The 111,543-nt window shown below is 37.4% G+C and overlaps 3 protein-coding genes and 1 long non-coding RNA gene across 7 annotated transcripts; 2 read left to right on the plus strand and 2 right to left on the minus strand.

The window, feature by feature from the left end:
- Positions 1-32,299: 32,299 nt before the first annotated feature.
- Positions 32,300-35,227, plus strand: LOC127973158 (uncharacterized). Its single transcript, XR_008157253.1, has 2 exons — positions 32,300-34,573; positions 34,671-35,227. It is a non-coding gene; the product is annotated as an uncharacterized LOC127973158 (long non-coding RNA).
- A 23,070-nt stretch (positions 35,228-58,297) lies between these two features.
- ubash3bb (ubiquitin associated and SH3 domain containing Bb) lies at positions 58,298-76,655 on the minus strand. The gene is made up of 14 exons (XM_052575670.1): positions 76,134-76,655; positions 66,361-66,414; positions 65,980-66,166; positions 65,698-65,896; positions 64,570-64,739; positions 64,257-64,465; positions 63,794-63,938; positions 63,536-63,656; positions 62,505-62,627; positions 62,323-62,415; positions 61,861-62,005; positions 61,669-61,775; positions 61,484-61,593; positions 58,298-61,400 (listed from the first exon to the last, which is right to left on the minus strand). The coding sequence occupies exons 1-14, from the start codon at positions 76,259-76,261 to the stop codon at positions 61,263-61,265; spliced, it is 1,929 nt and encodes a 642-aa protein (XP_052431630.1). The 5' UTR covers positions 76,262-76,655; the 3' UTR covers positions 58,298-61,262.
- Positions 76,656-82,660: 6,005 nt separating this feature from the next.
- Positions 82,661-87,538, minus strand: LOC127972276 (upstream stimulatory factor 1). Of its 4 annotated transcripts, none has more exons than XM_052575679.1 (11): positions 87,394-87,538; positions 86,880-86,946; positions 86,745-86,794; positions 86,489-86,604; positions 86,119-86,232; positions 85,883-86,033; positions 85,692-85,746; positions 83,832-83,890; positions 83,657-83,751; positions 83,451-83,579; positions 82,661-83,223 (listed from the first exon to the last, which is right to left on the minus strand). In XM_052575679.1, exons 1-11 carry the CDS (start codon positions 87,521-87,523, stop codon positions 83,134-83,136), a joined length of 1,056 nt encoding a protein of 351 aa, XP_052431639.1. In that variant the 5' UTR covers positions 87,524-87,538; the 3' UTR covers positions 82,661-83,133. The 4 variants fall into 4 exon arrangements, with proteins under 4 accessions (XP_052431639.1, XP_052431637.1, XP_052431638.1 ...); XM_052575677.1 differs by having other exon boundaries at positions 85,659-85,746; XM_052575678.1 differs by having other exon boundaries at positions 86,459-86,604.
- Positions 87,539-95,190: 7,652 nt separating this feature from the next.
- Positions 95,191-104,738, plus strand: LOC127972270 (alpha-2-macroglobulin). The gene is made up of 34 exons (XM_052575666.1): positions 95,191-95,358; positions 95,633-95,813; positions 95,891-96,047; positions 96,626-96,678; positions 96,831-96,851; positions 97,050-97,215; positions 97,301-97,385; positions 97,480-97,594; positions 97,694-97,814; positions 97,905-98,014; positions 98,099-98,269; positions 98,353-98,586; positions 98,690-98,902; positions 99,019-99,168; positions 99,307-99,432; positions 99,608-99,701; positions 99,991-100,090; positions 100,798-101,023; positions 101,094-101,220; positions 101,299-101,420; positions 101,519-101,570; positions 101,649-101,732; positions 101,819-101,995; positions 102,106-102,181; positions 102,365-102,521; positions 102,621-102,695; positions 102,778-102,940; positions 103,031-103,224; positions 103,306-103,518; positions 103,620-103,741; positions 103,838-103,919; positions 104,067-104,150; positions 104,252-104,357; positions 104,454-104,738. Exons 1-34 carry the CDS (start codon positions 95,273-95,275, stop codon positions 104,492-104,494), a joined length of 4,284 nt encoding a protein of 1,427 aa, XP_052431626.1. The 5' UTR covers positions 95,191-95,272; the 3' UTR covers positions 104,495-104,738.
- Positions 104,739-111,543: the final 6,805 nt, after the last annotated feature.

A 111,543-nucleotide genomic window follows, 5' to 3' on the forward strand; every position in this document is an offset into this window, starting at 1 on the left:
GCAGTTAATCAATATTAAATAATTTATACCTGGAAACTGCAAAGACAGTACAGTATACATTACCATTCAAACGTTTGGTCTTAGAAAGATTTACAGTCAAAACATTAATTTATGAAATATTCAAAATAAAAAATAGCTATTTGAACATTTAACAATTTTATTTAGTCCTATAAATGCAAAGCAGATTTTTTTTTTTTTTTTTGCAAAATAGCTTCAATCATTCAATATGCTGATTTTCTGGCAAAAAATTAAAATAATAAAAAATATTATAATCAATGTTGAAATCATTTGTGCCTAATGTTTCTGTAGAAAATGTGACTTTTTTTTCAAATAGATTAATCGATATTACAAAGGAACCACATAGTTTACAAGTTAAAATCTGTTTTAACATTATAAATGTCTTTACCCTTGCTTTTGATCATGTCCTTACTGAGTACATGCATTATATTTATTATTTAAAAAATGTAACGGTAGTAGGAGTAACGGTAATAACTAGTGTCTCCAATCATTCCAACAAATTGTCTACAGAGTCATTTTAGATTTCATCTATCAATGCTATTAAAGACTTCTTATAGCTTTAAATTAAAGTCTTACAGCTTAACATTGTATAAATAATAATAATTTAATTATATATTAAAGATGGATTTTAAGAATCTGTGATAAGAACAGAAATGAATTTTCCAAACTCTGGGAACTCTGAGAATTCTGCTAAATAGATTCATGCGTTCATGTGCCACTACTGTTACTGGCAACTGAAAGCATAATCAAACAAAGTCATAATATTTAATAACAAAGAACCAAGTGGCGAGGATGTGTAGAACTTTATAAATGATGGACTGGCAGAACACTGAGCTGCTCATCAAGTGTTACATGCCATGAAACAACACTGGGTCTCTAGAGTCATGCCCGGGCTGAGCCAGCCACAGTCTGATACCACATTCCCACGATCTGGCCATTCACGAGGCGACTCTACCATCCCAGAATCTGTCATAAAGTGCAAATTTAATTGGATTCCCCAGAGAATGTATCACCATTATAAATTTCCATGAACTGCAAACACTGTGTGATACGATCAAGTTGTTGTCATGCTGATGACAAAAGAAGGGTTCGAGCGTGCAGTGGCAGGAGGATAGAGTGTCCCATCAAGGCCTCTAATTGTCCCACTAATGTAGGCTTCAACAATATCAGTCAATTGATTCTTTTAACCGATGGCCTCATTGCACATAAAATCAATCTCTGTGATAAATCCTCTCATCGTTGCCCAGTGTGGGCAATTAGGCACAGTTATTTTGGGGTATATGAATGGTATTCGATTGGGTGGGGTGGTTGATACAAACAGTCTAAGTGCGCTGCAGCTGCAAGCAGAGCGCTGGCAGATAGAGTTGAAGTCCCTGCCAGCGTGGAAGGCCCAAGTCTAAACGTACACAGGTTTTCTGAGGACACGCTAATTTATGTTACTCAATCCTGATGCAAGAATGGCTTTAGGATTGATGAGCTTTGGGAGAGGCACGCCAGGAATCTGAGGTGAGGGGGCCAGATGTGAGGGGAGGATGATACCTGCCCAAGGTGTGATGGGGCACGGCTGAGAGCCACGGAGGGCCAGTAACTATGACATACCGTAGCTTCATCCAGTGCTTGAGCTCAAAAACGCTCAAAGACTGAACGACAATGTCTAACTTCCAATGAGCTGCTAAATAACTGTTTTCCCACTTTCCGGCCTGATTTATTACTCATTACAGTGAGTATCTCCAAAACATACCTCATGGGATGTGTATGGAGGGTTTTGTTCTGGAGGTAACGAGCCATTGTGGTTGCAATTGCTGTGAAGTTGCCCAGACTTCCTTCCTCCGCTTTCTAATCAAGAGGGGAGAAGAATTGTAACTCTGTGAATCAACACCACTGACTGAAGACAAAAACTTGCTCTTGTGGGAAATAGAGGGTTTAAGGCAAAGGTATTGAATGCTCTGAATAGAAAATATGACGAAATGCACAATATCAATATATGGAACATGATCATGAGCGTAAAATCCAAACATGTTTACCTTGACAGAAACGTTAAACTATGAGCGAAAAAAATAAAAATAAAAAAATTAAATATTAGCTCATTCTCAATGTAAATTCTCAAGCTAAACAGTGAATCTTTTATCACATTAAAGTCCAAGATTCTATAGAAATTGCATTTTTCATGTTACAGACAATTGCTGTTGCCATGGAGAAGTGAACTGCTACACGGGAGAGGAGATGTTGGCTGTGCTTACATATAAACACATGTTTTCCATTTCTAGTAGATGGGAACATTTCTGAAGAGCTGGAGGGAGTTGTAAAATATTTTAGGATTGAGCTAAAAAGAAGTTTTTTAATGGTGTTTTATCTAGCAACCCATGCCTATATTTGTCTAAAAAAAGAAACAAACGGTTTCAGTAAAATACTGCATATCTACATAGCAGAGTCTAATGTACAAATTCAATTCTGACTGGACAAGAGTCTTTCTATTCATATTTTTACCTGCGCGTTCTAGACGGACTGTCAGTCAGTCTTCAAACCATTCATTCAACTATGCTTTAAAAAAACACTGATTCAATCAAACAGAGATTTCATGAAACATGCTGTTGAAATAATTTGAACTTTGAGTGCCACATTAAAAGGCTCAGCTTACCAGCATAACTCAGGCTTATTTAATATTCAGTACACATTCAAGAAGTGTAAAACGAAAAGGGCATAACACTTTAAAAAGAAAACATGCAAAAATCACGGTTCTTGCATTCCCCTATGATTTACTGATCAATAGCGTTGTATTGCGATATTGCAGATATCGCGACAGCCCTATTCTTCCACCAAAAAATGTAGTTCTTCAGAAACGGTTGTGGTTCTAACAAAGTGGTGGCCGAGCAACACACAAATATAAACGAAAGGTGTATGTTTATAGAGTAATTTACAGCAGCTTTGAACTTGGCTAAACCAACCAGAATCAAGGCCCGAAAATATCTGTTTTATAATGTGGCCTCATTAAAAGACCTTGAAGGGATAGTTTGCCCAATATGGAAAACTCTGTCATCCTTTACTCACTCTTGTGTTATTCCAAACTTGCATGACTTTCTGTGGACTTCAAACAACACTGGACCAGGGTTATTATAGTTGACTGAAACTAAAACCGGGAACTAAAAATGGACGGAGATAAAATAAAATATATATAAAAAATAAAGCGCTTTTATTTCAGCTAGATGCAACGTTTCTCAGTTTCTGTAGTTTAACACGACATACAAAAATAGCTAAAACTATATAAAATAATAAATACAGTACTACAATAAAACAATAAAAACTATACAGACATAACTAATAAAAGTAACTAAATAAGATGACAGTAACACAACAAAAATACAAAACTTTAAACTAAAATTCAAAAAGGAAGAATTCAAAATTGATAATACTTAAATAACATTGCATTGAACCCTATACACAAATTGCATGGGAAAAAGACATTTTTCAAAATATCTTCTATATGCAAGATAATTAATTAAATAATAAATTATCAACAATGATCAATTATGTTTTTAGTATAATATAATATAATATAATATAATATAATATAATATAATATAATATAATATAATATAATATAATATAATATAATATAATATAATATAATATAATATAATATAATATAATAGCCAGTGCCTGATTGTTTTTGGGCTTCTTAAAAATATGAAACAGACGTCACAGTTCAGTTAAGGTCCTGAGATTTGGCTTTTGCGGTGCTATCAGTCACTCAACATTGTCATGATGTAATTTCCTGTTGCTTTCCTTGGTTTGGCAACATTAGCTTAACCAGTGTAACCACTTTTCATTATTTTTACAAATCCATTCGGTGAAATGTAACACACTACGGCTTTAGCAGTTTAATTACTTTTCTTTTCAATTTTGACATATCTTGTGCTGAGCAACACAACCAAATGAGAACGATTGTTCGGTCCAACAATTTATCCACGAGGTTTCAAGGAAACTTGGGATTGTTTAAGGAGGTAGTTCTGAGGGCCTAAACCTTAATGTCCTTCTCCTCTCTGTCTTTCAATACTCTGTCTTTCTCTTTCTCTCTTTATGCAGTGAGTGCCAGGCCCCTGCAGGGCTGGCTTTGTTTTTTAATAGGGGCTAATACTCGACCTTGGTTCCTTCCCGTGGGGACGGGGCCCATGAATACCCCCACTGTGCACCCCCCCCCCCCCATTTCTGTATCCTGCTTATTCGCTCAGGGAATGCCAATGCTCTGAGGTAAGGAGCCTTTGTACCTCTATAACACACACACACACATACAGAGAGGTTCTGGTGGAGCTATTGTGAACCTGTTCCCTCTCACACTCACAAATAGAAAAACATAATAATCGCCTTGGATTGATGAAGTAGAAAGCGGGCCGGCGCTGGGGTGCGGGCTCTGTGAGCCAGGTTTGTGTTACCGCCACAGCGGGAGCATTAGTACACCATCAGAGGAGAGAGGTCTGCTCACTGGCGTAGGTTCAATGTTACTTGACATTATCAGGACAAGTTAATTACAACAAGCTGCAGCAGCCATCTTCCATTATGGTTAATTTTAGGGCATTTAAGAGAGGTTTGCCCAGAAACAGACCCCCAAATAAGGTTGAGCAAGATTCGTGCATTGACTACTAGACTCATTTATGCATCGACAACAACAGCGACAAAAATGTTTTGTTATTTAAGTGAATAATTAATTAATTCTTATAAATTAGGTTAATTTATAAGAATAAGTTAATTATTTATTAGGTCCGGAGCATTTTTCAGGACCTAAGAACACATACCACACCACAAACGTTTCACACAAACCAAAAGTGGCTCAAATTTCTATCTGATAGGAGTGTTAGACGTGAGTGATGCAAAATGGCTCAAAAGTGCCACCAGTGCACCTCGAGCTACATTTTACTTACACATACGAAATTCGTTAGACACATTTAACGTACCAAATACCTACAAAAACTCTGCTTTAAAGTTGTTGTAACCCAGCCATACAATGCCTGATCTGCCCCAAACTTCACACATTTGATAAGGGTCCTGGCCTCAAACACATCTAAAGGTCAATATTCAAGTATAATCATAGCGTCACCTGCTGGCAACTGGAAATTACTTGTTTTACACTAACTTAAACATGGAATGTCTGATCTGAAACATTGCATGTTTGGTAAAAGTCCTGGCCTGAAGACATCTACATGCCAATATTCAGTTGTAATGTGTAGCGCCACCTGCTGGTAGGAGGAAATATACATTTTACTATGCAATACCTAGAGATTTAATCAGATCAACACCAAATTTGGACCAAGTCTAATCTAAAGGCCTTTACGATGTTAAATTGTGAAAATCTTGAGTTTTTGTTAAAGGCCATGTCATAGCTGTCTAAGCTTAGTGTTTTGCCATAGAAAAAGGACGTTATTGTATCTTAGCTTTTCCACCACAAGAGTAAATTAGATTTTAAAATGTATTAAAATATTAAACCGTTATCTAAACTGTAATAATATTTCACTATATTGTTGTTTTTACAGTATGTTTCATCAAATAAATGCAACCTTGGTGAGTCTAGCAGGCTGTTAAAACCATAACAAATTCAACCAACCTCAAACTTTGAATGTTATAGTATCACCTAACAGTAACATGAAAAGTTTTTAAAACTGGATGCCATCTGCTCCTGTAAACCTGCAGTAGTGGATGTAGGGCAATACTGCAAGCACATTTTGGGGGCATCACTGCCGGCACTCCTGATACAGAGAGGCAGAAAAGGTCTTAACTTAAGCCTCAAATAGTCATATTCATGTTGAAGCCTGTACTGCTGCTTCAACCTCAAACCTAATATAACAGCAAATCCTCACACGAATGACTGTAAAAGTCAAGCAGCTGAATTATTCAGCTATGAACTGTTCGTCCTTCTCTAAAGATGTAACCGAACGCTGAAGAGAACTTGCAGAGGCGCATAATAAGTGAGCATCAATTATCTACAGTTCTCAACAGAATCTCGTTCTCTTTCTTTATATGTTAGTACTCATGTATACAATATTGACAGCATGAGTGGTTGCATGTCGCAAGGTCATTAACTTTCTGTAGCTTATCATTGTAAACCTGGAATGTATGGGATGAAAAGGGATGAACTACAGGCAATGTTTAGTAATTGCTTAAATTCAGGTAAACTGCTCATATAACTCAGCTTGCTTTCATATGTTTGTGTATTCACAAACATCAACTTGTTCTGTTTACACAGTATTTGCCACTAATATGTTTTAAGTAATACTTAACATTCAGCAACACGTGCGAACTGATAAACCTGAGCAAAAAAGGGCAAAACAAAAAAACGCTTTGGCACAAATCCCTCATATGCATTTAAATAATGTGTCAGGGGTTTACTAACTCCTGCTTAAGCCTTGAATTAAATCCGTACAGCTGTGTGACAAAGATGCAGAGCTGCTTCAAACTGCGATAGCCTTGAACTCAATCTTCTGACTGACCTTCAGGCAAAACAACCATGATCACTATTTACTGAAGATATTGAAGCCTTTTACAAAAAGCATCTATACAACGCCTCTCAGCCCAGATACTTTGATGATGGTTCTGAACTAGGCAAAATGTATCCTCTGATTTTAGGCCAAGAAGTAGTGAGCCAATCAGATCGGACTTAATAATTATTTTAAACAGGCTAATGGGACCTTTCAAGCAAGTCAAGAAAATTATTGTAATGGGATGAGTTAATATAAATGCAATCTAAGGCATTAGTTTAATGACTGAGTAAGATAATATGTGGTATCCATAAACATAAACCTGACCGCAAAAAGGAAGTGGCTTAAGATGCCAATTCTGACAACTCAACAGCTAGCATTTACAGATGTTTAGATATGCAGAGGCTGTTCCACATGCCTCAGGCTAGACATTTTAAAAATAACATTTAATAGAGGGCAAAAATAGTTGTACTTGGTGGTCTTGACTGAATACTAAAATATAAGAAAAAGGTAAAGGAAATGTATGCAACACACACAAGTCATTGAGAAAAATTCCCTTAAAAATGTGACCTACTAGAAGAAGTCATCAAAATCAATTATATTGCTTTTGCTAAGGAAGCATCAGCTAATGACTTAAAAGTAAATGTAAAGTACAGTGCATCTCATTTATGCCTAGAGTAATGCATTTAGTGACCTAATGCAATCTTGTAATGTTCCCACTATAACCTCATCAAAAGCAAGCCAAGAGAAGGAGCATACTGTATAGAGATGGCTTTCAAAAGGCAATTAGCATATATGCCACCTACGAGAAGAAATATTCTTACACTATCTAATAATAAAGAGCTTTAATGGGTGCTTTGATATGAGAAAAGTAGTAGTCCAGTTTACAACAAACTCATGAACTTTGACTCATCATTTAGACTAATATAAATCTCAAGAGACACTGTAAAATCCTTATTTTTGATTTGTGCCAAGTTTAAGGTTTGTTTACTACTTACTACTGCTATTTATCCTTGGAGGCCTTTTACAATTTTGTAGTAGCACTCGTGCTGATAGATGCAGTTAGCTTTACAATAAACTGCTTCCTCTTATTGCTAAGCATTCACTTTTTGAACGTTGAAAGAGTTTTTTTTGCATAAATTCAAAAATGTCCCAGATGCTAATTATCAACTGTTAATGCACTCTGCCAAAATGTTCTTGAGTGCCGGCCTTGTGTCTTTATCTTAATACAGCAAAACCTCATATTTTATACCGTAAAAAGCCCAAATAACAGGGAAAGAATGATGTTGGGGTTCCACTTTGCATGCATTTGTGTTTTTGAGTGATTATTTATGTGCCACACTCTGTAATCAGTCTAGTACTTAAAAAAGCTTTAATTGCACAAAATATCACTTCATTTCATCATTCAGATGTGCTTTATTAAATATATTTTCAAAAGTCCGAAAGCTTCATGCAAAACTGTGCTGACCGTTTTGTAGTATCTTAGCAACAGCACGAGCATCTAATATTTTCCAATGAAAAGCTCTCAGCACCAGGTCAAAGGGTTTTTCCAACAGTAAATAACACTTAGTCCCTGGCCTGGCAGCAGAAAATATTTTGGCGAGATTAATGTTTGTAAGATTTCACGTCTTATCAGCGAGCCGATTGGATGGGAGTCTTGAGACAGTGCGATTTCACAGCGGCTGACACTGACATAAGTGTTGAAAATCAGCAGCGGTCTTTCTCTGCTCTTTTGCCGTTGACAGCGCATCGCCCAGACCAGTTTGATTCGGTTTGGAGAGAGAGTAAAAGTCGAAGCATTCTCACAGGACGAAAGGAGTGGTCTCGGGCCAGATGGCTGCCCTACAGCTCTGGACTCAATACCTAGCCCTTGATAGAGCAGACAGGCCGGTACACTCTACAAAAAGGCCTGAAAGAAAATACAGGCAGAAAAGACTTGCCTTTCCAAAACTTTAATTACCCAACTGTCTGCTGTTGCCTTTCAGTAGTGATGTCTGGACTGCCCACCACTCCTAAAAGCACATTGAACCCCAAGAGGATCCAAAACACAAGACACAATGCGAGGGGGAAAAACAGGCGATGCAACAGACAGAAAAGAAAAAAGAAAAAACACATGCACACACAAACACTAATACACACACATAAAAGAAATGCAAATGCATGTGTCTGGGGTGACAGGCGTTAACTAGCATTGGTGCCATCTATTTTTATCTGTTGTCTCTTTGCAGTGGGAGGAAGGTGTGTGATAACTTCCTTAAGCCCGGCTTAAAAGAGCGACGCAGTCAGGATGAGCGCTTCTTCCAGAAATATGCCACTTACCAGAGGCACAAAGGAGACGGAGCCGTCTAAAAACGTGCTAAGAGACAGCTGTTGTAAAAATAAGCTTCTATGAAATCCTCACAGCATGATGTCTTAATAAAGAGCAGAGAAGAACTCTGCGGTTAGAGAAAAAGCTGATTAAAGCAGGAGCTGACCAAGCTAAAATTAGGGATGCGCAGATCTACGTATTTTCACAATCTACTAGTCAGTGGGTTGCCTGAATGACTAGTCGACCTTTCGATCTTGATCAGATGTGTTGCTTATAGGGGGCATTTACATAAGATGTGTTCTTGTGTTGATATACTGGGGGAAATGGAACAGAACGCAGGGGTTGTGAGACATGCTGTTCAAATTTGGACTATTTCTGACTGTACGCACGTCTTAAAATATGACACTCACTGTGGGATGTTCAACAACTAAGCGAAGATGTGATCCAACAGCCAAAGACCTCCATCTGAATGAGTGCGGCTGTAGCACCAGGATGCATATCAAAACCCAATTTTTCATAGAGGGTTTTATTGTGCAAACCTAACAAGATGCTATAAGCACTGTCCTGCCACTAAATATATATATATATATATATATGCAAATTCAAGTTCAACTAGTTGACCTCATTAGTCCAAATATATATATATACACAATATGTACATGTATATATTTAAGAAAAATACATTTTTTATATGATACATTTATTCATATATAATATTTATTATAATATATACATATGTAATTATTATATATAAGAAATTATATGAATGTAAATATAAACATGTAAATATATTAAAAATATATAATGTATGTGCGCGTTTTCACATCCACATAATAAATACACACACACACTATATATATATATATATATATATATATATATATATATATATATATATATATATATATATATATATATATATATATATATATAAATCACAATTATTCCCATGAAAAGTACAGTATTACTGAATTTGATAACTGTGAATGTATAAAATAATGATAAAGAAAAAAATAAATAAAAAAATCACATGAAAAGTAAACATTAACTTCAAAAATAAATCACAATTAATATAATGATTTCTGACCAGTTTTCGGATTCAGAATGAAATTAAATTTGGCGGTATAAAAAAAACGAAATTTTTAAATGAGGATTTATAATCATCATTTCCAATTTTAACTATGACAGTCCTAAAAATACTTTTTTTCACATTAATTTTTTTCCTCGTAGACCCCCTAGCACCGCCTTCTGGTACTGTGGAATTACCCGGACCTGTGGATGAAGCGAACACTGTGACCCAACAGTCTGAACCAGCCGGCCGCTTGTGCTTCAGATTCCCAGATTAAGCAACACTGTAAGTAATATTCCGCCATATGGATAAGTATTATCTGTTCAGCGCTCAGATCAGGGAGGAGTAAGGTAATAGGCACAAGGGGGCATATGGCCAGGTTTAGAATGCAGGCTGAAACTGAACCGTACGCTTTTCTGTCTCACGCCCAATGACTTCCATGAAACAGATACAACGACGGTCCAAAAAACGCTGCATACCTGATGATGCATGTCAAGAGGAATCCGAGACCCAATACTGCACCACCCTGCGAATGACCTCGCATTCATTGTCTGTCAGGTGTTAAAAGACGCTTTGCAGGAACACGGTGCCAAACTCTCCCCATCGATAAACATAAGGATGAGACAAGCGCATAAGTTGTGTTTGTTGTTGTTTGTTCTAAACACGTCAAGGCTAGGGAACAGCAGGCAAAGTGTGTCCCTTCTTCTCACGGTTGAACATATGGCAGTCAAAACGAACAAACAAACAAACATAGCGAGCAACACACAAGTGCGGTCGCAGGATGGAAGTGTTAGTGACTTCTCTTTATATTTGGGTTGAATTGTTGTTGGGGCGCCTAGGGAGAGAGACATGTCAGGCTGACAGCGAGCAGGACAAGCAGTGAAAGGAAGAAAAAGGAAAGCAGGAGAGGGAACAAAGATCAGCTTCATATGGGGAAGACATCTTGTAGCCAGGCCAACTTACAAAGAGAGCCATTGTTTCTGCACAGCCACCTCTTTGCGTCTCTGCTCCGAAACGGAGCTGAACGGGGCCTGCCTGGGGCCGCTTCAACCTGCCCTGGACCCCACACGCCTCCGCCACTCCCGCCGCTCCTATTCTAAAGTTTCATGTCGTTTGAGCTTATCAATTTTGGTGTTTTTACCTCCGTGCATGTTCTGACACTGAATTATGTTTCACACAGACTCCGACTCATGTTTCAGCCACAGAACGCTGACCGATGAGTACGTTTAAGACAAACACACACATTGAAATCCTTGCACAGGTCACATCCTGCGAGGGTCTAGCAGATATATGGCTTATGTTGCTTTGGCGAGCTCAGGATAAGGAGCAGAACGGAGGCCAAGGACTAATTGAATAGATAGGATCAAAAGCTGGATGACAGAATTCTTCCGAGCTAAAAGGCTTAGAGGAAACCGACAGTAATGGAAAAGGGGGATATATTCCACACTTTCTGAATGACAAGAGTATGAAATGAACAGACACCTGAGAGGGAATGACGTCCATTGCTTTCTCGTGAACGTAGATGGCTTTACTTAACGAGAAAGCATGATTACAAGCTCTGGCGCTAAAGCAGATCCAAGTGAATGGAAATGGAACCAGGCCACATTCCATTAGCATTCATGGGACTGTTTTGCCTCCCAAACCGTAGGCATACAAAATAGTTTCCCAATCCCAGAATGCTCTTGTTGAACATGTATACCACACGTCTCAACAAACACAGCAGAAGACAGACTGACTTCTGTTTAAGGAGGGAACAGATATTCCTATTTTTACATGAGCTGCCCCTTGCAGTGCATCTTTCCAAATGCTATATACTGTACCTTTCTACACTTAAACACACACAAAGAGAAACAAATATACACTGCAGATAGTTCAGGATGGCTGGCTAGACATCCAACAAAACCATTTTAGTTTGAACCTAGGTGCTTTAAAGAGGATCAATTTAGAGAAGCTACTTCTTGGAGAAGCTTGTGGACTTCTGTCAATAAAAAATATAATAAACTAGACCCTATCCAGCTGATCTTACTAAAAGATTGTCTGTCAGGACATCATTTTCCTAGAAGCCGTGTCTCTAAATTTCTCCTCTTTATAGCCATCAAAGCACTTTTGGTGATATTCACCATCTGCAAGAAAATATTTTTGACTACACATTATTAGACTGTTAATGTTTACCCCCCAGGGCTATGAGATTAAAAGAAAATCTACTTAATTATTTATGTTATAGTGCAACTTGACTATAACTATAATATTGACTATAATATACCCCAGCAACTTAAGAGTAGTTCTGTGGTCCAGGGTCACATATTAGTTTCTTTTATGTATTTTCTATGTGTTGTTTTGACTATCGACTTAATGTTATTATGAGAAAAGTGTTCTAATAGAGATTTTTTTTTATAGCATATGAAAGGAAAATATCCACTTTTTTTGTGTTACATTATAAATGTTGTAAAAATCTAAATACACTTATAGCATTTAAAACGACTAAAGAGTTTTTAATATTTTAATGTTATTTTAATTAAGATTTACCATGTCCATTTATCTGCCATCAGTCACTCCATGAAAACAACTTTCGACCAGAATATCAGTGCATTCCTACTGCCATTGGGACAAGACCATGGAACCAGATGAGTCCTCTGCACAATGTGACTTTGCTGCAGCATGGATCAACCTGCTGGTTCATCTGGCCAGAGGAGAACTGACCAGGCCCCTCGACTGAGCCTGGTTTCTCCCAAGGTTTTTTACTCCATTCTGTCACTGAAGGAGTTTTGGTTCCTTGCCGCTTTCACCTCTGGCTTGCTTTGTTGGGGACACTTAATATCCAGCGATATCATCAACTTAATTGCTGTCACGCTTCTCTTGAGCAGGGAACGTTGAGACAAGGAATTCTTCAAACAACAAAGACTTTATTGCTCCAAACACATAGGGAACGCTGAGAACACAGAATGACATTCAGGACCGGACACCAAAGACAGGGAAACTCAGGGGTTAAGTAATAAACTATATAATTAAAGTCACATGGCTGGGGACTAATAACCTTATGATTAGGACAGGAACAGGAAACCCAAATATGGTCACAAGAGGGAGGGAAACACAAGACAATTCTGACAATTGCACAGATACTATTTAAACTGAACTGAGCTGGATGATGACCTCACTGAATTCAATAATGAATTGCCTTTAACTGAAAATTGTATGTTTTCTATTGTCCTTTTGCACTGACACTATTTTCTTATTTGATACTGTAAAGTTGCTTTGACAAATCTGTATTTTTAAAAGCGCTATATAAATAAAGGTGACTTGACTTGACTCATCAATTACTTAAAAATATATCCTCAGAATATAATTAAAACAGTAACTGGACAGTCTAATATTTTTGGACGCTCTAAATTCCTCCAATGCACCTCACAGGAGACTTCGTTTTGTTCTTTTTTAGGGGTAAAAAATAGTTGGAAATATATCTGCAGCGGTCTACTTTTAGCGAACATCACATCGCGGCCAACGCTGCTGGGAGCTGCATTTAGATGGAGTGTAAATATGTGCCACGTGCAAAATAAACACAAGATAGATTTCTCTGAAGCAAGCAGCTTTACAGTATTAAACACTTACCTAATACCTAATACTTCATCGCCACTGACCAATTGTGATCCAAAGGTGTTTACCAGCGGGAGTGGACATTTCTGGAAAGTTTGCTGTTTGGAAATCAAAATGGCTTCACACCAGTGTGTAATCCGATTAAATCTGAATTGTATCAAGGCCTTAAAATACACAACAAACCAACCCAAACAATCAGACATAGGCCAGATGCACAGCAAAAGCACACATCCAGACTATAACACTCAAACACACTAATGTGGGTAAGGTCACTCCATTTCACTATTTGTGTAGCATGGACTCGCTGCCCCTGAGACTATAATAATCAGGTTTATTAACAGACGAAATGAGGAATGGTCTGACAAGCCTAGAACCCGTCTGTCGGGTCAACAGGGGTGTTAACTCCTGTCTGTTCCTTTTTTTATTTCCAACTCTTTCTGCTGTCCCATCTTTATTACCTCTCTTTCTTTACCATCATCACCCTCTTCCCTCGCTGCTTTATTCAACTTCCTCTTGTCTTTTCAGCCTGCCTGCTCTCTTTCCCGCTCTCCCTCATTCGCCGTCTGAATGCCAAGGACAGCGAAGGTCAGGATGCTTGGGATGGAGAGCCGGTGGCTTCTCAGCAGCAGTCATTAATGTAGAGATACTGCAGAGCTTCACACCCAGAGAAGCTCGCTCGGCGTACTAATGCACCTCACCACAGCACCTCTTCTGCTCTCATCAGGGTCCCTTTGCAGGGAGCGGGAGTCTATCAGAGCAGATCATTCATTTAGGTGAGCGGGCGAATAGTTGATCTGGGGTTATTTGTGCAGTCTAAAGGCTCGGCTGTGAAATTCATCACCGACTCTGTAGCATGTTTGAGCGGCTCTCCTAATTAGCTTTCAGACACTGTTAAGGAGCTCGTTTTGGCGTATCACTTTATCAGCCCCGGCTTGAGGGATTCATTAAAGCCATTAAAGTGTTTCTGAAATCATCTCGTCCAACTCCGAGCCGCATTACAATCTGAATGCAGATGAGGCCACGCTGACAAAAAGCATTTAACTTAACTTGGTGTAGCGTTCTGTCTCTTTTTCTCTTTCCCTCCCTCTGCTCATCCATAGTGCAGGACTTTCTTACCATCTGTATCTCATGATACTTTAGCACGCTCTGTCCTCTGCAGAGACATTGGCTGATTTGCCTTGACTAATAGCGATGCGATTTAATCAATCTTCGGTTAGAGGTGAAACATTCAGACACCTGAGGTGGATGAGGCTCCATAGTATGTGCTTCTCTGTAAAACTCTGCAAAAGTTGTAAAAAAAAAAAGTGTTTTCTACAACTTTTGGCGCAGCCTTGAGTCTGTTTAATGTCAAATTTTAGCTTGTTGGGTTCATTATGTTTACTGAACTTGTGTTCAGTTCCTTGATTCTGAAAATGGAACTGACAAAAAGCAACAAATATATTGGCAAATTTTCAGTTTTTTTTGGAATATTCAGAAATTAAGTTAAAAAACAGAGCCTCAGTTTTATCTTGTGGTCATGTTAAAATTTTGTCAGAGCAACAGTAGATAATAATAATAAATAATAATATTTTATGAACTTATTAGAAATGCTGCTAGTCCAGAAAAACCAAATATAACTACTATTTATAAAATTTGTAATAACTATAATTTGTTATATTAGAAATGTTGCTGATCTGCAACCCCCCCCCCCAAAAAAAATAAAAAAATAAAAAATAAAAATACAATTATAATTTGATCATAGATGAACAGCTTTTGATAGTCCTGACTCTAACTATTAACTTGCTCTTAAACCAGTCCTAAGCTTAACCTAAAAGGAATGCAGTTCCAAAACCATCAGCTGCTGCTAGTACTTAAAGTGTTATTCACATAGATGAAGCAAATATACAGCGGTTCAGAGGCGAATAATACAAAGTAAAAAGAGACCTGCGGGGGCCGGGGGGAGGGAGGTGGAAGCGATCAAACCAAGTGTGAAAACAGCACAATTGACATCAAACAGCTTCAGGATTCAGCAAGTTCAAAAATGCTGCGGTCTGACCGTAGAGCTTGAAGATGATTTCACAGCAAATCCATTGTTTTTTATTTATTTTAAGATTCCACTGTTCATAGATGAAAGCAGACAACCTCTTATGACGATCCACTGGTATATTTGTAACCGTGCTTAAATTGGCGAGACCTTCATGATTTGCAGATGGAAGCGCTTAGTGCAAATGTCTGCCTGTCATTAACACAAATTGTCTGTAATATTTGTAGAAGCAGTTTTTGTAGCTCTCTGTCTCTCATCACACATTCTGCACACCTTGGCGGCCTCCAGCCTGAGAGGAGACCCTGTCTGTGTAAGCGAGTGACGGCTCTGCTTTCTGTTCTGACCCCGTGACCCTGCTGCAATTAAAATAAGGCTCTCTCTTTGTTCATCAACAGAAGCTCCTGACTTAAGGTCAGCCCAAAAGCTGCGGTTTTCTGAATGAGTGCACTGGGTTTGTAGCACTGACGAGAGTAGCCATGTGAAGTAACGTTTGGGTTTTATTCTCTTTGAGGAATTAAACAGCGTCTAGGACAAGTGTTGGAAAGTGACTATATGATGCTATTAACTTAACTACACTTTTTTAGCAGAACGACAGTAGCTCAGATGTTTTGAAGCTTTTCCATTAACAATTTATGTATTTTTTATAACAAGGATCAGTGCAGCCACGGCTTAAAAAGCTGAGCAAGACCTAATTATCAGAATAATCAAACACGCAGTCAGTTTAAATTTACTGAGATGGCATGTTCAGAGGGATAACATAAATAAACTAGAAACAGTTCGCCAGAAAAAATAAATATTCACTGATTCACACTGAATTGAATACTGAACTCCAGTTTTCAGAGTCACAAGATCATTCAGAAATAATTCTAATGTGCTGATTTGTTGCCCAAGAAAATCTTAATATTATCAGTGTTGACAGTTACAACATAGTTTGTGGAGACAGTTATACAGGTGATTGTAAGATCTCATATTGTGAAATAAGTCTCAGAGTGAAATACAATGTCACAATTCTGAAATTTAAAGTGACTAAGGTTTTTTGTTACCTGTACCTCAGCACTTCTGGTGGCGGACTGCTATTTTTCACATCAATAGAACTCAGAATGATTTCTTTAGAGACTTAAATTTGGTTAGACAGTCTCATTAATAGTCTTAAAGTTTATATGTCAGCATACGTGAGTGTGTGTGTGTGTGTGTGTGTGTGTTGAGCAGCTGGTGGTGGGTCAGCTGCTGTGTTTCAAGGCTGATGAGTAGAGAATAAAAACAGCTGCAGGCAAACGCAAGTTTTGTGTTCTCTCCATGTGCCAAATATTTGTTTACACAAGCAGCTATTAAAGGCATCCAATTGATGCCTGAAAATATCAGTAATGGAGGTGCACAGAAAAAAAACCCCACATACTTACATTTGAATGATGACTTTGTACTTCATGCCACAAATCTTGTGGGTGCATGTTTCAATTAACCCCTGAAAACAAAACAAAAAGAAATTTCTTCAAAATGAGACAAATACAGTCATCCATTCACACTGTAGATTCCAGTGAGCTGTTGAGATTTGCAGTGAACACTCCTCTCATCCACACTTATCTCCACTTAACACACGTTTACTTTCCTTTATGCATATGTGATTGCATGGAAATGAAATACCCCTGCTGCAAACACCCTAAAAATGAACTGTGGTGCATGCTCTTTAGTTTACTAACTTCCCCTAAGCAGGCCTACAGCATACAGTAGTGCCAACTAGAAACACACACGCTGTTATTGTTACCATTATTTTTACTGTTATTCCCCTTTTCCAGTACAAACACATTCCACCCATTCCTGGCCTGCAAACTGGTTGAAAGCTGGACTCCTTCAAAGACAGATTTCTCGTTTACGATCAACTTTTTCCCTTGCATTTTTCAGACAGGCAGCCAATTCCGGGCATGCAGTCAAACTATGGGAGATTAATTTTTTTTATATTTTTTTTCCTCTGACACACACGCTCTTGCTGCATAAGCTCACCGTTTTCTTTTATTGCACTATTTTTTTAAATTCTGTTAATAGTGGCTTTTATGGTAAATGGCCTTAATTATGACCCTGCGTTCGTAGCGATGGCAAAGTAAGCAGAGAGCTATTAGCGTATGGCTCTTGTATGCCCATTAAACAACATGCATCCAGGCAGGCTACTGTCTCTCCATGCCTACCTGTGCACAGCAGGTTTGAAAGCAGCCTTTTAGGCAGTCTATTTGTCCTCCTCTGTGTTAAGGGCTTTCATTTTTTTAGTTTGGCATATCATGGTGAGCTGCTCTTGGTTCAACCCCATATGACTGCGAAATAAGGAACAAGCAATGCAAAAATGGACTGTCATGAGCTTATAAATGGGCGGCGTATATTTTAATGTGCATAAAAAAGCAATTAATGACTGCAGCGAGAGGGAATTATCGTATAAATGGAATATGACACACTGGTAATTAAAGAAGTTTTCCTTAAATGACTATTTAATTCAAAATATTGAACTATGCGCGTGCCAAATGCAAATACGACGTTTCAACAATCTGAACGACATGCATACACAATATACTTTTTAATCAAAGACATATGTTGTCGACTTTTAATAACACCGGATGTCACAGTTCAGTGGGTGCATATGTGATCGTCATGCACGCTGTGAAAATATAAACCACAGTCCACTGACTCTTACTGAAAGAACAATGCAAAACACGTCGTCTGTTGCTTTAAAAATGTTCTTTGCTCGTGCAGTTGTAATTTGATCTTGCTCTCATCACTCAAATATTTCCTCTGGGACGCTCATATCACAACAAAAGCCTCGCTGATTATGATGGATGCGAAAAGTGGACACGATCCAGGTTTCAATTATCTACGAAATATACCTTGAAAATGGCCAAAAGCTCTCAAGGTTAAATTGTTTGCGGCATGAATGGGGGGATTTCCCAAAACCGTCCAAAAAGCAGAGGCCAGCCCTGTGTGACTTACTTTCTTTTGTGAAACATAAAAGAAGATATTTTAAGAAATCTCTGTGTTTTTGTCCATACGGTTCCTAAAAAGGATTGGTCAACCAGATTCTTTAAAATAACTTCTTTTTTGTTCCACAGAAGGGTGATATTTTGTCTGATTCCTGTGATTTACATTGGGATTTGAGTAGATTTTTAGACGGGAGTGTTTGCTGTCTGGATGTGGGTCTTAAGGATGATTATGTGCTCTGGATCCCATCACAAAACCCGCTGAAATAAACCAGACTTGATTTGTGATTAATTATATGACATTATGTTACATAATTAAGGGAAGGAATTAATTATGGTGAGGACTATACTACGGTAGCCACTCTGAGCAATTTCCGGGTTTGGACTTTGCTTATTGATTTAATTTTCTTGTTATGTCAGATTAGATGAAAGCAGAACCTCCAACTGTTATTTTACCTAGAAAGTTGGCATACGGTCCAAATCCATAATTAAGGTGCACCAGGCAGCTCACTTATACACATTCAGTTATAGTTGCAGTATTCGCCGAAGGTCAGAATACATGAGGGGGGAAATAATATACCACAATCATGCACATTTTGGATGGGACGAGGATCTGAAAAACGGTAGGTAATTTGCTACATAATTTTCATCCAAGGTTGAGTGAGAAAAACACAGATGTGTTCAATTCAGATGGGATTAAAATTAAAGTACAACTATGAAACTATAAACTGTGAAAACTATTCCGATCTGAATAGGGCTTTACAGAGGTCTATAAAAGTCTTCAGTTGCCCACAGGTGGGTCACAAAGGCTAATGCAATGAAAAAAAAAATGCAGCTGTGGATATTTAGGATAGAAATGAATATAACAAAATATGAAACTGAAGATCAGCTTTTAAAACTTAGCAGATCTTGGTAATGATGTTATTGGTAACGCTGAAGGTACGTTTAAATTAAACATACAGAGCACATTAATTTTTTACGATGCTAGCCAAATTATGCCCTCACACATGAACATTGAAAAATAGATATATTGAAAATGGGTTTACTTGGATCTTTGTTACGTATTGAGAATGAAACATATGCATAAACCGCACTGCTTGATTTCAAAAGAAATGTGCATGACTGTCTGAATGTTTGTGGTGCTGATGGAGCTGTGCTGTATTGTGTGGTGGTTTATGGCAGTAACTGGGCGTCATCTACTGCTGCAGTCCTTGCTCTCGCCCTCTGTCTCACTCTGCAGTCATCAGCGGCCCATAAGAGATGGCAATTTTTTGTGAGTGTCCTTAAATGACCCGCCGTCCCATTTGCCTCCCTCCCTTTTTCTCTCTAGGCTGTTTCCTTTTCTCTCTCAAATCATCCTCCACACTCCCTTGCTTTCTGAATCTTTGGCCTGTGCTCTGTCCCTGTCACTCTCTCTCACTCTTTCTGTCTCCCTCAATCCACCTTTGCTCTCCAAAAATAATTCATGGTTCCTCTCGAAGGCTCTGACCTCCAACAGTTTTAAATGCTTATTTATTTCTTCTAAACCGACCACCCAGCGTTGTTGCATAGGTTTCCATTTTTTATTTCGTTTTTATTTTAATAATGTCTTCTCATTTTAGTTTAACTTTCATTTTCACTCTGCTGAGTTCAGTTTAGTTTTCTAATTTCTGTTTTAATTTATTTTTGTATAGTACCTAATGATGAAGGCACACACACACACACACACACACACACATATATAAATGCTTTTTTTTTTGGTTTGATTTATTTTTCAAGCTCTTCTAATTGTTTTCTATATTTGTCTAAATTTTTTAATGCTTTTGAAACTTTTATATTTACATATTTCATATTATGCATTTTAGAAATAAATTTTTACTTGTTTATATCTCTCTATATTACTATATATTATGTATACATACATTTTAATTTATTCTTTTATTTAATTTATTTGTTGGAATTTATTTTATATATTAAACTTGTATGTGTATATGTAATATTATATAATTTATTGTATTAGTATTACTCTACTATATATAATTTAAATATATACATGAATACATTGTAATTTTTGTGCTCTTTATCATTTTATATTTATATATTTTACATATATATATATATATATATATATATATATATATATATATATATATATATATATATATATATATAGCTCTCTCTGTATATTTAAAGTTGATTTATAGTAATTTAATTAATATTTGAATTTATTTTTTGTACATATTCTTACTAATGTTTTATATTTACATAATTAATATATTAAACATTTTGTATTAATTACATTTTATTTCTGTTTATTTTATTTTCAGTAAAGCGAACAGCACTGCGACCACCTAGTATCATTCTGTCCTCACCCCTCCCTGACTCTCTCTCTCTCTCTCTCTCTCTCTCTCTCTCTCCATCCTTTTCTCCTCCTCCCTCTCGAGGCTGATGGAAGAGGGTGGGGTAAATCTGCACTGGTTGCTATGACACCAGACAGACCTTGCTCGGTGAAGGCACGTAGTTTCTTCTCTGCTCTATTTCCCCGGAGTCTTAAACGCAGGAGAGAGTGAAGCATATATGTGTGTGTGAAAAGGAGTGCGAGACAGTGCGCATCAGAGATTTGTCTATGTAAATTTGTACGTGAGATGCCAATGATGTTCGCTAGCGAATACATCATGTGTCAAAGTGCTGTTAAATCAGCAGCCGTGTAAACGCTCGCATGTAATGAGCATGTAGACATAAGCAGCGCTAATGCATGCAACCGTTCTCTTCCACTCGACAGGCCTTTATTCAACACCGCTGCAAATCACAATCAGAGAGCGAGGTTTGACAGCACCTAAGACCAACACAGCACACACGGACATCTGGGAAACATCTTAGGATAATATTTCAACAACAACATCAACATTCAGGACAGACTTGAATAATGGCCATGTTTCAATGAGGTGGTGGCACTTCGGTAAATTCGACGCAAGGCTATTATATTCCTGCCTCTTTATTTTTCTTTCTTCCTCTCTCTCTCACACTCCATCTCTTTCATCATCCTAGTAAACTCTATCACTCTGTCGCTACCCAAAAGCTGGAGCCCTTATGAATAATTTAGCAGTCGATATTTGCAGCCATCTGTTTATCTTTGCCACACCATCAGTCTTCCTCACAAAGTTCGCATTCACTGCACTTTGCCATCAAACAGTGACTTCAACAGTTCAAGTACCGCATTAGAAGAAGGGCAGAGGAGTTACACTAATGAATGTGCTTTAAAGTCAGAGCACTCCCAAAAGTGACAGTTCTGTCTTCATTTACTAGTGTTTTTCTAAACCTGTATGACTTTCTTTCTTCTGTTGGATATAAGAGAAGATATTTTGAAGGACAGTACTGTTCACTCTTTTCCAGAGTTACAATGAATGAGGACAAGCTTTAAATACTGCAGGACCTAAAAGCACAACAACTACATAATAGACCACATGAGTTGCGAGCTTTTTAAGTCATACACACTAGTTGGTTTATTTGAGTTAATGAGAAATGCAGCAATATCTGATTATTATGAATAATTATTTTGAGTCATCCTTCTAATGAACTGGTTAATCCAGTTCACAAAACTGGTTTGAAAGATTCATTCAGGATTTGAACTGATCCAGTAATGATTGATTCAGTGATCCAACTGCAGTTGTTCACAGCTCAATGGAGGGGAAGATTTAACAACATCATTTAAAAGTTTGAGTAAGTTGATTATTTTTTAAAGAAATAAATACTTTTACTCAGAATAGATTCATTAAATTGATCAAAAGTTAATCAAAAATAATCTATTTTACATAAAAATGCTTTTATGTTTCCTGAGCATCAAATCAGTATGATTTCTGAAGGATCGTGTGATACTGAAGACTGGAGTAATGCTGCTGAAAACTTAGCTTTACAATCACAGAAATAAATAACATTTTTAAAATACTTTAAAATAGAAAACTTATTTTCATTTGTAAAACTATTTCACAATATTACTGTATTTCTAATCTAAATAAAGCGGGCTGCGAGAGCATATAACACATTAAAAAGAGACATTAAGAGACATTTAAAAAAGAAAAATCTTACTGAACTCAAACTTCAGAACAGTAGAGTAAATTTCCACACAATTTTGCACACAAAGCTATCATTCATAATGATTTTATAAGCACTTTTCAAAACACAAGCCTCAAAAAAAGACAGAGGATGAGTAAATGAATCTATAATATAATTTCTTTAGGTGAACTATGTTTAATAAACATCATGCAATCTGAAATCGTTTAATTAATAATGACCAAACGATATAAAAACATGCCGTTATTTCATATTTACCCTTCTATATTGAACTACTTTTAATGTTGCTAGAGGTCATGAGAGGTGAAGAGGTATACTGAGTGACCGCTGTATCAAGTTTGCATTATGCTTCAAATACCAACAGAGGGCAGAGTACAGTTTCACTGCATACCCACCTTCTGGTGTGTCTCGTGGCTTTATTTAACAATGTTTAATCAAACTACATCAGGACAGGCTGCTTTTGATTATAGTGGATGCTTGATGAAAATAATATGCCATTTCAAAGTCCAGGTACTGTAATTATACCTATTTCAATAACATGCCATCAGGACGGTATAGATAAATAAATGCACTCCACATTTAATATCCTTTGCCGACGTTTACATAAAAGGTGGAAGCGGGCCGTAGTGTAGGTCATTACAAGGAATGATGTGCTGACCAAATCGAACACGCAGAATCCGAACAGGGTTTCTTTTTTGTGAAAATTACAGCTTGTGTAGATCAAGCCCCTGGTGGGGAGCCAACACAACCAGAGTCTTTGTTCAGGTGAAATTCCTTGCTGTTATCTCAGCCCCCTGCCAACCACCCACTCCCCGCCCCGCTCGCTAACTGCAAGTGCTTTAATTAGGGGGCCTGGAAACCCACCCCGGGCCGCCGACATGACTACTTACATGCAGAGGGCAATACAGCACAACAGTTGGGCTCCGGAAGTAAAAAAAAAAAAAAAAAAAAATCCATTCATTTTTGCCATAGGGATATAGATTTTTAACAATAACTCATAAACTTTTACAGAGATGCCTGTTGTGAGTCCTGAGGTTGTTAATCAATGGCATTTTTCTTTTATTTTCTTTTTTACGAGTAGCCGTGGGCATTTTAAACTTTAATGTATGAGGTTTCTGGTGTCATCCACCAGTAAGTTTAGCTGATTTCCTCATTGCAAAATAAGGGGGACATGCTTTTGTTGTAGTCATCTGTTTATTTTTTAGAAAATAATAGTTTGACAACAGAATTTGTGGTTGAAGGGTTCATTCACCCAAATCGCAGACTCCTATGTCAGCAGCATCACATGAATACATTGTGGTACTCTTGTGAATGTGCACTGGATACTGACACGGAAGAGAAGAAATTATTATATAAAGTCATTGCATGGAGAATACCATGCAAACAAAAAGTATTCTCATAGCTTGATCAAATTAAGGTCGAACGACTTATCTAACGTGGACTATTTTAATAATGTCCTCACTACCTTTCTGGGCCTTGAACATGGTAGTTACATTGCTGTCCAAACAGGTTCATTTCATTAAAAATATCTTCATTTTTCAATTCCTAAGATGAATGAAGAAGTTTGGAACCACATCAGGTTGAATAATTGATGATAGACTTTTCGCTTTTTCATAATTTCACAGAAAGTCTTGCACTTTTAATGCAATTTTCATTTACATTTAGTGTTAAATAAAGTTTTTACCTCGTAGCTTGTTCTCAGATCAAGGCCTATAGCATTTCAATGAAAACTTTAAAAACCCCTGTGAGAAAATGAATGGAAAAAATACTTCAGGGACTAAATCTGCTAAAAAAGTGGGTGGGCACTAATGCAATCTATACCACAGCTAATCACTTAGAGCCGGACTGCCATGGTCTCATATCTTGGTCATAACTGCACGTCTGGGTGGTTGTGACCGAAGCCTGACACATCTCATCAGAGCTCAGACACACTAGATGCTGCTCTAAAAGCGTCCGGAGCAAGAGAGAGGAGGTCAAACATTCATTGTACACTGCCTTTACACACACTGACAGATGCTGTCTGCTTTGATCTATCTTTAGCCAATCCGCTCCTATCTGCGGGCCTCTGTCCGGAAAGCCTCTTAGAACTTGCTGTCTGTCCTATGCCCAATGGCACCGCATGGTCGAGCCGTGCATGCGGCATCCATCCGACGGTGAGGGGGGAAGGGCGATTGGAATTCATTCAAACCAACAGGGCCAGTAGGCGAAATCGCCAGACTTGAAAACATACGCGGTGGGCATAAATGGCTGAATGTGCACGGCTGCATGCAGAGAGACAGTTCTGCAGCTCGTGTGCACAATGGCAGCCGCAGCAAGCAAGGAGAACAGGAGGAAATCTGGCATCCCGTGTGAGTGTACGTGTGTGCGCTCTCTCGGAGCACAGCGCGGCCAGGCTGAACCGAATGAACTGCAGAAGAGCGTTTGCTGTGAGGTCAGAGAGTCCAACATTCCTCTGGATTGGTGTGTTTATACTGCTCCGAGAGAAGGGGGATGACAAGGGGGGAGCATGAGGGGCTTACAGGAAAGGAAACAAATCAAGTCCCAACTGCACTGTATGCGCTTCTACCTGCCGTCTGCCCCGTTACGGCCGCTCTGGACCCCATGGCTTATTAAATCACTATAGGCGCTCATCTGCTAGGCCAGCTGGGACGGCACGTACCGTATATCACAACCTAGTTTTCCGTAATCTTATCCTGCACTTTAAACATCGGAGTCGAGGGCAAAACACAGTAGCTCGATAAATTTGCTGGCAGCTACGGAGTGGTGTGTACAACACAGAAATCTTGTAGATGGACATTTCCTTCATTTTTTCCCCTTGTTATTATTGGATGAGAAAATATTTTTTTGACTTCTTATAAAAAAAATATCTTTATTTAAAATTAAAATGGAATCATTTCTGTTTATTATGTCACTACTTTTTAAGAAAGTCTATATTGCACTTACTAAATAATTTGGAATACAATTGAAATAAAATGACTGAAAACCAACAAATTAAGGGAAAGGCTTCGATACGCTTCAGAATATTTCCAGGCTCAAAGGCTTTTTATTGGGAATGGATTAGATTTTTATCTTTATTACATTAGCTTTATTCTGCCAGGTTGCTGAGATAAAAGAAAATGTTCTGTCTTTTGTGTTGGTTAAAAGGCAGGCAGCCAGCTTACAAAACTGATTCCTGCCCAAAGCTGTACGGCTTTTTAACAAGATATCCGTTATGAGATACGATTAAGACTTTAGATCACATCTGCTAAATTTTGGATCCAAAAAAAGATACTCCACAGATACTGGGTGAATTATCATAATGATTGTATTCATTTTAATATACAAACTTAATGTAAAAAATAAATAAGTACAATATTTGTTTGTATATTTTTCTATGAATTGAACTAAATAGAAAAATAACATATTTATTAATATAGAATAAAGAAAGAAATTGTTGCAATAAAACATTTTATCTTCTTAGTCTGTAATTCAAATAATATAATGAAAAAACAAGAAAACCAAAGGTCATTAATGAAGGGATGAGTTGAGACTGCAGAGAAAACTAAGCAACCTTCTTCAGAACATTTGAACCCTGTATCTCCTAATCTTTTTAGATTATCATTATATCACAACAAAGGGAGTCAATTTGGATCGGAACCACTGATTTCCCTAGTATGCCTCAGAGCCAGAGAAAAGGGTCGATTTTCATGATTTGCTCAAACACGTTCAGTTTCCACCCTCTCCTGGACAAAGATGAAAACTGCACGGTGACTGCATGATAACTGGACATGCTATATTACAGCGAATAACATATATATATACAGTACATCACGATTTAACCTGTCAATCAGTGTGTAAGGCATGGGATAGTTTACTTTAAAAACAAAATGTAAAAGTTTGAAATATTTTAACACCTACAGCAACACACGTAAAACACTATTGATCACTCATGCTTTTTTGCCTTAGCTGAATGCAGCTAGAGAAGTTTGCAAATGGACAGCACCAAAGAGAAACATCTATACGAAGAATAGCTCTGCAGAATTCAAAAATACAATATACTGAGTTCTCTAAGCTTAAGCTGACATAATTTAATATTTCCAGTTAACTTAACCTAATAACAAGAAAAATTCACAGTGAGGCAAAAACATCTCTTTATCCACTATTTTATGAGATATAAAGAGCTAGATTATAAATGCTATAATTTTATACCCAAATTTCATCCAGGTTCAGAATACAGGCTAAAATCAACATAAAACAACATCCAAAGTCCATTTTATTTATGTAAAGTGACATTGTGAGGTTAAAATGACTAAATTGGATTTTATCCAGTGGGAATTTATAAGATTTTGGTGGTCTCGATATGACAGGTGGCTGGAGGGAACAGGGTGAGAGGGCTTAGTGATGTCAGCCGAAACGGAATTGATTTCATGTTGATTTTAAAGGAACAGTTCAGCCAGAAATGAAAGCTGTATCAACATTTACTCATCCTCATGTTGCTCTGAACCTGTATGACTTTATTTTGTGGAACACAAAAAAGATATTTAAGAAAAAAATGTCTGCAGTGTTGTTTCACTGTATCGACAAAATGATTTTTCAAAATATATTATTTTGTGTTTTGAAGGAAAAAAGTACATTATACAGGTTTTGAATGGCATGAAGGGCAACAAGGAAGTCTTTTTTTCCAGAAAGGGGTCAGGAGGTTTTTAAAACTTTAAAACTTTTACATATATGCTCTAAGTATACACATTTAGGTCACATTTAGGCTCACTAATGTTTTGCAAAAGAAAAAAAAAATTCTCTGTGGGAATGTTTGTAATCCACATGCAGAGAGAGAGAGAGAAAAAAATCCTTAAATATCCTAAACCTCTCGCTACCCTTAGATTCATAAGCATTCAGTATAACAGCTTATAGCTTGGCACAGGTGCATAAACGGAGGCAACAGCCAAGACACAACCGTAAACCCCCCGAAGATATCCACAGAGTGGATGGAGACGTATGGGATGAGCAAGCATAAGAACTGAGCGTAAGAATCAGCAATGGGCTTTGCTTTGTGACGCAGCTCCTTTAGCTGTGCTCGGCGCTGGACAGCACCCCAGCTCACAGGACGGGGCGCAGCGAAGCAGGAAACAGCTGCCATACCTCTGTGCCGCAGCCGCTCAACCCCTTTCCATCTGCAGCATTGGGGCTCAGAGCAGGAGAGGCCCAGTTTTGGGGGACAGTGGGCTGGACATGAACACAATGTCTAGCCGTGGCTTTGACAATGGCTTCATCGCGCTCCCGCCCCCTCGGTGCAGAGAACTTTGCTCTCTCTCCATGACAGCCGCATTCAGCCGGCCAGACAGACAGACAGTGAGGACAAGGACAAAGGCAAGTGCAAAAAAGGAGGGGTGGGGGGTGCGAAAGCATGAACTAGCAAGGGATGATGAAGAAAAAGAGGATGAATGGAATGGGTTAGATCGACGGACTGTGCTCACCTTTTGTCCCGTCTCTCACTCTCCTTTTATAAGCGCTTCATTCATCCTCAAGATTATCTTTCTCACCCTTTTTAAAAGTAATCCATCAGGAAGTCTGAAGGACAGCACAGGCACAGAGAACACTTTTATCTGCCTGCCTCACACTCGCCTCTCAGTTTCGGACAGCGTGCGTCTCTCCTGGAGCGCTCGGTCCGGTCCAGCCTCGCATTGCCATTAGAGATGAGAGCGGCGTGGAAAGGAAGCTGTGAGTGTTTTGGTGTCGTATCTGCACTCCTTTAGATATACCTCCACAGTCGTAGCACAGGTTTATACACCCCCCCACCCACCTCCCATAATACCATCGGCAAGAGAAAGAGTCGAAAAAAGTATAAAGATGTGTGTGCGTCCATGTGCGTGCATTGTCCTGTGTAAATTCACTATTCAGGTATGTTCGTCTGCCTCTGTTTGCGTGAACCTGAGTTTCACAATGTCTCGTTAGCAGAGCCATTTTTAGAAGCTCATTAACAGTTCTCACACTAATCTATCTGAGCTGTTCAGAAGACTAAAAGGTGGAACAAAAGTGTGACGGAAGAGACGCACTTGTCTTAGAGCAGTCCCACAGGTCATTATTATTCTGTCTGTGCCAGTGACTCACCCGTTCGGTCTGCGAGCCGGTCGTGTGCCCCTTGATGCTGACGGGTTGAGGGAGGAAGGAAGAAATGTGCCGCACAAAAATGGCCAGGGGTAAACTTAAATAAACGAACCTAATGACAACAAGGGTGCAGAATGCTTTATCAGGTTGAGAGGTAAGAAATGAGTTTCACTAGGAAGGAAAATGTCAAGTAAAGAATGATGATGTGCAGAGAGAATAAGTGCATTTACGTGCAGAGTTATAATTGAGCTATAGAGGGTTTTGGCATAATCAAGGTCTAGTTTTTAATCTGTCTTTCCAAGTATACGTGACAAAGCATAATTTGATATTTGAAGGATTATATTCATGCTGAGGATCACCTTTGTCTTTTGGAATAAGTAAGTAAGGTAACTTTATTTGAAGGTGTCCTTGTTACGCATGTTACATGTACTTACTATTATAATAACAATAAATTATGCATAACTACATGCAAGTAACCCTAAACCAAACCTTAATCCTAGCCCAAACCATAAAGTACATGCAATTAATTAATATTACTCAATACTGTACCAATGACACTTTAAATTACAATGTAACCGAACATAACACCGAGGCCAATTAAACTTAAATTAACATGTATAGATGCTGAACGAAGTCTAAGTCTGTAAATCTGACATTGCAATTTCAGTTAAACACTTAAAATGACAAAGTATTGCTTACTAAATTACTGCTTACAGTCATATAAAATGCATACGCTTGTACACTGAAGCTAAGCAAGGTTTGGCTTGAGTAGTACTTGGGTGAATTACATTTTAATTACATAGTAATTGCACTTAATTTTTTTGCAAGCCTCAATAAATAAATACACAAATGAATAATAAAAATAAACAAATTAACCCCCAACATCATTTATCAAAACTTTATTAATACATCATTATGGCGTTTAATCAAATATGGCCTTTATTTGAATAATTCTACTGTGCAATTTTTTTTTTGAAGTCTAGAATTGAATTCTTGGGCATTTAAACAAACCCATAACCCCAGAAATAATTCACGTTTAGCACATACCCAATCCCATATTGTCGTGTTACAGAACCAAATGTTTCCTCAAATCATGTGGCTTGTTCAAGAGAGGTAGTACTTTTCTAACATAAAACAAACGTTTAGACTTATATTGAAGTAAACCCGCCATGTCTAGAGATAAAAATGTAATAAAGAATGGCTGTGTTGACTTGAGCCTGTCAAGAACCACCCAGAAATCACAGTGAATACCCTTCAGAACGCCTAACCACACAGTAACATCCTGGCAACCATTCACAACATTGTAGCATCATTGTGAGCAAGCACAGAGAAAAAGTATAAATCATTTTTAAATAATCATTCTGTTCTAAAATGCTGTGGTAATAACTTTTTAGTGTTATGTTGACAAAATGCTAAATGTGAAGGGAAAGAAACCGGGAAGTAGTGGGAGAAGGAGTACATTAAAAGAAGAAGGAAGGGGAAGGAGAAACAGCAAGAGATGAGGTGTCTGGAACACACACCCACAGGAATGTTGCTACTCGATACTTCTAAGACTTTCAGTTGTACTAAATGCATTATTCATCAGGCTCTGCAGTTGTGTCACCAGCAGATTGAGACGTACCCCTTTTTAACTGCAGATACAGACACAAGCATTATGCTGAAGAGCCATTCGGCAAACCCTGAACTAAGACAGATGCCTTGATCTTGCACAACAGATCATTTATTCAAAGTCATTTAAATTACCACTCATCCACATCCAACATTCTCCACCAATTTCTTATCAAACCGACAAAGTCATCTTATCACATCCATGCAAACCTGGATGTAAAACAATCAACCTCTGCAGCAAAGACGCATTGAGCTGTTATCAGATAGATACACTAGATCCCAAAACATGCAAAATATGTTTATTTTTATTTTTATAACATTATCAATCACTCAAGAAAAATAATATTTTCTTTTTTCATTACAATAATTTATTAAAAAGCTTCCAGGCTAATTGTAAAAATTGAATACTAATGTCTACTAAACTGTAAATGAATATTAAATTAATATACTTCTCTTAGCACTGCTGAATCACATAACCTGTCCAGGAAAGATGTTATCTGTGCATTTTTTTTAACAGACAGAGATATCTGCAATATGTTAGTTAAAATAAAATAAAATAAAATGGCACATCTGTCCTAAATAAATCTGACTTTTTCAGGACTTTTGTCTTTGGACTCCAGTATCAGAAGAGCTGCGGTGATTACCGTGGCTTTAGCTTTGGCTTGCCAGGTTGGATTGTAACCAGCAGTATCCAGCTGTGGAAATTATTGAAAACTCTACAACTGGAATGGCGTCATTGGGCAGTGTGTTAAATGTAGATCTCAGCAAGGCTGATGTGGGCAGCACAGTGTTAAGTGTCAGCAGCGGGTGAATGAGTGATATTTGTGCCTGAGCCGTAGAAGAACGTCAGGCATATCACAGCCCCGTGCCTTCACTCCATGCCTCCATCAGTCAAACGCCGGCGACTCGGCTGAACATAAACGAGAAAACTCAGACACACACAGTTACACACGTCACTGCAGTGAGATCGATTGAAGTGAAAGAGCAGACTGGCCTTTTCTGAACATTTTCTGCACTTGTCCCTAGAGGTTTCTTTCTTTTTTTTTTTACTGCTTGGAGGTTGTTCTTTTATGTTCTCAGTCATGTTTTACTGAGGTATCAAATTTGCCTAAAATTCTTTAAGAAATTAAATTAGACATACAGTTGCAGGTAATTTAATGAGATCTTTTGAGTTCATCTTGAGACCTCTGATATTGGACTGCAATTTTGGCATCCTGGCAAATCTGAAGAGAGATTGTTACTAGGGTTTTTCCATCGTGAGAAAAATGTATTTCACAGAACCACAGCATTTACAATTATATTGATATCTGACTTGTCAGAGCATGGACATAACGTGCAAAATGCTGGGAGAAATGAAGAAAGCTTGTGAGCAGCTGTGTCTGTTCCCAATTTGTTGCATGTGTAAAAGATTCACCAATGACAAATGTTTCCTTCCTAATTGCTCTGGTCAAATAACAGCTAGTAGGAGCAGGCCAAACGTCTCTGAAAGGTGAATAACTTTACGCCCTGATCAACACTGCATATTTTTGTTTCTGATTAACCTATAATATAACACACTGCAAATTTCCCCCTAAAAGAAATTGATGTACTCGAGAGAGCTCATTTTAAATATCATTTTTCTTCAACTCTAAACTCAACATCTAGGCAGTGTATTTCTCAGGAATGGAAACACGACTCAAGTGGGTGATTTATGCTGTAGGGTAAATGAGTGCAGAACCTGGGAGGCTTGAATACTTACATTACAGCACCGAGGAGAGCACGCTACATGTTTCAGAACAAAACATCTATTCAGTCCTGTTCCTGTGAAAGTCAATGTGGCAGGAGATGAGATGTGCTTAGTGAAAAGTCTGGACTTATTACTTCGTCAAACCCCTGAAATAGACACCACATCAAACCGGGGGCCTTGTTCAAAACCACTCAGTGTGTTGTGAAATATTAAGTGTCAGGCAATGTTAACATTAGAGCACATAGTATCGTGTTTTTACTGAACACGCCATTATAGAATATCTGTTCATTTTATTGTAATGACAGTTGGCTTTTATGGAGTCTTGAAAAATCTGTAAGTACTGCATTTTCAACTCAATTCAACTTTCACACTGAAATCAAGAAGAACCAAGACAAAGCGGTCTTTCTTCAGTGCAAGGTGCCCATGATCCTTTGCAGTGTGGTCTATATTGGGTTAAATCTGAGCCTACTGTGTAGTATCTCAGCACCAGTCAGGACTCATCCCACACCTGGCTTCCTGCACTAATCTCTGTGTGACAGAGCTGCCCCACATAAACTGCCTCCTCTGCTTACACAGCTCTTTGCTAAAGTTCAAGAGAACAAGAAAGAAATATGAAAGGGGAAAAAAAAGGGATAAAAGAAAAAAAGGCTCGAAAAAGGAATGGACGGAAGAAGAGATAGGGTGGAAGGTAGAGGTGTGCGCTATGTATTGTCTATGATAATATAGTAATTGTTATTTTAACAAAGTGTTTTTAACTCACTTTGCAAAAACACTGAACTGAACGGAAAACAGCTGGGGAAACAGTTACAGTGCCACCAAAATTCAAAAGGGCAAAAATGTCCCTGAATGAGTTTTGTCTTACATTTATATAATGATATAGTTAAGCAATAACACAACAACAGTTAATATACAAAATGACATTTTAGACCCAATAATCAATTTTTACTAACCGAAAAAAGCTCCCAACAATGCAAGAGTGGATGGTAAAGACACTTTAGAATTTCTCCACAATTAATCAGTCATCTGAGTACTTTTCATGTGCTGTTTTATGAATGCACATATTGTGTGTTGCCCACTATCTTGCAAAGTGTGCATATTTCAGGCAGAGAGTCACTTGCTTCGCTCCTGAATAAAGTCCATTTCAAAATGAGATGTTTTATGTAACAGAAACCACTTTTCAAAAACTAAAGCGAACGACTTGTTTGGACTGCAACGCATATTTTCTGGGATTTGTGATATCACAAATATCGGCGAATGGGACGAGACCTGGTTGAGCTGCACTAGAGGAGGCAACGAGTGTTATCACTAAGTTGGAGACACTCTAGCTTTCCCAAGGCAAACCAACTTAGAGTTCTTACAATCATCTGGGTTTAAATCGTGGTCAACTTGATGTGATTTTGACGCAATATTTACACTGAAACTCGCCGCAGGCGGCTATGATACGGGGCGTGACATTTCCTGACCAGGCACCGAGCGGAGCCAATCACAACACATACTGGCCCAGTTAACCAATCACAGCACATTTTGTTTTTCAGAATGTGGGCCTTCATTTGTTATAGGAACTATTTGAGCTGTTCATTCCAGACTGGGGAGAGAAGTAATGTTATAACGTAAAATATGTGAAAAATAATGTTTTTAGCAAAAAAAAAAAAAAAAAAAAACTAGTATAAGAGCCTGTTCTAGTAAACCCCCCAAAACAAAATCAAGACTTTGTAACCAAGCATAATAGGACCCCTTTAAATTATGCAGCTATTAAATTCATCCATTCGCTAAATGGAATGCCTTAGGCAAAAAAGATGATGTACACATCAAATAAGGTTAGAAAATAGTCCCATTATAAAGATACAAATACAGCTGGAAATCAATTTAAAATGGCAAAATATCACCTCTTAATATAAAAGTTTATTTCAGCCACTGCTCTACCCACAAAACACACACAAATCCCAGAATAAATCGCACACCCCTAAAAAAAAAGGTCCAAAAAAGACAGAATTTGATGGATTGGCCATCTCTCCAGGTTGTTTCCCTGCCTTAGCCTGAGATGCTGGGACAGGCTCCAACAACCCTGCAACCATACATGGGACAAACGGTATAAATTTAAGGACGAATGTATGTATGGATGGAAAAGAATGGTTGAAAGGATACAAGGAGAAAGAGAGGAAGAAAGAAATGTAAAAGGACAAAAGAATGAGGAGGGAAACTCAAAAGAAAATACTAAAGAAAGGTTGAAAGAGAAATATAGGAGGAAAGAAGGCATTATCAAAAGAAAGAAAGTAGGCAGGAAATAAATATCTATATGTAGTCATATGGAGCTGATCTGAGCAGCCATCAAAGCCACTGGTGAAGCACTAAGGTTAAGACAACCGTCTTTTAAAGCTCGGCCTGTGTCCTTGGTGGTCAGAGCACATCTGCAGTGTGCACCTGTCCCCAATTAAGTACCGGGAGCTTGGCTTTATGGTGTGCAAGGAAATCTGATCTGGAAAACAAGGTGAGGCTGTCAGATATGAAGGGTGCAGCCTGTCCTCAGTAAATACAGTACTATTGATTCAGCTTTCACAACTCATCTCACAGCAGCGGGGAACCACTCACACAAAGCCTGGCCTGAACCGAGACTTTCAACATATCATTCCAGTTTTACGTCGAAAAAAAAAAAAAAAAACTACAAGGATCCGGTAAATCAGGATCTGATTTAAATCATGTTTGTATTTCATTTTCGTAGCCATATAAATTCAAAGCAGACTGATTTACAGACCTGTCTGTCCCTTCCAGACGTCCTGCTAATGCCATAAAACACCAGGTAAAGATGCTCACTGTCCTGACAGCGGACATATCCGACAGAGGGAAGAGGAGGAGAAGGAAAGAGATGCTGAAGGCCCCACAGCTAAAAGCACTGGCCCACATTCCTCTCACAAATCTGGGGCGGCTGAACAGAAAGTCATTTGGCAGAAAGGCCCAGAGTGAGAGAGAAAGACAGAGCACTGGGTGCCAGCACTAACACTAAAATAATTACCTGTCATACTGGCAACTGTGTGAGCGGCAGACACGTTTTGCCCTGTGAAATAATATGGAAAGATTAATAGTTCCCTCAGTATCCGACTTTATCCCGCTCTCTCTCTCTCACTCACTCTACTTAACATTGTCCACACACAGGGAATACTGAGCATATGCTGATTAGCAGTTGGAGAAAAGGCACAGCAAGACCAAAAATACTGTGGACCTTGTCTAGAGAGAATGTAGAGTCAGGGAACACAGATTGTTTTTACCCCAGAGGTATCCAGGATTTAAAGAGCTTCCCTTATTAAACCTTAAAAAAAAAAAAAAAGAAAGATAAGAAAAAATAATACATTAAAAATATAATATAAAGTATAAATATTTATATAAGTATAAATAACATGACATTTTAAAAAAAAACAATGATTAATATAATAATATAAATTATTAATTAATTCATTATTAATATATTCATATAAATAAACAAAATAAAAAGAAAAGTAATGGTACTTATCCATAAAAAAAAAAAAAAAAAAAAAAACGAACCTAGGTTTGAAATCTAGGGAATGCATAAACTGATTAAATGCATATTTTTAATTCAATGTAAGTCACTTTTAATAAGTGTTTTCCAAATGCGCATATGTACATTAAAAAAGAAACACCATACTGACATGCCTTAATTGATTAATTGATTATAATTTGTTACTGTAAACACTGTATATAAAAAGTATATCCCACAGATCCCTGTCAGTAGCTATTAATGTAAGAGTATGATACACTTATACTTTCAAATGACTGTGAGTTGTTGCTTATGTATATTTCAGGCAAAAAAAAAAAAAAAAAGAAAAAAAAAAGTAAAAAGCAGTGGGTGTTGCTGCAGGCGTGTTGAGCCGAGTTTGGCCAGGCTGCGTTGAGGTGTGGTGTTCAGAGGAGCAGTGGGGGCCCGACCGCAGGGAGAGCTGCAGTCATTCTTCAACTCCCTCTGAGACACATTCAGCCATCACACCCCATGCCAAAACAAACAAGATCTGTGATGATTGGAGCACGGCCAGCTTTTAGGGCAAAAAAGAATAAATAAATCTTCCTCCATCCTGCCTAAAAGCTATTAGGGCCCGGGAGAGTCGAGCACCCTCTGACTTCTCTCATGGCGGGCTGGCAAATTAAATTAATAAACGGATCACATGGAGCAGGGCTGGGCTCTGACCCGTTGGCCCATCGGACAGTATGTGCCCCTCTCTAAAAAGCACATTCAGTCACATAATTATTCCCATACTTCTCTCGAGGATGCAGTGAAATCACTCTGTCCTGGCTGTCAAGCATTCAGGTCATTTCATGTCTCCTGAGAAGTTTGGGTCATACAAGTGATTTTTAAAGAGCAGTTTTACATAGTAAATGGGAAACAGCTGTTCTGTTATGGAATGAGATATTTTACAGCATAAATTGCACTAAATACCTGTACGTTTGAACATACGCACAGCATTTGGACATTTACACTTCCCTTCGAAGGTTTGAGGTCAGTAAGATTGAAAAATAATAATAAAGATCACAACTTCATACTTTTATTTAGCAAGGAAGCATTAGTTTTTTTTACGATCGCTATGACCGTTTTTTCAATACTTTTAACAATCCTCCTAAACTGTTAAAACAGTTAGCACAGCATTCATCTGCGTAGGGCTATATAATCAACACATTCCTTTTTGCTTTAACACAAAAAGCATTCAGTTAACACAAATTTAAAATGCTTGAACTTCGCTTACACACAAGTTCAACCAAGACCAAAATAATGGATTTTTACCGCCAAATTTGCAAATGCTTTCACATTGTATGTCAGAACAGTTAACTTAATGTTCTAATCCTAATTTATATGCTAAAGTCAAAGTTAACAGCTTTTCATATTGTAAACCGAAACACAAATATATCCCCTGTATTGTATTCCATTTTTATGTTTATGAGGAACAGCTGATTGAAGTTATGCAAATGTATAAATTATAGCTAGGTGTTGAGGTTCTTTCGTGGCCATATGGTAGACAGTTAAAAGACCACTAGAGCTGATCTTGTGTGTAAAAGTGCACTCGTGCATAAATGTGAGATTGGCCCCTTAAAACACTGACTGCCTTTTCCTGTTTTTAGAAGACCTGCAGAAAACGTCCCCTGACGTAGAAAGGGGATAGGTGGGAGACCACTTGCCAATATATGTGATCACATGACAATATGGTATTCCACCATTTCAATGCAGTCACAGCCTCGTTTGACCCACATCTGAGGATGATGTCCCTTTTCTTTGCCATTTACTCCCCTTTCCTGAACCACACTGTGGGGTTTTTCTCAGCTTGGAGATGGAAGGTTTTTGACCATCGTTCACAGGGACAAATGTCCTTCTTGAATGCAATGGATTCTGAAAACTGCAGGGGTGGATAAGGCATGCCAAAATATCCTTCCCCACTGTATACTGCACAGTGCAAAACCCAATCTATGATCAATACCAAATACTCTCTATTGTATAAGGGCAGGATTGAGGGATATAAAATAATACAGTTTCTGTAATTCCATCTGATGTTGGTGTTTTTATGACACTGTGTTATGATGAACTAAATGTTCCTGTTGGAAGAGAACACGTGTTAATGTTTTGGAAGAATTATTTAATTTTGAGATGTTTGCAGTGTTTAGGTAGTCATAGTGTATGGTGTTAATGCGTTATTTTATTTAGAAAATTAGTGTTGGAGTTTTGTTTACAATGCATGATTTTGAGCATTAAATTAACTGTTTTGACAATTGTGTGTTGGTGCATTAAGAGTTTAGGAAATATGATAAAAGTATTGAAAAAATTGTCATAGCAATCATAAAAATAAATTCCTATACATCACAGAATCCTTGAGAAACAAAACAAAACATTGTTTCTGAAAAATACTAAGCATCATAACTTTTTAAGAATAAGAAATAATTTTAAGAAAACTTTTTTCCATCAACTGATTACAACTGTTGTATGATGCGCCGTTTGCTCACTCTCATGTAAACAAGGACAGATGAAAAGCACATGGGCCTGCTCTTGAAAGATGAGCTGATTTGCTGAACAGCAAAAATGCAGCAGTTACCCCGGTAATCCTGAAAACAAAACAGTTTACTTTCTGTTTCTGAAACCTATTTAAATAATTTAAACAGCCTTTCAGATGTTTGGATTCACTATGGTGTTCCTCACTGCAAAAAAAAAAAATACTTATATATTTTTGACTTAATAGGCTATTTATTTTCCAACTTTTTTTTAACATTTTAATCTGAACTAGAAATATTGGCCCTAAATATTGTTTGAAAGTGTTTATTGTTCAGTCACACTTTACATTAGGGCTTCATTAGTTGACATTACTTAATTCATTAGTTAACATAAACTGCCATTGAAAAATTCTTCTACAAAGATTCTGTATCAAATGTAGCTACTGCTCACTGTAAATGTAACTATGCAAGAAACATTTAATGGATGCACTGGGGCACAACCTCAGTGGTGTACTCTGGGATCAGTGGGTGTTTTGGGTCTCACAACATCATACACCCTCACCCAGGCGACCCAGCCAGGCTTTGTGGAGGAGGCCTGTTGTTAATTGTGGGGTTTCTCTCCAGCTTTAATGAAGTGAACTGCCTTCTTTGGAGCTTGATGATACTTGCTGGTGCTGATGGCAGAGGCTAAGCTCTCAGCAGTTGCCTTAAGCACCTGGTCATGTCGTTAACAATACCGAGCATCAGCCAGAGCCTTTGGGCAGCTGCTGAGGAGATGTTCTAAAGACCCTTTTCCAGAGCAAAGAAGGCAGGAAGGTGTCTCGCTCTTCCCACAGACATGGAGGTTCGCTGGGCTTGGCAGGGCATCATAAACAGCTTCTACCAGGAAATGGACCCAATGAAAATCTGCCTCCAAGATGTTTGCCCAGGTGATCCTGCGCTGCAGTGTACACTCCCACTTAGTACTAGACTGGCAACCTTAGTGAGCCGAGCTCCAAGTTCTTTGTTGGTCTTCTGGATGGCGGCATCCTGAAATTATTGTAGTAATCCAGGATCAGTTCCTTAATCTTACTGGGAACATGATGGAGGTGTAGAGCAAGCTCGACCAGCTTATTGGCCAGTAGGCATTTGCCAAGTCCAACCACAAAACAACTAGGTCACCTCTGTTCTCATGGGCCTCACTGATGAGTTGAAAGTGAAAAAGTGAAAGTGACGTGACATTCAGCCAAGTATGGTGACCCATACTCAGAATTCGTGCTCTGCATTTAACCCATCCAAAGTGCACACACACAGCAATGAACACACACACTGTGAACACACACCCGGAGCAGTGGGCAGCCATTTATGCTGCGGCATCCGGGGAGCAGTCAAGGGCACCTAAGTTGGCCCGAGGTTCGAACCCACAACCCTAGGGTTAGGAGTCAAACTTAATGTAACTACACCAGTGTGTTCCAAGCAGCCAGGAGCTCCATAAATCCCCTCCTTCTGCACTGAGGGATCGATGTAGTTGTTCTTGAGGAGAAACTCTTCATCTTCATGAGACGATGCTGAAAAACACCTTCCCTACGAAACTCAGTAGAGAGATGTTTCAAAACTGGTTTATGTTTTTCAAGGTCTCCTCTTTGGGAATCCACACTCCCTCAGCACACCTCCACTGATCAGTAACTCTTTCTCTTCACCAAGTAATCCTTCAGACTTGGCCACCTCAAGTTGAACTCTGTTGTTGGGGGGGCAAGGCTGATGAGAGCTTTGTTGGGCTCCAGGTCTTTGTCTCTCAAGGAATCGCTCACTGTGTTCTGGAGGAAGTGATTCACTTCCTCTATTGAGCACTCTAGCCGACCGCTACGCTTGTCCTAGAGCAGTTGTTTTGTGAAGCAGAAGGGATCGGCGGTGAAAGCCACTCGCTTCCAGGCTCTCTCTTCCCCATCTCTGATGTTACTCTGCTCTGCGTAGAATCATCAGTTTCTTCCCCAGGATGTTTTGCAGCTCTGCTAATGGTGGCTTCACCTCATCAGTAGCTTTCTTGTACTATTTCTTGAGGATGCAAAGCTCCTGACGCAGGTGATGTATTTTGGTAGCCCTACGGTTCATGGTGTGGGAGGTAGACTTGGGTTTTTCCTTTCTCTACCCAGCCGAATCTTTCTAAGGCATAGCTAAAGATGATGGTAGTCATCATTTGGAGTGGACTGTCAGTATCTCCTTTGGCTGTGGCTTGGATGGTGTTGTACACATCCTCGGCAAACTGCAGCCACTCAATCCGTTTGCTGGCTGGGGGCCACTTAATCCGCTGCTGAACTACTCTTCTGAGATTTGGAGGCTCTGGTACGTGGAGGGACTGGTCTCTGGTGGTTGCCTCCTGGCTGGGCTCCTCTTGCGTTCAAGACCTGTGCATTACCTCACTCTCCCACTCCAAAAAAACTGGTTAACTAAGAAGATCTTCCTGTAAAGTGATACCTATTGGTCTACATAATAGTTTTGCAATTTAATCTATGTAAATCCAATGTTTTTTCTTTATATATTTTTGTGTATTGCTTTATTGTACTTAATGTTACATTATTTTTTGTTATAAGAAAAAAGCATTAAACCTGTTATAGTTTATGACAAAACCTTTATTGAAACTAAATTCCACTATCGTGAAAATACTGTATACCATGATAAAAGCATTAGCAATTAATTGCTAAATTCTACAAAAATTATATACCGACATATCCCTTTTGTATAATAAAAACAGCCAAACATAGACATAATGACGCAAAAAAATAAAACCCTGGACACCAGACATACACCAATGACTTTGGATGTCTGACCCAGTTAATGTTATATCATTTATAACATGAGGGAGTAGTAGGATCCTCTCAGACCGTGGGCTGATATGTGTGCACGCATCAGCATTCCAGGGTCTGGAAGGTGATGATTAACAAGAATAAACGGCATTCAATCTTGTGTTCTGTGGTTGTGCATTCCCATCAGTGTCTGGAGAGCATGTCTTTTCTCTTCAATTTTTCAAACTTTAAACAAACACAGACTGGGTGGTACAGTTGAGGACCGACGAAACCCAAGATAATTATCCCAGCAGCAAAAGCAAACGCACACTGAAGTCAATCTAATCACATAAAACTATTCCTTATATCCTTCACAAAGCTGCTCTGATTGACACAAAGTGCTACATATATTTTATCTTTCAGCTAGAGGTGAGAAGAATAATAAACTTCTAGGCCTATATTGTACAATTATCACACATTTTCTCCAAATTGCTCATAATTGGAGGCTCGGGTTGTTATTTTAAGCCTTGTCCTGTGTTTTTCTAAGTCACATCTATTGGAGCTAAAGGAAAAAGGCTATATTAATCATTAAAGGCCCGACTGTGTGCACTCTGCTTCAGTGAGCACACAAGATTTGTAGTTGCCATAGAGATTGCACACCATGAGAGTAACCCCTGAAAAAATGGCCTCTCTGCACAGCGACTGCAAACCGGTCAGAACGCCATTAAAAGGATAGTTCAACCAAAATCCAAAGATCATTTATTCGCCCTCATGTTGCTCCAAACTGTATGACTTTACTTTTTCTGTGAAACATTAAAAAAGATATTTTGAAGAACTGTTTTTTTCCATACATTATTTGTATATGTACAGAACAACATTAGATCCATTATATGGACAATATACTGCTAAGACATTTTTCTTTTCTTTTTCCTTTTTTTTCATAGAATGGTGAAACTTTTGCCACTTTCAAAATAACTAAACAGTCCTGGCAAAACGTCAGTATCACATTATAAGTGGTGTGAGGAACTTCCAGAACAGTTAAACAATGCTGTGGAAATGCAGGGTATGGATGGGGGTGGGGCACCATTTGCTAAATAATCATCCACAGAAAGGCACTGGTCAGTAGACCAGGAACCGGCCTGCAGCAAGATTAAAGAGACACACCAGCCATGCCTCGTTTAGCCGGTCCCCTAGGGGGTCATGGAACGCTACAGTGGGCATCTCACATTTATCCAACATCAGCAGCTGCTGGACTGCCCCTGCCCTCCCCTTCACTCCCCTCCCCGTCCCGCTGGGGCATTCAGCAGATTTTAATTTCACTTCTAGCTTCTGTTCTGCAGCTTGTGCTTTAGGCACACAAAAGCCTGAGTTTCAAGTTGAACGTGAGAACCACCTCATCTCCTGAACCCTATTAGCATATGAATCCTTCAGCAAAATGATGGGATGGAAAGAGAGATGGGAAGACATAAGAGAGTGACTGAACAGGAGGCAAAGTGTGCCCACCACCAAGTTAAAATCTTTTTTTTCTTTTTTCAAATTATGTTATTTTGTTCTGTTTTTTTTTTTTTCTCTCTCTTTTTTTATGCGTGGGCATTATGCTTTTTATTAGAGTTTATTTTTGAGAGGCGTATGAACTTAAAATGGACAGGGAATGCTGTCAAGTTATTTGAAATATGCTTTTATAAATATAAAAGTTTCAATTTGAAAACACATACAAGAGATGCTTGAACTCGACCCAGGCATACTCAAGGTCTGTGCAGGTAAACAAAATGTGCCCATCTGGAATAAACTGGAGCTCTGAAAGGCTTTTCAAAGAAGGTTGTAAGTGCTATTTGGCCTGGGTTTCATCCTCACAGATCATTTATTGCCTGAGCAGCTAATCTGCCAGCAAACCCAAGATTGACCCCATTCTTCAGGGTTGATCTGATGGGTCTTGCTGGGGGATATATGATGGAGGAATGAAATGACAACAGTTGCACTGACCCGATCAGTCTCTCTCAGCATGGTAACAAAGGGCCCCATACTTGTTCTTCTCCTCTCCAGCTGCGGACACAGAAACACAGCTGTCAGCAGAGCAGAACAGGAGAAATTACACACAGAACAAATTGATGTGGACCCTTGTGACACTCAGATGATTCATGGCTGACAGAACGCCTGGTTTAAGGTGAGTCTGCGAGTAAAACGTCCTTCAAAAATAACTATGCAGGTCAATAGGAGTCAAAGAAAAACAGAAAGTAAAAAGAATTCAAAGCATCCTGAATGTAGTCAGCTAAAATGTAGTCATGTTGAGATCAGTATCAGCCAGTAGCCCTCCACACTTGGCCTTTTAAAAAAATGCACTCAGTCATTTTTATAGTGAAAGTGTCTAATAATGGGGGTTAAGCCCAAAATATACTTTGGTATTTATGTGTATACCAAGGTATGTGTACAGTGTGTGACATAAATAAGATGAAACTACAATACAAACTACTATAGACTGTAACAACAACAGATGCCAGAGTTGATGAGTGCTCTTGCTCATGTTTTAAATGAGAACAAAGACATTTTTAATCAGCTGTATCTTCTAGAGAGAAACACTTCATGCTTTGAAAGGCTACGCTCAAAACTGAAGTATACTTTGGGCTTCACAGAGATAAAGAGAGTTGTATTCAGTTGGTTATGTCATAAAAAATTATGAAATAATCGCACATGCTTTAAAAATAGAGATTTTTTTTTTTTTTTTTTATAAAACTTGTTAAACTAGGTAAAGGGTAAAAGCAACTCTTTTGTAAATGTTGACTTTTTAAATGAGGAAACAGACCTACTAAAGATCCCCATAAAATATAGTACATCTATTAGGTTAAAGAGACTAAAATTAGGTTAATATTGAATAAAATAAGGCTTTGAGTTCCTCAAAACTTTGATTCAGAAAGTATATTTGTCACTTTAGCCTGCTTTTTAGAGATAATGGCATAGGCCACTGAAAAACCCATATTGTTCAACCACTACCAAGAGTCATGGAATATGTCCCGAATGAATCAAATAAATGTGAGACAGCACACATAAAATTGTTCTACCAAGCAGATAGTTGTAGATTTACGATCTGTTTTTTATCATTGGTGGTCTGCCGGACCATTACACAACACAAAACGACATCAATCTCCACTTCTGTCAGCCCATTAATGACAGTGGCGGCCACTTCCCCTCTCTATCTGCCCAAGTCCCATCAGCTTTTTGTTTCCTTCTTATTTTATAGTGATGAATGACTGATGTTATCGCAGACTGGGAGACAGGCTTTTACAAGCATGGATTACTTCAGTACACGACCAAAAACTACTACACTACAAGAAGCCAGGAGCATTAGATCAAAGCTCATAGCCACAAAGCTCTTCTTTGTGACAGCAGTCTAGATAAGCACCACACATGTAAGGGAATCAACTAATGTCGTCCACAGGACATTATTTATACATTTTAATATGTCTTTCTCTCTGAGTTTGCAGAGGACTGGGGATGTGGCAGCACAAGATGTGCACAAGGCTCAGAGCAGCTGCCTGTGTCATTATTGCTCTGAACAGCTTTTATCATTCCCATAAATCTGGTTCTGCAGAGCCCCATAAAATGGCAACCTGTGATGGTCTGGCACTCCGATCACCCCACAGAGAGAGAGAGAGAGAGAGAGAGAGAGAAGAACCACGGGAGCTGTTAACCTGACTAATGGCAAACTCTACTTGTGCAAAAGCCCAGCGGACTCCATGACCGCATTTACTGCTGCTACTGATGAGTAAACAGAGGTGAAAAAAACCCGAAACTTGGTATTATCAGTTTCAAAAATTCTGACAATAATACACAAGAAATTGAAATGCAGAATAAGTGCTGAGTTGTTAAGTGTGGGGTTCCTGGAAAATAACTAACACCGTGTCCTAACAGACACATGAAAAGTCATTAAATTGACAAGCAATATTTAAATTTGAGCCTTTGTCACAAGAGCAACAGAACATTTTGCCAGTAACTTGCTTTCCATTTTCATGCCACTACACTGGGAAACACTACTTGGCCTCCTAATGTTGTAAAGTTTACAGGGAGACAAAAAATATTGAAAAATGTATAACAATTTACAACAGTGGCCAATCTATGTAGTATAATATATATATTAGGATATAACAATAGGCCTACAACGTATTGTTATTAAACCGCTTGGTACGAGGCTTTCAGTTTGGGATGCATTACAAAACGAACAATTCATTGGACTAATATATGGCTATTCAGTTAGCTTCATTTAAGGGAAAAATTATCAAATTGAAAATTTGAAGGGTGCTGGGTGGGGGCGGTCATCCCAATGTATTTTTGGGGGACAAATTAAATTGAAAAGCATATTCAGCTCTAAACTAAACAAATATTATACCAACAATAACATCTTTGAAAGGTTAACATTAGTGCTATTAACAGATTAAAAAATAACTAATCAATCACACATTTTTATATAATTAATTTTGATTAATTGCATATTAATATATTTATGTTATCATAATTTCATATTGAACCTCCAAATTAATGAAGAAATAACATAAATATGCTATATTTTTAATATGGTTTAATGGTCTTCTTTTTCTTTTCTTTTTTCTTTTTGCTAAGTAGCCGACTGTTAATGAAGGTTGTCACGGTGCCAAAATGGCAATATTCGGTACCGATACCAGTAAAAATCCACGGTTCTCTAAGTGGAAGAGTTGTTTACATACATTATAACTAGTCAATAATGCCTTAATTCAGATCAAAAGCTTGCACATAAACAAGAGGTGGGATTTATTACAAGAACCAATCACATTCAATCATAACCGATCATATCCAATTATAGCTTATGTGACTTTCCCCAATTCATCTAAATGTGCCTCCAGAAAACTTTGGGGTCCACTTTTGGGTCTCTGTAGAAAGTCTATGGACTGAAGGGAGGCAAGCCTCTGCTCCAAAGTGACTTTTAGACTTTTAATATTATATTTTGTCATATTTGTGGTGTTTTATTTTTGTAATATCGATAATTTTCTCATCCAACTTTTTGAGGAGACACTGGCTCCCTTGCCTTTGTAAACCCCCTGATATATATTTTCTAACCACTTTTAAGATTGAAAGTAATCAAAAAATCTCCACTGTCACTTCTGAATAAATTTAATGCACTCAATCAATAGATGAATGCCAATTTAATGCATTCTGCTGAATAAGAGTATGAATTTCTTTCATAAGTCATACCCCGAAGTTTAGTGTAAGGGTAGTGTAAAAAAATTATCTAAAATACATTATAACAATGCATAAAATTATTATAAAGTTATAAACGCATGACTATTTGAAAAGGTTAAATTTGAAAAATTAATTCAAAGAAATGTCATTTTATCTGTCATCGTATCTTACCGCATGCAGCATGTTAAGACAATTGAAAGAAAGATCTATTATTTTACTGCACACACTTTCATCTCATTGCCTTCAATTCCGACTGTAAACTAGGGTAAACTATGAGTTAATTAAACTGCCTTTAGTGGCTATTTCTTTGTTGCGGCACTTGAACTTACACCACAGGGAAGACATAAAACATTTCAAACTACACCCAAAGTCAAAAAGCGATACTGTTGACAGTTTCAGCCTATAAACCTTCCAGGATCTCACACACGAACAATACCAGCTTCCACTACAGCATATGCTCCTTTTATCAGCTGATCTCATTTCACACTCAGCCTTCAAATCCATCACAGGGACAGGTAAGCTTGCTGAGAAAACAAAGAGCTCAGAAATAATATGGCTTCCAAGGGTAACTACAGTGTCCTGCTATTGTAGGAAAGGAAACACCTCATATAATACTCAGGGCATTCTTGAAAATAGGAAAATGACCGCTTTCCTTCTAGCTCAGTGGCCTTCTGTGGCATGCTTTTAGGGTTGTGTTAACAACTGAACTCTCTCACCCCACACTCAAAGCACACAGCTGATGTCAGGATGATAATGTTGCGTGAGCAATGACGTGAGCCTGCCAGACCAAACAAAAAGACACATTTGATGTACTTTGGCCCAAAGCAGAGTGAGCTAAGACATCATAACAACAGGCTGAAGTCATCCTGCAACATACTTTGGAAAAAAGCAACAGCTGTTAATTTGCTATGCTTTGGTAAATATTACATTTCTCCTGACTACAAAGGAACCAAGATGTACTTTTCAGGACTTCTACACTCAGGTGTTTCTCTCAGGTGTTTGACCTGTTTGTTCACTTTCCCACCACTTAGATTTAAGTAAGGAATTTATAACAAAGTGAGTTTTTTTTATTTTTATATATATAATAAACATAGAACATTTTTCTCATTGTTGGAAACTTTGGAGAACACTGCATCCTTCAGAGCAGTCGCAAGTTGCAAAGTTTTTTAACAATGACATCTAATTAATAAATGCCACAGAAAAAGAGTACTACCATTAGACAGTCAACTAAGCCTAGACCAACTTCATGGCCTCTGGCGCATTGAGTGGGATGCTCTATCGATTAAGGATTCAGACAACAGTATTCAGTAAATTGAAAATGTTCAAGCTATCTGCATTTATTATTAAGAATGGCTCAAGGTTCTTCAGCAAATTTGTGAATTTACTAAATGATTTAGTAAGTCCGAACTCAGTTTCAAAATGTATTCATTGTGATTTTCAATGAAAACATGCCCACGCTTTTCTTGCAATACATATTTGCTTTTTAATCTAAAGCAAACATATCTGACCACTAACCAAGAGTGTTTGTGTCCATAAAATAACCCTCATAAATTTAAGAAACTCATAAAGTTGAGGTGATAAAAATGTGTGTAATTATCTAAGTGCTAGAACAAGTACTTTAGACTCAATGATTTAGAGCGCAAACATGCTTTTCATATGTACTGTGTAACAGTTACTTATAAACAGTGCCAAAGGGTGCAATGAAATGAAACCATATTAGTGGATTATGGGATTATCATACTGCTGTTTAACAGAATTTCCCAGCTGTGAATTCCCAGTGTCAAAGAACGGGAGTGAGTGATATGTCTGGTGAGCATTTAGCGTAAAACAAACAGCGGTTTAATATGTTGAAAAACAGCTCATCTCTACATCTCCTGCTGGAGAAGGGAGCTTCCCATCAGCACAGCTGTCAACAGCTGGGTGGGAGAACGCTTTCATGGACTGCCCGCTGTTCCCCTCTGGGGATCAAAAGAAAGAAATAGCTTTTATTAAAAATAAAAAAATTAAATGGCAAACACAAAAGATGCAACAATATGATTAATAAATATAATCAAATCTGTTTAAAGTGTAACGTGTGTTAAAAAAAACTAATTAAAATGTGTAAATAATGCATTAATGCACAGTTTCTGTTTAATAGCACAAATTACACAATTTATATACTATTTTAAAAGTTAGATTTAAAGGTTTAAAAGACAACTAACTATACAGACCTGGACGGCAATACTCTGGTGTCTTGATGTTGTTCTGTCCACAATCAAGCTTGTAGATCTTGTAAATCTAGCTTGTAGATTTGATACTAAAACACATATTGTCTTAGCTGGGGGGCATGAAAATGATGATTTCACCTTGGAGGATACTATTGAACTATGCAGTTAAAATAAAGACAAATTAAGACAGCTTTGCACTACAAGGTAACATTAATGAGCTCATAAAGCATGACAGAAAATTACCCATTAGAGTTGGATATGTTGCTGCTTATAATAGTACTGCTGCCTCGTGTCATTACTTTAGATGCAGCAGGTGACAAGTGTTCCTCATTGTAATCATTCCCACCTTCACAAAATAATGTGTAAGGACAATAAGAGCACAGATTCTTAAAACACACAAGACTATGTTAGTGGCAAGAATCCCAAAAATCTCTGTCAACAGCTTGTTTGGCACAACAGCATACAACTGCAGAAAGAATTCAGAAATACAAACCCGGCGAACAGAACAGCACTGATAAAAAAAAATCAGCCCTTTTTCATCATACCCACGTGGCAGCAGCAGAGCCAAATCTCTTCCGCTATCCCGTCGCATCTTAGACAGAAATTCACTCTGAATCAGAGCAGCCACACATGAAGCGGTGATAAGATGCTTCTCGAGGATTCAGGTAAACTCTGAGCCCTGTGTCAATGAGGAGTTCTCAGAATGTATCCACGTGTCTTCCCACATCATTACACAAGTCCAAGCCTCCTAACCCCATTTTGCCAGCATGTAAACAGAAGGCAAACATCGCTCCTGACCTTTTCTTATACTTCACTGATTGCCGACCTGAAGCAAACAAGCCGATTCTTTCCATTTAAGCTCAGCAACACTTCAAAGTTTCTTTGACCTCATGCTTTTTTTCTAAATTTTGTCTCAACTGCCTGCTCAAATTTCTCCTGGCTTAACAGATAAACTGTACAGCAGCAAAAACACTAGAACTCAGTAAAAAAAGAGCACGCACTCATCTCACATGGCTTCCTGTCAATGCCGTCCATCTGTTCCACAGTAATCCACGTTCACCTTTTCAACCGTAGAGCCATGGGTGCAGAAGGAGCCACTCGAGGTTGGAGCCAAACAGACACAGAGTACAACAACACAAGAGTCAGTGCCGTAACTTCCCCTCCCTCCAGTTCAAATTTGGGGGCTGGATTTGGTGGGAGGCGAGCGTGCCTCAGTGAGCATGCTCTGAAACGAAAGGCACACTTTTATACGCACATTACAAGTGATTTCCAGCCCCTGGGTCCCTCCTCCCCTCCTCATCAGAAGGAGAGGAGGGAAAGAACTTCCCCCCACCCGATCAATAACAAGTCCAGCTGCCCGAGGCGAGCGCTGAACTTTGCCGGCCGCTTGCTTTTCTTTATTGGAGGCAGGTGGCTAAATGGCAAGAGGTCTGTACCACAAATGGGAGGCTCCCGGTTTCCACTGAAACCACTGCTGGGAAAACGGCATCTAACTGACCCCCTGACCCTTCGAGAGCCCCGGGGCATCACAAAATGACTGGCTTTCCCAACAACGTGGTTTTTCTGTAAAGAATAGGAATGTGAAAGGTAAAAAGACACCTGAGCAAAAGTGTTCAACTGGTTAAGTAAGATGTGAAATACCTACTTGTGTTACTGCTCTTCTCAAGTGACACACCTCCCTTAGTGAACTCCTTGACCTCTACTGAAACTCAAACAGGTCTTAAATTATTTCTTTCTACACTACCCTTCAAACGTTTCAGGGTCAGTAAGATTGTTTATGTGTTTGAAAGAAATTGTTCATGCTCACCACGGCTGCATTAATTTGTTTAAAAATACATTAAAAACAGTGATGCTGTGAAATATTATTACAATCTAAAATAACTAATTTATTTTTGAAAATGTATTTTAAAATGTAATATTCCTGTGACGTGTTTATTCTTGTAATGCAAAATGCAAAGCTGAATTTTCAGCATCATTACTCCAGTCTTAGTGTAACATGGTCTTTCGGAAATTATTATAATATGCTGAATTGCTGCCCAGGAAACATTTCTTATTATCAATGTCGAAAATTTGTTGTGAAAAATTTTTGTGATGCTTAATTTTTTATCTTATTTTATTTTTTAACTGTGAGATTTCTTAAAAATATTATTTGATGAATAGAAAGTTCAGGATTTATTTACAGCATTTATTTGAAATATAATTTTTTTTGTAACATTAACATGTAGCATGTAGCATATTTGTTTAATAGAAATCATATTATTTAATAGAAAATGAGATTATACTGTAATCTAGAATACTTTATTCTGCAAGTTTTCTGTAATAGTCATTAAACTGCCACTATATTTCCGACATTGTGCTACTATAATCTCATGTCTGCTATTCAGTCTGAATTCTCGCTCTCTGTTTTCTACTTGATTAAGTAATTTCAACTCCAGTCAATATTTCAGGGTATTTATTTATTTGTTAAGTAGCCATGTAATAAATGATATGTCATTACCAGAATTAACTGTGCAGTATCCCTTACATAACCATGCATTTGAAAAGGACTGACATTTATGATGTTTACTTTGTTAATTTCTAATACAAACACAACCACAACAAACGAAACATCTACAACACAAAATTCACAGAACTCTAAGAGAAAATTAAGCAAACTGAGCAATTCAAATGGTCAAAGAAAATGATTGATTATGGATAATATACATTTAAAATGTAAAACAGTATAATACTGATTTACAGTATGAAGGTGAAGACACACCTCCCATGGTGTTTTTCAATGTGTGCATGTCTGTTTTCACTCTTCTATCTGTGTGCGGCTGTCTGGATAACTCTGATAAGCGCCTTGTCTCAGTGTACATGCTGCTGTATTTGCCATTTCACTGATCAACCGGATGAGACTTTTTTGCTTGCCGAGTGTAGCAAAACAAACCATTGCTGTAGTCACCCATAAACGCGTACTTATCACAAACCACTCTATCGCAGACAAAAACAGGCATGACCCATGGAATCACTGCTCGTATTCTCCAGCCCGCTCTCACAAACACACGCTGCGCTGATAAGCCTGAAGAGCAAACAGACTCATTCTAGAAAACGTGATTTAGCTGGAACAAGCTTCTATTCAGAGAAACATGACTAAATTCATCAAAACAAAACTAAAGGTTGGTTATTTCTCTTTTAAAATCGATCAAATAATGAGATTTTCTACATTAGGTATTACATTTTATGCTATCCATTTAAGAAAGTCTGTGCAGGGTGTTTCTGCAATGCTCTGGCGATTCTCTCTCCTGCCCCAGTTTCTAAGAGAATCTGTCTGCATTCAAACCAGGTTGTACAATGAGGACATTAGTCCTTTGAGACATTCTCTCAGCCTCCGTCTAGCTCTCTCCTCTTTCACACACTTTTTTCCTGTCTTTCCCTGATTGCCACCCTACAATGAGAACCCTACCTCGTTCTCTTCATTCCTCTTCCCTCTTAATACCTGTCCATCATACCATGTCCCTGTAGGCACCAAACAAATACCAAGTTAATGTCTTACCTCAAATAGTTTCTATTCATTTTCTAAAACGCTGGAGCATCATTATCTAGAACAGAGGTTTTCAGAATGGGGTCCAGGGACCCCCAGATGGCAAAAACAGGTCTGTGGGGTGAAACAAAAAATAAAGTGTAAGACTTGCAATTTTCATATTTTCAAGTAAAGTTTATGCTGGTATTTTATCTTTTTAGGGAGTTAAAGTCCCTAAAGTCCCTTTATTTTTTCTATTAAAAATGGATTTTTTTGTAAAATGTGCTATACAAATAAATCTGAATTGAATAGAAACAGTATAAATAATATTTTAATTCTTTCTTTTAACCTTAGTACATTGACCACATAAATTATTTAATATTTAAACATCATATTGTCTTTATAATATCATACAAGTTTATGGTATGCTTTATAATTAAAGTTCATTACAAAATTTAATTAATTAGGTAATATTATTGAAACAATTCAGAAGGTGTTTACACAAAACCGCCATTGTTTTCCATAAACAAATCGCCCGATTAGTTTGGCGGGTGTCAGGGTAACTACAAAGGAGAGAATTAAATGAAGGAGGACTGCTCCAGATGATTGCAGATCGGTCAAGGTCAAAGGTTATGGGAAAAAAAAGGAGGTAAAAAGAGCACTCGTGCTGAGGTGAAGGAGGTTGTCTGACTGGGTAAGAACAAAACGGTGCAGGGAGGTGCAGAAGTGGGGGAGGAAGATTGTCATTACGGTGACCAACAATAAAAGGTTTAAGCCTGTGAACCTTCAAAGCCAAAATAATGCCAATTAGGCTTTAAGAGACCCTAGCATGGATTCAGCCAGTGGCTCTTAGCCAGGGTCCTATTTGTCAGCTTCAATCAGCTTTAGTCAGACAAACAGCTTGCATTGTCTGTGCATAAAAACTACATCAAGAACAAAAGCTGAACATTTACTGCCATTCTTGGGTCACGCCTTGCCATAACACAGCAGCATTGACCGGCGATCCACTGCACTGACCCTATGACTTTACGAAGTGAAAACAAATAAGAATGTGGCTTAACTCTGCGATGCAAAGGCAGCTGCTGCCTGTCCCATTGATGCTGAATAGCATGTGGTTATCTGGGTTTCATCTGCAAATAAAAAAGAAAGAACATAAGCTAAATCTCAACAAACAATGAGTGGACTATTTTAATTTGTCGTGGTAAGTAAATCAGATCCTAATCTCTCCCAGTTGTTTGCATTAATAAAGCTACTAACCTCTTGAGCCTGGAACAAAGATCTGTGCAAACAGCAGCAACTACAGTGCAGTTCATATGTTCAAGCAAACACCCTATATTTATTACACTTTAAGTATTTGCATAGTCTTTCTGCCACAAATATATAATGAAACTAATGGATGCTTATTTAAAAGAATTACAGACAGCAGATAGAAGTGTTTGACCCCGTTGCTATGAAAATTTGTGACATTCTATATTGTTAGGCTATTTTTGAATATTAAAATAATAATAATAATACTTTTATTGTAAGGTATCTGTGCAAACCATAGACTGTAAATGGCAAATTAATAGCAAATTTTCATTGCCGCTTTTTTTCGTAATAGACTAGAAACACCTGCACAACCCCACAATGGACCTTTTGTGTGCATGTTAGAGTCTAAAAACTGGCCTTGAACTAAATGAGCTTTACAGCAAACAAAAAAGTTGAAAATTCACAGGTGTTACACTGATGTTGCATGAGGCAGTGGAGTAGCTACGGTACATGCATTACACAGGATGAAGCTCTATTGCCTCCTACTGGAAATAAACGGAAGTTCCCGAGGTCCTTCCCGATTGGCACTGTAGTATGCTACAATTTGCAGCTCTTTTCATGTGTTGGAAAGGTTTTTGGATATCTGAAATTAAAACAAACACTTTTCAAAGCCTATATAATAGATGTGTGAATGAAACTGAAATACATTTTCCTTTTCTTGTCTTTAAAATTCAAGTAAATACACTTCACCTTTACAAAAACGTTAAACAAAATCCTTTAAAAATTCAACACACACACGCACACACACACACACACACACACACACACACACACACACACACACACACACACACACACACAAACATATATATTTATGTTTTTTTTTCTCTTCACAAATAAATCAAGAAAACTGGCAGACTTACCTGAAATGTCGTATTTAGGATGGTTAGATCTGTACAATGTGTCCATAATTTGTAGAAACAGAACTTCCTCTTGAAATATTTGCAAACCTCTTTATTTTTACATTCAGTGACAAACAAAAGCTACAAAACTTATTCTGTCTCTGAAAGAAAAGTGAACAAAAAAACAGCAGTATCAAATATCAACACTGAAAATAAAACGTTATTCCGGTGAGATGGCTGTTGACTCATAATGGGAGAGCCAGGGGCTCAGTGTCTTCACACACTTTATATGTGTGCGTGTGTGTGCATGAGCCCTCCTTTCACTCCACATATACGTGCCTTTGCCATCGGCATTGCACTAATATATGTCTTGTCTTTAAGAGGGCACTTCCCTTTTTTCTCTCTTTTTGACTGGAACTGAAATCAATGGTCACGCAATTACAGAATGTGGATTTGTCAACTGATGTCTGGCTGCTAAAGTGCGTGTGGGGAGCACTATACAAATACCCAATAAGAGGTTCAATAAGAGCAGTAACACTGCTGATTGCCGACTACGGTCCCATCAAAACCAGACAGCCAGTTCCAGGTGTTTTATTCTGTTGAGAGGCAATATTGCATATTGGCAAAGAACATCAATGTTCACTCAAACGTCTCAAGGCGGCCTATTGACTCTCCACCAGGGAGCAGAGTCAACCATTTGGAAGTTATAGCTCCTTTCAAACTGTTTTAAGATAGGAACAAACGTTCAGAGCTGGAAAGTGCTGTCTCGAGAGGCCCCGTCACCGATAATTAGTGATCAATCACGAATTAGTTTAAAAGCTTGAAAAGAACACTGAGAGCATTATTAGATTGCAGAGATTCACTGCTCTCCAATAATGACTTGGATTTTTAGAGGACTGAAATCCTCCAATCGTTTGTCAGTCTCCTCTATTGCCAATCACAGCCATTAATCAGGGGAAGGTCCAACCGGCCCATGTCTGAAAGATTGCAGGTGCCAAACAGAAAAGAAGGGGAAAAAAGGCTGCTTACAGCTTGTGTAATTAGAGGACATTAACTCAGAAGGAGTCAACTGCTTCAGGTTCATCACTATGTGATAAGTATACTTTAAGCATTTGATATTGCTATGACTAAGTCTTAAAATGCCACTAGGCCTTGAAAGATTCATCAGAGTCATTTATGTTAATTCAATAAGATCTAAACTGAAAGGTATTTGCCAATATTGTCTTCATTTACAAACAAATACAAGCACGGTTACCAAATGTACATGCAGTACATAGTGGTTTAAAACTGTGGCTACTTGCAACTAATCTAAAATATTTCCATGTTTGCTGTTTGCTATTGAAACCACTCTCTCCTTTAAGGATCTCTGACAGTAGGTGACCTGAACTGACCGGCTCTCTGTAATTGAGCAAATACATCAATGCTGCATTTGTTCAATCTAATTTCAGGCTGTTACTAGAGGGCATGTTTATCGAAGAGCACAAATACGTCTAATAACTCTGATTAGCCCACAAATCACAGGCTGAAGGAAGAAGCCGGATGACAAGATACAGTACCTGAGGTTAAACCAGTACATTAAAGATGTAATATCGTTGTCCTTAAGAAACCAGACCTTTCTTGTTTTCCCTGTGGCTTCAATGACTGATTCAGTCTGAAGCAAATTTGTATTTTATTTTTTACAATCAAACAGTTGTAGCTCTCAGTTTCAGTTATTGTGGCTTAAACTTAACATTGACACTAGAAAAAGCCTTCTATAGTTTGATAATTTACTGTTAATATACTCACTTTTTTGTAACAGCTGAACTCGATGAACTACTGAAAATGGTGACGTACTTGATAAATGTGTGAAACAATTTTGACTGAAATTAAACTTCCAATCGGCTGGTATCACGCTTTTAAAAGTAGGCTACCTCACCTGGTAAGGTGCGAAATGGCAGACAGCAGATGACAGAAAGGCAAAAGACGCTTGACTACACCAAGATAATATGCACCCTCACACAAACCCACCTCTCCTCTTTTTCCCCCCAAAAGGCAAATCTTTTTTTAATGGATCCTGGCCCAATTTGGCTAGAGATGTGTCTTAATAAAATGTACAATTATTCCCTTAGAGTAATTTAAAGTGAATGAATTATGGATCATTTCTCAGCTCTTTTTTTATTCTGATATATCACTCTGCTGTATTTTATATTTTTGGGACACTGTTCATGCCGTCAGTCAGCAGCCATGAAGTACACAACTGTCCCTTGTTCGAATCATTTCGGAAAATCGGTCCTTTCAAACATTTTGCTCCAAAGAACCTATTCATAAAAACAAGATGCAAGTGCGTCATCGTGTGGCTCTAGACATCATGACGTGGCATATTTGCATGCTAAGTGGAATAATTGACTCCCGGCCATTGAATTATTAGAAAAAGAATGCACACCCGAGGTGTAGGGGTGTGGATTATTTTCCTAATAATTTAACAGCCTGGAGTCAATTATTCTGCATACTGCGGTTACCACACCTCAAGCCATCGATCAGATGATCCATTTAAAGGGATTCGTCCGGTTTTTGTACCAAAATTGATAGATTATTTCTTCCGCATCTCATCCAATGCCTCTTTTGCTAGTTCCAAAATGTAATTTAAAGCTGGTAATGGAGGCTTGAGCCATTGATCGCATTCTAATGCAGATATTTATGAAGTTATTAGAAATAGAGCAAAAGAGACATGGACACAGAACAAGAGAAAGAAAGAGAGAGGGCTTTTAATTAGGCTACCACAGTGCTGTTATTGCCTCGTTAGTGGGGAATGTCATGTGTACCCTTTAAGTTGCTACACTATATCCTGTAGGCTAACTGATAAAATCGTCAGGGCAGTGCTGACAACACCTTTTGGTGCAAACTGCTTTACTGTTATTTCAGTTAATTATGCAAAGTGACATAGAAATGTAAGGTCAAGAGAGCTGCCTGGAACTACTTTCGCCATGCGTTTCCCTGAAAATAATTGCACACCGCAGAACGATCGTCAGCCAATCAGATTCAAGCATTCAATGGCCCCGTGATATAATTATTTTATTAATAATCGTTATTTATAAATTTTCGATCATTCGTCAATTATAAAAACAGTAATTTAGAACATAAATAGTTTGGAAATTCATTTAACAAAGCATGCGTTGAATTCAATACAAATTACGTACGTTAAACAATTGAACTCAAAATAACAATTCTGGATTTCTACAAGATATCTTTCCTAAAAGTTACGAGAAACAATTACTATCAAACAAAAAGGCACCTGTTCAAAGGCAGGTGCATACCCACCCTCAAAAACATAACGACTTTTCCAAGTATAGCCTATATTATTATTAGTCGAAGAATGTGACAAAAATAAGCCGTTGTCATTTTTAAATTTGAAACTAGTTTGGAATATTCATTTTTAACAGTATGACAAATTACATTAAATGATATCTGATTGTGGATATACTACTAAATAGAACCATTTTGTTATTCATCTAGTTAAACATAAAGCCTTCTTTAATTAATTGCTGTGCATTTGCATATGAAACCCAATCAATAGTTAAAAAAATCCAGTAGGCCTGTGCTGCATAGTGTATTACAACTGAGGTAAAATTAATTCTCGTTTGACCAAGTGCAATGTGTAATATTTACAATGATCTATTTACAGAAATGCAGTATAATATACTGTACATAACTATCTTTTCAGAGGTGTAGAAAGATCTTACTTAATGGACCGTTATGTTTTTATTACCTTAGATTGATCCCCCGGGTCCCTTTAACTGGAAGTCGCCACCATGTTTCTACAGAAGCCCTAAACAGACAAACTGCTTTACAAAGTGCGTTTCGTCACTTTGTTGTTCTTGCGAATATAACACCGACACAATCATGAACATGAGAATTTTTTGAATTAAGTTAATCTAATTCCATGATTTACCTTCGTAAAGAAATCTCATTGCTCTCTGCTTTCTTTACCGACGACATCTTTACTTGTGTTGGCCACCATAGCTTCTCTAAAGGGAGGGGTGAGTGGGGGACTCAGCCGTTGGTTGCAATTCTCAACCTCACCGCTAGATGCCACTTAAATTTACACACTGCACCTTTAATTTTTTAAAGCTATAGCATATGCCTAGCCTAGACATTGGTCACACTCGCACTAGATGAGAAATTATTAAATCTTTTCTCCTCAGAAGCCAGACCAAATTCCCCTTTATGTAGTGGTATTAAACATAAAATATACCAACTGTCTGTCTCTTGTGACCCATCATTCTACATTTGACTGTGGACTGACAAATTGCTTATAGCTGGAAACTTACTCTGTTTTACCTGCTCCAGACACTGGAAAGACCATAAAGCTTTAAGTACCAGAGCACAAACATGTTTCCCAAAGACCTTCCCTTGTTTGCCACTGGTTGAAAAAACTAAGATCCCTGCCTTTATCTCATGCCATTGGTTGAGCCATGGTGCTATTCCGGTTTCACAAACAATAAAGCAGTTATAGCCACTGACTACAGTGTTACAGCTTTTCAGAATAAAAATAATAATAAACCTACATTTGGCTTGTTATACAGTTTTTCTGTGCACATTAAAACAAAACTTCTTCAATATTTTGTTTTAATAATTACACACTTCAGCATTAATGTAAAGATAATACAAATACATTTGATATCCATTCAACTATGCTAAAACCAATATAACACTTTTTATGCATTCAAGTTACATTTGCAAGAGAAATTAAGACATAATTGCTTTTAAGCTCTTTAACACCTCATTGCAAAATTTTACATATTTGCATGGCAGGAAGTTATTTTTAAAGGGGTCATATGATGTTGCTAAAAAGAACGTTATTTTATGTATTCGGTGTTATCCAATGTGTTTATGCGGTTTAATGTACATTATTGTTTCTCCTTTATGCCGCGCCTTTCTGAAACGCAGCAATTTTTATAAAGCTCATCATTCTGAAAAACAAGGTGTGCGCTGATTAACCAGCTATCCAGTGTGTTGTGATTGCCCGCATGTCTCAAGCGTGTGACAAATGTTATGCCCCTCACCATACTGTGGTCTCGTGTGTCCCAGGGTGACACCACAAACAATAAAACCCATCACAAACGAGACATTTGTTGCATCCAGTGGGGACATAATTACTGATTATAATTACTTAGGTGAACCTCAAATTAGAATGTTGTGGAAAAGTTCATTTCAGTCATTCAACTCAAATAGTGTATTAAAGAAATTCAATGCACACAGACTGAAGTAGATTAAGTCTTTGTTTTTTTGTTTTTTTAATTGTGCTGATTTTGGCTCACATTTAACAAAAACACAACAAAATCTCAACAAATTAGAGTACTTCATAAGACCAATAATTTTTTTTTTTAATGAATTGTTGGCCTCCTGGAAATTATGTTCATTTACTGTACATGTAATCAATACTTGGTAGGGGCTCCTTTTGGTTTAATTACTGCCTCAATTCGGCGTGACATGGAGGTGATCAGTTTGTGGCACTGCTGAGGTGGTGTGGAAGCCCAGGTTTCTTTGACAGTGGCCTTCAGCTCATCTGCATTGGTTGGTCTCTTGTTTCTCATTTTCCTCTTGACAATAGCCCATAGATTCTCCCTGTTGTTCAGGTCTGGTGAGTTTGCTGGCCAGTCAAGCATACCAACACCATGGTCATTTAACCAACTTTTGGTGCTTTTGCCAGTGTGGGCAGGTGCCAAATCCTGCTGGAAAAGGAAATCAGCATCTTCAAAAAGCTGTTCAGCAAAAGGAATCATGAAGTGCTCCAAAATTTCTGGATAAATGGGTGGCGTGACTTTTGGATTTCCAAAAACCACAATGTACCAACACCAGCAGATGACACTGCACCCCAAATTAACAGACTGTGGAAACTCAACACTGGACTTCAAGCAACCTGGTCTATGAGCTTCTCCACCCTTCCTTCAGACTCTAGGACCTTTGGTTTCCAAATGAAATACAAAACTTTCTGTCCTCTGAAAAGAGGACTTTGGACCACTGGGCAACAGTCCAGTTCTTCTCCTTGGCCCAAGAAAGTCACCTCTGACGTTGTCTGTGGTTCAGCAAATTTCTTGACACATTTGTGTGTGGTGTCTCTTGATGCCTTGAGCCCATCCTCAGTCCATTCCTTGTGAAGTCCACTCAAATTCCTTGAATCAATTTTGCTTGACAATCCTCATAAGGTTGCAGTTCTCTCGGTTGGTTGTGCATCTTTTTCTTCCAAACCTTTTCCTTCCACTCAACTTTCTGTTAACATGCTTGTATACAGCACTCTGTGAACAGTCAGCTTCTTTGGCATTTAATGTTTGTGGCTTATCCTCCTTGTGAAGGGTGTCAATGATTGTCTTCTGTACAACTTTCAGATCAGCAGTATTCAGTGGAGCACAAGATAGCAATGCGCTGAAACGTTTGCTGGTGTCCATTCTGTTTTTAACCCACATGCACTTTGCACCTTTTTGCATGATGCAATTTGAAAAATAAAATAATTTTTTGTAGACTTCCAGTCTGGAGTGGATCAGTGTGCGGCCAGCCACTCCTCTTGTTCATTCCAATGCCATTGGCTCTACGCACCTGTAGTACAAGGACCTGCAGTACTAGAACTTTTTTTCTGTTTGGAGTGCTACATATTTTCCTAGTTTCAGATCAGCATTATTCCCCATGATTGTGTAGTCTAGTGAACCAAACTGAGAGACCGTTTTGAAGGCTCAGGAATGCTTTGCAGGTGTTTTGAGTTGATTTGCTGATTTACATGTCACTATATTCTAATTTGTTGAGATAGTGAATTGGTGGGTTTTTGTTAAATGGGAGCCAAAATCATCACAATTAAAAGATTCAAAGACTTAAACTACTTCAGTCCGTTTGCACTGAATTTATTTAATACACAAGTTTCACAATTTGAGTTGAATTACTGAAATCAATCAACTTTTCCATGACATTCTAATTTATTGAGATGCACCAGTAGTGTCTCTTTACGTAGCGCTGTGTAAACGCTGCGTAAACAAAACCATATCTGCATTTGTGATTGAATTAACAACAAGCGCTACTCTACACTGCTCAAAACTCATGTTTGAATCATCAGTGGCAATAAATAGGAGCCATTTTAGGAGGGTGTGGTTGACTCTTAACTTTTATAAAGAATATCTCTTTGGATTTGAGACTTTAGTCTTTGCAACTTTAGGGATCTTATGTATTCACGAACAGCTTGTAACACTCCAAAGAGAAAGGAAAAATCGAAATTGCATCAAATGACCCCTTTAATCTTTACAATAAGTGCTGCATTATGCCACTGTGCATTTTGACTTGTTAAAAGTGATAGCCAATGCCCTGAGAAAGCCTTTTAAAGGCTCAGTAAACATGATCACAAATGTTCATATTATTCAGTGTGGCCTCCTCTGTCCACCTGCAAACAAAAACTCTGCCACATCCCATATCGTATTTGCATAAATTAAACCTGGCTGTGACCGATTACATCTGTTTAAAAATATTCTCAGATGTGTGCTTCCAGTGCAGTTAACATTCCAGTCTCTGGTGGACAGATCCTACAGATAGGCTCATTCTTGCTGTAAGGTCTCTCTCCAGCTGAAGCTGTGGTTGGGCCCATGAGTTAAAGGAAGAATGGGTGGGTCCACTAGCTGCCAGACCCCTGAGTCCCCCTGCTCCTCACAGGCACACAGACCCAGATATGGAATCTGGATGTAAAGATTGGCTCCCATTAAGCATCATGTTTAAAGTGTCAAGATCGAATGTTTAAAGTAAAAAGGATGAAACTAACCTTTCGAACTACTTGCACAAAATCCTTAGGATTCTGGGGAGAAAGGCCCTGGATCTGGCGAGTGCAGGCCTCCAAAGAAGAAGCATGTCCCACAAATAGAATATTTTTTCCTGATGTAAAAAAGGAGGGTGTTAGTAAACATCTGTGAGGATCATGTACTAAAAGCAATATTTCTGATCACTTACCCTTATTTTTGCAGTATGCCAAAATGTCTTTGGTCACCTGGTGGCTGCGACTAATGTACGTATCATACGCCTCCGAGACGGTTAGATTGCTAATGGGGATGTGAGGTCTGCGGGAAGGCAACTGTCGATCAGGACTGAATTTGAAATGTAAACAGCTCCTACACTGTATATAATAATCACTTTATCTGTTACCTGTATGTTGTGTCTACATTAAGGTTGGCTGCAGCAAGATCTATGGGGGGTATCCAAGCAGGCAAAGACGTTCCTGACACCCATTTAGTCCACTCAAAAAGCCCAGGCTCCACTCGAATGCTTATTCTTCCATCTTGCTGCATTCCTAGAAAAGGTGCACATGACATTGGGGTCGGAGAGTTTAATGGATCATTGCTGTATAAAACTATTCTTTTTTTTCCCTTTCAAAATCTTTCTGTCTGAACAATTGTGTATTTATAATATCTTTATATTTTCACAGTATAAAGTTGGTCTTCATACATGAAAAGATATAGCTGTCTTTTAGATTTTAATAATGAAGTCTATACGGCATCTAAAAGATTTAAAACCACTGGTCTAAAAGACATTTACATTCTCCTACTGGAATTTTCCTGTAGACATGTAGACCACTGCTGCCAACAGATTCCTGACTACAGTATGTACCTCTGAGGATTTCATGAGCTGTCTGGACACATCGGAGGCTGGGTGAGCAGTACACAAAATCAATAGTGGTATTACTTTCCAGCATAGCTTCACCTGGAAATCAGATGGATGACATAAAAAGAGCATGATACACAATTCACTGGGAGAATTCATCTCAACATCATAGCACTGGGCAGACATACCCACTATCTTCGCCTGTGTAGCTCCAAACACTGTGATAGGAGAATCCATTCCATAGTCCCTGTGTGCTCCACCCCAGGCAGGTAGTTCAGCAGGCATATTCAGGTTACTCCTCATGTACCTGCCTGTAGGATGACAAACTGAGCTTGCAAACTAAGGGGTCATTTACACAACAGCATTTTCAGCCAAAAACGGGAAACTTTTTATCTGTTTTGCCTATTCTTTAACACAACAATTTTTTTTTTCAACTGAACATATATATTTTTGAAAAGGGTTTCAAAGTGCAAGTTTTTGAAAACGCCACCGTTATCGTTTCCAGGTAAAAATGTGAATCTTTGAAAAACAAGCGTGTGTAGTAAATGTTAGGCATGTAGACATGCGCAGTATGTGTCGATTTTAAAGGCTAGTGTGAACAAGTATACACAACAATTGCAGAGTACATGGTGTTGTTGCTGCTCAAAAGTTTGCTAACGCTTCTTCAGCAAATTGTGGTTTTACTTCAATATTACAACCAACAGCGGAGATGCATAATATACAACATATAATCGTCACTTCCCTACAGGTACTGTTTACTAACAAGGTGACAGCACCAACTACCGTATTTTTCGAACAATAAGTTGCACCTGAGTATAAGTCGCATCAGTCCAAAAATACGTCATGATGAGGAAAAAAACATATAAGTCGCATTTATTTAAAACCAAGAGAAAACATTACCATCTACAGCCGCCAGAGCGCCCTCTTGCGGCTGTAGACGGTAATGTTTTCTCTTGGTTCATGTCTCTTAGTTAATTTCTCTGGGTTCAAGTCAAATTAATTTTGATAAATAAGTCGCACCTGACTATAAGTTGCAGGACCAGCCAAACTATGAAAAAAAGTGTGACTTATAGTCTGTAAAATACGGTACTGGCCTGGCATACATAATACAGTACAGCTTTTTTGGCCGTTTTCGTTTCCGTTCCGTATAATTTCGTTTCCGTTTTTGACTACATTGTTGTTGTGTAAATTTAGCCTAACTCTAATCTGATCAAATTACCTTTAGAGTCAGAACACTGTGAGAGCCAGTGTTTCCCGAACACAACATCCATTCGTTCTCCATGCCGACATACAAACAAGGTCCTTTTAGGGGTCCGAGACTGGATGCTTGAGCGAAGCACCTATCATCAACAGTACAGAAGTGCTCATGAATGATCAAATCATCTGTAACTGAACCAACCCAAAGTTTGTTTTGAACTCAGCAGTGAAAAATGTTGGAAAAGTCACTTTAAATGCTGTATCGTGTAGTAACAGGCACCTGCATAGGTTGGCAAATAACACTCAAGATGGCAGACTCTCCCAACTTTGAGTTTTCAAAGCATCGTATGTTGAGCAGCCCATCCAGTGATTTGCTCTCCTTGCAACCCTTTTCCGAAGGGGAAGTACAAAAGAAGGAGTGTGACCTGTTTAAGAAGCATAGAGAGAAGAGCATCCAATAGACACTTTACTATCCCATTAGGCCACAGGAGAGTATTTGTGAATGGAATTGAAGCGATGCAGCTGATTTCTGATAGGAAAACATGCCAAATGTAGTTGATCCAGTTTAAATTATACTAGACACGTTTGTGAAGTAATAACTAATTCAAAAGAAGCACCTACTGAAAGCTGATGAGTACAATTTAGGTGAACCTTCCCTTGAACCCCAAGAACATTGCAAGTAATACTGATTAGTTGCACTGAGAACTATCAAACTTGCACAGCAAATCATTTGGAGAACTTACCCATGAAAGACCCAGGTGTCAGACTCATCAGCCGGGCTCACATAGTTCTCAGGCAGCAGGGCAGAGATGCCTGTACCCAGAGACGTGCCAAACACCCAGCCTTCACTAGTGCTCATTTGCTCCACAGTAGTCGTGAAGATAAAGTCTCCAGGCACCAGTTCCAGCTCATCGTCATTCTGAGGAGTGTAGGGGTACATCACTCGCAAAGTCTGACAACGAAACAGAGGTAAGTCTGCGTTAAAGTGCATTCCAGTGAACTAGCAAAACATTAAAACTGAAAAGAAGTTTTAAAAGGACATAAGGCTCAACTCACCTCGTGATTTGCAAACCGTATGTCTCGTGAAAAGAGGGTGGCGAGCCAGTCACAACCCAGCTTGACTTCAATCCCTCTTGCCAACTTTTCCAAGATAGAATAATGATTGGTTGGGAAGTGATAGGCTAGAGTCAAATGAAGCTGCTTTTTATGGGGTTCCACATGAACATCTATGAAATAAATAGGAAATAAATTCATAAAAATGCTCACAACACTATTCAAATACACAGTACTTTGATAAATGAATAAGTATCAGTTTATTTCATTAGAACACAATTTAAACAGGGAAAAAGGGGAAGAAAAAAAACAACATCTAGAATGTTTGATTTACAGTTTATCTTTGATAAGTACAGATTTAAAGGGATAGTTCACTCAAAAATTTTAATTCTGTCACCATTTACACTCATGTCTTTATTTTTTCAATTTAAATTCTGTCACCATTTACCCTTATGTCTTTCTTTTTTCAGTAAAACAAAAAAGGTGAATGTATCTGCTAACATTTGAATGTACTGAAAGCATGTAGTGTCGAGGGGATGTCAAGCTCCAAAAAGGACAAATAAGCACCACAAAATCATAAAAAAGTAGTCCATACAGTTGTTTGCTGTATTACGTGCACTATATATGTTTTCTGAAAATACATGATAGCTTTGTGTAAGGAACAGAACAATGTTATTTTAGTATTATATACTATTATAATTGTATATTTTCAGCTTAAATTTTTTTTTATCATTAAAAAAATATTTCTATTTAGCTTTATTTTATTTCAGGTTTAGAATGAATAATTTTAGTACTTAAACTTAGTTACAAAGGCAATATATCCTTTTTATTATTATTTTTTTTTTTATAATTTATTAAGTGAAAAGTATCTTTAATTATTTTAGTTAATAGTAACAACAGAACAGACTAAAATTCATGTGATTATTTGCTGATAATTTTAGTTTTGTAAATATCGTGTTTTCATTATACTGAATTTTTTTATTTATATATTTCATCTTTTGTGTTCCATCGAAGAAAGTCATATGGATAATGAACGCCATGAGGATGAGTAATGAGCTGATTAGAACAAAATTAAACGGGAGCACTATGAAGGCACCATCTGTGACAAATGCTCTGATCACGCCTCCCCACCAGCTTTAGCAGCAGCCTCCACCGCAAAGTCAGCCGCAAACTTCTTCAGCGTCTCAGCCACCTGCTCCTCCACGAAGAGGCCTATGAAGTTGGTGGAGGTGTAGAGCTCCAGGGGCAGGGGGCTGGGGAAACGTCCTCTCCATTGATTCACTGCAGACTGCAGAGCTTCACACAGAGCCACTAGTTTATTGTCTGGACACTACGAACACATAAAATGCAGAAATGTAAAATGACACAACTTAAGAATAATAAATCAAGATTAAAATAGAAACTGTGACTCACCATAAAGAACTGGCAGAGTGTGATGTGTGGGAATATGTTGTGAGCTTTGTTTTTTCCACAAGTTAAGCGAGACTGCTGCCAGAAATGAGAAAGCTGGTTTTGTAAAGGCCCACTGGGGCGCAAATACAGCACATACTCTCTTGGTAAAGGGTCATCCAGAAAAGGGTCATCCAAATGAGAGAAAAGCCTATGAAGATAAATGCCCATGATCGTGAATGCTACAGCACAGCTAAACCAGCAAATAAAGCCTGTGTAATTGTTACCGTCAACAAGAATTGTTTTATGCGTAGAAAAACTGGAGTGACTCATATGAACCACTAGAGGGTGGTACTATTCCTCAAGAAAAGCCAGCTCGAGCAGGGTAAGTGTAGGAAAGCTCACCAGTCACATGCAAGCTGAACACTTCTGCCTCCAGTCGATGCCAGGGCTTTCAATCTGTAAAGAGAGCATATTTTTTGAGTTATCAGCATCCAAAATCAAAGAATATAGTTAGAACATTTGGAAGATCTGGACTTTACTTTGGTGCCTTGCGTTTATTAAAAAATAATAAGTTGATTACTTCTGACCATTCATGCCAGTGTGTTAAAGCCACGTTTTATTTATTTATTTAGGAAATTCAATCTTTTTGCCTTTCATTTAGATTTAGCAATAAAAATAGAGAAACTTCTACATTCATAAAATATATTATACAGGGGGTAAAACAGGTATTGAACATTTTATCCCAATAAATAGATTTCTGAAGGTGCTGCGGATATGAAATTTACACCAGATGTCGGTAACCACCCAAGTAATCCATATATACAAACAAAACAAACAATTTTAGACATTAAGTTACCTGTGATAAAATGGAATGGTACAGGGAAAAAAGTACTGATCTACTGAAATGTATTAAATAATTTGTAAAAAAGCCTTTGTTGGTAATGAAAACTTCAAGACGCCTCCTGTATGGAGAAACTAGTAGCATGCATTGCTCAGGTGTGATTTTGGCCCATTCTTCCACACAAACAGTTAGGTTCTGTGGGCCTCTTCTATTAACTCTGACCTTTAGTTCTTATTTTCTATTGGATTCAAGTCAGGTGCTTCGCTGGGCCATTCTAGCAGCTTCAGAGAGTTCTTGACTGTGTTTGGGATCATTTTCTTGCTGAAATGTCCACCCTGTTTCATCTTCATCATCCTGGTACTGTAGGTATTGGTACTGAACCAGCTTATTATTATTTTCCACTGACAAGGGGCAGGGTTAATTTCTAATTACTGATAGATTTCAGCTGGTGTGTCGGCTTTTCATGCCTTTTTGCACCTCCCTTTGTTCATGTGTTCAATAATTTCCCCGTGTCATTCCATTTTATTACACATAACTATATTTCTGAATATTATATATACATTTCCTATTTTTCTTTGTATGTGGATTACTTTGGTTGTTACTGACACCTGGTGAAAATTTCAAGTCAACGGCACCTTTAGAAACATATTTAGTGAGAAAAGTGGTGAGGAGTTAAATTATTTTACTGTATATATTTAATCCATTCATTAAATGTATTATATTATATATTTGGTCTACATTAATACAATTATACCATTAATTATCTTTAGTTAACTAAAACGCTAACAGTTAAGTTTATTGTTAAATTTAATACTAAGAAAATACTTTCCCACTGTGTGGAACCACTGCATGCAAGTTCATTAAGCATGTTGTACTGTGCAGGCCTGAGCGAGCATATGATGGCAACATGTCTGAATTCTATGATTGGTTGCATAAGACCCAAGGTCTGCTAATATTTCCTGTGGACAGTGTCATTTCTTTTAATCTAATACAGTATGCTATGCACTCATACTATGACTCCATGAGGTCTGTGACAGTGGAAAGCATGTGTAAAATGAGATGAGATTATATTTTTATGATTTTTAACACGAGCCAGAGAAGAAGTTGTGTGAGAGAGGTGATCTTTCACACTTCTCTCACACATCAGTGTCTCATACACACTTTGGTTGCTTCTTGAGGTGAGAATACTGCTTTAAAAAGCATTTAAAAAAAATAGGATTAACTTTAAATAGAAAGTGCCTCAGTATAACACAGCCTGGGTCATATTTTCCTTGATCTTGCATAGTTCTGTTAATGGTTTTTAAAGATAAACACACTTTCTTCATTTGACTGGCTTCTATCAGGTGGCAGATGAATTTATGCCAATTTATGGACACACAACCTTTGATATAAACAACAAAAGATATGGGACGCATTTCTATCTTCATTTAAAAAAATTTTGACTATGCACTATAATATAGTTAATTGGACTTTTGAAAAAAAATTGTAATACGTTTTATGGGAAAATGCTATTTCAGGCTTACTACTTATTGTATCTGTACTTGATATTTTAATTATGTGTGAAATTTACAAGCTTTTTTTTAGTAAAAAAAATTTCTACACCAGAGTTTATTTAAATTATTTTGGCAATATTACAGTAACAGACTTGTCACCCATTTCTGGGTCATGACCTTTATTTTCTCCGTTTAAATAAGGCTATGGACTTAAACCAGGATGGTTAATCTGGCAGACATTTAAATATACATTTCTACTTTTAAACAATATTGCAATGTGCATACGTTAATTGCATTGTTTTCCTTTAAAAAAGAAAAAAAGAAGAAAAAAAACATGCATTAAAAAAAAAAGAATAACCGCCCACACACTCACAATCTGTTTATAGGTGCCTTTTTGTGTCAAAGTACAATAAACCAGTTAATTTCATGTGGCAGACATTTAAATTGACATTTTTACTTTTAAACAATATTGCAATATGCACAAAAAAAGGATGCTATAGTAAATATTTTGTTCTCGCCTACATGTTCCTCATTTAACTGCCTCATGAATAATATGTGTAACCTGTAAGACGTTAAGTCGTGAACATATTGCAAGTATTATAAAGAACACCCTAATTTGCCATTTTCAGAAAACCTGAAACTTGATATAATAAGAAGAAGAGGTAAAAGAAATTGAACAGCATGCGTGTGAACAAATAACCGTCCCATTGAACAAAACTACACTGTGAAATGTTTTCTGTTCTCAAAGCTCAACTAAACGAGACAATGACTGTGGTTACATGCAATTTTGAACATTTCAGTCTGTGAACAGGTCATTATAAGCATCACATATAGCCTCTTTTCAACTATTACCACTGAAGCGAAACCCCAGGGTATACCAGGACTTCCCCTGAGCTCTGCTCTGCAGCTACCTCAAACAGGAAATAGTTCACCAAAGGCCACGGCCAGTCTGTATGTTTGCTTGCTGTAAACCTGATCTCTTAAAATAAAGAAGTGGGTTAACAACACAGTAGAAAACAGAAGGAAGGACAGGGTTAACAAGATATTACAGACATAGCCAGAAAGCCAAATGGGAGGGGAAAACAGACTTCTCTGTGGCAGCTTAAACAATTATTTTTCGAAGACAAAGCACAGACCAGCAAAAACATTTTGTTTAAAACTACAGTAGGTCTCTCACGATTCTAATGAAATTTGATTAGTGATGGGTTTTTGCAATATTATTTATCTGTTGAAAAATTGATTACATGTATTATATATTACAACTTTAAGTATGAGAAAGGTGCACTGCAAATAAAATGCATTACTACTGCTATTATTATTATTATTATTATTATTATTAATTACTGTGGATTTATTAACGGCAGTCAACATGTGGCATATCTGAACATAATTAAATGACCAGTATATTAAATAAACTTATTATGAAAATACAATCAAACACTGACATTTAGAATATCTCAATGATCTCTCAACAACATGCAAATTATTAACATGACATAAAATTAAATGGGATTTTTTTTTTTTAAACAAAACATAAAAGTGTGCTTTACCATGAACCAAGAAAGAGTACTGGCCTAAATACTGTATTTGTATTAGCCAGATTTTCAGGTGAATATGTGCCAAAATAACAGTTGTCTCATGGTCTTTCACAACAACAAGGCAAACAAAAAGGTATTCTGTCCTCTTTAATTTTTGATAAGTTTATTCTGCTATTTTAAATGTATAATATATGACTGATATGCTATGGTTAGATGAATGTTATTTTTGCATTTAACATGCTTTTTTCCCCCGTTTTATCAAAACAGCCCTGCACTTTTTCATAGTAAAAGCTGCACAGATCAAGTCTTCTGTTACTACTGTTTCTTACAGTAAAATGACTAGCATACTTACTGGATCAGAAAATAGACTTTATTTAACTAGTTAACAAGAAGATAACAGAACAAATAAATTCTTATTTATTAAAAAAAAATACAAATAAATTCTTATAAAATCTTATTTAATTTAAAAAGCTCTTGACAACATGAATAATTAGCATGCATACCAAGCGTGATAGTGAAAACATCCACCCATTAAAGTTTAAAGTAGGTCATAATGCTTGAAGTAATATTTTCCTTTCAAAAAAACCAAATGTGCATTTTAAAATCAAGATTGATAAAGAAGAAGAAGAAGAAGAAGAAAAAAAGAAAAAAAACGCCCACACACACCACACACACAACCTGTCATGTCTTCAGATGCCTTTTTAGGTCTTACAAGCTATTTCCAATTTACCCTGAATTACTCATATACAGTTTGATGAAGGTGCAGTGGGGTGATTCTTTACAGATTCCGGTGACACATAGATATTAAAATAAATATGAATGGAAATGTGGAAATGTTTGATCAGCAAACTTTCTGCCTATGGCTCAATAAATGTACATTTAGTCATTTTGCAGACGTTTTTATCCAAAGCGACTTACGATTGGGGAATACATAAAGTGATTCTTCTAAAAGGAGGCAAACAGACACAGGAAGTGCATGTAAATCCAAGTTTTAGGCATTGTTCAAATAAGTACAAGCTAGAAAGGGAAGGAATATTTTAGGATGAAGTCAAGTAGCATCGAAAGAGATGAGTTTTCGGCGGTCGCTTAAAAATTTTCAGGGAATTTGCACATATATATCCACATGTGCTTTGAGAAAAAAATGGAGACGTATAAAAGCATTTCATAATAATTATCAATAATTCGACAATTTAGTACAACTGCTTTTCTGCCACAACTCACTAACAAGAGTAACATCTTTGTGGTGTATTTGTGATATACAAGCATGCACTGTTTTATTTAAAATCCAAGCTAAATACATGTAGAAACAGCGCATCCTTGTGGCGCGGAGGACACAGAAGAGCATGCGCAGCACGGTGATATGGAGTGACACAGAGGAAACCGTTGACAAAAGGAATTATTGAATAAAGTCATTATTTTTGTTTTCTTTGCTTACAAAAAGTGTTCCTGTCGCTTCATATAACCCAGATTGCACATCTGATGGCAGATGGAGTATTCTGATGACAATTATCATTCCTTCTATGGACCTTGACACTGTTATTTACTTGGCAGTCAATGGGACAGGCTCAAGCATCCAGGTTTTCATCTCAAATATCTTAAATTGTGTTCTGAAGACGAACAGAGCTTTTACGGTTTTGGAACAACATGGGGGTAAGTGTTTAATGACTAAATTTTCATTTTGGTGTGGAGTGACCCTTTGACACAATTAAGATTAGTCAATTTTATTATTCCGTTTTATTCTGTTCTATTTGTCATTACTGACTGTTTATTTTTATAAATCACTCAGATAATCTCATCAATGTGACTTTCATTATAAACCAGCTGACCAAACAGGCAAGAACACATCTTCCACTCGGCTCTTTGGGGAAATCCCACAGCTCAGACCTCTGCATCCTGAAGTTTCCTGTTTACAGACCTTCCTTTAGCCTGATTCCGTTGCCAAGACACTCAAGAGAGTCACTGCAATCCAAAACAACAATTCAAACAACTAGTTTTACAGACAGATGCTCCAGTGTGTACAGTGAATTTAAAAGATTTACTACTGCAGTATTGCAGTTAATTGATTAAAATTGTTAAAGTTATCAATGCACCTAAACAGTAATATATTTAAAAAGTAAGGGATCAGTAAGAATTTATTTTTTAAGAAATTAGTAATTTTATTCGGCAAAGGATGCATTAAATTAATCATGAGTGGGAGTAAAGACATTTATAATGCTACAAAAGATTTATATTCCAAATAAATGCTGCTATTTTGGAGCTTTTTATGCAAAACATGACAGTTATCACAAAAAAGAAAAAAAAAAGAAAAAAAAAATTCTTTCCTGAGAAGGAAATCTGTATATTAGAATTATTTCTGAAGGATCATGTAGACGACAGAAATAAATTACATTTAAAGGGGTCATGAACTGAGGAACCAAAATTACCTTGATCTTTTGATATATAAGAGGTCATTGTGTAATAATATTTCACAACATTCCTGTTTTATTTTGATAAAAAATGTAGCCATAAAAGACTTCTAATATGTAAAATTTTTACCAATCACAATAGAGGTGAAACGGTACACGTATTTGTACCGAACAATTTTCGTACAGGTCTTACGGTTCGGTACGCATGTATACCATATTACACAAACTCATTATATTTAACTAATCCAATTAGTCTTAAATATTTAAATGTACAGTATATTTAAATTAATCTGTTATGAAACATGCTATGACAGCCAATTTAATATATTTAAACAAATAGCTCAGAAATTTTATTATTTAGAATTTAATTTAAAAACTGCATTATGTGCAAAATTTACAAGTTTGCATAAAATTATTTATTAAGTTGACTGTAGATCATCTATTTAAAAATAAATAGAAATTAAAGTTTGGTTTAAGCTGAGGTAGATTTTTATCATTAAGAAAATTTTAACTATAATTGAATGTATTTAAAGAAAGAGCAACTTGTTCAGTAAACCATAAACATTTTTTTTTCAGTTAAAAATTTAGTTTCACCCCTACTGTACCAAAATAATACCAAGCCGTGACGTTAAAACCGAGGATACGTACTGAACCGTCATATTTGTGTACCGTTAGTTGTGTATGGTAAATATCTACAATTAATAATCCTGTCCCTTTTCCAAAACAATAACCAACACAGCAAAGGGTGGAGCTGTATCCTTGTGTGCCGTCCAGAGCTTGAGTGTGAGCAGGAGGGTTGAAGGACACCTGCATTTGGACACACGGCTCTCATTCTGGCAATCGCACAACCGCCACAGATGGTGGACTCACAAATGAGAGAACACACACTGATACAGGCCCTTTATAAACAGTGGAGGAGTGGAAGAGTAGGCTGAATTTGTAACAACTGCCTTTGTGGATCCCACTCTTTTGCCTGCGTCTGTTTTTTCAGCAGTGAAGGAGAGATTTGCTCTCTACTGATGCTTGCGTACTGGCCTACATCTGTTTCCTTTATCCCAGCAGCCACAGAGGGAGCTGAGCCAAAGAGGAAGAAGAAAAAGATACGATTGATCTCACTGACGCCCAGCAAGAGCAACAAACAGACGCTATCCCATAAACCCCAAGGCCCACAAGTACCAGCTGCCATCCCTGCCACACGGGGGACTGAACGAAGAGAAGTGCGCACAGCTGTCCATCCCAAAATATGGCCAGCCAACACCTGCAGGCCTGTCGGCAAATGTGGCCAACTGTGTGGGCAAACTGATGGCCCACTTGTTTCCACAGAACATGAAATGCATCCTCACAGGCTGCGAGGGATATAATGTGGCCTTTTAATAGGGAAGACGATCAGGATCTGTGTATTTATGCACCAGGAGGTCATGGTCGCTATCTCATCGCCTGTGTTGCGTGCCATTTTTCAGGAAGGAAGCTGATGACATTTACACAGCATGACCGACCCTGAGACAAAACCACAGTGAGGCAGCATTATTATATGCACAGACTGACTACTGGTAAATGATACCTTATGACAAGACAGTAACGGTGATATTTGGATGAGCAACACAATAACGAGAAAGACTGGTTAGTGAAAAACAAAGAAGAAATTTTAAAGAATACTATCTTATTGATTTTTAATGTTATGAAATAAGAGAGGACTAGAGCTGTCAAGCTCCAAAATGACAAATTCACCATAAAATGTTTTTTATTTTTTTATTTACTCCGTTATTCACTGACAATCTTGACATCCACTTTAACTTAAACCACCATGAGCTTGTTGAGCTCATGAGAGAAAGAATGATACTTGTGTAAATAATCCGTTTAAGCAGTTCTAACAAGTCTGAATGACTCTAATGATTAATATGATTCTGTGCACTGGATTGATTCTGTTGAAATTAATCTGCTGATAGGTATGATTTTACTGACCAGAATGATACTGACCAGAATGTTTCTTTTTACAGGAATGATTTGGACTGGAACAATTCTACTGATCTAAATTATTGTACAGATTTGAATGATTCCCCTGATTGGAATCATTTACATTTATGCATTTTGCAGACGCTTTAACCCAAAGCGAGTTACAATGCATTCATGCTATACAATTTGTTTTTTTTTTTACCAGTATGTGTGTTCCCTGGGAATTGAACCTATACTGATGCACAAAGTGATACTGAATGGAATAATTCTACTGATCAGAACGAATCTAATTAACAGAATGATGTTCATCACAATGACTCAGTTAATGATTCACATTTGAATATATCAAGCCCTCATTAAGTTGTCTTTTATTTTTTTATTTTTTTTTTTTTTTTTGTCATTTTGGAGCTTGACATTTCCAGTCCTTATTCAGCTGCATTATATCGACAAGAGTGATTTTATTAAAAAAAATAAAAAAAAATAAAAACAATTAACATTTTATTAACAAAAAAAAAATAAAAAATTAAAAATGCAACAGGACCATATTGGTAAACATCAGGGCATAGACAAATAATAATCTTCCCACACAAGACAAGACATTGACTACATGTGCTTTAATTCTGAACAGCTGCATGGTCTTGGGTTTTCTCATTTACTTGCCAAAATAAGAATGAAAAAAAAAAAACACCTTGTGACTTACAAATCATTCATGCTGTAATGAGCTCAGATGTTCCTCCTCACATGTTACAGGACACATTTACCCTCATTACACTGAATGGTTCGGTATGATGGTGGTCGTAACTCAGGTAGGGGTGTTGATATGGAGGGGGGTTGAAGAGTTTGCCAGGCATATGGGCCCATCTGCATGCTAAGAGGGCCCCCAAACTTTTGAATTATTATTATTATTAACATTTTAACTAATTGTTATCTTCTATACACAAACATGTTTTAACCATAATTAGTGTAGTCAAATAAAATTACAATCTGTAAATTATAGAAATGATTAGTGAAAGTGAACTTCTGTAATGTAACTTAAAAATAGAGCCCACGACATTAATAGCACAAAGAACATGATGTATAGAAAGAAGAACTTGTTCGGTGGCCTTCAGTGGATCTTACAAATTAGGTATAATATTAAAACAGGAAATCAGGGCAGTTCACTGTTGTTATGTGGGTCAATTATAGTGGCATATTAATAACTCCTATGACTACACTCGATACATGCTAGTTCATACAAAAGCATAGGTGCCTTTACATACAATATTTATCTTTATTTTTATTTAAATTGCCCGAGGGCGTACTGAAGACAGACAGATTACACTATCTGGAAAATCACACTGTCTGATAGGCTAAATAGATGTACGTTTTATAAAACATCTGACAAATACAATAAAATATGGGGGGGAAAAAATTATTTTGTTACTTTTATTTTACACAAATATTATTTAATTGTTTAATTATTTCTCTATTTTATATATGTAATTATAATTTTATATATATATATATATATAATTCAGATATGCTAAGTGAATGGCAAATGACATATAGACATCTATAGCCTACACTGATTTAGACATAATCCTCTAGTTTACATCTCTCCGTGGGTTTTTTGACACAATTACCAAAAATAGCTTGCAGACAATCTTATGTGATGCTGAATGTGGCAGCAAAAGCACATCAGTGATCCGAAGGACAAACAAAAGTATTTTTTAAGCTAACCATACAGGTTATTAGAAACAGTTTGCAGTGTAGGTTAACCGCTGTTTTCAGATTCGTGACTTTATTACGACTTAAAATCAAAGAAGTGCACGCCAATGACAGTTTAAAACGTCCTGAGGCACCCTATATATGATTAACCCTGAGAAACGAAACATTATCTTTATTCATACAATTAATATTTTAAGAAGAACGTCGTCATGTAGCCTATGATAAATATGGCACTTACGCTCTCTGCTGAGGAAATCCCATCGAAAGCAGCACGTCCAGATTGGATCCATGTTTGACAGAAACGCAACTGTTCTGTCTCAATCTGCGAGGAATTATCTTTGAGTAAAGATCCTCCTTTGCTGCCATCCTTCAGTCCCATCAAATGATACTAACGACAGTCGAATACGACACATCCACATGTGCTTATTTCGCGATTTACGCTATGAGTACAAGCATAATCGTCCCTCCTCCTGACAGCGGTAGTGTATGTTTGTATACAGTTAGTTATACAGTAGATTAACGAGCTAGTAATGGCTGTGTTTTAAAAACCTATGGAGCTGTCAAGTCAGGACACGACACCACATTTGAGCAACGCGCCTCTATGCCCTAAAATGCTGTCTAAGTAGGCAGGTCACGAGGTTTTGAGACACAACCCAAGTATTATGCGCGTCAAACATTTATAACTACCAAACACGTTTACTCGTCACGCTTGACACCAACCCGATTTTATTATCTTAATTTACCTACAAGTCTAAAGCTGAACACAATTTACCGTTTACTGTGTCACATGACCCGCAATATCAAATAAATGAACAAAATAACTGCCACTGCTTAATTAAGTAGCCTATGTTATTTCACTACTAATGTAAAGTGTTTTGACAGAGGATAAAATTGGATCAATTTCCTGGTAGTGCTGACTATTTAGGTTAGAATTAATTAAAATAACTCTACTAAATCACGTGTACTGGAGTAAACACTCTCGGCTCTGCTCAAAAATGTCTTTACAACACAAGCACAGGATGGGTGTGAAAGGCTACCAATGCAAAGTCAATTGTTTCTCATTTCTATTCGAAGCGTACAACAATTGAAGCCCCACCTTCTGCTAAACAATGATCTGCGATAAATGAGTCTGAAATAGGAAAACAGTGGCAAGCTCATTTAAACTCAAGTTAAAAACTGAAATACAAACTTAAAAGGAATAGTTCTCCTAAAAAAAGAAAAGTATGTCATCATTTACTTACCCCCACTTACCCCTTCATTGAATGGACGAAAAATAGTTAAAGATTTTTATTTATTTTATTTTTTTTACAAAATGTAATGTTCCACAGAAGAAACTACATACATGTTTGAAATGACATAAGAGTAAATTATTACAGATTCTTTTTTTTGGGGGGGGGGGGGGGGGGGGGGGTGAACTAGGGATGTTCCTCTAGCGGAGTCACAACAGCTTTTTGGCAAACAAAAAATTAAACCTTTTCACTGAGTGATCAGCTTTGACTCGGCACTGATAGACTTTATGACTCACAAGGCACAATAAATAAGACAAGACACACATGCTGCCTTTTGGAAAGCCCTCTTCATCTCCACCTAGTGGTAAAACATAATAAAAATGTATACACTATGACAAAAATGTGTATCATGTGCAACATTGACAATAGTAAGAAATGTTCCTCGGGCACCAGATCGTGTGACATTACATTTTAAAATAAATTAAACTAGTAAACAGTTTATAGTATTACTGTTTCTGTATCTTTACCCCCCCCCCCCCCCCCCAAAAAAAAAGTATCTTTGGTGAGCAAGAGAAATTTATTTTAAAACCAATTAAAAAAATCCTACCAATCCCACCAAACTCAGACATGTATATTCAAGTGTATATTTATGTTTGATATAATTTTGCATTCATAATGTCTAAACTTGTAAAAAAAAAAAAAAAAAAAAAAAAAAAAAAACATTCTAAAGAAAATACATTAAAATGGTTTATGGAGCATAAATGTTGAAGTGTAAATGTTGTCATAGAAATATTTTCCGATTTGAGTTGAATCTCCACAGTAGGTAATTTCCCCCTAATTACGGTAATTCACATAATGTAAATTGAATTAAAAACAAGTCAGAAGATTCACCGTAACAGCCACTCAGGCTCCATACACAAACCAACCACAGCACCACTGCCAGGCAAATTGCAGATCCAAACTACAAAGACAACAAATGATCATTCAGATGTGCCTGTTTTCTGTAAGTCATATTACCTCTAATGCCATTTGTAAAGAAGAAAAAAAAAAAAAGAGTCATGGAACAACTCAAGGTATCATTTACGAGAACTTTAGGAAATGATGGATGCCTTGACGCATTTATGTATACACCGACCTGATAGACATATTGCAACCTCAACAGCGGAATTTTTGGTGATATATAAATTAAGCTGTATTTAAAAAATGCAGTAAAACTCCTTTTCAGCTATGTATGAGAGTTTGATGGATGGACTATAGCATCATACCACTGTAGCTCAAAGTTTTTATCCATGAGCTATGCAAGTCTGGGCAGGTCTTTACACTGAAAAGCATTGTTTTCATCGACCACTTGTTATCCTGAATGAACAGTAAGGCTGATGATACATGGGGAAACAGTTTGAGCAATGTTGCCGTTAAAGAGTAACCAGGTGAGACACAAGGCCCAAGACCAATATAAAGTATCCAGGTAGAAATTTGTCACCCAATTTCAATGGTAGAGTGCCCAAACAACATTGCTCAATAAAAAAGTTGCCCCATGTATCATCGGCATAAAGCTACAAGATCTATTACAGCATGGAAAGTACACAACAACTGCTGAAGAGCAAATGCTCAAAGATATAAACCTAACTGGCTTGATCAGTGAGTTCAGCAAATGATTCATCAACAGCGGAATCACCTGTTGAGAAAGGAGACGACTTATGAAAGGCTTCATTTTTTTTACAGTTAGCACATAAACCAGGACATGAAGCAGGATTTACCGTTCAATCAACACTGTGTAACATTACTGTGAATCCTTCCAGAATCAAGCCGGAACAAGTGAAGATCGCTCATGTCCAAGGGAATGTACTCTCCTATAGAAATTAATATTTTGATACAAAGTATAGCCTCCTGAAATCCAAGTTTCTATTGCTGTATAAATACAGTACCATTTTCAACACTGAAATTTTTTATTTATTTATTATTATTTTTTTTTTTGCAGTAGATCGGCATATTAGAATGATTTCTGAAAGGATCGCATGACACTGAAGACTGTAGTAATGGCATTACATCTTAAAATATTTTGAAATAGAAGACTTTCTTTCTTTTTTTTGCAATACATAGAAAAGTCTACCAACTAGAAAAGATAAACATCCCAGGTTCATACTCAGTAATGAAAGTTATTTATATTAACCAGAATAATATTTAGGTTCAAAAACAGAACCACTCTCATCCCTCAGCTGTTTGTTGAAGTTCATGTAAACCAAGCCTTCATAGACCTATAAGAAGGTTAATAGAGACGATCATGTTCCACACAGTGCATATCAAATTAATATGAATGTACAAACCCGCACAACTTTATCCTGTAGACCAGCTGTGATTAACAGCTCATCTATCTCTACATTGAAAATGAAGTTGGCTCTGATTGGTTTAGGAAGATCCTGTCCCAGGATAAAACTTAGCTAATAGTTTATTTCTACATAAAAAAGTTCTAAATAAAACCACTGATTGGCAAATGCTACACATTGGACTCTTTTCGAAGGAAGTAGAAAACCACACTGACTAAAAGCAAGATGAGATACCCTCCTGAAGCTTATCAAGGAATCACATGACCGAAAGCTTAAACCAGGGTGTCCAATCCTACTTCTGAAGGGCTACTGTCCTGCACAGTTTAGCTCCAAAACCAATTAAACACACCTCAACCAAAAGTAACCAAGGTCTTTAGAATTAATAGATTCATCCAATTAGGTAAGCTGGAGCTAAACTCTGCAGGATCTTGGCCCTCTAGGACCAGGATAAGACACACCGTCTATGTGCATGCTTATGCTTACTTGTATACAGTACAAAACATAAATAGATTTTGTCTGAATTTCTCTGTCACTGTTTTAAGTACGTTTATATTCTATGATTATGTCTTATGTCTATTTTCTTTATCCAATTCTACAATTTATATGCCAAAAATAAATTTCAATTCCATGACAAACTGAATAGACTAAACTTGCCATGGGACCCTTATTAATTAAATAAAAATACAAAAAAATAAAAAGAAAGGAAGAATCTAATGAGCTTGGTTAATTTTATAATATCAGAAATTTCTAATGTCTATTTGATCTAATGTCTAAATTCTTTGTATTTTGATGATGTCCTATCTATATATCTGTAATATCTGCCTATGTGAGATTTATGATAATGCCAAAACAAAATTACATTTTATGATAAAATTAATGAACAATAAATGTTAATCAGAGCTTGTTAAAATGGCAAAATGAAAAACCATTAAAATTACAACAATGGCTCATATCTCACCGATGGGTGTTTGGACACACTTCGACAATTCCTCTGGTGTAGCTCTTCTCTCCTGACTCATAATAGCTCATAATGTATAACAAGTTCTCCAGGCTCAAGCATCAAATACAGGTAATGAGAATTACAACTGAGTAGGAATTAGACCAGTTATTTTAACAAAGTAAATGAGTGTAAGGAATAGTGATGAGTGAGAGTAAATACAGATGTGTGTGTGACGTACAGTAAATGCAGTAATTACTGGGTATGGGGCAAGTGGGAAAGTACAAATCAATATGGACCTGGATGGGTCACTGTGTATGATATCTCACCCACTAGAATAAACTTGTAACAACACAATCAAGCCTTAGATCTAAATCTACCTTAGATCTGAAAAAGCAAATTACTTGTGCAATCTTAAAGTTCTGATCAGCACAAAGCATGTCTCCTGCAATCTGCAAAATTTGATTTTCACAGCCTAAAAAATTTTAGATTTAAAAGAATAATAACCAAAAAAAATAAAAACTTGCTGAAAATGTACTCACATTCAGGCCAAGATAAGTTTGTTACTGAATGAAATTTAGCTTAATTAAATTTAGCATTACATGACTTGCCACGCCCTTTTATTTTGGCCAGAAGTAACTGAAATACAATCATGATGCATTTGTATTATGTTTTCACTTTATAACCCATTAATTGATAGACTAGAGTGGTGTGGATTACTTGTAACCACATAGACTTCACTGAAGATCTGGTGGGAGGGTAAATCCTGTGTTGCATTAGTGTTCATGGAAAACATTTACAATTATGCTAAAAGTACAGAACAACAAATATTATGACTAACGTTTTGACAGTTTCCCACCAGAAATCCAATATTCCCCCCGACTCCAGGTAAAAGGGCTTTGGGCACACTGGTCAGATGAGCAAACAGACCTGTAACATCACTCTTGCGATACAAGTTTAGTGAAGCTCAGCATTTCATAACATATTCTTATCCATAGCACACTTTCTCATTCTCTTTCCTTTCGTTTTGAATATAAATTTATAATGTATAACTGAATCGCGTCACTGGAAACCCTGCAAATCCTTAAGACCGCAGTTTGAGCCAGCGGCTCAAATTCATATGGCTCAGGCCCTGGCCCTGTGTCCACAGACACCTCGACATCCTCCCCTTCAGGTGAGGGGTGGGCGAGAAAAGTCCTCTAGTTCAAATGAACGCTCTGTTGCAAAGCTACTTGCATCACTCTCCATTTTAGTGACTCTCGACAGCTGCTGTCAATCAATACGTCACTGCGGGTCTCAGGTTCATGCCCCACCCGGCTCAGCCCCACCCTCGGTTCGTCTCCTCCATCTCCGCTGTGCTCTGCCCACTTTTCAGCATTTTTCAAATATTGCCAGTGGGTGGAGTCAGGCTCTGAACAGGGGTTTAGTTACCCTTTAAATATACAGGCTTTTTAATATGGCAAACCGTTTTAACATTCAACTATTTAAACCAACCCTATACGTATACTAGGATATGTATACTAAGAATCTTAATCACTACCAAGTAATGATTAGAGAAACAAACCTTTTTGAAGCTTTGAATCAACTAATCCAATTGCTTCGCAAAATGATTCATTGTTTCAAAGCACTCGATAAAACACGGTGTTTACTGAAATCACATTACTTTGGCATTCTGATATGCGCTCCGAACCACTGTTTCGAAAACAAAAACGATTCTGAAAAGTTTTGAAGTTTCATGAAGCAGTGCTTCGAAAGTGGCCATCACTACTAGCAAATATCCATGTAGTGACTAGTTAGTTATTTAACAAGCACAATAATTAACCTTAAATGTCGCTAGTAAGTGATTTCTTTTTAAATTTTATTAATTGCTTTTAATTAGTAGTTATACTAACTGGTCAGAATAGCTACTTTACATCTAAAGTGAAATGCACACTAGTATCTTAAAAATGTTGTCTAAATAGGTATAAGGATACATAGAATAGATACTACCAATTAGTAAAAGAAAACGTTAGTTTTAAGGAATAAATATTCAAATGGCTTGCCATAATGTTCGTGTGCATAGAGGAATGTCTAAAAGGCAGGTCCCTATAATATTAATATTTCAGTCTTCAGCATTTTCAGTTGCCTTATATTTGCTATTTAACAAAAATGGAAAAGAATATCTCCAGGAATGGGAGACTGTTTGCATATTTCTGTTAAATACTTTTTTTTTTTACACAACAACAAACTTGTCGATGCGGAGATGTTCAACAGATTGAGATCTGAATCTAGAGAATAGCTTTGTGAGGAAAATGTGTTATTTATTTCAGTACTCTGCATAGTGAAATCTACTATGACCATATTGTGAATTGTCAATTAGCAGGCAGTTATTTGACATGCTCATTATTCTGACAAATTAAGCTAAAAAACCTGAACTTCGAAAGTATGAAATATATGAAAATGCATTAATAACACAAATATTTGACATTACTAATTTCCACAAAGTTTAGAAGAAACGGTACAAAATAAACAAACCTGTCCTGGTACATAAAAAAATGAATGTTAAATAAGATAAACGTACAGGGGACACAAAAATAAAATATGTACATAAGGCAAGATCCAAATGGAGAATCATCACCAGGTTGTTTAATACTGCATTATGTAAGTCCTGCAATGTTCAAGGTTGTTTAAAAACATCAGAAAATTGAATCTTCTGCGCTGAATGTTTTTCGATCTAAATTCTCAAAACTCCAACATCCTTTTAACTCTTCACTGGGGTTCTGCACTTGCTGCTGCAACTATGCCATGCTGCCGGAGCCGGCTCCTCAAAATCTGATTCTTAGATTTCCAATCTTCCACCTAAAACAACAAAACAATTAATGAGAATAAAACCTCTACCCAAGACTCACTTGGAGATTTAAATTAACTTAAATGAATAAAATTTTTCTGTAAAATTAAAACCAGGATCAAAATGACGATTCAATTGAAAGTTAATTATTATACAGACCTAAATTATCATATTAATATAATTTATAATTTACAGATATAATTACAGTTATCCCTTATTGGTGCAACCAGTAAAATACCTCTTGCCGTAACAGCTGGTTATCCATCTTCAACCTATCAAGGGTGTTCAGTTCATCTCCTAACCTGCTGTTACTTTGTCGCAGCTCTTGAATGTAATCGCAGGCCTTTGATAGGATCCCACCTTTACTCTGAAACACACACAACACCAAATTTAGAAATAACCCAGCACTTCCTGCTGCTACAAGTAGACAGTACTAACAAATACCTGTCCAGTTTTAGTGGAATCCATGGTGCAGTCTGGAATTGTTTTGGAGAGCTGAACAATCCAGTTGTTAATTTTGTCTCTACGTCTTCGCTCGACTGTAAAGTGGTTTGGAAATAATCACTTGCAATTAATCTACACAACTAACCATAAGTCATTTACAATTATTTTTCAGTACCTTCATTGTGCTGAGCTCGCCTTTTATCATCTCTCGAATTTCTTGGCCCCTCTGTCTTACTGCAAGTATTTACAAAGTATGTTACAACAAATGTTTTTGTTCCTTGGGTTCATTTTGTTCCTACAATAATCCATTAATCCAGATTCAGTTCAGTCAACAGCTAATTTAAATACACGTTACACTACAGGTCAAACATTTAATTTTTTTTTTTTTATTCTGGTTGGAAAAAAGCCTCTTATGCTCATAAAGCTGCATTTATTTGATTAAAATGACAGAACAAAATATTTTATACTTTCAACCACCAAGGATCATGTGACACTGAAGACTGGAGTAATGATGCTGAAAATTCAGCTTTGCCATTAAAGGAATAAGTTACATTTTAAAATATATAATACTAGAAAGCAGATTAACCAAATAAATGCAGCCTTGTTTAGCAAAAGAGAATTAAAAAAAATAATAATAATAAAACAAAAAAATTATTCCATACTTTTTCGTTTTCACAGTTTAATATAACAGCATACTTATACTGATATCAAAATGATAAATTGAGTCCATTATTTTAAATTCATTTTACATTACTGTTAAAGGGGGGGTGAAATGCTATTTCATGCATACTGAGTTTTTTACACTGTTAAAGTGTAATGCTAAACATGGACAAAGTTTCAAAAATTAATTTGTACGTTTGAAGGAGCATTTCTGTTCCAAAAATACTCCTTCCGGTTTGTCACAAGTTTCGGAAAGTTTTTTTTGAGTATGGGACTGTGATGCGTTAGATGGAGCGGAATTTCCTAATATGGGTCCTAGGGCACGTCTGCCGGAAGAGCGCGCACTCCTGTATAGCAGAGCACTGAGAGCACAAAAGACGTTCACTGATCAGAGCGAGAGCGTCGCGAAATGTAACAAAAGAAGTGTGTTTTTGGTTGCCAGGGCAAGACAACCCTGCACAGATTACCAAAAAAAAAACAGCATTAAGGGACCAGTGGATGGAGTTTATTTTTACAGAGCATCAACGGAGTTGTGCAAGTGTTTGTTCCCTGCATTTCGAAGATGCTTGTTTTACAAACAAGGCCCAGTTTGATGCCGGATTTGCACATCGTTTATTTCTTAAGGATAATGCAGTCCCAACGAAGAGGGTCACGATCGTGTGTTGGAACCGCATGCGGTGAGTAAAACTGCTTCAAATATCTCTGTGTTGTTAACTTAGCTATCGGCGCGTAAGCACATCAAGTAAACAACATGCGATGTTGTCATCAAACTGCACTTTCCACATGTACAGCTTAAAAAAAAAAAAAAAGACGACAAAGTGGAACTTTGGAACTAATTTTCCAAAACCGCTAAGCAAATATATACAGTTTCAGTACATACCACATAGACGTTGTTGCTGATGCTGCTCTTGTTAAATTTCAGCCTCTGGATCTGATTCTGGATCATAAATATACGCTGAATCTGACTGTTAGCCATGGTTTGTTTTTCCTCACGGTAAAGTCACAGCTTCAAGACGCTCTCAACGCAAAAGCCTACTGGCGCTCGTGATTCTTTAGCTCCGCCCACACACCACGCCTCCAGCCGGTCGTGTTTTTCCGGGAAAAACCGGTACAGACTATCTTTCTCTTATGAATATAACAAAACTAAAGACTTTTTGGAGTTATGGAGGATGCAGTACTACTCTATAGGTACTCAAGATTAACAGGATATTGAGTGAAAGCGAGCATTTCACCCCCCATTTAATGATTTTTACAAACTGCAAATAAAGAAGTGCAAAGAATGCAAAACAGCAAAAACTGAATAGAGAAATGTATTAAACGAGGCTGGAAGAAGCAACATTACGCATTGTAAGGTTGTGTACGAGGTGCAATAGACCTCTGGTTGGCTCCAGTAAGGACCTCCTGTGGAGACATCATAACATATAACTGACCTGAAACAAGAGCAAAAAACAAATAAAAATAAAAACCCAGTCTGTTTTGCAACAGAACTGATGCACTGTTCAATTGATTCACTGTTACTATCAAATGAAATGCATCATTTATGTTCAAAAAGGTTTGATGATGTACCTGCAGGAGCACTTTGACTAAGCAGAGCATCTGAGGCCTGAACACCAGTCACCATGGTCCCGGCCGCTGCGTCTGATATAGTAGCAGGATAGTATGTGTAATGGGTTTCTGTGCCATCGCCATCTAAGCCTTCTGACTGAGAAAAAACAGCCTGAAAAACATTTTTAAATAATATTAAAATGAAATGTAATTAGGTTCAATTCTATTCATCTATATCAGGTGAAGCAATTTTGCACCTGCGTAAGAGGCTGTGTTGTAGCAGGAAACCCAGTCACTACACTAACAGCTGTTGCACTGTCAGTTTGAGCTTCCAGCTGTCCATCTGCGACTTGGATTACGCGATATGTAACCTGAGGAAAAATTAAGAGGATAAGTTGTTATGCAATACAATCTTACACTTGTCTGTAGAAGCTACCTAAAGTGAAAAAAAAGAGATCACTTCGAGTCGTTGTCAGAAAAAACATTCTATGGGAACAATTAAGTTTGGTTTATAATCTGTCTGCATCATCACCAGGTGTAAACTGGGCCTAAGTTCTCACTCAGGTCTGAATGTAACCCTTCCTCTCCATCTCCTACCTGCCCTGAGGGAGGGTACAGCTCCCCTACCTGCCCCCCGGCTCCCTCTGTCTTGAAGAGGTATTTGATCGGCTGCTCCGAGGAGAATGTAGAAGCAGACTGAATAGTTGTAATTGCTGATGGGTCCTCTGCAGTAGCAACTGCCCCTGAGAAAGAGAGAAAGAGAGAGAGAGAGAGAGAGAGAGAGAGAGAGAGAGAGAGAGAGAGAAACACACACACACATCAATTTTCAAAACTTACTTAAAAATAAACTTGCATTACTGCATCACCCTTGATCTTACAATACCTTCTTCAATGACTGGAGAATTGACATCAGGTTCAGAACTTTTCTGGTGTCTAAAAACACAACATTTAAAATATGTAGTTAAAATAGTGCTATTACAAACTGTATAGTTCAAGTATTTGATTATTTGCTACAAACCCTTTCATTTCCACAGTCAGTCTGTACCAGGTAAAATGTACCTTCACTCCCAGTAGCCTGATCAAACCTTCACAGAATCCGACAGAGGAAACCAACAATATAAACGTTAGCATAAAAATACTCGAGAACGTGTGAGTACTTCATAAAATGTACACAATAACCGTTATTAACAAAACTGGCCAACAGGAGTCACTCCTTACTTACATTAACACTCCGGATGTGTACTACACGGTAAACATTTTAAAATAAATAAATTTTAAATTAGATGCACAAGAATAACTTAACTGTGCAAAATACAAAGTTATTTATAATGAATAAAAATATAGATTATATTTGATTCAGTTGAGAGGATAGCTAGCTAGCTAACCTACCAGTGCTATCTGGCAAGCTTAAACAAACAAAAAAAAAAATTAAATGCGCCGCGTACACGAATAAATCACTTGCATCTACATTTAGCCATAATGAAATTGATGTTTAAGTAAGCAAAATAAATATGTGAATTCATTTATCTCACCGTTTACTATTGTTGTGCCGTCTTGTTTACAACAGGAGCAACCGGAGCGGTTAGTCTCTGCGCATGCGCACAGAGCCGACTCCAATAGGACATTACTGTGTGGATTGGCACATGACCGAAGGAGTATCATCACAGGTTTTTTACGGAAGTTAGAATGTGAACTTTTTGGGGTAACGTTAGTTGTATAAAAATATGCATAATTTTCTTTAAATGTCATTTAATCGCCTTGTTTTGTTAAGTGTCAGAAAGTGAAATGTTTAAACTTATTAGGATTTGAATTTAGCAACTGTATGCGTATAATGTCGTCTTTTAAAACAAACGTGACATTTTATAAAGCCGTTTCGTTCCGGATAGCAGTGGATAACGTTCTGGGTTCAATCCAAAAACGGGAAAGCTGACTAACGTAAAGTTATGTAGGGAGTGCGTTTGTTTTAGTCCAAATCTGAGAGTAGATATTAGTATTATATGTCTTCAGAAAACGCCAGACGGCGCTGGAGGTTCGATCCCTCGTCTTCAGAAAACTCCAACTAAAGTAACCGCTGAGCAATCACAACACTCATTTCGTGTTGTTACATGGAAACCACATGTACACATTTTATGATGTTCTTTTTACTGTTTATCAAATGACGATTATTTATAGGTTACTGTGTGTGCATAATTATGCAAATTGATTTTCTGAACTGTTTTTTTCTAAGCACATTTTACCATTTCCAAACCACATCAGTTAATCAGTCTTAAACTATTAATTTTGTGTTTAGTAATTTATAAGTGATATATAATTATCCATGAAGCCTGGAAGTCTTATATTAATGTGTGCAGGTTTTCTTTAAAATTAAAAAGATAAAATTAGCCAAAAAAGAGATTGACCTCAGACTGAAAATTCAAAAACTATTGAATGCCCACAAGAAGCATGCAGTACTAATGCAATACTATAATTTGCAAATTCAAGGCATGACCATTGGACAAGGAAATGCTCTTTGAGTCAGCAGGGTCAGAAAAAAACAGAAAAGACTTAACTGCAAAAGAATTAAGAATAAATGTAAAGAATTAGGTGTGAAACCATCAGGAACCATTTAGTCTCCAACACCACCATTTTCCAGAACTGCAACCTACCTGGAGTATTATTTACCTATAAGTCTCAGAGAACCTGACGCCTTGTACTTCTGAAGAGTCCAGGTAGGTTGCAGTTTTAAGAAATGGTGGCGTTGGCTGGAGACTCCAGAGCAACAACACAAACGTTTCTTTACATTATATAGTGTTTATTTTGGGGAAATATGCATAATTTGAGATTTGGTGAGAGTGTGACATAGGTCTATATGTTTATGGCTTTCAGGAAGAAAAACAACAACAACAACACACACACACACACACAGACACACACGTTTGTTTTTGTGAAAAGTGGGGACATCCCATAGGCGTAATGGTTTTTATAATGTAGAAACTGTATATTCTATGGCCCTTTACCAACCCTACCCCTAACCCTAACCCTCACAGGAAACTTTGTGCATTTTTACTTTCTCAAAAAAACCTCATCCTGTATGATTTGTAAGCGTTTTGAAAAATGGGGACATGGGTTATGTCCTCATAAGTCACCCTCTCCTTGTAATACCTGTGTCATACCCATGTCATTATACAAAGTTGTGTCCTGATATGTCACAAAAACATGCCCACACACACACACACACACGACTGTCTTATGATGCATGCATACACTGTTGAACATTGTTAGTATATTAAACTATCAGAGTGTTAAAAGTTTGCTTTTAGACACAGGACCAAATGACGTAGTTGAAGAAACAACAATAAAGGCTTGTTGTAAATTATTATGCACCTTATTTTTTCCCATAAGAGTAGGCATAGCCATTTAATGGGTCTGGCTTTTGGTCTCAACTGCATCCAGCTATTTTTAGCTGCACAAAACAGCTTGTTTTGCTGTTTGATATTGCATATGGGTGTCTTATCATGATATTTGAATGTATCATCTTTACATTAAGTAGCTTTACTTTATCTGTTATGTGAGTTTATGTAATTTATTTTTCATTTAATAATGTTTCCTATACTCCTATACCTGATTTTACAAATAAGCTTCTTGGAAGAAAATAAATGCTATTAACCACAGCAATTTGGAGACATTCAGTAATGGTCCACTTCCACGGCAGTCCTTTGGTCGCTCTAGAAAAAAAAAAAAGATGCTTAATCTGTTAAAGGGTGGAGGATAATGAACTGATGTAAAAAGATAGAAAGCAAAAATTCAGAATGCAAAATTCAGAACTCAACCAATCTAGGTAAACAGTATATTGTATAACAGTATATTTTTTCCACAAAATGCCCATATTTTCCCAATTTTGGCAAAGTTCCATGTTTTTACAAAAACATTCCAACTATATTAACCATTATTTATTGGTCGAGATTAAGTTAAGAAACTGACACTAACCTTTCCCAGTGTATTTCACAACGTGTTTCTTCTCTTCTTGACTTGTTTTCCGTGACAGAGAGCATACATAAGTCTTGGTCTGGTTTTGGTAAATCTTGGCATGATCTTTGATAATGAGTCGACACACTTCAGTTGTAGCATAGAATGAAACATTGCTGTTATCCATTGTCTTGTTTGAGCTGGCGATTAGTGTCTCGCCATCATAAAGTTTGCAGTAAAAGGCTGTGTTGTCACAAAGTGGGTAGTAACAATCAACTGTTAGGCTTTGGTTTTTATTGACACAGACTGTGAGTACTCCAAAATCTGGTTTATTATGGCAATAGACAGCTGAGGAAGAAAATAATCATCATGTATTTTGATTTGAATGTGCATTGATGTAAATGCTCTCCTGACAGTAAAATAGTGTTATAGTTCCTTGAAAGTCTGTAAAATGATTCAGATTTTATTTTATTTTACAAATAATAAACATTACATGCATAGAGACCATGAGTGATTTAAAAACTTTAATCTTGAAGATTAAAAAAGTGTAACTTGAATCAAATCACATTAAACTTAAAGGCCTACAGTATATGAGATTTGTGTGCGATTCTTACCCGAGAACAAGAGGATGACAGCAATCACTTTAATATTCAAGTAGCTCTCTGTGTGAAGCAATAAAAACAAACAAGCTAAAACAAAAAGTAGGGTTTCATTTCGTAAATATGGAACTGCTTTTTTTTCTTTATGTGTATAGAGGATTTTCTCTCACACCAAGGGTTAAGAATAAGAATTAAAATATAAATTATAATATCTATTATTTAGTCTTTAAAGTCACAGATGATACCCAGAAAAAAATAAATAAACAGGATAACATTAAAGTCATCCGTTGACACACAAAGGATACTGGCATCTACAAATTTGAGCTATTATACAGATAGTTGACAGGATCAACAGTTTGAAGACTAAAAGATTCATAACAGAAAACAATTAGAAAGCTCTTACCTTCGATCATTGTTGCTTGAATTTATTTGCGTTTTGTGTTAATAATCCTTCTTTAAACTATTTGAAATTGAGAGAAACATCTAATGTTGTCAGCAGGGTTCCGATGAGAGAAATCAACAGGAACGTGCTTTTGCTGAGCTTTTATAGCATTCATTTGTGTGTGCTGAGGGATTTAATGCATTTCCAGATGAAGATAATTATAATTAGGAAACTATTTCTTAGAAAAACATACGTACACCCCAATCTTTCTATATAGATTTGAATTATTACTATATACTATAACAGCCTACAATATATCACCCTTTATTTTTTCTTAAATCATGAAAAATATTATAGTCAGAGAGAACCGCAGCCTTCCCAATTCACAGTCCATCAGTGTGCCTTTTACATGTGCTAAAACATCATGAATTATAAATGGTACTATCAGAGAGATGAATTTCCGGGAGATGTTATAACAACTTCACTTTGATGCATTTCTAACCATAATCATAATTGATATTCTCAGAACTACTTGTTTAAACTCCACATCATGTAGTCACTTGTACGAATCAGAAAAGCAGTTCCTCTTCAGGACCTCGAGCTGCGTCGAAAACGCTTTGGGGAACGTGCTAAGCATGAGCGACTCTGAATATCGTGTGTAATCAGTCCAATGGAAGAGTGACGTAAACGACCAGGAAGCTATAAAAGCACGTGCCGCGCAGCTGGCGTCAGCTTCGCGTCTTCAGCAAGCACTCTGTGTGTGAATGTCATTTGTTTGTCTTGTGAGTCTTTTTTACTGTTGTCTGTCCAGTAGAGCTCCAAGTCATGTCTAAGAGCCAGGCGAAAACCAAGCGTATTAAAGGCGAATCCGGATCACGTTATATGGTAAATGGTAAATGGACTGCATTTATATAGCGCTTTCAACAGACCACATGGCCATCCAAAGCGCTTTACAATTTGCCTCACATTCACCCATTCACACACACATTCACACACCGACGGCGGTGTCTGCCATACAAGGCGCCATCCAGCTCGTCGGGAGCAGCTGGGGTTAGGTGTCTTGCTCAAGGACACCTCGACACTTGGTCAGGTGGAGCCGGGGATTGAACCACCAACCTTCCGGTTTGTAGACAACCTACATGAACCACTGAGCCACTGCCGCCCCCAGTTATAGGTTGTGTGTTCCTCCCTGCCCGCGATATATAACGAGCGAGGATACACACAGCCTGTGCGTGGTCTGCCTGGGAGCGAAGCACGCTGAGTCGGCCCTCGAGGGGGCTGTCCGCACTGTGAGAGAATGTCGGTGCGGCTGCTTCGTTCCCGGAGGGCTCTCTTTGAGGAGGGGGGGCCTTCGCCAGCGTTCCCTGCGGTGCTGGTCCCGCTTCTGCTGAGGCAGAAAGGCGGCTGCACTCGTGGGGTTCACAATTGGATTTAGGCGAGTCCCTATCTCCTTCTACTTCCGCCAGACCCGGTGCCCAATCATTGGAGTCGGAAGCACGCTCTACGGTTCCTTCCACCCAGGGAGAGGGATCGACACTCCGCCTCTCTTCCTCCGAGGAGGTTGACGTGGAGTCTGTCGACAGTGATTTGCCACCCCACTCGCCGCAGTATGAGGAGCTCTTAGAGCTGGTGACTCAGGCAGAGGCCAAACTGAACATTGATTAGCCTGCCGAAAAAACAACTGAACTGCAGCGAAGCAAGCTCTATGAACGCTTCCTGCCGTGCGAGTCAACCACCTCCTAGCCGGGGCCTTCCCTTCTTTCCCGACCTGCATGAAGAGATCACCAGGTCGTGGAAACGCCCATTTTCAACCCGCCTCTACATCCCCTTGTCTGATTACTATGATAACGTAGTGGGGATGGGAGAGCACGGCTATAGAGCGATGCCTCGGGTGGAACAGACGCTCGCGAGCTATCTGTCCCCCTGTGCTGCATCGTCTCTGAAGGCCCCGTCATTGCCCTCCAAGCCGCTCAGAACAACATCGGCCTTGGTGGGCAAAGGGTACGCGGCTGCAGGTCAGGCTGGTGCGTGTCTGCACACCATGGCGGTGTTACAGGTGTACCAAGCCAACCTGCTTAAAGAGCTAGATGAGGGAGAGGAGATCAAGTCCCACGATATTTCTAAGCTAAGAAGCACCGCTGATCTCTCCCTCCGCGCCACCAAGGAGACTGCCCGAGCGATTGGGAGGTCCATGGCAGCTATGGTGGCTTAAAATGCTTATATATATATATATATATATATATATATATATATATATATATATATATATATATATATATATATATATATTATAAGCATTTTAAAATTTCTAATTCTACGTTTTTTTTTATAAAGTATTCCTATTTCCTCCCATTCCTTTCTCTTGTCCAAAATCTCCAGATCAATTTTTGCTTCAGGTATTATACATACAGGCACTTCACTCCATACTGAAGAAATACTGCATACTGTATCAAATATCTGGTATATCAAAGCTTCATACACTTTCACATTACATCATTGAAGATCTTTCTGATCCCCATTCTTTACCAGCTATTGCCAGCATAAAATGTACATTTTTCCTACACTTTTTCTCAACTTCTTCTATATTACCAATCATATAAAATCAGTATTAATAGAAAATGTATTTGTAGTGCAGAAGTGGAAGAACACAAAAGTGGTTTGATGAGAAGATGAGTAAGGATGTGTGGTGGATATGGAGACAAAATAGAAGAAGTGATAGAAGAGGCAAATGAAGTAGGCTTATCTATAAAACAATGGCCACTACGATCAAGACAGGTTTGAATATTTGGAAATTAACATTGTCCTCAACTATTTAAATGTTTCATAGAAGAGGTATGTAATCCATCAATGTGTACTGCCCTGTTATATTGTATACTGACTGTAATGATTTATAATCCAGCTTCAAAACATTTGTACTGTGTACCAAGGAATGGTGACCGAGTGAAGCAGCTAAGATATTAGTATGTTCAAGTAAAACATCTGTGTATGTGCATACAGTAACGACTTTACAGCAACATTTTATAGTAATATATTGTACAGTAAGTCTGACCTTTACACATTTGCTATAAAGGCAGAAGAGAACATGCAACATGTATAAATTTTGTTTAAATGTGTCTTTTTTCAAAATGAAAATACATAAAAGGATTTTAGGATATAGTGTATTTGGAACTGTATTTAAGTGAACCACCTCAGAACCTAACCAAATCAAAAGGGCTGGAGTTATGTGTGAATTATTGTTTGAACTCTCATTTTGACGGCACCCATTCACTGCAGAAGATCCATTTGTGAGCAAGTGATGCAATGCTAAATTTGTCCAAATCGGTTCCAATGAAAAAACAAACTCATGCACATATATATATGAGATATCATATGCAGTTTTTGCTCTCTCAAAACACTTGATTCACCACAAGCTGGTCATGCCTGTTGGCCAAAAACATACATAAAAACACCTTTTACAAACCATTTGCAAATGTTTTCTTGAAAGTCTAATCTATCAAATCCAATGACACATCGTATTTGTGTAATGTGTGTTTTTTCTTTAATTTACAGGAATTTACTTTTTTTTTATATATTGGCTAAACAGGCCAATAAGAGATAACTGCTACTACTTTTTTTATTACACAAATGTCCCAACCCTAACAATGACTCACTTTGTCATGATATTGCAATGGTAATAGCTTTTTGGTGAACAAAATTCAGATATTAGGATGGGTACTATAGTTCCAAGTTTGTTTATTTACTGTCAAAAATGCAGGAATCTGATCTTAAATGCAGGGATGTGATCTTAACATGGCAGCATCCATGAGAGGGCAAGTTCTTTAGGAGTAAAATGTTTTTACTGGAAAAGAATGCACGTTTGTATTTATTACTTGATATTGATGATGTATTATTTTCAAAATTGTAAAAAAAAAAAAAAAAGCTGCTCTGATTGATTTCTTACACAAACTGACCAGTAGCCCCTCTTTTACACATATGTGTGTGTGCTGTGTAAACAGGGACAGCAGGTCAGTGACCATGGTTTTTCACTGATTGCAACATGCATGATGATGAAACAATATTAAAAACTAAATATGAAGATAATCTTAAGATTTTTCAAATGTTTCTATTATATTGTTTATATTTCACAGTGTAAACATATATATATGTGTTGTCTTTGGATGATATCTGGTACTAATTACTTGTTGTTGTTTGTTATTTCACAGAATTGAAATGATTCAAACTGTGCATGATGATAGAAGGAGTGGTTATGCAATATCTTGAGACCTTTGCACAGTGTCCCAAAGCATTGACTGGGAAGACACGTTTAGTAATGATCTGATATTAGATTAATAGGATTAACAAATGTAGGTTATTCCAGAAATTAATTATTAATTTGATGATGAATGCAACTAATTTCTCAATAGCTTGTTTTGGACAAGTTTCCTTTAAAATAAAGACACGGTCAAACTTTTGTTCATAGTGTGTTCTGCACGATCAGCCTTCATCATGGCTTTCAATGCGCTGTGTATTTGGAAAGGGCTAATTTTAGTTTCTTTCCTCTTCCTTTCTGTCCATGGACAAGCCTCAGGGCCGTAAGTACCTTTAAATGATAACTGTTTAGTAATATCTACATATAAATATTTCATTAAACTAAAGCGATCTTTTTTGTAAATGTTGCACTTGAATAGGATCCTTAAAATGCTGAAAGTTTTCTGAACTATACAATGCAAAAATAATAATACTATATTCCCAAACATGGGAACTGCTTAAACTGAAGTGCAGGAAGTTCTAGAATATGTATTGGAATACAAAAGCGGTAGAACTGTGGACAAGCAAATCTCTTTATGCTATGATATCTCTCATCAGGTCTTTCATGGTGACGTTTCCTGCAGTCATCGAGTCGGGATCTGAAGCTAAATTGTGTGCAAGTCTTCTCAAACCCAATGAAAGCCTTGCCATGAACATTTATCTGGTTGATGGTGATCAGAGCACTTTAATGCTGCAGGAGAAAGCTGAGGAAGAGTTTCACCGATGCTTCAACATTCAGGTTAGCCAGCAGGAAATGTGCATTCACACATCATTTAACATTTTAGTCAAGATTTAAAATAACATATCACCCAACAGACACCTCTGGTAGAAGCAGAATCAGTGCAGGCAGTGAAAGTGGAACTTCAGGGGAAGAACTTCAAGATGACTGAAGTGAGAAAAGTCGTGTTCAGACGTTACAACCATTTGACTTTAATCCAGACTGATAAACCCATCTATATTCCAGGACAGACAGGTGAGCTGTTCATTTTATAAGATTTGAAGTTCAGGGAATAGTGAGGCTGTTTAGTTTGTTTCACACTGCTGATGGTGTTTTAATGGGATGTCATTAGTGAAAGAGCATTAGCACTGTGCGGCACAATAGATATAGCCCACAGTAGCCACACCCCAAACCACTGGGCTGTTTCATTCTGCTTGGTTTTATTTGCATCTGATAGTACTAAGTGTATCTTTCATTGTCAAATATATTACAAAAACTGTTTTATAAATGTACTCCTTAAATGAACAACTACTCTATATTGAAACTTTAAAATATGTGGTCTGCTCACATGTTTACTTGTTCTACATATGAGATATTTTGGAAATGACATTGTTTTCTAGTTATACTATGTAATCTATCTGGTATTTATGGAGCAAGTACATTTAATTTAGTCAGTGTTTGTTTATTCAAATTGAATTCATTCATTTTCAAATTAGATTCAAATTCAGTTTTCTTCCCACATTTCTTAGTTCCTCTAATTTTGCACTGCATCTCAGAAATGAAAAGTTGCGAAGTTTGTAATCTTATGTTATAACATATCACTCATTTCACAGTGCATTTCAGAGTTGTCACCATGGATAGAAATTTCGTACCCTTTGATCAGAAGGTATGTATCTACCTATATTTAAAAATAAATAAATAATAATAATAATAATAATAATAATATACATATATATGTACCCTGCAATAAATATTTTATTTGCAATGGATAAAAAAAGTAATAATAATGATTTTTTATGTTTGTTTGTATGTTTTTAGTACAGTACAGTCGTGCTGGAGGTAAGCACATGGTACCCATCTTTTACAGCCACTGGTGTCACACACAACAAAAAAATTTATGGAATTTGCATTTCACATGTTTGTTGTACTTGCAGTTATTAAATATTCAGTGATTATAGATTATTAATAATGGTCAGCCTCTACAGTAGATTAATAAAGCTGAGCTATATCAACACTGTGTTCTTTGGGATCAAACAGGACAATCAGAATAACAGGATTGGTCAGTGGAAAGATGTTTCCTCAACAAGGTGGATATTGCAGCTTTCTCATGAGTTGAACCCAGAGGCCCGCCAAGGCATTTATAAACTAAAGGCTTATATTGGTGAACGGGCGATCACACATTATTTTGAGGTGAAGAAGTATGGTAAGTGACAATATCACGGAACGTTTTTGCAACGTAAAATCTTACCCATAACCTTTTTAATTGATTCCATGGTTTTGCTTTCCAGTTTTACCAAAGTTTGAAATGACCATGAAAGCTCCAAAAGAAATAACGTTTGGTGATAGTGAGATGAATATGGAGGTTTGTGGAAAGTAAGTGAAGGTTTTTTCTGTTTTACTGCATTAAAATTCTAAAATACTATAAACAAAACATTAATTTTTTTATTATATATTATTTACTTTATAGATACACATTTGGTAAACCAGTGGCTGGTAAAGCAAGAGTGGAAATTTGTCGGGAACATTTGAGATACATTTCTCAAACAGACTTGATTTCACCATGTTTGGTTGAAACTACTGAGGTGTGTGACTGCATTATTTTATTTTAAATATATGAAACATTTTCATCATAGTCTTTGTATTGGATGTTTTCAATGGATATTTTTGTACTCTATCTGCAGATGAATGCAATGGGTTGTGCCCCCTTTACTTTGGACACATCAATCTTTTTTAATTCTAAAAATGAGAGATTTCTAAAAGAACAACTTACTTTAAAAGTGAATGTAACAGAAGAAGGAACAGGTAAGAACTTCGAAAAACTACATTTACGTTAATATTAATTTTAACAGTCATATTAAACAGTTATATTTAATTGTTTGTTTGTTTTATCAGAAAACACCATGGATAAATCTGAAACTATAAGTCTGACATATGAATTTGGTAAAGCTATGTTTAGTGAGCTACCCAAAAGTTATGAACATGGGTCAGTTATACAGGGAAAGGTATGTTTTATTTCTTTTTACATTAATAGTGAGTTGTATTGAAATACAGTCTGATTAAAAAAAAAATGTTTTCCTGTTGAACAGATCAAAATTGTGAATTTAAAAGGAGCACCTCTTCAAAACAAAGACGTTTATCTTTTGGAGGGTAAACTGTGGTCCTCAAAACTGCTCCTAAATCTCACTACAGACAGTGATGGACTGGCCAGTTTCTCTCTTAATACATCTAGTCTTTCTGAAAGTGATATTAAACTAATGGTATGATAATATTCGTGCACCCAGTGTTTGATCAACTGATGTCTTTGGTAATTGAAAATAACTCGACATTCTTTGTTATTCAGGCAAGTGCATATCCAAAGTTCCAATATCAAAGCTTTAAAACACCATACTTCTCTACAGAAGAAAAAACAATTCAGCTTCTCCGACCCGACACTCTATACACCCCAACATTAAGTGAACTGATTATAGAAGATATTGAGCAACCATTAAAGTGTGATGCTGAGTTTACAGTGACCATCAAGTATTATTTTGTTGGAGAGACTGTTCAAGACTTCAAAACTGACATCGTCTATATAGTGAGTACAATTGCTGCATGTCCACAGGCTATCTACAGTATTACAATCATGCTTTCCTCTGAGATTTTTAGTTTGTCATTGGAGTGTCATCTGTCTGTTTCAGGTCTTGTCCAGAGGAGTGATCGTTCATCATGGATATGAGAAGGTTGAAGTCAAGTCTTCTAATGGAGCAGCAAATGGCAGAGTGTCATTCAAACTGTCTGTTGGTGCAGATCTAGCTCCTGCAGTGCAGATTCTGGCCTACTGTGTTCTGCCCAGTGAAAATGTTGTTGCTGGTAGCAGAGATTTCATGACTGAGAATTGTTTAAAAAACGAGGTACACAAAAGTTTCTGAGATAATTTAGATATCACTGTCTTTAAACCTCATTTTAACACAACAAAATTTTCATCACAGCAACACTAAAATGACTGGCTCTGCTGTTGTCGTCACAGGTTTCTTTGCAGTTTTCTCCTGCTAGAGCAGTTCCTGGTGAGAAAAACACTCTCCAGCTCTCAGCTCAGCCTGGTTCACTGTGCGGCCTCAGTGCTGTAGATCAGGGCGTCCTGATCCTGAAGCCAGGAAAACGTCTAGATGCTGAAAAGGTTTAATTGTATACCTCACATGGCTAAAATGATGGCTAATGTTAAAAAGCTGTCTACATTACAAAAGATGAATATTTCCAATAACATGTTTTTAGTAGTTTAATAATTGGTAAATGTTTTTTTTTTATCTCATCACAGATCTTTAACCTGCTGCCAGTGCGGTCAGTTTCTGGTTATCCTTACAATGCCGTGGATACACCGGAGTGCCTGGAAGTTAGACCTCGTCGTGCTGTGTCACTAGACCGTGTTTATGACAGCTTGTTGGTAACAAACTGCTCATTAAATTGTTGACGTTACTTATAAAGAGAAGAAAGTAGGATATAATTAAAAAAAAGATAAACATAGTATTACACCATTCTCAAGAAATGTACATTTTAATTTACTTTGTTTTTCAATTTCCATTCAGTTTCATTTCATGTCATTTATTGCTGTTTGACAGAACGTGGGATTGAAAATGGCAACAAATTTGCATGTGAGACAACCCGATTGTCTGACACTCTATGGTGTAACTTATCGAAGAGGTTTTCACTTGGGTACGTCTACTTGAAATTTGTAATATGATTAATGTTTTGTTGTTCCATATAGGCCTAAATTGGAGAAAATGTTTAAGGGATCCCAAAATCATTTCAGCGGAATATCACTTTGCTGTTGTTGAAATTTTATTGTTAGCAGCTGATGTCTGAAATGGATTCAGATGCATAAACAAACAACAGGTTTTGTAGATGAATAAATGCATAAATAGAGACTGATGGGGGAATTTACTAGAATCAGTTCAAACCTGCTTTTTGCACACGTGCATTAGTAATTTATTTGAATTTTCAGAAAGGAAGAATTCTGTAAAGGAAAGTTCTGCTCGACCACCTCTGGAGACAGTTCGTACCTTTTTCCCAGAAACATGGATTTGGCAGCTCACTGAAGTGGGGTATGTAAATGCCATAAAGACCATATATTCAAGGATATACTTAACAAACTTTGTAAGTGGCACATTACGAGGAAAGATAGGATAAGATAAGACTTTATTTTATACCCAAGGGAAATTTACATTACAGTAGCATAGACAATAAAACACACACACACACACACACACAAAATAGAATGAAGAAGAAGAAAAACCTAACTTAATCATACTAAAGTCCATATATAAAAATGACGATGACGACTGAATATACAAAATAAACATCATAAATACTGCCATTCACCGAAAAGTACTGTACTTCTAAGTAAAAATAAATAAATTTTCTGAACATGGATAAATAACTGGGTAAAACAGGTCTTATTAGAGTGTCAGAACCCAGGCTCAGTGCTAAGATATGCTGAACTCATCTCTGGTAGCGCTGAGTTATCAGTTTGATACACCTTTTAGGAGACGTCAGCAAAGAAAGTTGCTGATGCAACTACATAAGCAGAAATTTCACAAAAATTCCATAGTACATTGAATGCCACCAAAGTTAATCAATCACATGAACAGTTGAAGGTGACTTTGGCCCCTCCTGTAAAAAACTCTAATGTTATATGACCAGTCCAATTTATTGTTTTTGTTAACACCCAGATACTTGTACACGTCTACCATCTCAATGTCCAGCCCCCGGAAATTTACTCTGCATTTTACTGTACTGTGCTGCACAACAGGGACTCTGGATCAGCTCAGGTTCCTGTCACGGTTCCTGACACCATCACCTCTTGGGAGACGGAGGCCTTCTGTCTGTCCTCCAAAGGTCTGGGTCTGGCTCCTCCTGCTCAGCTGACAGTTTTCCAGCCCTTCTTCCTGGAGCTCTCTCTGCCTTACTCCATCATCCGTGGAGAGATCTTTGAGCTGAAGGCCACTGTCTTCAGCTATCTGTCCAAGTGCATCATGGTGAGACTTCAGACTCAGTCTTATCCAATCATATCAAATATGCCACTAATCAGGTGAGTTTGATTGACAGGTTAAAGTGACTCCAGCTCCTTCCTCAGACTACACTCTCAAAGCCTCCTCTGATGAACAGTATTCATCCTGTCTGTGCGCTAATGGAAGAAAAACCTTTAAATGGATCCTCACTCCTTCTGTTCTTGGTGAGTTTTCCAGTCTGAATCATTGTTTCTCTGTGTTTGTGTATGTTTGTATCTTCACGTACATGTCTTGTGTTGTAGGAGTCTTGAATATTACAGTCAGTGCAGAGGCTGAGTCGTCCCAGACTGTGTGTGACAATGAGATTGTGAGCGTGCCAGAGAGAGGACGCATTGACACAGTCACACGAAGTCTGCTTGTACAGGTCAGCGCAGGTCAAACAGCTCTCAGACGTCATTTCTTCATGATCCTAATGCTGATTATGTCAGTATGATGTGTTGATGTTACTGTTTTATGCTGCAGGCTGAAGGAACTGAGAAGACTGAGACCTACAGCTGGTTACTGTGTCCAAAGGGTTTGTCTGCAGAAAATATTTAGCATTATAGTGTTTCTCTGCTGATCACTGATGTGTTTCTGTCTCTCTGGTTCATAGGTGACAGTCTCACAGAGGAAGTGGATCTGAATCTTCCTAAAGATGTGATAAAGGGATCAGCAAGATCCTCTGTTTCAGTCATTGGTAACATTTACATACACAAGCAGAAATGATATGTTTGTGTTTGGGTTTTTAAAATGTAATCAGTTTCATTGGTGTTTGGTTTTTAGGGGACATACTGGGTCGTGCACTGACAAATCTTCACGGATTACTAAAGATGCCGTACGGCTGTGGAGAACAAAACATGGCTATTCTTTCTCCCAATATTTACATTCTGCAGTATCTGGAAAACACAGAGCAGCTCACTTCAGCCATCAGAGAGAGAGCCACCGGCTTCCTTAAGAGTGGTGAGAGAAATTAGTCAGGTCAAGAAAATTCTGAGAAATGAACTCACAATACATTGGATTTCAGAAAAACTTGATGAACCCAAACATTTAATCGCTGTCAAACTCAACAGGATATCAGAGACAACTGAACTACAGACATTACAGTGGTGGATACAGCACATTTGGACACGGAGATGAGAATACATGGTAAAAAGGGTTTGCTCTTATTTTTATCAAAGCAAATAAGTTCATTTAAATTAATAAACCCAGGCATCCTGTATAAAATATTATATAGTCTGTCTTCTCTTCTTCTTTTTTAAATTGAGTTGATTTTGAGTTATCATTTGAGTTACATTACAGGAACTAATAATTAAATTAATACACCACCAGGTTGACTGCTTTTGTCCTGAGGTCTTTTGGAAAAGCGCAGAAATACATATTTATTGATCCACAAATTATTCAGAGTGCAAAGAAATGGTTAATAAGCAGACGGGATTCAGACGGCTGTTTTATCCAACAGGGAAGACTGTTCAACAACAGAATGAAGGTGTGCTATTTGTTCTTCATTGTTTGCTGTGATCAGTACACACCAAGTCTGGTAATAAATGTAAAAATGGTCTTCATTTCTATTTCTCCTCTATTCCAGGGTGGAGTGAATGATAATATGACCATGACGGCCTACATTACTGCATCACTACTTGAACTAGAAACTCCAGTCACAGTAAGTTCATCTACATGAAACACAGTAGGCTATAAACTCAGAAAAATTAAGCTCACAGTGGCTGTTTCTCTGTTTCTTTCAGGATCCTGTCGTCACTAGAGGTTTGTCATGTTGTAAGTCCGTCATTGAGGATGTCAAAAACACTTACACCACTGCTCTGCTCGCCTACACCTTCAGTCTGGCTAATGACACAGACACTCGACAGCAGCTTTTCAAGAAACTAAACGAAACTGCTATTTCAGACGGTAAGAGATTTGTTTTCAATTACTTTCTGTTGTTTTCAACGACTATACTTGTTTGTTTTTTTTAAATGCCTTTGTCCATGTGTCCTAAAGGGTCTCATCTCCACTGGTCTCAGTCTGCTTCTGCTGATGACTCTGATTCTCTGGCAGTGGAGATCAGCTCATATGTGCTGCTAGCTGTTCTCTCTGCTGATTCACTCACTACAGCTGATCTGGGCTTTGCTAACAGGATTGTCAGCTGGCTTGTGAAGCAGCAGAATGCCTATGGAGGATTCTCCTCCACACAGGTGACTCAAACTACTCAAATCAAACACTTGATTGCTGAATAATGGGTAAAAGACACATTACTGAACACATTTATTTCTCAGGACACAGTGGTGGCTCTTCAGGCTCTGTCTTTGTATGCTACCAAAGTGTTCAGCTCTGACGGCTCCAGCACAGTGACTGTACAGTCAGCAGCAGACACTCACCACTTTGATGTCAATCAGGAAAATAAGTTACTGTACCAGGAGAAGCAGCTGCAGGACGTCCCAGCCAAATACAGCATTGAAGTGAATGGCTCAGCCTGTGTGTCTGTGCAGGTCTGTAGAGCGTTCAGCTTTGCTCACTTTCTCTCTTTCTTCTCTTAGCTTTTGTGGTTATTGTGCTGTGAAATGGTTTTTGTTCATGTTGACTCTCTCAGGTCGCTCAGTTCTACAACATTCCCACTCCTACTGAAGCTAAAACACTGAGCATTGATGCTAAGATTGAGGAAGATTGCAAGAAAACCTTTGGAAAATACCTACTGTTAAATTTAACTGTGACGTAAGACCAGTTACTTTATGCTGTGAAAAATTATTATGGTTATGGCTATATTTTATTCAACATTAACTCTGATGGTTCGTATTTTCCCTTTTCCAGATACAACGGTCAACAGACAAAATCTAACATGGTCATTGTGGAAATTAAACTCTTATCAGGATTCACAGCTGACACATCATTGGTGCGTTTGACTGTAAAATGATTCATTTTTAGATTTGCTGTACTGATTCACTGTACAGCAAATCTAATGATGGAATATATTGTCTGGTTCAGTTCTGGGTATGTGACAAATAATACATTTCTTATTTTCTTTTTTTAAATCACCTAGCTTGAACTTCAACGCCTTCCGCCAACATCACTTGTGGAGCGGCTTGATTCTAAGGATGATCATGTCATTGTGTATCTGAAAGAGGTGAGAATAGAGACACATTCATATAATAATTTCAGTGATTCATTCACATTTGATCTACTGTTAAATCTTAAATTTCCATGATCCTGTTTAACATCCTGCAGGTTCAACAAAATATTCCAGTAAATCTCCAGATACAACTGAAACAGATTCTTCCAGTGAAGAATCTCAAACCAGCTGCGATTAAAGTCTATGATTACTACCAAACAAGTAAGATTTGATGTGCCATTTCATCTGTTATTATTATGCGATTCAAAAGTATACATTGCTATTAAGATCATTTCTCTGTATCAATATTTCCCGCAGGTGACCAGTCACAGACCGAGTACTCATCCCAGTGTGAATGAAGTGTCATGCTTCACTTCTGCAGTTGGATGAAGAAGTTAAATTCTCACTAAACGTTTAATGTTTCACTGTTTTTTCCAGTGTTGATTATACTTTTACAGAATTTTTTTTCTTATTATACTTTTTTTTTCTTATTGTAAAAAAAATACATGCAAATACTAGTACTCTCTTGTCAGCAAAATAACTAGTGTACTTTTCCTTAACATCATTGACAAAAAGACCCAGAAATAAAGATGTAAAAATACATTGATTATCTTATATGTATGTGGACATTTCTCACATTTTATTTGCACAGATTAAGTTTAGATGTATGAATTATCAGCATCCCTCCTCCACCCCATCTCCTTACTTCGAGTTCACTTAATGAATAGACGGGGAAGGGGGGTTACTCTAGGTTCAGTTTCCGAAAATCTACAACGGTCTTGTGCAGTCTGGTTTGTCTTTCACAAAACCCCTCACTTATTTGAGAAAAAAATTGCAATGCAATAATACCCCCCCAAAAAATAAAATAAAACTCTATTAAGTAGACCACTACTACATTCAACATGACAAACTATTAACAAATATCAACACAGTTTCAAGTGTCTCACAAATGCCTTTTTGGTTCGAATAGGAAAAAGAAAAAGAAAAAATAGTTCACAAATTGTCTCGCCAAAAAGGCTACAAAAAAGCAACGAAATTAGTCCAAGTCACAAGATCAGCAGTAATTCCAACAGTTTAATACATATAGTTCTCACAGTCAATAAGGGAAAAAATACATCAAAAACATTTCCCCGGTCAAAAAACAGTCAAAAGGCCTAGTAGTGTACTCACGACACTAAAAATTTTAAATTGTTAGTTTTGTAGTTTTTCGTATCATTTCATTAGTAAGTAAGCTCCAAGCCAGTACCTGCATTTAAAGTTGCAATCGGACAAAGGATGCAGCGAACCAGTGTAACCTAGCCTCAGTCTTGGTTAAGCGTGAGGTACATCAAATATATTATATATCAAATTTAAAAGAGATTTAAAAACAAATATCAATATCTTAAACTGAATCCTAAAATGGACAGGTAACCAGTGAAGAGAGGCAAGAAAGGGGGTGAAAAGCAGTACCCTCAATACCAACACATTGTTCCAAGCGTAAAATCAAGGTCTTATGGTCTACAGTATCAAATGCAGCCGTGAGGTCTAGTAGAATTAAAATCGCAGTCCTCTGGGTCAGTAGCAAGTAACAAGTCATTAAAAACTTTTAACAGTGCAGTTTCTGTACTATTTAAAGATCTAAAACCAGACTGAAACACTATGTGTATTCAGAGATCTAGAAATGAATTCAATTGTCCAAATACAACCTTCTCCAGTAGTTTGGAAAGAAACTGACGTTTTGATATAGGTCTAAATTGAGCAAGAACTGATGAATCCAAATGAGATTTCTTCGGCTCATACTGATTAAAAAGAGCAGAGAACTCTTAGTAACTCTTAAGTAGAAATGGATAAAAAAAGTAGATGGGAGAGAAATATTAGCTCTAACAACCTCAATCTTAAAAAACCTAAAGCAGTTTGGTCAAGACCAGTTGTTTTTAAATGTGCTATATAAATAAACTTGTATTGTAGTGTATGATGTAGAAGCTGACTTTACTGAAAAATGAATAGTCTAATCAGTGGAAGAAGAGGAAATGCCTTGAGACATCTACATCTACATCTAAATTATATTTTACTAGTCTCTGTTGTCTCATTAAATTTAGTAAGTAACGAATATTCTTCTGGGAAATGTATTGGAGTAAAAGTGTAGGTGACATGGCAGGAAAAATGGGTTCTTACTCGTCACAAAAGTCAGTCAATAAGTCAGTAACAAATGTGAGTTTAATCAAAACACAAAATTACAAAATCCAGTTGGTTCTTATATCCTATGACATTGCATTTTAACTTATGATGAAATTCCTTTAACTTAAACGTTTAAACACAAGTTGTATCCACAAATGACAGCAAGACGGTAAAAAAAAACTGTTTCTCCCTTATTTCCCTGATCGCACCTATTCAACCTCGTTTAACAGCAAGTGCGTGGCCATTAAAGAAACAGAACCGGAACTATTCATCAAAAACATAAGAAAATAATAATGAAACATATACATAGAAAATACCAAAATTGCCTCTAAAAGAAAATTACAGAAGTTATACTTTACGTCATTACTTGCAAATCAAAACTCTAAGCAAACTGTTATAAAACATTACTGACGTTAAATTCAGTCTTACAAAAAGTATCGATTATAATTAGGAAATGTTGTATAGAGTAAAAGTAAAAGTTTGGTGAAGTATATAAAACTCAAATAACGTACAGCTACATACTCCAAAAAAATACTTAAATGGTTAGTTCACCCAGATAGCAAATTTATGTAATTAATATCTTACCCTGATGTTGTTTCAAACCAGTAAGACCTCCGTTTATCTTTGGAACACAGTTTAAGATATTTTAGATTTAGTCCGAGAGCTCTCAGTCCTAGTCAGAGGGTTAGTTAGAATTTTTTGAAGCATCAAAAATACATTTTGGTCCAAAAATAGCAAAAACGACGACTTTATTCAGCATTGTTTTCTCTTCCATGTCTGTTGTGAGAAAGAGTTCAAATAAAAGCAGTCTGGATATCCGGTTTGCGAACGAATCATTCAGTTCACCAAATCGAACTGAATCGTTTTAAACGGTTCGCAACTCTAATACGCATTAATCCACAAATGACTTAAGCTGTTAACTTTTTTAATGTGGCTGACACTCCCTCTGAGTTCAAACAAACCAATATCCCAGAGTTATTCATTTACTCAAACAGTACACTGACTGAACTGCTGTGAAGAGAGAACTGAAGATGAACACCGAGCCGAGCCAGATAATTATCCAAATTATCCAAATCCAAATATTCCAAATTATCTGATACAAATGAAACAGGTTCTTCCAGTAAAGAATCTCAAGCCAGCTGTTGTCAAAGTGTATGATTACTACCAAACAAGTAAGATTTTATATGTCAGTGCTGAAAGTTGTTGTCATGTGAGATATTAATTGTTTATTCAGATCGATTCTATGAACATTTTTCCATCATTGTATTCATGTTAACATCTTTATTTTTCTTCCGGTGATCAATCAGAGACGGAATACTTCTTCCACTGTCAATGAAGCTGCAGAACTGTGTATGTCACCTCTTTATTCATCCTGGATGAAGATGTTTGAATTTTATCAGTTTAATCTTGTATAATAGGCATACTTTTTTCCAATTCATAAGCCTAAATTTTAATAAACCTCCAAATTGTTTTGGCCATGTCTCAACAACCTGAGAATATGATTCATAAAACGGTTGAAAACAAGTTATGGTGATTTGGTTTTGATTTTTCTATGTGTAGAAGCTTTAGCTAAGACAGCATTTCAGAATCAGATGAGGTTTGATACTGAAGAATGATTCCTGTCACAAGCTCAACATTTAATGTCTTCCTGCCCGTCACAAGACCAGTCACCTATGTGCACTACATTTCCCAGAATCCTCCATGGCACACACCTGCTTACTGTACCCAATCACTGCACCTGTCTACCATCAGCGTCATCAGTCTTTATAATCAAGCACTCTCACGCTATTTGGTTTCAAGTTTGCTACTCTTCACTCTTATCTGACTCCATTTACCTACCTGTGTTCTCCTACAATCCCTTTGCGCCCTCACCATCTGAAAGACAAAGGAAGGACTCTTGTGACTCACTCAGTTTAGTTCGATTACTGAACTGTTGATGCCTACCTTGCCCCTCTGTTGAATATCCTGCCGTCCCTCTGTTGAGCCTGTTGTGATTTCCCACTTACCCGAGTGTTCCCTGTGTGTGTTGCTGACATACTTTCTAAAATGTTATAAGATATGTCTCCATATACTGTAAGGTGGCCATTTTATGACCATTATACTGTGCTCATCCTGTGCTCAACCTATAAGTGCTCATCCTCTAACAGGGGTTCTCAGTTCTACCCCCTGAGGTGCACTTACCTCCAGCATTGAAAAAATAATATATTTATAATATATAAATATTATAATTTTATAATTTTATACATGTAGTTTTATGCATTCTCTCTTATGTCAGTGGAGGACCGAGTAGAAGTGATGTTGCAGTTCCTCCATCTTCCTACACAGAAATTGTTTCTTGTTTCTGGATTGGCATTTGCAGGGGAAAATTATTTCTCCAATGTTCTTAAACATTAACAACAATGCTGAGCCTAACATAAACAAGTTTGCAATGCAAAGTCTTTGCACTAATTAAATGTCAGCTTTGGTTCCTCACAAAGACTAGTCAAATCCGTTACTAGCCTTTTTTATATATACAGAATGGCTTTAATGTGATGACTAAAGGATGCATTTACACTTGGCATTAACATGCGATCACCATGATCCAATCAAGCAGATTGCATCATCAAACAAAACAAGGCACATTTATTTAGCATCCCAGTGCTGACAAAACATGGCAGAGTCAAGGGAGCGAGGAGTCAAGATGTAAATGGTGTGGAGGCTAACCAATGGAGAAAGAGCTGGTGGATCCGAAGGCACAGATGGAGACGGCTGATGGATCTGAGTATCATCACAGGTTCCTTAGACCTGGGCACAGCCTAGTCATCCTAACTCCTGGCATAGAATATTTTAAGCGAGAGCCTTGCAGCTTTAGAAAAAATAAAAATAAAATGAAACAAACTTTTGACAAAGCGAGCACAAAGTAGCCCACTGGAGTGGACACATCACTAATGTTTTTCTTCTAAGATTGACCAAATCACCCTCCATTAGGCCTTATTCAAAAATCTCTATATGACATTTTAAAATATACTTACTATTCCTTTGCTTGTATGAAGGTATTTTTCAAGTGACACTGTTTGTGGCTATGGAATTTGTTGTGGAGAATAGCCAAACACAAGTACCAGTAAATCTCAAATTTAAAGAAGATTCTCCAGCAGTGATGATTCGAACCGTTTTTGTCTGTGAATCATAATCAGTACTTTTGACATCATATTGAAACAATCTCTTTCTGCACATAATGCACTTTTGAAAGATGCTTTGACAGATTGCTTGTGATTTCGCCATTACATGCAAAAATTATGTTGTACTTTGGAATGTTTTGCTCTCTCCGCCATCGTCACTCTTTGTATTAAGCGGGAGTTTTCATACTGTTATGTGTGTTTGTGCACCGCGCTCGTTCTTGTTGTGTGTGTGTGGGAGGCCAAGACGGATCAGGGGACTCTGGGAGCCATGGCATATTCTCTGTGACCCTGGGCCAAGGCGGAGGAGAAAAAAAAGGGACAAAAAAAAATCTAGGTACTTTGATGGGTGCTCTAGGGCTGGCGCTGACACTGGAGCAAGCTCTGGGGATCAGAAGATGACACTGGGCTTAACATTGGAACGGGGGCCCTTCCTGGGCTTAACGTATTAATGTACAACAGGCTTGCCATATGAGCTGGTGGGCTTGGGTGAGCCACGAACGGCGGCGGGTTTGACCTTGGTATGACCGGCTAATTGTGTTCAGGAACTGCCGGCTGAGGGCTTCCGGGTCAGGACTGGAGGCTCCCAAGACACCGGATGTCTGCCTCTTTCCAGTCAAGATTGTTTGTGTCTGGGAGCTCCACGGGACGATAGTAGGTTATCACGATCTGGAACAGCATCACAAGGGTTTCCCCCTTGAGGGAGTTGGCACAAATACCCTCGTGAAGGCGATGGGGTCTGGGCTCACCTGAGCCACGGAAATAAACATTGCCTGTTCCTCCATTTTAGGCACGGCGGATAAGCGGGATAAACAAGACTTCTTAAAAAGCTAAACATTAACGCGGGGAAAGGGAATGCCACTTACTGTTGGGTCTGCTGTTCTGCCATGGTTCAAGATGTGGGACAATACTTTGGAGTTTACCCTCCCCTCAGACTGTACTCCAAATATGCATAACCCTTACTCCATTTATTATATTGTGTGTGCACTTGTGAAACTCTTTAACTGTACAGTAGCAGTGGAGGACTATAATTATGTTGCAGAACTAAAAAAAAAATTTTTTTACCAATGCTTGACCAATCAGCGGAAAGTGGCATTTCATTACTGCCCACACAAGGAAATTGAATATTCAAGCTGTTTATCCATTTTCTACCCCTGAACATAAAAAAATATAATAAACAAACAGTAAAATCTTGTTTTAATTTATTTCTGAAAAGAACTTGTAGTTGCTCTCCCACTCAATTTGAGTGGGTGTAATTATCAGTTGTTACAGCCCACTATTTGTCTACACAGTTAAAGGTCAGTGGCTGTGCATTTCTAAGTAGACGAGGGGTCTCCGAACTTGGCCCAGGAGGGCCAACATCCTGCAAAGTTTTGCTCCAACTTGACTCAACACACCTTCCTGGAAGTTTCTAACATGCCTAGTAAGACCTTGATTAGCATGTTCATATGTGTTTTATTAGGGGTTGGAGCTAAACTCTGCAAGATATGGCCCTGCAGAGTAGGATTAGGTTTTCAGATCACATTTACATTTACTTTCAGATTTGCTTAGTCTGCATAATACCCGACCAGCTTCTTTAAAAAAAAAAAGAAATGTTTTTTGTTAAAGGGGTCATATGATGTTGCTGAAAAGAACATTATTTAGTGTATTTGATGTAATGAATGTGTTTATTTTGTTTAAGATTCAAAAACATTATTTTCCACATAATGCATATTATTATTATTATTATTATTATTATTATTATTATTGTTTCTCCTCTATGCCCTGCCTTTCTGAAACACATCGTTTTTTTTTTTTTTTTTACAAAGCTTATTGTTCAGAAAAGCGAGGTGTGCTCTAATTGGCCAGCTATCCAATGCGTTGTGATTGACCGAATGTTTCAAGCATGTGATGGAAATGTTACGCCCCAGTATAAACATATACTGTTATGGTGTGTCTCGGTCAAAACACCAGCATGAAACTGATCTAATTGATCCACAGCACGATATTGTGCTCCTTCTGAAGGTGAAACAGTTGTTTCGCTTTCACAATGAAACACACAGCCTCTCCACGACATGACGCTGACCGCAACAGTGAGAATCAAAGCACCTTTCTTT

This window comes from Carassius gibelio, chromosome B15 (genome assembly GCF_023724105.1).
Source record: "Carassius gibelio isolate Cgi1373 ecotype wild population from Czech Republic chromosome B15, carGib1.2-hapl.c, whole genome shotgun sequence".
Classification (NCBI taxonomy): Eukaryota; Metazoa; Chordata; class Actinopteri; order Cypriniformes; family Cyprinidae; genus Carassius; species Carassius gibelio.

What these genes read in the sequence shown, in the direction of transcription:
- LOC127972276 (XM_052575676.1), bottom strand. Translation starts at nt 87,523, where the DNA reads ATGATACTCCTTCGGTCATGTGCCAATCCACACAGTAATGTCCTATTG. An exon ending in CGGCACAACAATAGTAAACG is followed by an intron (nt 86,947 to 87,393) that starts GTGAGATAAATG and finishes GATTCTGTGAAG; the next exon opens with GTTTGATCAGGCTACTGGGA. An exon ending in ACCAGCTGTTACGGCAAGAG is followed by an intron (nt 83,224 to 83,450) that starts GTATTTTACTGG and finishes TTGTTGTTTTAG; the next exon opens with GTGGAAGATTGGAAATCTAA.
- LOC127972270 (XM_052575666.1), top strand. Translation starts at nt 95,273, where the DNA reads ATGGCTTTCAATGCGCTGTGTATTTGGAAAGGGCTAATTTTAGTTTCT. An exon ending in CACGGAGATGAGAATACATG is followed by an intron (nt 102,182 to 102,364) that starts GTAAAAAGGGTT and finishes ATACACCACCAG; the next exon opens with GTTGACTGCTTTTGTCCTGA. An exon ending in GAGGATTCTCCTCCACACAG is followed by an intron (nt 103,225 to 103,305) that starts GTGACTCAAACT and finishes TTTATTTCTCAG; the next exon opens with GACACAGTGGTGGCTCTTCA.
- ubash3bb (XM_052575670.1), bottom strand. Translation starts at nt 76,261, where the DNA reads ATGGCAGCAAAGGAGGATCTTTACTCAAAGATAATTCCTCGCAGATTG. An exon ending in GTTCAGCTTGCATGTGACTG is followed by an intron (nt 66,167 to 66,360) that starts GTGAGCTTTCCT and finishes TTATCTTCATAG; the next exon opens with GCTTTTCTCTCATTTGGATG. An exon ending in GACACCTGGGTCTTTCATGG is followed by an intron (nt 63,939 to 64,256) that starts GTAAGTTCTCCA and finishes CTTCTTAAACAG; the next exon opens with GTCACACTCCTTCTTTTGTA.